This window comes from Mobula birostris, chromosome 5 (genome assembly GCF_030028105.1).
Source record: "Mobula birostris isolate sMobBir1 chromosome 5, sMobBir1.hap1, whole genome shotgun sequence".
NCBI classification, from domain to species: Eukaryota; Metazoa; Chordata; class Chondrichthyes; order Myliobatiformes; family Myliobatidae; genus Mobula; species Mobula birostris.
The window spans coordinates 41,948,094-42,092,272 of NC_092374.1; the positions used below are offsets into that span (position 1 = coordinate 41,948,094).

At 42.5% G+C, this 144,179-nt stretch overlaps 1 long non-coding RNA gene across 2 annotated transcripts; it reads left to right on the plus strand.

The window, feature by feature from the left end:
- The first annotated feature begins 21,648 nt into the window (after positions 1-21,648).
- Positions 21,649-85,528, plus strand: LOC140197242 (uncharacterized). 2 transcript variants are annotated; one of them, XR_011885886.1, is made up of 3 exons: positions 21,649-21,720; positions 72,440-72,535; positions 84,395-85,528. It is a non-coding gene; the product is annotated as an uncharacterized lncRNA (long non-coding RNA). The 2 variants fall into 2 exon arrangements; XR_011885887.1 differs by lacking the exon at positions 21,649-21,720 and adding an exon at positions 64,394-64,531.
- Positions 85,529-144,179: the final 58,651 nt, after the last annotated feature.

The following is a 144,179-nucleotide window of genomic DNA, read 5'->3' on the forward strand; positions in this document are numbered from 1 at the left end:
AATGGCGAGTTGCCGCCCGGTGTGGCACAAGGCGTGGAGAGGAACAACACCAAGAAACTTCACTGCACCAATCACATCAATATTGCAGCTACAAGAACAAGTACCTGGCTGGGTTTCTTGCAGCAAGTGTCTCTCTGTCTACACCCATGACTTCCGCACCATCTACAGGAGTAGGACAGGCGTCTGCACCTGGCCAGATGAATGTGGCTGCAATGACTTTCAAGGGAACACAGTACCATCCAGGTCAGAGCAGTCCTATTGATTGATAGGCTCTTCACTCATTGCATTCCCACCATCTACATAATGGACTGCAAATACAATCCAGACTAATCCAACAACACCCACCAAATCCCCCAGGTACCTCCAAGAAAGCAATGCAGGTGCACGAGAACACTGCCCTACATGTTCGACTCTAAGTTGCACATCATCCTGATCTGGAAATGTGTCTTTCATTATTCAACATTACAGATGGCAGTTTTCTCTTCTCTCTGGACTATTGGTGTGATACGGCAACCAAAGGTGTGCGCACCGTTTCACATTTGGGCATATCAATGCTTCTGGTAGGTTCAGTACTCCTGTTGTAGGGTTTAGACCCAAAATGTCAACAATTCTTTTCCTGCCACAAATACTGCTCTACCTGCTGAGCTCCTTCAGTGAATTATTTGTTGGAAAACAATGCAGCTAGCAGACTCAGTCCTCTCCGGGAGTTGGTATAATGCCCCATCAGTTACTGATCCCGAGATGCTGAGAATATTTATGGGAACATGAAAATGTCTGTGAACTGTCATTAAGGGAAAGGCTTTGCTTCTCACATATTTGCATTAAGCTGTATTTTTTGCCTTTTCTTTATGATTTCAGTCAATGGTCCCTTTCAATGGCCTGTATTCTAAATGATGGAGCTTGTCTGCTTGAGTGGGTGGGACAATGGTGGAAGTTTAAGTGAATGAATGGAACATTAACAATGAGCATTCTCTGATTCATTCAAACACAGCATCAGGTTGTTGGCCTAACTCAGCTTTCCTACACAGTCTCCATATTCCTACACAGACTCCGTATTTGGAACCTATGATCCCCATAGTTTCCAAAAGTCTTCTCCAACTACGTTAATACTTAATTCAATTTGTACCCAGAAAATCCCATGTACAGCAAGCTGATCGTTTCTCTTTTCAGAGGTGTCGATTAAGAGATAAATACAACAGATCCTGGTTAATTAGGCCATCAGTTAATCAGGGCAGGTGCTTATTTGAGATGACACTTAAAATAACACAAATGAATTGAGAAAATAGCTGGGATTCTCTTTGTTTATTTGGGACTCTATCCTGCTTAATTGGGACAGGAGATTGCTGGTGAATAGTTTTCAACTCGTGTGAGTCACATGTACTTGAGAGGCCATTAGAAACAACACAGAGCTTTGAGTGAACAGTTTTTAGACAGCATCAGTTGCATGCATACATGTTCAAAACGCAGTGATTTTTGTTACTGATGGTTGGCAAGAAATAATTAGTAAGACAATTCAGAACTGTTTTGTTCATATCATATCTGTCTCTACCACTGACTCTGGCAGCATGTTCCATATACCCACCACCTGCTGTGTGAAAACCTTTCCCCTCAGTTCCCCTTTAAGTTCTTTCTCTTTCACCTTAAACCTGGGTCCTTTAGCTTTGGACTCCTACACCCTGGGAGAAAGATGCCACTCAGAATTTTATAAACCTCTTCAGGTCTCTCCTCAGCTTCCGGTAAGAATAAACTGAGGCAATCCATTTTCTCATTATAACTACCTCTCTCCATTTTAGGCAACACTCTCTTCTGCACACTTTCTATTACTACACATCCTTCCTGTAATGTAGTGACCGGAGCTGTTCACAATACTTCAAATGTGAACTAACCACTGTTTTGTGCAGCTGCAAAATGGCATCTCAACTCTTATACTCAAAGTCTCAATCTTGATACGAATTCCCTTTGTTTTAAGACTCTCACCCTAGTGAAAAAACAGCAACATCAATTGTGCCAAGGCTTCATAGGATTGTGTATTTTAATAAATTTACCCCTCATTCAAAACTCTGAGGAATTCAGACCCAAACTATTGGGTCTCTCCTCTCTTGATAGGGCAACCCTCTCATCCCAGGAATTAGCCCGGTAAACCTTCTTTGGGTGCCCTCAATGGTACACTATCACTTCTTAGGTAAGGACCACAGCTTTGTGCAGTATTCCAGGTATGGCCTCACCAGCTCCTTGTACAGTTACGTGTAACAGAAGTTCCTATTTCTAATGCTCTGAACCTCTTTGTAGTGAATGCTGATATGCTACTTGTCTCCTTAACTGCAGGCTGTGCATGCTGCTAACATGTGATCCCTTCACAAGAACAACTCAATCACTCTGCACCACTCATTTGCCATCTCTCCATTTAGATAACAATCTGTCCTTTGATTGTCCTTACCAAAGAGCATGACCTCATCTTTTCCCACATTAAACTCTCTGTATCAAACTGTTTTAATTCTGTTACCCCAAACTCCCACCTAACACACTTCCATTGCCTGTTTCTCTCCAACTTTTAAAATCTGCTCAAAACAAAGCATTCTAAATCAGCATGAGAAAACCTGCAGATGTTGGAAATTCAAACTGGGTTGTTTGAGGTAGTCTAGAGGAGGACTTCATAGAATGCATCTGTGATGGCGTTCTTGAACAGCATGTTACTGAACCTACAAGGGAATGTGCTATCTTAGATCTGGTTCTCTGCAATGAGACAGGTAAAATTAGTGATCTTGTAGTTAGGGATCCTCTTGGAAAGGGTGATCACAGTATGACTGAATTTCTTATACAAATGGAGGGTGCAATTGTTCAATCTAAAACCAGTGCATTATGCCTAAACAATGGAGACTACAATGGTATGAGGGAGGGTTTGGCTAGTGTAGACTGGGAATACAGGTTATATGGTGGGACAGTTGAGGAACAGTGGAAGACTTTCAAAGAGATTTTTCACGGTGCTCAACATATTCCAGTTAAAACCAGGGACAGTAAGGGTGGGGAGAACCAGCCTTCGATAACTAAGGAAATAAAAGAAGGCATCAAACTAAAAGCTTGTGCATACAAAATCACAAAGAGTAGTGGGAAACTGGAAGATTGGGAAAACTTAAAAAAGCAACAAAGAACCACTAAGTGAGCAATAAAGAAAGGGAAGCTAGATTATGAAAATAAAGAAGCACAAAATATAAAAATGGATCGTAAAAGTTTTTGTAATTATCTAAAGTGGAAAAGGGTGGCTAAAGTGAACATAGGTCCATTGGAGGATGAGAAAGGGAAATTGATATTGGGTAATGAGGAGATACAATAGCTATCACTAAAGAGCTAGTGCTGAGCAAACCTGAGGGCCTGAAGATAGTTAAGTTCCCTGGTCCTGGTGGAATCCATCCTGGGGTACTGAAAGAAATGGCAGAAGTTATAGTACAGGCTTTGGTGATAAATTACCAAAATTCTCTGTACTCTGGGTGAGTCCCAACGGATTGGCAGGTGGCGAATGTCACACCACTGTTCAAAAAAGGATGAAGGCAAAGAGGTGGGTAACTATAGGCCAGTTAGTTTAACATCTGTAGTTGGGAGAATGCTTGAAGCTATCATCAAAGAAGAAATAGTGAGGCATCTAGAAAGAAATTGTTCCATCAGATAAATGCAGCATGGGTTCAGGAAAGCCATTTCCTGTTTGACAAACTTACTGAAGTTCTTTGAGGATATAATGAGTGCAGTGGAGAGAGGGGAACAGATGGATGTTATTTACTTGGATTTCCAGAAGGTGTTCAATAAGGTGCTGCATAAAAGACATCCATAAGATAAGGATGCATAGGGTTGGGGGTGATGTATTAGCATGGATAGAGGATTGGTTAACTAATAGAAAGCAGAGAGTTGGGATACATGGGTGTTACTCTGTTTGGCAATCAGTGGTGAGCGGTGTGCCGCAGGGGCCGGTGTTGGGCCCGCAGCCATTCACGATATACGTTAATGATCTGGAAGAGGGGACCGAGTGTAATATATACAAGTTTGCTGATGAAACTAAATTGAGTGGAAAAGCAAATTGTGCAGAAGATATGGAGAGTCTGCAGAGAGATACAGATAGGTTAAGTGAATGGACAAGGGTCTGGCAGATGGAGTACAATGTTGGCAAATGTGAGGTCAACCACTTTGAAAGGAAAATGAACGAGCAGTTTTTTTTATTTAAATGGTAAAAAATTGCAGCATGCTGCTGTGCAGAGGGACTAGGGAGTGCTTGTGCATGAATCACGAAAGGTTGGTTTACAGGTGCAGCAGGCTATCAAGAAGGCAAATGAAATGTTGGTCTTCGTTGCTAGTGGGGTTGAATTTAAGAGCAGGGAGCCTATGCTGCAACTGTACTGAGTATTGGTGAGGCCGCACCTGGAGTACTGCATGCATTTCTGATCTCCTTACTTGAGGAAGGATATACTGGCTTTGGAGGCGGTGAAGAGGAGGTTCACCAGCTTGATTCCAGAGATGAGGGGATTAGACTATGAGGAAAGATTGAGTCGCCTGGGACTGTATTTCCTATAATTCTGTTACAATAGGGCTTTTGGGAGCGGACCCAAGTACAAGAAACAGGCACGGAGAGCTGGCTAGGATTCTTACACGGACTTGAACGTTGGCTTGGACACCGAGCCTGGACTTGGATTTGACTTGGACACCGAGCGACAAAACGAAACAACAATAGACAATTCGTATCGCAGCTCGGAGCAGCAGCAAACAGCCAGCAATACTCAGCTGGACACAAGACAACAAAAACGAACTATGACAGACAACTTGTATCGTGGCTCAGAGCAGCGACAAACAGTCAGCAATACTCAGCTGGACACAAGACAACAAAAACGAACTATGACAGTCCATTTGTATCTTGGTGCGGAGTGGTGCATGAAGTGGCAAAACTCAGCTGGACGGCAGGCTCTCGACTCCACTCATTCTCAACGGTCTGGAATGAGCATAGCTGCACTGCTGAGGTGACAAACCAGCAGCGAGCAGATGCAAGCCAGAGTTTTTATGCTGCTGGTTTGAATGAGGATCAGGTGCCCTAATCAAGGAACCCAGTGGAACACAGGGAAAAGGAAATTAACTGAAATGAGGAGTCAACGGACTGGACCGTGACAAATTCAGAAGAATAAGAGGAGGTCTTATAGAAACATATAAAATTATGAAATGGACAGATAAAATAGAGCAGGAAAATTGTTTCCACTGGTAGGTGAGACTAGAACGTGGGGACATAACCTCAATATTCGGGGGAGTAGATATAGGATGGAGATTAGGAGGAAACGCTTTTCTCAGAGAGTGGTGAATCTGTGGATATTCTCTGCCCAATAAAGCAGTGGAGGCTACTTCACTGAATATATTTAAGACAGGGTTGGATAGATCTTGCATAGTAGGGGAATTAAGGGTTATGAGGAAAAGGCAGGTAGGTGGAGATGAGTCCACGGCCGGATCAGCTACCATCTTACTGAATGGCAGAGCAGGCTCAATGAGCCAGATGGCCTACTCCTGCTCCTATTTCTTATGTTCTTATGTTCAAAGCAACACACACAAAATGCTGGAGGAACTGAACAGGCCAGGCAGCATCTATGGAAGAGAGTAAACAGTCAGTGTTTTGGGCCAAGACCCTTCATCAAGACTAGTGAAAGAGATAAAGAGTTGGAGAAAGGGGAATCTAATAGGAGAAGATAGATGACCATGGAAGAAAGGGAAAGGAGAGGAGCAGCAGAGGGGTGATGGGCAGGTAAGGAGATCAGGTGAGAGAGGGAAACAGGAATGGGGAATGGTGAAGGAGATGTTGGGGAGAGGGGAGCAGTTATCGGAAGTTTGTGAAATCGATGCCATCAGGTTGGAATACGCAGATGGAATATAAGGTATTGCTCCTCCAGCTTGAGTGTGGCCTCATCGTGGCTGTAGAGAGGGGCATGGACCGACATGTTGGAATGGGATGTGAAGAGGAATTGAAATGAATATCACTGGGAGATTCATCTTTTTCTGATGGATGGAGCATAGGTGCTCGGCGAAACGGTCTCTCAATCTATGTTGAGTCTCATTGATATATAGGAGGCCACACTGGGAGCACCGGATACAGTAGATTACCCCAACAAACTCACAGGTGACGTGTCACCTCACCCGAAAGGACTGTTTGGGGCCCTGAATATCAGTGAGGGAGGAGGTGTAGGGGCAGATGTGGCACTTGTTCAGCATGCGAGGATAAGTCCCAGGAGGGAGATCAATTGGGAGCGATGAATGGATAAGGGAGCTGCGTAGGGAGTGATCCCTTCGGAAGACAGAAAGTGGGGGGGGGGTTGGTGAGAGGGAGGGAAAGATATGCTTGGTGGTGAGATCCTGTTAGAGATGGTGAAAGTTACAGTCTTTTTTAAAAATTGGGATCTTTTGGTTTTCTTGCATGTGCTGCCTGCAAGCAAACAGATCTTAGGGTATATAATTTATACACTCTTTGATAATAAATGTACTTCAAATCATTAAATCTTTGAATGTTGAATTATGTGCTGAACATGGAGGCTAATGGGGTGGTGGGTGAGGAACCCTATCCCTGATGTGGCGGCGGGAGAATGGGATGAGGGAAGATGTCCACAGAATGGAAGAGAGGTGGGTGAGGGCAGTGTTAATGGTGGAGGAAGGGAAACCCCTTTCTTTGAAGGAGGACATTTCAGCAGTCCTGGAATGGAAAAGCTCTTCGTGAGAGCAGATGTGGAGAAGGAAATGAGAGAAGAGGATAGTTTTTTACCAATGACAGGAAGGGAAGAGGTATAGTCCAGCTAGCCATGAGAATCAATGAGTTTATAAAATATATCAGTAGATGGTTTGTCTCTAGAGATGGAGACAGAGGGATTGAGAAGGGGAGGGAAGTGTTGGAAATGGACCAAGTAAATTTGAGGGCAGGGTGGAAGTTGGAGGCAAAGTTGATGTAGTTGACGAGCTCAGCAGCGGTGCAGGAAGCAACACCAATGTAGTCATCGATGTGGTGTATGTGAGACCTGAAGTAGATTGGGAGACCACTTCACCGAGCACCAATACTCTGTCCGCAGAAAAAGCGGGATCTTCCGGTCTCCATCCACTCCCATTCCGACATATCAGTCCATGGCCTGTTTACTGCTGTGATGATGCCATACTCGGTTTGGAGGATCAACACCTTGATTTCCAACACTTCCCTCCAATTCCGTCTGGGTAGCCTCTAATCTGACGGCATGAACATCGATTTCTCAAACTTTTGGTAATTGTCCCCCCACCCGTCTCATTCACCATGCCCCATTCTCACCTTATCACTTTACCTGCCCATCACCTCCCTCTGGTGCTCCTCCTCCTTCTCTTCCTTCCACAGTCGTCTATCCTCTCCTGTCATATTCTGCCTTTTCCAGCCTTTTATCTCTTTCTAAATCATTCTCCCAACTCTTTACTTCACCCCATCGCCCTATCCCGGTTTCACCTATCACCTGCCACCTTGTACTTCTTCCTCCCCTACCCCCACCTTCTAACTCTAACTTCTCCTCTTTCTTTCCTGTCCTGATGAAGGGTCTCAGCCTGAAATGTCGACTGTTGACTCTTTTCCATAGATGCTGCCTGGCCTGCAGAGTTCCTTCAGCATTTTCTGTGTGTTGATATTCTACACCAGCTTTATGTTTCTACTCTCCTTCATGGTCTGGCATCTATTCCCTATTTGTCTGTATCTCTGAAATACCAGGGACAGTTTCCAAATTAAAGCACTATATAAATGCCACTTCGATTCACGTTTAACATGTATCACAGCAGAACACCTGAGTCGAAAGAGATAAGCCAAAAGAGACGTGGGTTATCTTCAATTGATTTTTTTGCATCTGTATTTACTCCGGAGATGGACACGGAGTCTATAGAAGTGAGGCAAAGCAGTAGTGAGGTCATGGACCCTATACAGACTACAGAGGAGGAGGTGTTTACTGTCCTGAGGCAAATTAGGGCGGATAAATCCCTAGGGCCGGACAAGATGTTTGCTCGGATCCTGTGAGAGGCAAGTGCAGAAATTGCAGGACCCCTAGCAGAGATATTTAAAACAGCTTTATCCATGGGTGAGGTGCTAGAAGATTAGAGAATAGCCAATGTTGTTCCGTTGATTAAGAACGGCTCCAAGAATAATCCAGGAAATTATAGGCTGCTGAGCCTGACATCGGTAGAGGGATAGTTATTGGAAGGTATCCTAAGGGAGCAGATATATAAGTATTTGGATAGACGGGGACTGATTAGTGATAGTCAACATGGCTTTGTGCATGTAGGTCATGTCTAACCAATCTTATAGTTTTTTGAGAAAGCTACTAGGAAAGTTGAGGTACAACACTGAGGAATGCGGTAGAACAGAGGCATCTGGGAATACAAATCCATAATTCCTTGAAAATGTCGTCACAGGTAGACACAGGTAATTCACCTTTATAAATCAATTTACTGAGTATAGGAATTGGGATGTTACGTTGAAATTGTATAGAACATTGGAGGGGCCTAATTTGGAGTATTGTGCACATTTTTGGTAACCTATCTGCAGGAAGGATGTAAATAAGATAGAAAGACTGCAGAGAAAATTTATAAGGATGCTGCTGGGATTTGAAGACCTGTGTTGTAGAGAAAGGTTGAGTAGGTTATGGTTTTATTCCCGGGAACGTAGGAGACAGAGGTGAGATTTGATAGGTGTATACAAAATTATCAGAGATATTAATAGGGTAAATGCACGCAGGCCTTTTGCACTAAAGATGGCTGAGACTACAACTAGAGGTTGTGGATTAAGGGAGAAAGGTGAAATGTTTAAGGGGAAAAAGAGGGGAAACTTCACTCAGTGGTTGGTGAGAGTGTGAAATCAGCCACCAGTGCAAGTGGTGGATACGGGCTCTATTTCAACATTGAAGAGAAATTTTGATAGGTACATGGATGGGATGGGTATGGAAAGCTATGACCCAGGTTCAAGGTGATGGGACTAGGCAGATTAATGGCTCAGCATGGACTAGATGGGCTGAAGGGCCTGTTTCTGTGCTGTAATGTTCTATGACACTATAACACATCATACAGCCTAATGTTAAATATGGCAAATACAGTACAGTAAAGTATGGCAAATTTATAGAAGTAGTTGCAAAGAGTTTGCCTGTTTTTTTTTCTCAATGAAGTTGGAAAATTGTTTTAATTTGTGATTTCAGAAGTCTCAACCAGGGAGAATCTTGATGAAGACACTTATGAATCTGTTGTATTTGGTGGAGATAGTAATTCTTCCATCAATAAGGCTTGTGTCCATATGAGATTAGTTGATACACATATGAGGTAAAATTGAATTGTGTCCAGGTCTAAGAGTACAAAAACGTGACAAACACTGGAGTTAGAGGATTCATTTGAGATAAGATTAACCGTTGGTGATATCATTCACTACATAAAATATGCCATATTACTTATGCAGGAATTGAGTACAAATTTTAAAGGAGACATGGAACAAGTGACTCACTGTTATAATGTAAGCAAATGTGATAGTCAATTAGCTCAGTAATGCTTTATAAACAGTACAGAGATAAATAATCCAGTTTATTGATAAATGTTTGCAAGTATGTAGAGAGAGCTTGCATGGCCTTTTGGAACCAGGCCATTCTCATGACAAACAGATGCTCTTCTGTCTTGTGTTTTGTACTGTAAAAGTATACCATCAGCTCACTTTGACTTGCAGCAGGGAAATAAATCTGTGTGGTGTTGCGGTTGACGCTCAACTCAACCTGAAGCATGGTACATATGATTTTGTTATATTTATTCATGACAGTTTTTTAATACGGTAATGACTCAAACAACTTTGAAGTAACAGTTGCATTTAACATGTAATGTGGCACAAACCAGTAACTATCTATGGCGTTAGTTCTCTTTAAAACAGAGAACACAGTAAAGAAGGGTGCACACAACTACATTAAGAATTAGTTAAATCATTAGCCATGAACTTATATGCCAAGTTACACAAAAGTATTTATGTACATATCTACAATAACCAATCCAAGAGCACTGCCAGTTTCTTACTGCTCTAAGCCTACCTCTGTGGCTCTGGTAATGCAGCAGTTACCACGATCTGCTCTGAACACCACAGATAGGTTTTAATTCCTGATTCTCTCATAGACTCTTTCATTTTGTGTCTCAGTGTACGTATGACTTGTTTCCTGTTCTGCAGGGAACACTACCTCCAAATCTTCTTGTAACTTGCATGTCTGATTATCATCAATCTAATATTCACTGATATCCTGGCATAAACACTTATTTCTAAGCCCCTTTTAAAGAAAGTTGCATAGTCTGAAGAATCCTCCCTCTGTTTCTGAGCTGCTCTTGAGTGCTTGCCCTCTATAGCCTGTCCAGTGGACTCTGACATTTCTTGCCCTGAGAGACCTATCCTGTGGCTACTGACTTTGCTGAAATACATCAGAGCTGCCATGTCCGAGAGCAAACTGTTCCAACATCACCAGTGATATTCTGACCTCACTCTCTCTAAACTATTCATGCTCCTCTACTACTTCTTGATATTGTTTTGGAATGCCACCTTATGACCTGCAAATTGTCTGATACCATAAGGCTATAAGTGCATAAGACAGAGGAGCAGAATTACACCATTTGCTTTGCCATTCTATCATGTCTGATTTATTATCTCTCTCAGCCCCGTTCTCCAGCATTCACCTTGTTACCTTTGATGCCCTACCAAATCAGGAACCTATCAGCCTTCATTTTACATTTACATATAAAGACTCAGCCTCCACAGCTGTCTGTAGCAATGAATTCCATGGATTCACCACTTACTGGCTAAAAGAATCCCTCTTCATTGCAGTTTTAAATGGACATCCCTCTATTCTAAGTCTGCCCCCCACCATTCTTCCAAGTTCCAGTGAGTACAGTCCTAGAACCGTCAAACTCTCCTCATATATTAACCCTTTCATTTCTTAGAATCATTCTCATGAACGTTCCCTGTGCCCAGCACATCTCTTCTTAGATAAGGGGTCCAAAACTGCTCACAGTACTCCAAGTGTGATCTGGCCAATGCCTTATAAAGCCTCAGCTTTTTCATCCTTGTTTTTATATTCTAGTCCTCTTGAAATTAATGCTAACAATGCATTTGCCTTCTTTAGCACCAACTCAACCTGCCAATAAACCCTTAGGGAATCCTACACAAGGACTCCCAAGGCCTTTTGCACTCAGAGTTTTGCATATTCTCCCCATTTGGAAAATAGTCTATATTTTTATTCCTTCTATCAAATTGCATGAGCAGACACATCCCTGTACTACATACAGTCTATCTGCTACTTCTTTGCCCATTCTCCTAACTTGTCTAAGACTTTCTGCAGAATCCCTGCTTCTCCAGCTCTACCTGTCCCTCCTCCTATCTTCATATTATCCACAGACTTGGCCACAAAGCATCAATTTTGCCATCCAAATCATTGACATGTAATGTGAAACAAAGCAGTCCCAACACTGACAGTGAAGACTGACACAAAATATTTATTATGTTCGCATGTTGTTTCTTTGTTTTATTACTATCTCTTCAAAGCCATTTTCCAGTGGTCCATTTCCACTCGTGCTTCTCTTTTCTTCTTTATCTATCTAAAAATAACTTCTTGCATCCTCTTTTATATTATTGACTAGCTTATCTTCATAGATCACCTTTTTTTCATTACTTTTTAATTGCCTTCAGTTAGTTTTTAAAAGCTTCCAAATCCTCTAACTTCCCATTAATTTTGGAATACTATATGTCCTCCCTTTTGCTTTTATGCTGTCTTTGACTTCCCTTGTCAGGCATGGTTATTTCATCCTCTCTTGAGATTACTTGTTTTTTGAGATGGATCTTTCCTGAACCTTCCAAATTGCTCCCAGAAACTCCAGACATTACTGTTCTGCCATCATCTCTGCTGGTGTCCACTTCCAATTAACTTCAGCCAGCTCCTCTCTCCTGGCTCTATAATTCCCTTTACTCCACTGTAATACTAATACATCTGACTTTAACTTCTCTTTCTCAAAATGCAGGATGAATTATTTTGTATAATGATCACTTTTTCCTATGGGTTCCTTTACTTTGAGCTCCCTAATCAAGTCTGGTTTGTTACACAACAACACCTAATCACAAATTGCCTTTTCCCTAGTGGGCACAAACATACACTGCTCTAAAAAGTCATTCTACAAATTCCCTCTCTTGGGATTCAGCATCAAACTAATTTTCCCAATCTACGTGCATATTGAAATCCCCATGATGATAACATTGCCGCTGTTACAGGCCTTTTCTATCTCCCATTATAATTTGCACTCCTCATCCTGTTCTGTTCGAAAATCTGTATATAAGTCCCATTAGGGCCTTTTTACCCTTGCAGTTTCTTAACTCTACACAAAGGGATTCTGCATCTTCTGATCCTATATCAACCCTTTCTAAGGATTTGATTTCATTTTTTTTGCCAACATGGCCACCCCACCTCTTTGTCTACCTGCCTGTACTTTCAATACAAAGTGTATACTTGGACGTTAAGCTCCCAATTATGATCTTCCTTCAGCCATGACATAATAATGCCTACAAAACATATCTGCCAATCTGTAACTGCTGCAAGGTCATCTACCTTATTCTGCATACTACATGCATTCAAGTAAACACCTTCAGTCCTGTATTCATCACCTGTTTCAATTTTGCCTCCATGTCACCTCATCCACTTATTGCCTTATCATCTGCCTGTTCTTCCTCACTGTCTCATTACACACTGCATCTACTTGTATATCAATTGTCTTATTCTCAGCCCAATCACTCCTCTTTCCATCCCTCTGCTAAATTAGTCTAAACCCTCCTCAACAGCTCTAGCAAACCTGCCAACAAGGATGTTGGTCCCCTTTGAGTTCAGCTGTAACTCTTCCTCTTTTTTTTACAGATCACTCCTCCCTCCCACCACAAGAGATGCCAATGCTCCAGAACACTGAGTCCCTGGCCCTGCACCAGTTCCTCAGTGGCACATTCATCTGCCAAGTCATCCTTTTCTGACTCTTACTGGCATGTGGCACAAGAAATAATAAAGAGATTGCTATCCTTGATGTCCTACTTTTCAGCTCTCTACCCCACTCCCTATATTTTTCCTTCAGGACCTCATCTCCTTTTCCACATATGCATTGTTATCAATATGTAGCATGACTTCTGCTGTTCATCCTCCCCAGTTAGAATGTCGTGGGCCTGATCCAAGACATCTGTTACCTTGACACTTGGGAGGAAATAAAACATCTGGGTGTGTCTTTCTTGTCCTCAGAATCTCCTCGAACTACGGCAGCTCATAGCTATACTCTGCTCCACTTCTCCCCCTTCCTTTCTGAGGCACAGAGCCAGACTGTGCCAGAGACCCAGTTGCTGTGCCTTCTTCCTGGTAGGTCATCCCACTCACAACAGTATCCAAAGCAGTATACGTATTACTGAAGGGAACAACCACTGGGATGATCTATACTCCCTACCTATTCCCCTTCTCTCTCCTTACAGTCACCAAGGCACCTCCTCCTGCAACTTAGGGGTGACTACTTTAGCTCCCATCTATCATCTTCTCATTCTCCTGTATGAGCTGAAGGTCATCGAGCTGCAGCTCCAGTTCCTTAACACAGTCTCTAAGGAGCTGCAGCTTGATACATTTCATGCAGATATAATTATCAGGGAGACTAGAGCTCTTCCCAGACTTTTCACACAACTAAACCTGGATTCATTCTCACTGTACTAGCTATGTACTAACAAACAATAAAAGGGAGAAAAAGAACTTGCCCAAGCCTGTTGAGCCAAAGCCTAACCAATCTAACACTGACCCAGTCATACAATGGCCATTCCTCCTACACCTCGCTTCTTTTTTTTTAAGCCTTTGCCAAGTGCCTAGTAGATCGCTAGGACTGCAACCCCCTGAAATGTCTTGAAAAGCCCAGAACTCTTTTTAACTTTAAACTGTCTCTCCCACAAGTAGGTGCTGGCAATGATTGTGGTCCCATTCCAGAAGTTTAATGACCATCACTTACGTGGTGGAAGGAAAGCATCTCACAATCACTCTACACGTTCTGAGACAGGTGTTTTATTTATAACTAAAGCTTTAATGTGCACCTTATTTAAACCTACTATATGGTTCAGCTGACCCCTGTTACAGATCTAATTTCTCTTCAACCAACTGTCTTCCAATCTGGGGAACCAGCAAAACACCATGCAGATGATTGTCCTCATTCCTCTCTCCCCCAGATCTCCAGATTGTACGGCAATTTCTCCAAGGAATGCAATTCCGAAGTGTCTAAAGGGTGGTTCCATTTGTTTGACATAGTAAGATCATTGTTCTCCTCCTGTTCTCTGGATTTCTTCACACAGATATTCCTTGTGTTTAGAGGCTTTCAGGTCACTTTGGTTGATTCTTGTCCTTACTACATGTCTCTTTAATCTGCTGCCTTCAGTTTCTCTTCACTCCCTAATGTGTCATCGCACAACTTCCAACTGACTCCCTTCATACAGCTCTGACAAAAGGTCCTTTATTCCAAAATAAAATTCTCAGTGCATTAAATCCTTAAATGTCTCTTCTTCAACCAAATTCCTAATGTGTACTCACTGGAGTTTAGAAGAATGAGGGGGCCCACACTGAATACTGAAAGGCCTAGACAGAGTGGATGTGGAGATGATGTTTCTTGTAGTGGGTGGAGTCTAAGACCAGAGGACACAGGCTTAAGATAGAGGGAGATCCATTTAGAATGGAGATGAGGAAATATTTCTTTAGCTAGGGGGCACTGAATCTGGAAATCAGTGGCACAGACAACTGTGCAGGACAAGTAATTGGGTATATTTAAGGCAGAGTTTGATAGGTTCTTCATTAATCAGGGCATCAAAGATTACGGGGAGAATTCCAGAGAATGAGGTTGAGGGATAATAAATCAGACCTGATGGAATGGTGGAGCAGATTTGATGGGCTGAATGACCTAAATATGCTCCTTTGTCTAATGGTCTTATGGTCCTATAGTAACAGGATGCTACAACCAACTGTTCCATCTTCCATTAGGAAATTATTGCTCAGCTATCAATATTGGTGAGTTCTATATGTCATCAAAACCTCCTGCCTTGGGCCAGCCTGTTCTTGTCTTCGCCTTCTCTTGCTTCTTCACCTTCTCTGATGTCCTGCTCGTACTGTATCTGTAATCTGTACTTTCCTAAGCCGCACACTTTCTGGGTGTTGATTGCTTGTTTCACGTCTGATCATTCTGGCACCATCCCGCGCAAAGTCTTAAATGAGGAAACAAGCCCTTCAGCTCATCCAGTCTACGCCAACTATCAACCACCCATTTCCACAACTGCTATGACAAACCTATTTCATTTCCCCCCATTCCCAGCAACCCCTAAGACTCTGATTCTCCCCCGATTTTCCCGATCACTGACCCACTAGGGACAATGTACACAGCCAGCGAGCCTAAGAAGCCACACGTCATAGGGATGTGGGGAGAAAACCAGGGCATCCAGGGGGAACCCACACGGTCACAGAGAAAGCAGGCTCCACGCAGTCAGCACTCAGTGCCACGATTGAACTCAGGTCACTGTCTCTGTATCTGGTCACTACATGCTGTGCTGTGCATCTCAGTGTGTACTGTCAGCCCACTTACTGCTTGTCTCTTCCTTCACTGGGCTGGAGCAGGGCAGAGTGCGTAATTGTTTATTCCTCAATGTCATCCCTGGTGCTCAGGCAAGATATTGTTCACCCCAAGTGCCAGAATCCACTGTGAACTCCACCTGAACTCCATCAAGGTTACAGTAGGTCACCTTCCCTAGTATCTTGACCAATATGAACCTCACCTCTCCTCAGGCTGTGCACACTGAGACATAGTTTCAAACCTGTGCCATTGGCTAACTCTTGCATTTGACATTGTGGGATTTAATAGAAGTTGACTCTTCCCATTTGGCTGAACAGATAGTGTAACTGGCATGTTGCTGACTTCTGATTTTATGCTTCAGAGGATTTCAGTGGCCGTAAAAATGAGAGACAAAAATTGGCTGCTGATTACTTAACATCTGTTTCACACTATCTTGGAATATCAAAATTACTCCAAAAGTCATCTACCTAATTATGTTCTGAGTAGGTTTCTTTAATAGTCTTTTGGTTTTCCCAGGCGATGTGCAGGACTTGACCTGTACCTCAGAACTCCACACTGTCCCTGTCACCGCTCCATCTTCAGACACGTGTAATAAAGAACTGCACCTCAAGGTCCAACAATAGCTTTGTCCCCACTGCCGCCAGGTTCTTGAACCGACCAGAAAAGCCCTAACACTACCTTAGACTAAATTTCTTGTTTTCTCTCAACATACACTAATATTCTGTATATTTTGGTTTCATGTATGTTATGTCTAAGTTATGTACATTTAAATCTATGTTAACATACATTGTCGTGTTTGTAATGTAATCTGCTGCTGCTGCTACATATATCGAACTTTCACAGCATTTATACCCTATGGACATAACAATAAACTTAAACTTAAATCGACTGAGTGCTTTTGGTCATACTGGAAAAGTTGAAATTTCGTCCAACAAGATATTGGGAGGTCCAGGGTCTCTGTATTTTGTTCCTATCACAATGCAAGACTGCTTAGATGACATCAATTGGAATGCCTTCCAAGATGAGGATGTTTCTGAGTTCGCAGGTGGAGTCACGTGCTTCATCCAGAAGTGCATTGACAATGTTGTCCCCCAGAAGTTGGTCAGGGTCTTTCCAAACCAGAAACCCTGGACCAATAGTTCCATGCAAGCAGCACTAACCTAATGACACAGCTTACACTGTCAGCAAGCAGCAGGAGCTCAGGAAAAGCAGCAACAATCTGTGCAAAGCTATCAAGGCTGTGAAACAACAACACAGGGACAAAATTGAGTCAAGATTCACAATGAATAGCACACGTGACTTGTGTCAAGGGCTGCATACCATCGTAGACTTCAAAGCCAAAAGTTGTGGTGCCTCCAACATCGCGGCCTCTCTCCCAGATGGACTCAATTGCTTTTATGCTCGGTTCGATGTCACCAACTCTGAGCCTCCGAGGAAAGCCACCCCTACAACCTGCAACCTGGTCATCTCTGAGGCTGAGGTATGCAGATGTTTCCAATGAGTGGACAGTCGCAACGCTGCAGGACCGGATGGCATCCCAGGGCGAGTACTCAGGATGCGCACAGCACGACTATCAGATGTGTTTACAGACATTTTTAATCTCACCCTCTCCCAGTGTAGAATGCCCTCCTGCTTCAAATTATCCACCATTGTGCCTGTACCAAAAAAGAACAAAGTAACATGCCTGAACGACTGGCGTCCTGTCACTCTCACCTCAATAATAAGCAATTGCTTTGAGAGGCTGGTCAAGTACTACATCTGCAGCTTGCTACCACCCACACTGGACCCCCTACAATTCGCCTACCGACACAACCGATCGACAGATGATGCAATAGCCACTGCTCTACATACCCTTCTTACACATCTGGAGAAGAAGGATACTTATGTGAGGATGTTGTTCTTGGGCTACAGTTCAGCATTCAACACCATAATTCCATCCAGGCTTGACAGGAAGCTCAGAGACCTGGCTTTGACCCTGTCTTGAGCAGCTGGATCCTGGACTTCCTGTGAGTTCGCTGGCAGGTGATAAGAGTGGGCTTCCTCACCTCCACCCCTTTCGCTCCAACATAGGTGCCCCTCAGGGCTGAGTACTAAGCCCCCTCCTTAACTCCCTGTAGACCCATGACTGTGTTGACACCCACAGCTCTAATCTGCTAACTAAATTTGCCAACGACACTACGTTGATTGTCCTAACTCAAACAACAATGAGGTGGCCTACAGGGAAGAATTCATCTCTCTGACACAGTGGTGTCAAGAAAACAAGCTCTCCCTCAATGTTGCAAAAACAAAGGAGTTGGTTGTGGATTACAGGAGGAATGGAGACAGGCTAACCCCTACTGACATCAATGGATCTGGGGTTGAGAGGGTAAACAGCTTTAAGTTCCTTGGCATCCACATCACCGAGGACCTCACGTGGCCTGCACACACCAGCTGCATGGTGGAAAAGGCACAACAGCACCTCTTTCACTTCAGATGGTTGAGGAAGTTTGGTATGGGCCCCCAGATCATAAGAACTTTCTACAGGAGCACAATTGAGAGCATCCTGACTGGCTGTATCATTGCCTGTTATGGGAACTGTACCTCCCTTAATCACAGGACTCTGCAGAGAGTGGTGTGGACAGCCCAGCGCATCTGTATTTGTAAACTTCCCGTGATTCAGGACATTTACAAAGACAGGTATGAAAAAAGGGCCCGAAGGATCATTGGGGACCCATGTCAACCTAACCACAATCTACTCCAGCTGCTACCATCTGGGAAATGGTACCGCAGCATAAAAGCCAGGACCAACAGGCTCCAGGACAGCTTCTTCCACCACGCCATCAGATTGATTAACTCACGCTGATATGAGTGTAGTTCTATGTTACATTGTCTGTTCTACTTATTATAAATTTTTATGATTGCACATTGCACATTTAGATGGAGATGTAATGTAATTATTTTTACGCTTCATGTATGTGAAGGATGTAAGAAATAAAGTCAATTCAATTCAGAAACCTTGTTCCCACGACATCAACCCTCTCTGATTACTACATTGAGCCCAGAGTTCCTGACTACATATTCTTACCATCAGTAGATTGTCTACTCTGGTTACCATGACCTCCCTGAATCTATGTCTACTTCAGCTTACCTTGTTGAAGCTCTGAGCTCTAACCCACTGCCCTCAGTGCCTTTGGGGTGTGGCTAACTGTACCAAAGGTGACAGGGTTGGGTTGCTGAGCAGAGCAGCCAGCTTTTGGGTCAAGAAGTATCCCAGAAAACTCTGATCTCTCAGCTGTGAGGATATTGTTGTCAGAAAGGATGGCCTAGTCTGTCACAGAAAGTTGTGTCTCATTGGGCCATTGTGGATTGATCATGGGGATTGTCAGGAGGATATGAAATACTCAGCTCTTTGCACAGAAGACTCAAGAGAAAGGGAAGGAAATTATAGTGTCAGCTCCTGTACTTACATTACCATAATCTGTCAACCTTAACTAAATGGATTTTACTCAAGATTAACAAATTATGAACTTTTGCCATGTACTAGTAAATCTCTATTTATCCAAAACACATAGCAGGAGAAATACTTGACTGTGTTTACACTAGACATGTTCCTGGCTGACTGATTATGTTTACTCCCCAAGTGCTAGTGATCATTCAACACTCAGGATGCCTACAGGAAGGTAAAGTACTCACATCAAATACTAAGACAGCATCAGACTACAGAGCAAAGACATTATTCAGGTATCATCCATATGCATCTTCATTATCCATTAAATGCTGTTGAGGTGCTACCTTCAGGAATACAAGAGCTAACCCATTAGATCAGTAGTGACTGAGTGTGTGATGGAGCACAACCTTGCCCATCTGATGCCCCTCATCTTGTTATTCTTGATTCTAAGGAACCCTGTTGCATGTAGCCTCTCTGTAATGGAAGGACGCAGACTATTTTTGACATTTAAATTGATATGTCAAAGGCTCTCTTGCTGTTGGAGTGATTGGGGATTTGAGCAAGAGTCTGGAGTATTTACAATCACAAGCATTGTAACCGCACAGATGAGAATAGGGCAAGCTAAACCTCTCAATTCATTCTTCTGGGTATCCTGCAAGGACATTATGCTTTGTGCTTGGCCTGTCTCTTCGATTGGAGAGAATTAACCTGCTTCATACAAATTCCCAGAGGGCTTCTTGGACTCTAAAACATTTAGTTGCTATTTCTGGATACCCGCCAGTAGTCTCTCATAGCTGTTAGTCTGCTGAGGCTTCCAGAGAGTCTAATGCCGTTACAGTCTCTGCAGAACAGTACTAGTTCATTGCTGCAGCTGATGACTGTCATCAATTGTGACAGATGTTAGGTTCTTTTGACTGGAGCCCACAAGTGAAATGTTATGTTCCCCACGGGTTGATCTACAGGACTGTTGAAACTTATTCACTCTATTTATAGATACATTACCTACATTTAAATTACATTCCATTTTGTTGATGAAACCTTACATCAAACCAAACTAAACTCCTCAATCTAGAATTATCAGGGAATCTACAACCCAAAAACTGGCTGTTTGATCTCTCCCTATCCAATTGATTCCCCATTCCCATCTCCTCATAATTTTAAGTAACAGAAGCAGAAGTGACCATTCACTCTTCATACCCTGTCTGCTATTCAATTCAAGCATGGCTGATCTTTCACCTCAGTGCCACTTTCTTTCACTAGTTCCTTTCATTGAACCTTTTAATATCAACAAATCTATTGACTTCTATTTTGAATGTACTTGGCCTTGAGTCTCCACGGGCCTATTGCATAAGGAAAGCAAAAGATAAAGAAACTGCTAGGTGAAGAAAGTCTTCCTTATCTCTGACCTGAATGGCTGTCCTATGTCTATCTCCCCTGGTACGAGACAACTCAAGTCAGGGAAACTCTGCATCTACATGGTTGATCACTGTAAGGATTTTGTATACTTCAATAAGATAGTCCTTCATTCTTTGAGACTCAAGAAAGTATAAGCCCTGCTTGTTTCTTTAGTCTCTTGCACAAACCTGCTATCCCAGGAATCACTCTGGTGAACTTCTGCTGTACTTTCTCTATTCTAAGTGTATCCTTGAGCGAGAGACAAGATATGGACACAGTATTCCAGATGCAGTCTTACCAGGGCTCTGTACAACTGGGGAACAATGTCTCAATCATGGAACCCAGTTTCTCTTGCATCCCCAGTGATTCTTTTCCTTTACTGGCCTTTGATCCCCATTATTTTCCCGTGTGCTTGTAATAGTAGCATGGCAGTTTTGTTTAATTTAACTTCTGGTTGAAAATATTGCCCCTCAGGATTCTATTAAACCTCTCCCCTCTCACCTAGTTCTTGATTCCCTAACCCTGGGAAAAAGTTTCTGTACATTTGTCCTATCTGCTCCCTTCATAAATTTATACACCTCTATAAGTTCACCCTTAATTCTTCCATACTCTCAACTTGCTTAACCCCTGCATAACTCAATTCCTTGAGACCTGGCAAATCTTTCAAAATTTCCTGTGCACTCTTTTCAGCTTCATGGCATTGTTCCCACGGCAGGGTGACTGAGAGAGAACAAGATACTCCAAATGTGGCCTCACCAACATCTGAAGTATAATGTCCCAAGTACTCCACTCGATGCCCTGACTGATGTAGCCCAGTGTTGCAAAAGCTGTCTTTCATTTTGTCTAACTTAAGTGTCAGTATTTTAATTTTTAAATGACTTTTTAAACTGTTGCTGCTTTTAATGTTTTAAGAGAGATTTTAATTTGATCTCCTTCTCAACTTTGACATCTGATAAAGTGGTTTAAGTGTCCTACAAACTAATTCTGGGCAGGTCCTACCAGTTTCAATTTCCATTGTTGAACCTCACAGATCGTCCTGCTTCCTGGAGGATAAATGAGTCTGGCTTAATGTTCAATTAACCATAACTATAAGAGCTCATATACGCACAATGACATCACTAGTATAACTAATGATTGACTCACTGTCAAAGATTGCAGTGTGAAGTGTACCTCTGCCAGGCTGATGATTGCATTCCAGTGGGTGTACGTCAAGGATGGTGAGGGATGAAGGCACAACTCACACGATGACCACAAGTGTTTGGCAAATAACTGTAAGTGGTGTTTCAGTAGATCCAGTCCATCGTGGTCTTGTGTCTCTGGAATGGGACAATTCCTTGACCTAAGATGCAGTAAAATATTCAACAGCCCAAATAATTTTGTGGAGTATAGTGTATGTGTATTTGTATCCCCTTATTGGTTTAATGATTACTATTTTCATTCTAATTTTAAACATAAATGAAAATTAGAAATAAATTGAAAAGCTACATAAACTAATTAAAATGCTCGATTTTAATTAGGGTAAGTAGGTTGGTTTCAATATTTCATTCATTTTATATATGTTTTTCCCAACAGAGTAGTCTCCCAGAGACAGAGGCAGAAATTTCAATCCCAGCCACCCTCAGCAGTGAGTTATATTAGGACACTGCTAGAGGCGGACTGGAAATAGCAGTGAATAGAATCAATGAATGTAATGTGTCAAAATGCATTGTAATTGTACTCCTGCCAGTTGGGTATTGCAGAATGAAATAGTGAAAGAAACTCAAATTATATTTGAAATAGTGGATTAAATTGTTCAAATTAATTCAATTAATATTAGTGTCACTGTGGAGACAATATTGAAAAAGCAGGATGTCCAAAGAAGAGAAAAGATGCTTTACTATCATTAGCCTTGTGCTTGGTAACCAAGTGGCTGGAAATGTAGGTAATGTGGATATAGGTGTATCTTCAACAATTTCAAGATAATTTAATGAGTTGCAAAGGGGTTTTGGTGTATTCTCCTTCGAGGTTGCTAACATCGATATATATTTAGGTAAAGAATTAACCCGAAAAAATGGTCTGGATGACATCACTGAAGAGGTTCTACAAAGTCTTTGATACAACCATCTTTTTCCACCTTATCAGAGACATTCCTCCTTCATCTGATCAGAAGCTGGGTTGTATGCGATGACTATTCAATATTTGTACCACTGAGCTCTTCAGAAGCTGAAGAACTGCCCCTATACACAGCAATAGCTGGACAAGGATCAGGCAGGGCTGGAGAAGCAGCATTCATCCTTCAGGCGAGTCCAGCACTGCCTGTCTCCAACAGAAGGATGTGTCAGCTTCTGTTTACATGTGACACTTTTCCCATTGTCAAATGTTCCTCTTAAACATTTTACCTTTCATCCGTATCCTGGGAATCACACCTGAACCTTAAGTGGACATCCCAGCTGTACTTGTTTCTTACAGAAGTCAGATAGAGAATTGGTATTCTGGAGCAAGTGACTCACGGAAGAAGGGGGAGCAGAGTGATGATAGCGCTAAACGGCAACTCCTTTGCTTACATCTTCGGAAACAGCTCCATTTCCATCTTTAGTATCTTTATTTTTCCCTTTCTGGATTCTTTGGAAGACCCTGACCTGGAGTTACACTCTGACTACGGTTCTTTGCGGGAATGGGATCTGCTCTCGGAGTTTTATAACCAGCTGTTGTTCGGCACACCAAGGGCTCAGCCTAAGCATTTGGAAGCCTAAGATCTCGGGGGTCTGAATTCGGGCGGATTGAGGGTCAGTGTTGTGACAGGGGACCCATGTGTTGTCGGGGAAGTTGGAAGATCTGCAGCTATGTGCCCAGAGGCTCGTGATCGTGATCTTTAGCCACAGAGCTTGTTAAAAAGTGACCTGACGGACTTTTAACAACATAAACCAGTGAGTTGTTTGTTATGTCTCCCCGCTCGCTGTGAAAATGGAGACATCCCTTTCTCCCTTATTAGGGAGAGAGAGAAAACCTGTGGTATGTCGAATGCTGGGTGAACAATATAGTCTTTGGGGTAACTGCAAGTCTGTGTCTTTACCGTTGCTTGCTCATGCTCGAGTGCTTGGTTGTGGATGCCGATACTTTTTCTTGCTGGTGGGGGGAGGGGGGATTGTTGCTTGCTGCTGTTTATGCACGGGAGGGGGAAGCTGGGGGAGATTTTGAGGTGCTAACATTTGACTGTCGTTCATTCTTTGGGGTACTCCTCTGCTTTCACGGATGGTTGCGATGAAAAAGCGTTTCAGGATATATATTGTATACATTTCTCTGACATTAATTTGTACCTTTGAACCTTTGAACATGACTCCTCAAACCTTCTCCATCATCTATAAGGTACAATTGGAGTGCTCATTGCTTGGCGCAACACAAGCTGCCCACTGAGGGTCATATGGTCCATGCCAAAATATTGAATCTGTCTAGTCCCATGGACCTGCATCTGGACCATAGCTCTCCATAATCCATCCACCCACATCCACCACTTCCACTGGCAGCTCTCACTATACTCTGAGTGAAAAAAGTTCCCCCCAATGTTCCTCTTAAACATTTTACCTTTCAACCTTAACCCATAACCTCTAGTTCTGATCTCATCCAACCTCAATGTAAAAACCCTGCTTGCAGTTACCTTATTTATACCTCTTATAAGTTTGTATACTTCCATCAGATATCCTCTGATTCTCCTATGCTCTATGGTCCGAAATCGAATGTATGGATCGATTCCTTTCAGAGCAAAGACTTTCCTTATCACTATGTATAGACTGATAACTTACCTATGCACATTGATCTATGTTCCCTCACTCTCTTTCTGCAATGAGAATACACCAGTTAAAGCCACCTCCCGCGTGCTTACTGTTATTTTAATTGATATATAGTTGTATAGACTCAACAAATTGGAGACAAGTACAAACCTGAATGTCAGCGAATATCACTAACTGCACAGACAGTTATGAGATGACAGGATTCAGAAGGGAAAGAGACAATGAGATGAAGGAGTTAAACAGTACGGAGAAGACCGTCACTGACATGAATGAGGGGACGCATGAGTAACAGTGCACAGTACACAGTGAAAGATGCACAACTAGCAAAGTTAAAGTGAAAATAATGTGACGGTGGCCTTGGGAAGGTCGCTGAATTTGATAGTATGAATGAGGACTGGGAATCGTATAGAGAGGGTTGAACTGTTCTATAAAGTCCTTCCGGGAGGGGGGAGAAGATGGTGGCGCGACGGCAGTGCGCGTGGCCACTTCGGTGATGAATATCTGTAATCTGTCAAGTAGGGGACCGTGCACAATTCTGATTTGATGGAGACAGACGTGAGAGCACAGCGGAAAATCTGGAAGACTTCTGAAATGCTTGCCTCGTTACCGCTGCTACTGTGTGGTAACCGGAATCTCCGGAGCTGAAGGCCCCGAAATCCTCGGCTTTGAGTGTTTCAGTGGCCGGGGAGAGGTTGAAGGCGCTTGGGAGGCCGTATTGGAGGGGCTGGTCAGAAGCTTGAAGTTTTCTGACGGGATGGACTCAGTGTCGGCTGGGGTCGGCTGCTTCCAAGGTACCGGCAAGCTGACGGGTGCCTGGAGGTTTATGGCAGGGAGTTTCTCCCTTTTGCCGCCTGCTATCGGGAACACCGGAGTCGATCGACTCGGGGACTTTTGAGACTTTTTTTTATGTGCCCATGGTTTGTTCTTCGTCAAATTATGGTATTGCTTTGCACTGCTGGATCTCAATAGATGTGTCTGGTGTAAAACTGAAAATGGAGCTGGGTACAGGGTCAGCTTTGTCTATAATTTCTGAGGCTGACTACAACACTGTTTTCAAAGCTACCATTAGAAAAGACCTCAGAGATTCTAGAGACCTACACAGGTGAAAAAACGTCTCCCAAAGGCAAACTGAAAGTGAATGCAACGTATGGAAGCCAAACACAACAGTTGAAGCTTAATGTGTTGAAAGGTGGAGGGCCAGTCTTTTTCAGACGTTGAGAAAAATCCAGTTGGACTGGCACACAATCAAAGCTCTCAATGTGTCATCAACAGGCAGCTGCAGTACTAACCAGAGACTGGCACAACTGCTTAAAGTTAATGAAAAGTTGTTTGAGAAGAGTAATGGCAAACTCAAAGGCATGAAGGCCAGAACTGAACTGGATGACGCAGCAAGATTCCATAAAGCATGTTCAGCACGCCTAAAGTGTATGTTAAACTGCAGAGCTTGGAGGCATCTGGCATTCTCTCCAAGGTTGAGTGGAGTGATTGGGCTGCACCCGTTGTCCCAGGGACCAGGAAAGTGAAGGCCAGACCTGTTGGCATACGCGGGGACTTCAAAGTAATCATTAGCCCTGTGATGTGTACTGTCCAGTATCTGCTGCCGTGGATAGAAGACATATTTGCATCTTTGGCAGGAAGGGAGAGATTTTCAATGATGGACTTGTCACAAGCCTATCTGCAAATAGAGATTGAGGAGTCATGCAGGAACTTCCTCACAATCAGCACTCACAAGGGACTGTTCCAGTGTAATTATTTTGCCTTTGATGTTGCATCAGCTCCAGCAATTTGGCAAAGAGCAAGGGACCAAGTGCTCCAAGATATCCCAGGAACACAATGATACCTTGATGACATCATTGTGACAGGCAAAAATGATGAAGAACACATCCAGAACTTTAGTAAAGTGCTTACCAGCCTGAATGAGTATGGTCTGTGCACAAAGAGAGAGAAATGTGAGTTTTTCAAGAATTATATCTTAATAGTGGACATGTCATTGACAAGCCTGGCTTACATAAGTCACAAGAGAAGATTGAAGTAGTGCTCCAGGCACCCAAATGGAAAATGTGTCACAATTCATGTCACACTTCGGCCTTATAAACTACTTCCACTGGTTTCTCCCAAATCTTGGTACAGTGCTGCAGCCATTGAATGCACTGTTGCAGACAGGAGCAAAGTGGGAATGGTGTGAAAGAGCATTAAAAGAAATAAAGTGACTAATAACCACAGATGAACTGCTCACCCATTATGACCGTCAGACCAGTGTGCGATGCGTCCCCTTATGGCATTGGTGCCGTTTTGTCACACATTATGAAAGATGGATCTGAATGGCTGATTGCATTTACTTCAAGATCACTGATGAGTGCAGAACACAACTCTGCACAGATCAACTGAGAGGCCCTTAGTCTAGTATGGGAGTAAAGAAGATCGACCACTACCTCTATGGACAAAAATTTATGCTAGTGACAGACCACCAGCCCCTTGTGTCCATTTTTAATCCCAGTGATGCCTGCTATCCAGTTACAATGTTGGACACTTCTCCTAGGAGCCCACTCTGATGGCATAGATTTCACGAGTACCAAACAACACAGCAATGCTGACAGCTTGTTGCATCTTCCACTGAAGAAGAAAGGTCTTCATACTGTGACCCAGCAGAAGTATTTTACACAACATTGGTGGACCAGTTGCCAGTTACAAATTCTGAAATACAAAGGGAAACAAGGAATGACCCAACATTGTCAAAATTCTATGACATCACCATGCAAGGATGGCTAGTTCATGGTAATTCTGTTTCCAGAGTTCTCATTGAGATGAGACCAACTGTCTATATGTCAAAGAGCGCTGATGTGTGGATCTTGTGTTGTGGTTCCCTTTAAACTGCGCACCATAGTGTTAGAGAATCTGCGTGAAGATCACCTGCGTACAATCAAGATGAAGAGTCTCGCTTGGAGCCATGTGTGGTGGCTGGGAATAGATAGACAGATAGAAGACTTGACCAAAAGCTGTTTAGGAGGCCACATGTTCAAAATACATCCCCACAGGCACCTTTGCACTCATGGGGGTGGCGTTCTTCACCATGGCAAAGGGTGCACATTGACTTCGCTAGGCCATTCATAGACTCTGTGTTTCTGATTGTTGTGGACGCTCATTTGAAGTGGCCTGAGGTCATACCAATGAAGTCAACCATATCAGAAATGACTGTTTCTGCTCTGAGGACTAGCTTCACCAGAAATGGCTTACCTGAACAAATTGTGAGTGACAACGGACCACAATACACGTCAGAAGAGCTCAGACTATTCATGAAGAAATATGACATCAAGCATTTCAAGTCATCTCCTCACCATCCAGCAATGAATGGGTTAGCTGAAAGGTTTATCCAAACCTTCAGGAAGTCTGTTAAAGCTATGGACAAGGAGGACATTTCTCTACAGCATAAGGTGGACAACTTCCTTTTTTGTGTATCAGAAATCTGTTCATGCAATGACAAATCAAACACCTGCAATGCTGTTCATGAACAGGAATCTGAGATCTCGCAGAGACCTCCTGAAACCAGATCTCTGGAGGTTAGTGCAGAAAAAGCAGTTCAGCCCGTTGCCAAGTAAATCAGCAAGGAGCATCAAGGTTGGAAAGGAAGTCCTAGTGCATGATTACTGAGAAGACAGGTGGACACCCAATAGGATAGCTACAGGAACTGGACCACTGATGTACAAAGTGGATGTTGGAAATCAGATATGGAGACACCATGTGGACCAGATACTGAAGGCTCAGCCGAAGAACACACCTGAATTGACTGCATCCAATAAGAGGGACACATTACAGCCATCGGACTTAACTCTCAGAGATGATCATGTCACTAACAGCAACGTGATACCTGCCACAGAGAAAGTTATCTTTGACAAGACACCGGCCAAACTTGATGCCACTCACCGGGTCCAGAAGCGCTATCCTGAAAGAAACAGAGCGGCAGCCAAAAGACTGAATCTCTGGTATGGTGAAATTAGTTATGGACTATTATTGTGAAAGCATGTTTATTTGAATATGGTTTGTTGAAGGGAAAATAAATGTTTTGGTACATATAAAGCTTTATGTGACATTAATCTAAAGGGGGAATAAGTATAACGTATGCTATTCCTTTTAGAACAATGACTCTCCTTAGCACTACGTATAGACAGATAACTTACCTGTGTACATTGATCTGTAACAAGAGAAAATCTGCAGTTGCTGGAAATCTGAACAACACACAGAAAATGCTGGAGGAATTCAGCAGGCTAGGCAGCATCTATGGAAAAAAGTACAGTCGACCTTTCAGACCAAAGCAGGACTGGGGAAACCTGGTAGATACACTTCCAAAGTGTATATGATCTTCCTACTTCTGGCCTCAATAGCACATAGCATGGGTAGCAATCCTGATACCACAGCATTGGATTCCCTGTCCTTTAACTTCACACGTAACAGCCTGAACTCACTTTGCAAGCCTTGGCCACCCGTCCTACCATGCCATTGGTACCAACATGGATCACAATCACTGGCTACTCACCATCCTTCTGAAGAATGCTGCAGACTTGATCCAAAATGTCCCTTACCCTGGCGCCTGGGAGAACCACCCACCTGTTCTCCTAACCAATGAATCCCCTATCACTACAGCCTGCCTCTTCTCCCCCCTCCCTTCTGAGCCACAGAGCCAGACTCAGTGCCAGAAACCTGACTGCTATGGCTTTCCATTGCCAGGTCATTCCCCTCAACAAAATTCAAAGAGGTGTATCTGTTGTTGGGGGGAATGGCCACAGGGGTACTCTGCACTGGTTGCCTATCCCTTGCCCCTCCTGACAGTCACCCAGTTACCTTTGTCCTGCATCTTGGGTCTAACTACCTCACTGTATGTCATGTTGATCAACCCCTCAACTTTCCGAATGTTCAGAGTTCACCCAGTCTTAACACAGTCTGAAAGAAGCTGCAGCAGAATGCTCTTCTTGCAGGTGTAGTCATCAGGAGCACTAGTGGAATTCTCCTCTTATGGGATGAAGCCTGCCCACATCACACAAGTGGAGAAATCCATTATCCTGCCTGGCATCTCCAGTGCTCTAAATGTGCGATCAGAAAGAAAGAAAAATTAAATGAAAAAAATCTATTTACAGACTTTGCCTCTCCTTGCTGAAGCCTCTATGGGCCAAACCCCGAACACCCCGCTCTAACACTGGCCCATTCACACTATGGCCACTCCCACAATGGCCACCCTGCTTAAACCTAACTTCTTTTTATTGGCGGATGCTGTGCCTAATCATACACAATTTACCATCTCCTCAGTGACTGTGACACGCAGAATATCCCAACAATTCCTGCTCACTTCTTTTGAACTTTCTCTCCTGCTACACAATCCAACTTCTTGAGAACTATGGTGTGCAGAATCTCCTTGGAAATGTGGCGCACAGATTGGTTGTCACTTCCCACAGCCAATGTGTGATATTTTCCACCAACAAGGCACAATATCAAACCAACAGTGATTCTTTGGCAACAACTCTCACTGCTGCCTATTCATGCTCCTCTCCATAATATCCCTCCCCAGACCCCCCACTTCATTTCCTTCCTACTCCTCCTCACGGCCTCTACTCCTCTTCCTCAGCCACTCCCCAGTCCCTCCTCTTGCTTTCTCATTCATCCCCTCCACATCCAACTCTCTGCTTTCCATTCTTCCCAACCTCTTCCCCACTGCTCTCTGTCCTTTCCCTTCCCCAGCCCTCCCCACCCTTTCCAATCCCAACCTTCAATCTCCAGGCTGCAAAAATAGGGGTCTTTTGAACAAAAGGACAAATTCCATACCGACATGTATCATTTTGCCTTGGAAATAAATCCAATGCTCATCTCATCACTGGACTAAAATTTTGCCCTTGCCCGCTTCGAGATACCTGCACCACAAGGGCTGTGAGGACTCACTGTCACCTTCACAAGGGAAATTAGGGTCAACATTTAAGTTCCAACTTTCTATTTACTGTTATCATTTAGAACTGAATTTAAGTTGTTCCTGGAAGCTCCTATGCAGCACAGTAGATTATGTTTGTTTACCTTTTTGTTGAAAGACCGGTTTGCTATGAATGCTCATCAGATATTGCCTATCTTTTAATGGACCTTCACTACAGATTAGCATTTAAATGCAACATACACTCAGTGGCCACTTCCTGAGGTACATATGTACACCTGCTCATTATCGCAAATATCTGATCAACCAATCATGTGGCTGCAAATCAATACCTAAAAGCATGCAGACATAGTCTAAAGGTTCAGTTGTTATTCAGACCAAACATCAGAATGTGAAAGAAATGTGTTCTAAGTAACTGCGACTGCAGAATGATTGTTGGTGCCAGATAGGGTAGTTTGAGTATCTCAACAACTGCGGACCTCCTGGGGATTTTCATGCTCAACAGTCTTTAGTCTTTACAGAGAACGGTGTGAAAAACAAACAAAATAATCAGTTAGTGGCAGTTCTGTGGACAAAATGCCTTGTTAATGAGAGAGGTCAGGGGAGAATAGCCAGACTGTTTCAAGCTGATGGGAAGGTGATAGTAACTCAAATAACCACACGTTACAACAGTGCTGTGCAGAAGAGTATCTCTGATTGCATAAGATGCAAAACCTAAGTGGATGGGCTACAGCAGCAGAAGGCCACAAACATACATGCAGTGGCCTCTTTAGTAGCTACATGAAGAACCTAATAAACTGGCCACTAGCCACTATATTACCTGACATTATCTCATGGTTGTCAGTGGGAACTTGCTGAGATTGTGATTGCCACATTTCCAAACTTTCAGAAGTATGTTATTGGCTGGAAAATTATGACATCATGAAAAACGATATATTGTGGCGACCCACTTTCTGGCACACACGAACCGGCTCACAGCAGCGCGCGCAGGCAGAGGGCCGGCCCCGAAAAGGGCGCCAGGCCATCTTCACTAGCAGGGGGAAAATACCGCGCGCAGAAAGGGTCTGGGAATATGCATTCCCCACAGCAATCTCGCCCAGGGAGGGCGGGAACGGGAAGGTTTTAAAGCAGGCCGCGAAGTTTGAATAAATCTCTTTCATTGCAACTCTGACTCACCGACTCCGTGTGGTTATTCTAGCGCTGTGTGTAGCACACCGCTACAATTGGTGACCCCGACGGCCCAAATGATATTTGGACCAGAGATGACCGACGCTGCATCTGTTCACGCAGTTTCGTTAAAACTGCCAAGCTTCTGGATGCTGCGACCCCAATTATGGTTCGAACAAGCAGAAGCACAATTCCACATTCAGCAGATAACCTCAGAGTCCACTCGCTACTACTACGTGCTGAGCTCACTCGACCAGGAGACAGCTGCACAAGTTGAGGAGTTTATACAGTCGCCCCCGGAGGACGGCAAATACACAGCATTCAAAGCCCTGCTCATAAGGACTTTCGGACTCTCACGGCGCGAGCGAGCTGCCCGCTTACTGCACCTGGATGGTTTGGAAGACAGGCCGCTGTCAGCATTAATGAACGAGATGCTGGCCCTGGCTGAAGGACACAAACCCTGCCTCATGTTTGAGCAGGCGTTCCTAGAGCAACTGCCCGAGGACATAAGCCTGCTGCTGTCCGATGCAGATTTCAGCAACCCCTGGGAGGTGGCGGCCCGAGCAGATGTGCTGTGGAATGCCAGGAAAGAGAGAGGGGCATCCATCGCACAGATCACCCAGCTGCGTGCCCAACGGCAGACCAGACCAGGCCCGGCAGCAGAGCCTACAAAACCCGGCGACGGGAGTGAGGAGCCCAACGAACAATGGTGTTCCTACCACCAGCGGTGGGGCACAGAGGCCCGCCGCTGTAGACCGCCCTGCAAATTCCCGGGAAACGCCAGGTCCAGCCGCCGCTGATGGCTACGGCAGTTGGCCATCAGGACAGCCTCCTGTACATCTGGGACAAGCAGTCGGGACGCTGCTTTTTGGTCGACACCGGAGCGGAGATCAGCGTCTTACCTCCAACGAGTTACGACACCCGCAACAGAGAACCGGGACCCACCCTGAGGGCCGCAAATGGCAGCACAATACGAACCTATGACACCCGCACGGTGCGGCTACAGTTCAGCTCCAGCCGGTTCACGTGGGACTTCACACTGGCCGCCGTGGCCCAACCACTCCTGGGGGCGGATTTTCTACGAGCCCACAGCCTGCTGGTCGACCTGCAAGGGAAGCGATTAGTCCACGCCAAGACTTTTCAAACATTCTCCCTGGGCGAAGCACAGTTGCCAGCCCCACACCTGGACTCCATCACGCTGTCCGACGATGAATTCACCAGGGTCCTGACGGATTTCCCATCAGTCCTGACACCGCAGTTCATGGCAGCCATGCCCAGACACGGAGTACAGCACCACATCCCGACCCAGGGACCACCCCGCCACACCCGTGCTCCAAGGCTTCCCCCGGACAAGCTCCGACTGGCGAAGGAGGAGTTCAAGAAGATGGAGGAATTGGGGATCATACGACGGTCCGACAGCCCATGGGCCTCCCCCCCTTCACATGGTGCCCAAGGCAACAGGGGGCTGGAGACCATGCGGTGACTACCGCAGACTGAACGAGGCTACAACGCCAGACCGCTACCCTGTGCCGCACATTCAAGACTTCGCAGCAAACCTACACGGCGCAAGGATCTTTTCCAAGGTAGACCTCATCCGGGGATACCATCAAATCCCGGTACCTCCGGACGACATCCCCAAAACAGCACTTATCACCCCGTTCGGACTTTTCGAATTCCTCCGAATGCTGTTTGGTCTAAAGAATGCCGCACAGACTTTCCAGCGGCTAATGGACGCGGTGGGACGCGACCTGGACTTTGCATTCATCTACTTGGACGACATCCTCATAGCCAGCAGTAGTGGTCAGGAGCATCTGTCCCACCTCCGCCAGCTCTACTCCCGCCTGAGCGAATTCTGCCTTACAATCAACCCAGCCAAATGCCAGTTCGGACTCGACACCATCGACTTCCTGGACCACAGGATTACTAAAGACGAGGCAACCCCGCTGCCCGCCAAGGTAGACGCGGTCCGCAACTTCCCCCGACCCAACACAACCAAAGGCTTGCAGGAATTCGTGCGTATGGTGAATTTCTACCACCGTTTCCTCCCCTCAGCAGCCCGAATCATGTGCCCCCTGTTCACTCTAATGTCGGGTAAGGGCAAGGACATTACCTGGGACGAAGAGGCTGCAACCGCTTTCGTTAAAACCAAAGAAGCCTTGGCAAACGCCGCGATGCTAGTGCACCCCAGAACGGACGTTCCTACTGCCCTCACGGTGGATGCATCCAACACAGCGGTCGGTGGAGTGCTGGAACAACTCATCGAGGGTCGCTGGCAACCCCTGGCGTTCTTCAGCAAACACCTACGACTACCCGAACTCAAATACAGTGCTTTCGACCGGGAGCTATTGGCACTATACCTGGCAATCCGGCATTTCAGGTACTTCTTAGAAGGTAGGCCCTTCACCGCGTTCACTGACCACAAACCGCTTAGCTTTGTGTTCACAAAGGTGTCCGACCGCTGGTCGTCCTGCCAGCAGCGACATCTGTCCTACACCTCCGAGTACACGACGGACATCCGGCATGTCTCTGGAAAGAACAACGTCGTGGCGGACGCACTTTCCAGACCTACCATACAGGCCCTGTCCCAGGGGGTGGACTATGCAGCGTTGGCAGAGGCACAACAGGCAGACGCTGAGATCCCCAGTTACAGAACTGCAGTCTCCAGTTTGCAGCTCCAAGACCTCCCCGTAGGCCCGGGTGAGAGGACCGTACTATGTGACGTAGCTACCGGCCAACCCCGCCCCGTCGTCCCAGCAGCCTAGCGCCGGCGGGTTTTCGAGTCCATTCACAACTTAGCGCACCCCTCCATCAGGACAACCGTCCGGCTGGTCACCAACAGGTTCGTGTGGCATGGACTTCGTAAGCAGGTCAGTGAATGGGCCAAAACGTGCATGCAGTGCCAAACGGCCAAGGTGCCGGAGGTTCGACCACATCCATGTGGATATCGTGGGGCCCCTGCCAGTGTCACGGGGAGCGCGGTACCTCTTAACTATGATAGACCGGTTCACCAGATGGCCAGAGGCAGTCCCGCTCACCGACACCACCTCCGAATCCTGCGCCCGAGCACTGATCGCAACCTGGGTAGCCCGCTTCAGGGTACTGGCCCACATTACCTCCGACAGGGGCGCCCAGTTCACCTCCAGCCTGTGGTCGGCTATGGCCAACCTTTTAGGATCTCAGCTACACCACACAACTGCCTACCACCCACAGTCGAACGGACTAGTGGAGCGTTTCCACCGTCACCTGAAATCGGCTCTTATGGCCCGCCTGGAGGAGCCTAACTGGGTGGACGAGCTTCCCTGGGTCCTGCTCGGAATCTGCACGGCGCCCAAAGAGGATCTGCACACCCCGTCGGCCGAGTTGGTGTACGGCGCACCCCTGGTAGTCCCAGGAGAGTTCATACCAGCCCCAAGGGGGCAAGAGGAAGAATCCACAGCAGTCCTGGACAGACTACGTGAGAGGCTCGGTAACCTGGCCCCCATCCCCACTTCACAGCACGGATAGAGCCCGACCTGCGTACCCAAAGACCTGCAGGACTGTAAGTTTCTTTTTGTACGACGGGGCGGACACCGGGCACCGCTACAGCTGCCCTACGAGGGGTCATCTAAGGTGATCAGGAACAATGGATCCAAGTTCGTGCTGGACATTGGGGGGAGAGAGGAGGTTTTCACGGTGGACCGACTCAAACCGGCCCATGTGGACTTGGTGCAGCCGGTCCAGGCTCAGGCACCGCGGCGCAGGGGCAGACCTCCCAAACAGAGGCTGATCCAGACTGTGGACATTGGGGGAGGTATCGCCGGTTCTGGGGGAGGGGGTTATGTGGCGACCCACTTTCCAGCACACACGAACCGGCTCACAACAGCGCGCGCAGGCAGAGGGCCAGCCCTAAAAAGGGCGCCAGGCCATCTTCACCAGCAGGGGGAAAATCCCGCGTGCAGAATGGGTCTGGGAATATGCATTCCCCACAGCAGTCCCGCCCCAGGGAGGGCGGGAACGGGAAGGCTTTAAAGCAGGCCACGAAGTTTGAATAAATCTCTTTCATCGCAACTCTCACTCACCGACTCCGTGTGGTTGTCTACTGCTACAATATAAACAAAATTCTTTCATTCAATTATCTGTGTATGTTTTCTAAATATTGATTACATTTACTGTAATCAGTAACCAAACTTTATAATGGTCCTCTCAGTAGAATTTTAAGTATTGTTCAAAACTACTTACAAGGTATGCTGGATATTGTATGATAGCTTGGAAGTCCCTTAGGTGGAAATAGCTAATATTAAATTAACTTTTGCATAACTATATCGTGCAGTACCTGTACTCACTTTAACCAACAGCTGAGATCGTTTTTAAGTGAATTAGCTTCTATCAGATGATTCCCGTCACAGACACATAATACTTTAATAGCTATGTGAACAGTTTTTCCCTTTCCCTTGTTGTTTATAGCCAATGTTGATGCTTAGGTTGGTGTAGTACATGACATTGCTGGGTTTATATTAATAGGAGATGCTGAGATTGGTGTCCACTACTTTTTAACAGACGTTCATACTTTCCTGCTCTTGAAATGTGGGTCCTTGAAATTGGTCCACCACTCACAACAGTGCTGCTTTGTAGTCTGCAGTCAGAGGGTGAAAACTGGGATTAGAAGTGGGGTTGGCTGTGCATTAGGTACATTTTTGTACTTGTAATCCAAGCCTTTATCATAATAACCCAAACAATCCAAAAACTGTCAGCATCATAGAAGCGTTATGGCCTATGAAACTGAAGGCTTCAATCAAATCTGCCTCCATCCCAGTCAGTGGCAGTGTATTCCAGATCTTAACCATTCTTTTGAAAATGACTTTTTTCTTGCTCTTTAGCTTGTGACTCTTACATCAGTAGGACATTTTCAATCTGTTCTGTGTACACTTTCCCCAGTCAGCATAAGAAGTTATTCTGCTGCATCTCCAGCAGGGCTGTGATGCCAGTGAAATGTGCCTGTCAGTTTCAGAGTCTCATGAGGAGTGTAAATCATAATTAAAGTTTTCTTAAAGCATGGATGTCCCAATATTGGGGTTTATTTTGGTAATACACTTTTCGGCATTTCTTAGAGACTATTGAATCCAACAAAAATAGATCCAATTAAATTTCTGGGATTTTGTTCTGTTTTTTAAAAAGTGTAACAGTTTAAAATTGTCTGTGTTAAACTTTAGCCTCCTGAAGTTTATAATTACCCTCTGCACAATCACAGTTCACTGCACTTCCAAATACTGGATCATTTTCAAACTGGAAATTATGCTCTGCAGGTTACAGTCTAAATCAACAATGTATACCTAAAGAAAGATACTGGTTTAAACGCTGACCCCTGGAAACTCCTCTGTGCTTTCTCCAGTCTATTCACTGCTACTCTCTGCTTCCTGTTACTTAGTCGTTTTTTAAATTCCTTTTATTCCAAGCGATTCAATCCTGAAGAATCCGTGCAGTGGTTTAATTACAGATAGAAAACAAAACAATACATAGAGACACTGATAGAATCAGCATCAAGTCAGAAGCTTAGACAGAGGCCTGATATTTTCCAGGAACCTGAATCAAATAAATCAATCCCAAGAAATCTAGATATTAAAAAAAAATCCATTAGAACCATAGAGCCATAGAACATTACAGCACAGAAACAGGCCTTTTGGCCCTTCTTGGCTGTGCCGAACCATTTTTCTGCCTAGTCCCACTGACCTGCACCTGGACCATATCCCACCATACACCTCTCATCCATGTACCTGTCCAAGTTTTTCTTAAATGTTAAAAGTGAGCCCACATTTACCACTTCATCTGGCAGCTCATTCCATACTCCCACCACTCTCTGTGTGAAGAAGCCCCCACTAATGTTCCCTTTAAACTTTTCCCCCTTCACCCTTAACCCACGTCCTCTGGTTTTTTCCTCCCCTAGCCTCAGTGGAAAAAGCCTGCTTGCATTCACTCTATCTATACCCATCATAATTTTATATACCTCTATCAAATCTCCCCTCATTCTTCTATGCTCCAGGGAGTAAAGTCCTAACCTATTCAACCTTTCTCTGTAACTTAGTTTCTCAAGTCCCGGCAACATCCTTGTAAACCTTCTCTGCACTCTTTCAACCTTATTAATATCCTTCCTGTAATTTGGTGACCAAAACTGCACACAATACTCCAGATTCGGCCTCACCAATGCCTTATACAACCTCACCATAACATTCCAACTCTTATACTCAATACTTTGATTTATAAAGGCCAATGTACCAAAAGCTCTCTTTACGACCCTATCTACCTGTGAAACCACTTTTAGGGAATTTTGTATCTGTACAGTATTCCCAGATCCCTTTGTTCTACTGCACTCCTCAGTGCCGTACCATTTACCTTGTATGTTCTACCTTGGTTTGTCCTTCCAAAGTGCAATACCTCACACTTGTCTGTATGAAACTCCATCTGCCATTTTTCAGCCCATTTTTCCAGCTGGATCAAATCCCTCTGTGAGCTTTGAAAACCTTCCTCGCTGTCCACTACACCTCCAATCTTTGTATCATCAGCAAATTTGTTGATCCAATTTACCACATTATCATCCAGATCATTGATATAGATGACAAATAACAATGGACCCAGCACTAATCCCTGTGGCACACCACTAGTCACAGGCCTCCACTCAGAGAAGCAATCCTCCACTACCACTCTCTGGCTTCTTCCATCGAGCCAATGTCTAATCCAATTTACTACCTCTCCATGTATACCTAGCAACTGAATCTTCCTAACGAACCTCCCATGCGGGACTTTGTCAAAGGCCTTACTGAAGTCCATGTAGACAACATCCACTGCCTTCACTTCATCCACTTTCCTGGTAACACAACGTTAGATGAAGCTCATAATATTATAGGCAATTCCAAAGATTTTGTGACAACTAATATACCACACTTGAAAAAATAACAAGAGAGATTAAAAATCCAACAGCACTGAAATGGTGATTTTATTGAAACCTAAAGTAGGAGAGAGATGAAAGAATTGAAATCTCAGATAAAGATGCAAATATATTTTTAAAATTCCATTTCCAGTTTTCATAAGGCTTTTGTATTTAGAGTTTAATTTATCTTCAATGATTTTTTTCCAATTATACCCTAGATTTTTATCGAACACTACCTGCATGTTTTATTGAAGGTACACAATTGTCTGTCTATTTGCCAAGAGGTTTTATAACCAGCTACATTTGTTTACAGTATCCCTGGCCCATAAGGAATACCTAAACCTCCAGACTTCTGCATTGTAGCATCTGAGCATTATTTCAAGCTTCTGACTACAAATGGCATGAGACCCTCTTTCATCTATGTAACTATATCACTTGTTCCAATGATCGTAATGACCAGGGGCCTATGTTAATTGATGCTCACAATCTGGCACCTCTTGGTACACAGCTGCCATAGATCAGGCAGCATACTTGCAGACTGCTGGCTTCTGAGTCAGAATTCTGGTTATAACTGGAATGAGAGAAACACAGACCTGAGTTTGGATCATTAGTGAGCATAGGTTCACAAGACTATCGAATGTGAAACATAGAACGGTACAGAACAGGAACAGGTCCTCCAGCCCATGATGTTGTACCAGACTAATTAGTATAGCAATTAAATGCTTAACCAACCTATTCCTTTTTCTCTACATTATGTTCATATCCCTTCATTTCCTGCACATTCCTAGCCTATCTAAGAGCCTCTTTAATGCCTCTGTTATATTTGCCTCCAGCCCCACCACAGGCACCTACCAGCCTCCGTGTAAGAAAACTTGATTTGCACATTTCCTTTGAACTTACTCCGCTCTGATTTAAAATGAATGCTCTCTATTATTGGATGTCTTGATCCTGGGAAAATAATACCAACTATCTACTCTATCTATGCCTCTCAGAATCTTATAAACTTTTATCAGGTCTCCTCTCAGACCCGCTGCTCCAGAGAAAACAGTCCTAGTTAATCCTTCCTATCCTTATAGCACAGGGTAAGCAGATTTTTCAGAATGAAGCCTGGACTCAATGTGGCATTCTAGTAAACCTCTTCTGTACCCTCTTTAATGCCTACATAAAATTCCTAATATGGGAGGAGGGGCCGGAAATGCAATACTCCAAATACAACCTTACTGACTTCCTGACTGAAACTCAATGTTTTGACTAATAGAGGCAAGCACACAATATACCTTCTTTACCAGCCTATCAACCTGCATAGTGGCTTTCAGGGAGGTATGGATATGGACCTCCAGATCCCTCTATACATCAACGATGTTAACTGTGTTGTTGTTAACAGCGTACCACCCTTTTATATTTGATCTCCCAATATTGAATACATCACGTTTGGTCTAATTAAACTCCATCTGCCATTTCTCTACCTGTATCCGTATCTGATTATTATTCCACTGTGCTCTTTGACAATTGTCTACACTAACCCACAACACCACTATTCTTTTTAGCACTTATGAACTTATTAACCCACCCATCTATATTTTCACCTTGGATGTTTGTAAATATCATAAATAGTAGCAGAGGTCCCAGTTAGATTCCCCAAAAAAAACACTAGTCATGTATCTCCAACCAGCAAAAGTCCCATGGATCCAAAGGGCCAATTCACTTTGGATCCCATGCATTTTAATTTTCTTTATGAACCTCCTATGAGAGACCTTGTCAAACGCCTCACTGTAATCCATCCGCATCTCCACCTTGATCAGTCATCTTCATCACCTCCTTGATCTATTATGTAAACAACAAAGTATGCTTAATTAATGCTGTTCCTGGGTAATCCTTTGTGTTCATGTATGGATCTCCTCAAACCCAGTCTCGGAGGGAGTATGCAGGACAAACAGCTGAGACAGACAAACTGAGGGCTCCCTGAACAAGGAGGTTTGATCTTTCACTCCTGGACAAGCAGTCCTGGTGAGGGACTATGGAGGTGAGCTAAAGTGGGTACTTGGCAAGATTAAGGACGGAACTGGACCACTCTTCTACACAGTAGAGGTTGCGGTCTGATGTCATCTGAAGACGACAGATCAATCAGTTGAGGAGAGCATAGTCAATTATTAGAGAAGAAAGGTGTCCGCAGCTTCAGAACCACCTCCAGCAGTCCCAGAGTCAACTCTTAAAACCACCATGGAGGAAGCCCCAGAACGTGAGATTGTTTCACAGCCACAAGTCTCACCTGCCAAGCAGACTGGCCCTCTTTGTCAAGAAAGTCATTATCCCACAAGAGTAAGAAATTCTCCACAGCAGTTAAATCTTTTGGCCTGAATCAGACTAATTAAAATTTACTATGCCGAGGACGTTACATAGTACTTACATTATATAGAATACCATATATATTATAAGGTATATATAAGATGACCAGAGAGCCATACTTTACATATTTAAGTTGAGATCCATTCTATATTGAGTTGGAGTTTATAACTAAGCAGGGAGAAGCGTTGTGTATTTAATATTTGAGTAATATTGTAAATATACTGTTTCCACATGAATCCTCTGCCAGGGAAATGAAGGCCATTCCCAGGGATGGAGAGGCAATGCTCCTGGCATTTCCTTGAATTCCCAAAGAGTGCCTGCTCAATCTGCTGATCTATCTCACGCCACCAGACAAAGCTTTGAGCCAATGTTTTCATTTTGACCATGCCTAGATGACTTCCTCCAAGTATTTAGCTCTCAGCTTGAATGGTATAACAATTCTCAATCCGCTCATAAGACAAGCACCATCAAGGACAAGTTCATCCTGGTTCTGGTAAAAATGGCAGAACTGGGATTTCTGATGCACATTCAAGCCACTTTTGGTGGCTATGTAGACCTGAGACAGCATGGGGTCCTTCCTAGCTTCCCTTTGGATCATCTCTGTCATAATAAGGGACTTTCAACTTGGATTAGGGAGAACATGTTTAGAGGAGGGTCCTCTTTTGTAAATTTTTCAGGTATTTCCTTTTTCAAGGCTAACTGGGACAATCCATCAGCATTTTATTGATCAGTTGTCCCCTTAAATTCAATCTTGTAATTGTGTCCTCACAGAAACAGAGCTGATCTCTGCATTCGTGCTGCTGTTATTAGTGAAACGTCCTTTGTGGTTTGAAAATTGACATCAGAGGTTGATGATCAGTGATGAGGGTAAACTCTCTCGAACACAAGTACATTTTACACTGCAAATCAGACTCAGAGCACTGTCAATCAAGGTCTGTCTGCCAATCTGTGCATAATTTTGCTCTGCATTGCGAAAGGAATGTGATGCAAGGGCTATGAGGCATTTAGTTCCTTCACACATAACATGTGGCATGACTGCAGCTCCACCACAAGGCGAGGCATCACAGGCAAGCTTCACTGGATGATATGGATCATAATACAGTGTCTGACATCACTATTTCCATTATCTTTTGGAAACCACCTTGCACTGCTTTGTCCATTGCCTTGTCTTCTCGACCTGTAGTTATGAGTTCAAGAGTTGGAGCACAGTAGCCAGGTTAGGCAGGAACCTACTACAGTAATTGACAAATCCTAAACAGGACTGCAACTGTGACACATCCTTTGGCTTTGGGGCACCTATCACTGTTTGAATTTTCTCAACACTCTCGCATAATCCTTGTGCGTCAATAGCATGACCACAGTAAGTATTTCATGGTTTAAAGAATTTCCACTTGTTGCATTGGGCTCTGAGCCTACAATCTTCTAATCTTTTTAACACTGTCTTGGAATTTTGGAGATGTTCCTTTTCATTTTGTGTTAGGCACGTGTCCAAGTGGTTACAGCGTTGGTCTAGTGATCTGAAGGTCGCTAGTTCGAGGCTCAGCTGAGGCAGCGTGTTGTGTCCTTGAGCAAGGCAATTAACCACACATTGCTCTGTGACAACACTGGTGCCAAGCTGTATCGACTCTAGTGCCTTTCCCTTGGACAACATTGGTGGCGTGGAGAGGGGAGACTTGCAGCATGGGCAACTGCCAGCCTTCCATGCAACCTTGCCCAGGCCTGCGCCCTGGAAACCTTCCAAGGCGCAAATCCATGGTCTCATGAGACTAATGGATGCCTATTAGTAGAGAGAATGATTTATTTCAGCTTTTATTTCTTTCATCACTTTCCCAGTGGGTCAGAAGTTTACATACACTTTGTTAGTATTTGGTAGCATTGCCTTTAAATTGTTTAACTTGGGTCAAACGTTTTGGATAGCCTTCCACAAGCTTCTCACAGTAAGTTGCTGGAATTTTGTTCCATTCCTCCAGACAGAACTGGTATAACTGAGTCATGTTTGTAGGCCTCCTTGCTTGCACACGATCTTGCAGTTCTGCCCACAGATTTTCTATGGATTGAGATCAGAAAATGATGTCAAGTCTGGTTCATCCTTGGGAGCAATTTCCAAATGCCTGAAGGTACCATGTTCATCTGTACAAACAATAGTACACAAGTATAAACACCATGGGACCACGCAGCCATCATACCGCTCAGGAAGGAGACACATTCTGTCTCCTAGAGATGAGCGTACTTTGGCATGAAAAGTGCAAATCAATCCCAGGACCACAGCAAAGGACCTTGTGAAGTTGCTGGAGCAACCAGGTAGACAAGTATCTATACCCACAGTAAAACGAGTCCTATATCGACATAACCTGAAAGGCTGCTCAGCAAGGAAGAAGCCACTGCTCCAAAACCACCATAAAAAAAGCCAGACTATAGTTTGCAAGTGCACATGGGGACAAAAATCTTGCTTTTTGGAGAAATGTCCTCTGGTCTGATGAAACAAAAATTGAACTGTTTGACCATAATGACCATCGTTATGTTTGAAGAAAAAAGGGTGAGGCTTGCAAGCCAAAGAACACCATCCCAACCGAGAAGCATAGGGGTGGCAGCATCATGTTGTGGGGGTGCTTTGCTGTAGGAGGGACTGGTGCACTTCACAAAATAGATGGCATCATGAGGAAGGAAAATTATGTGGATATATTGAAGTAACATCTCAAGACATCAGCCAGGAAGTTAAACCTCGGTAGCAAATGGGTCTTCCAAATTGACAATGACCCCAAGCATACCTCCAAAGTTGTGGAAAAATTGCTTAAGGACAATAAAGTCAAGGTATTGGAGTGGCCATCACAAAGCCCTGACTTCAATCCGATAGAAAATTTGTGGGCAGAACTGAAAAAGTGTGTGCAAGCAAGGAGGACTACAAACATGACTCAGTTACACCAGTTCTGTCTGGAAGAATGGAACAGAATTCCAGCAACTTACTGTGAGAAGCTTGTGGAAGGCAACCCAAAACGTTCGACCCAAGTTAAACAATTTAAAGGCAATGCTACCAAATACTAACAAAGTGTATGTAAACTTGTGACCCACTGGGAAAGTGATGAAAGAAATAAAAGTTGAAATAAATCATTCTCTCTACTATTATTCTGATATTTCACATTCTTAAAATAAAGTAGTGATCCTAACTGACCTAAGGCAGGGAATGTTTTCTAGGATTAAATGTCAGGTATTGTGAAAAAACTGAGTTTAAATATATTTGGCTAAGGTGTATGGAAACTTCTGACCTCAACTGTAGTTGTGCTTCAGTTAGGAGCCATCTTTGAAAGTTTTCTTGTAAGATTCCACAAACTAAATGATCTCTCAGTGCATCATTAAGCCCATCATGAAATAGACAATGTTCATAACAATTTAGCCATGCAAGCTGAAAAGTACTGCCCTTCATTTTGATTCCACTTATGAAACCGAAAGCGTTCTGCAATCTACAATGGTTTTGTTTCTAAGTGTTCCTGCATTACTTTCATGATATCATCAAAGCCTGGAGGCTGTGGAAGTGAGTGAGGTCCTCAATGAATACTTCTCTTCGGTATTCACCAATGAGAGGGAACTTGATGACGGTGAGGACAATATGAGTGAGGTTGATGTTCTGGAGCATGTTGATATTAAGGGAGAGGAGGTGTTGGAGTTGTTAAAATACATTAGGACGGATAAGTCCCCAGGCCCTGACGGAATATTTCCCAGGCTGCTCCATGAGGCAAGGGAAGAGATTGCTGAGCCTTTGGCTAGGATCTTTATGCCCTCATTGTCCACGGGAATGGTACCGGAGAACTGGAGGGAGGCGAAAGTTGTCCCCTTGTTCAAAGGAGGTAGTAGGGATAGTCCAGGTAATTATAGACCAGTGAGCATTACATCTGTGGTGGGAAATCTGTTGGAAAAGATTCTTAGAGATAGGATCTATGAGCATTTAGAGAATCATGGTCTGATCAGGGACAGTCAGCATGGCTTTGTGAAGGGCAGATCATGTCTGACAAGCCTGATAGAGTTCTTTGAGGAGGTGACCAGGCATATAGATGAGGGCAGTGCAACAGTTGTGATCTACATGGATTTTAGTAAGGCATTTGACAAGGTTCCACATGGCAGGCTTATTCAGAAAGTCAGAAGGCATGGGATCCAGGGAAGGTTGGCCAGGTGGATTCAGAATTGGCTTGCCTGCAGAAAGCAGAGGGTCGTGGTGAAGGGAGTACATTCGGATTGGAGGGTTGTGACTAGTGGTGTCCCACAAGGATCTGTTCTGGGACCTCTACTTTTCGTGATTTTTATTAACAACCTGGATGTGGGGGTAGAAGAGTGGGTTGGCAAGTTTGCAGACGACACAAAAGTTGGTGGTGTTGTGGATAGTGTAGAGGATTGTCGAAGATTGCAGAGAGACATTAATAAGATGCAGAAGTGGGCTGAGAAATAGCAGATGGAGTTCAACCTGGAGAAGTGTGAGGTGGTACACTTTGGAAGGACAAATTCCAAGGCAGAGTACAAAGTAAATGGCAGGATACTTGGAAGTGTGGAGGAGCAGAGGGATCTGGGGGTACATGTCCACAGATCCCTGAAAGTTGCCTCACAGGTAGATAGGGTAGTTAAGAAAGCTTCTGGAGTGTTAGCTTTCATAAGTCGAGGGATAGAGTTTAAGAGTCGCAGGGTAATGATGCAGCTCTATAAAATTCTGGTTAGGCCACATTTGGAGTACTGTGTCCAGTTCTGGTTGCCTCACTATCGGAAGGATGCGGAAGCATTGGAAAGGGTACAGAAGAGATTTACCAGGATTCTACGTGGTTTAGAGAGTATGCATTCTGATCAGAGATTAAGGGAGCTAGGGCTTTACTCTCTGGAGAGAAGGAGGATGAGAGGAGACATGATGGAGGCATACAAGATATTAAGAGGAATAGATAGAGTGGACAGCCAGTGCCTCTTCCCCAGAGCATCACTGCTCAATACAAGAGGACATGGCTTTAAGGTAAGGGGTAGGAAGTTCAAGGGGGATATTAGAGGAAGGTTTTTAACTCAGAGAGCGGTTGGTGCGTGGAATGCACTGCCTGAGTCAGTGGTGGAGGCAGATACACTAGTGAAATTTAAGAAACTACTAGACAGGTATATGGAGGAATTTAAGGTGGGGGGTTATATGGGAGGCAGGGTTTAAGGGTCGGCACAACATTGTGCGCCAAAGGGCCTGTACTGTGCTGTACTGTTCTATGTTCTAAAGCTCATTTCAGCTGGTTTGGTTGGAACAGTCAAACTTCAAAGCAATACACACAAAATGCTGGAGGAACTCAGCAGGCCAGGCAGCATCTATGGAAGAGAGTAAACAGTCAACATTTCCATAAGACCATAAGACATAGGAACAGAGTTAGGCCATCTGACCCAATGAGTCTGCACTGCCATTCAATCATAGCTGATCCTTTTCTTTTCTCCTCCTCAACCCCAGTTCCCGGCCTTCTCCCCATAACCTTTGATGCCATGTCCAATCAAGAACTTATCAATCTCTGCTTTAATTACACCCATTGACCTGGCCTCCACAGCTGCATGTGGCAACAAATTCCACAAATTCACCACCATTTCAGGCCAAGACACTTCATCAGGACTTCTAAACACACTTTGATAAGTTCCAGAATCTGGGCCTCTGTACCTTCCTCTGCAATTGGATCCTCGACTTCCTAACTGGAAGACAACAATCTGTGCGGAATGGCGATAAGATATCCTCCTCACTGACGATTATCACTGGTGCACCTCAGGGGTGTGTGCTTAGCCCACTGTTCTACTCCCTATATTCACATGACTGTGTGGCTAGGCATAGCTCAAATACCATCTATAAATTTGCTGACGATACAACCACTGTTGGTAGAATCTCAGATGGTTACGAGAGGGCGTACAGGAGTGAGATATGCCAACTAGTGGTGTGGTGTCACAGCAACAACCTGGCACTCAACGTCAGTAAGATGAAAGAGCTGATTGTGGACTTCGGGAAGGGTAAGACGAAGGAACACATACCAATCCTCATAGAGGGATCAGAAGTGGAGAGAGTGAGCCGTTTCAAGTTTCCAGGTGTCAAGATCTCTGAGGATCTAAGCTGGTCCCAACATATCGATGTAGTTATAAAGAAGGCAAGACAGCGACTGTACTTCATTAGGGGTTTGAAGGGATTTGGTATGTCAACAAATACACTCAAAAACTTCTATAGATATACCACAGAGAGCATTCTGACAGGTTGCATCACTGTCTGGTATGGAGGGGCTACTGCACAGGACCGAAAGAAGCGGCAGCGGGTTGTAAATTTAGTTGGCTCCATCTTGGGCACTAGCCTACAAAGTACCCAGGACATCTTTAGGGAGCCGTGTCTCAGAAAGGCAGCGTCCATTATTCAGGACCTCCAGCACCCAGGGCATGCCCTTTTCTCACTGTTACCATCAAGTAGGAGGTACAGAAGCCTGAAGGCACACACTCAGCGATTCAGGAACAGCTTCCTCCCTCTGCCATCCGATTCCTAAATAGATATTGAACCGTTGGACACTACCTTACTTTTTTTAATATACAGTATTTCTGTTTTTCTTTGCACGATTTTTAATCTATTCAATACATGTACACAGTAATTTATTTATTTATTTATTATTTATTTTTGCTTTTCTACATTATGTATTGCTTTGAACTGCTGCTGCTAAGTTAACAACTTTCACGCCACATTCTGGTGATAATAAACCTGATTCTGATTCTGATTTGAAGAGAAGAGGAGACAACAGGAGTGAGACAAAGTGGAACGGTCAAAACCAGCTGGAAGGATTGGGAAAATTAAAGTGCTAGAGAGATCTGAAGTGCTGAGAAGACATCAGCAGAGATTAGAAGCAGGTGGTAATATTCAAAAGTGTTGTTGGTGGGGAAGATGGAGGAGGTACTTGCTTGCAGATAGTTGGTTAGTTGGGGCACTTTGTGAGGAGTGTTTGATCTGGGTGGTGAGCAGGAATATAAGATCCGTTAGGAAACTCCTACTTATGCTTTTTATCTTGATTTTGTTTTTTAACTGTTGGAGCCTGGGACTTACAGTCTGTAATTCAATCGAGTGAACTGAGCAGGTTGTACAGTAGGTCCATTTTAGAGGGCAGTTCAGAGTCAACAAGAAGCCAGTCAGTTCAGAGAAAATGAGGAATGGGCAAATATATCCTCTGTGACAGTACAGACCACATCTTATGAAAGATAAATTCCAACAGGTTCCTGGTAATTGGAACTAGCCTTTTGGGCCCTCTTGACTTGCTGCTGACACTTCCCAGGTCCTTTGGTCTGAAAGGGAGTTGAGTCCCTATTATGTCTGTGGCCCCTGTTTTAACTATAATCTCTGTCATTACTGTTAGCCCCAACTACTTGTGGCTCTGTTCTGACTGTAGCCCTTATCCTGATCATGGCTCTGACAGTAATTCCATCCTGATTGTACTGACTCTTTGACTGAGTGGTTCCACTTTTAAGGCAAACTTCCATCACCACAACCAACAAGAACGACAGAGTTGCCTTTGATATCTATTGGCATGTGCTAACAGTACCTCACCAATCTTCCCACTCCCATACCAGCTGATTGTCACAATTTTACTTAATATGTGAAAACACATTTTAAGTGAGGAAATGGAAGCTTTTAAATTTCCCAACGCTCTGCCCTGTGCTGCTGAAGTGATCAGACCGTTGTGACATGTAAACACTTTCTGCATGTCACTAAATCTAACAGTTTCCAACGACAAACCTAAGATATAAAGAGCTCCTTTTGCTACAGTATTGTGAAGATGAATCTCTGGTTACACAAACGGCCCAGGTAGTCAGACTTCCTTATTGTTTCTCATGGCTCATAGCCTGCATTCAGAACATCCTAGATTCTGGTTATCTCAAGCATGGTAGGAAGGTAAATTCATTAATCACTGTCTTAAGGGGCATCCCCTTCTTTTTTTAGTAACCCCTGATTCTAGATTCTCCCTTAACAGGAAATATCGCCTCTATATCCATCCTGTGAAATATCCCCAGGATCATAAATACTTCAAACGAAGCCTACTCAGGTATCAGAGTAGTTTACTGTCATATACACCAGGGCATAATGGAATTCCATGCTCATGGGAAGCTCACAGAGTAAACATTATTTGTGATGATAATAAATGCAAAAAATCAGTGACAAGCACAAAATAGCAGAGATTGTGCTGCAAATTAAAGTAGTGGAAAAAGAAATATTAAAGTAACAGTAACTGTTCCTCTTTTCCTCATAAAGCAATCTATCCATTGCAGATATCAATCCCCTAAACCTTTCCTGAAATGCTCCATTAATTATGGAATATTGAACCTTAATACTGAAGGTTAATTAAGAACCTTCCTTAATTAAAGAATACTGTACTCAGTGCTCAAGATATGGACTCATTATTGCCCTACGTAATTACTTAGGTGTTTAGTTGCCCTCACATTCTCCTGGTGTTTCTGACTACTGTACTTGCACCTTTATTGCGTGAATCATCCCAGGACATCCATGTGACTCTGCACCTCAAAGTTCTGCACTTCTTAACTTTGATAATGCAACATTTCTTTTCACTGACCAAATTAAAAATATGATGTTTTCTCATTAAAACATTTTCTCCATTTGTCAGATCTTTGCTTATCCATATCAATTAGATCCTGTTGTAGTCTCTTTATATTCTCTTCGTATCTTTGTGTTATCACCAATTTTCAAAATCATACTGAGTGCCTTCATCGAAGTCACATATATAGAAATGACAAAAGTTGATCCACCATTCCTTGCGGCACACCACTCCTCGCAAGAAGTTGTGTTGTTGATCATAACTGGTGGAGTGGTGGGGAGGGTCAGTAGGTTTAAAATTCCTTGCCATTAACTTATCAGAGGATCTGTCCTGGGATCAGCACATAAGTGTAATCACAAAGAAGGCAGCACCTCTGCTTTCTTAGATTCTTTCTATAGATGCACAGTGGAAATATCCTAACTGGTTGCGTCATGGTCTCCTATGAAAACACCAATGCCCAGGAATGGAAATGGCTACAGAAATTGGTGGATGCAGCTCAGTGCACCGCAGACAAAGCCCTTCCCACCATTGAATACATCTAGTTTAGTGTAAAGATGCAGCACACAATCAGGTTCTTCCAGCTCAATGAGTATGTGCCACCAAATTACACCCGAGTGACCAATTAGCCTACTAACCTGACCTTATTGGAATATGGGAGGAAACTGGAGCACACAAAGGAAACCCTTAAGGTCACAAGGAGAACATACAGACACTGTGGAATTAAATCCATGTTGCTTGCATTGTAATAGTGTTACACTAACTGCTGCACAATCGTGCTACCTAGTTACATGGAGTACTGCCATAAGAAAGCAACATCTATCATTAAAGAACCCCACCATCTAGACCACACCGTCCTCTCACTACTACCATCGGGAAGGAGTTACAGAATCTTTATGTCCTACACAACCAGCTCAGGAACAGACATTACCCTACAACGATCAGGTTCCTGAACCAGCATGGATAACATCAATTACCAATACCTTGATCTGATTCAATGGCCTACAGACTCACTTTCAAGAACTCTTTACAACTCATTTTCTCTTTATTTGCAAAGTTTGCCTTCTTTTGCACATTGGCTCTTTGTCAGTCTTTGTTTATGCATAGTTTTGTAAATTCTATTGTATTTCTAGTTTTTTCCTGTAAATCTTTGCAATAAAAATGAATCTCAAGGTAGTATATAGTAAAATATATGTGCTTTGATAATAAATTTGCTTTGAACTTTGCACCTTGGTACTGCATCCCGTTGATTAGTGCAAACTAAGGGAAAGGAAGGATGGATCAGGAAAAATGATTACAAATATCCCCAGGAGTCCTATCCAAAGCAGGTGTTAAATAATGTATCAGAAAAACAGATCTGGATGGAATGTATGAGGAAAGGTTAGATTTCATTTTATGGGACACTGACTAAATTGGTTGAGGATCAAGCAGAACCACTGGTCTGTTATGTTTTTCACTGTCCTGTACCACCTGATCTGTTAGAACAGTATGCAAGGCAGGATTTTCACTTTTTCTTGGTACATGTGACAATAATAAACTAATGCTAATACTAATACCATTACTGGGAAGGGTTCTCCTGGCTGCCTGTGAGACCTCATGGAGTCTGGCAGCTGCACGTCTTGCACTACAGCAGTGAGACCATTTAAATGGTCGCAGTGCAAGGTCATGACAAATGAAGTAAAGTGCACACTGTTTCACAGGGTGAGCAACAGAGTGAAGCACTTTGTTGTCTGAACATTAATGTAGCTGATGGACAATAATTGCAGTTGCTGTGCACAACTTGCTTCTGAATATTAAAGTCTGCTGCAGCAGTTTATAATGTGATGGATAACATATTATCTAGAGCCCCCACAAAGCACTATGCTTAGCAATGAAATTTTTTTCCTAGAATGTGATTTACTTGTAACAAAATGAAATTTGAGGCAATAGTACTGCAAGGAATTTGTATTCTCAAATATTGATGTTGAACTTGTTACTGGATTTTTTATCACCTGAGAGATTTGATGATATCGAGAGTACAAAAATATTCTGGAGACAGTATTACAGGTTTTGTTCAGTATTAAAATATAATATATATTTGTGGGTATGAAATGCAAACAACACCTGTAACCCCAGCTTGAGGAACAGTCCCTCAGCTTCTGGCTGGGCAAGTTACAACCTTCTAGCCTCAATACTGAAGTCAGGTGCCCATCTGTGTATTTGTTTAGCTAGTTGTTTTTGTTCCTCTTTTTCCCCATTTGCTTTTATTTTCTTTCAGGGAGTGGCATTTCAGCGCTGACTTGACATTAAGGGATATAATGTTTAGTTCTTGTAAATGGATGCAGGATTCACAAAGAGCATTTAGCCTGAGCAATGGGGCAGAGGAAGTGAGAGCGTTGAATATAGTCAACTAGACTATTGTAGGCAATGTTAGCAGCTACTCTGCTGTCCACAATGGCTGGCAGTAGTGATAAAGACAGGGAGGCCCACACAGAATGGATTTACAGAAGGAAATAGGAACAGGCCCCTCAAGCCAGACCTACCACACAATATGATCATAGTTGATCAATATACTCCAAATGTGGTCTCATCAATACCTTACAAAGTCTCAGCATTTCATCCTCTCGAAACGAGTGCTAGCATTTGCCTTCTTCACTACTAACTCAATCTATAAGTTAACCTTTAGAACGTACTGCACTGGGACTCCCAAGGCCCTTTGCATCTCTGATTCTTGATTTTGCTGCCCATTTAGAAAATAGTCTATTCCTTTATTCCTTCTATCAAAGTGCATGACCATACACTTCCTACATTGTATTCTATCTGCCACTTCTTTGCCCATACTCCTAATCTGTCAAAGTCCTTCTGCAAACTCCCTGCTTCCTCAACACTACTTGCCCCTCCACCTATCTTCATATCATTCACAAACTCGGCCACAAAGCCACCAATTCCATCATCCAGGCAATTAACATATAATATGAAAAGTAGTGGACCTGACACTGACCCCTGCGGAGCTCCATTAGTCATTGGCTGTTGACCAGAAAAGACCTTGATTCCCACTCTTTGCCTTCTGCTAGTTAGCCAAACTATTGTCCATGTTTGTATCTTTCTTGTAATAGCATGGGCTCTTATCTTTTTAGCAGCCTTATGTGCAGTACCATGCCAAAGGCCTTCTAAAAGTCCAAGTAAACAACATCCATTGACTCTCCCTTGTCTATCTTGCCTGTTATTTCCTCAAAGATTTCCAACAGATTTGTCAGGCAAGATTTTCCCTTAAAAAAATCATGCTGACTTTGGTCTAATTTATCTTGTGCCCCAAAACTTCATCATAGGAACATAAGACAACTGTAAGAGCAGAAGTAAACCATTCAGCCTACCAGATCTGTTCTGCCATACCATAATGGTTGATTTATTATCCCTCTCAAATCCATCCTCCTGCCTTCTCCCTATAACCTTAGACACCCTGACCAATCAAGAACTTATCAATCTCTATTTTAAAAACAACTCAATGACTTGGTCTCCACAGCTGTCTATAGAATTTAATTCATCTATATAAATGGACTCTAACATCTTGTCAACCATTAAAGTCAGGCTAACTGGTTTTAATTTAATGTATTTTGCCTGCCTCCAACTCTTCTGAAAGATCGGAGTGACATTTGCAACTTTTCAGTCCTCTGGAAACATTCTACAATCTAGTGATTCTTGAAAGAATGCCTCCACAATCTCTTCAGCCATGTCCTTCAGAATCCCGGGGTGTAGTCCATTTCGTTCATGTGACTTACCTACCTTCAGACCTTTCAGCTTCCCAAGCACCTTCTCCTTAGTAATAGTGACTACAGTTACTTCTGTCTCCTGACACTCTTGAATTTCTGGCATGCTGCTGGCGCCTTTTATGGTGAAAACTGACAAGATACATTTATTCGGTTCATCCATAATTTCCTTGTTCCCATTACTATCTCTCCACTCTTCCCTCTCTTTTACTTTTTATATATTTGAAAAAATAAACTTTGGTATCCACTTTTATTTTGTTGGCTCATCCATGTTGAGAGGAAAATTGGATCAGCCATGATGAAATGGCAGAGGAGACTCGATGAGCCAAATGGCTTAATTCTGCTCTTATATCTTATGGTCTTATCTTTAAACTTTTCTCTCATTATTGTTTATTCAGTTGCCTTCTGTTGGTTTTTAAAAGCTTCCCACAATTTTTTTCAATGTTATATGTCCTCTCTTTTGCTTTTATACTGTCTAATGTTACACTTTGGCAGCCACGATTGTCTATCCTCCCTTTAGAATGCCTCTTTTTCTTTGGGATGAATCAATCCTGTGTCTTCTGAATTACTTCTGGAAATTCCAGCTGTTGGTGCTCTACCCTCATCCCTGCCAATCAACTTTGGACAGCTCCTCTCTCTGTAGCTACCTCTATATCCTTATTATTGAGCTTGGAGCACCTCATCACAGAAACAAGCACATTTGCCAATTCAGTGTATACCAAACTCTTATTCGGCCTAATCTCATTGACCCATACCAGGACTGTAGCCCTCCCATCCATGTACCTGTCCAAAATTCTCTTAAATGTTCCAGTTGAACCTGCATCGATCACTTCTGCTGGCAGCTTTTTCCACACTCGCACCACCCTCTGAGAGAAGAAGTACCACCTTGGGCTGCCCTTAAATTTTTCACCTTTCACCCTTAACCTATGACTTCTACTTCTAGTCTTACTCAACTTCAGTGGAAAAAGCCTGCTTGCATTTACCTTAAGTATCCCCCTCATAATTTTGTAAACCTCTATCAAATCTCTCCTCATTTTCCAACGAAGTCCCAACCTATTCAACCTTTCCCAATAACTCATATCTTCAATTCCTGGCAATGTCCTTGCAAAATTTCTCTGTACCTTTTTCAATTTTATTGATATCTTTCCTGTAGGTAGGTGACCAGAGCTGTACACACTATTTCAAATTTGATCTCACCAATGTCTTATACAACTTCAACATAACATCCCAACTCCTGTCCTCAATAATTTGATTTATAAAAGCCAATGTGCCAAAAGCACTCTTTATAACCCTATCTACCTGCGATTAACCAGTAAAGTACCTCTTTATGTCCAATGTCTGCTTCTGCCAGATGGCGCATCTTCTATCTGAGCCAATGTGTTAGCTCCTGCACCATGAGCTTTTAAAGACTATTATGTGGTTCACTAATATCCATCTGACAAGGGAATTTACCTTTCCTATCACACCTGGACAGCCTGTGACTCCTACCCAATAATGTAAGCAATTTTCAACCTAAAATCCTTTGGAGCTATTCTGAGTTATATCATGGACAATGTTCTGTAAATGAATAAATTCAACAGTAGATTGTTTGCAGACCCAATGCTTTTTTCCCCCCTCAGATACACAGACAGCTGCAAGTGCCCTGTTTGTCATTCTGTAATTATGATGCACAAAATCCTTCTTCTGCATAATAATAATTACAATAATCAATGAAATTGATTTCCATAGGATCTCCCTTTCCAGATAAGTTATTGCCCAAACCTGCAGCTTGTCATTGGTGATACATGTCACAAAGACATTAGCATAACCATGGCAGATTCAATAATCGACCAATATGGTCTTATGATGAAAGCAATAGAGACACTCATATCTTTTTGGAGTTCCATCCCACTGCTTTAATCAATTACCTGTACTCAACATATTTCTGAAAAGAAGTTGCTGATGGAAACAAAAACTTCTTTTATTTTATGTTTGTCTACCTGCTAATGTCACCGGTAAAGAAGGTAGGAGAACTTGCATTGATAGCATGTCTCCTATCACTTGAGAATGATCCTAAATGCTTCACACCCCATGGAGTACTGTCTGAGATACATTAACTGATGATGTGTAGGAAATACAACGGCCTGTTTGCAGATTGCTAGGCCCCATATACAGAATGAGAACCATTACTGTACTTCATTGACATTGGTGGGGTCACCACTCACTCTCTTCCTTGGGAACTGGCATGGTATTGTCTGCTTCTTGTTGAAAGGCAGATTGAGCCTTGTTTATTATAATGTCTGGAAAACAATGCCACCAACAGTGCAGACATCCCTCAGTGCTCTACTGAAGTTTCTAAATGCTTTATTTACACTCTTTCATTATATCTCCATCTTCCTTCCATCTCTCTCTTTTTCCACGGAGTTTCTTTGTTCATCTGATTCTGGGCTGCCAGGTATCATCATGATGTGACTGCCTTTCTTTTTTTTGTGATTAATTCATAGTCAGACATTGCCAGTAGAAGATTAAATAAAAGCTCTTTTTTTGCTGATGAGGGAAGATCCGCTGGCACCTAATGGTGTCACTTTAAGGCTTAGCAACTGTATAAAGCTCACAGTTTTGCTTTGACTGCTTTTTCATAATACTTGTTTCAAATGCAGGAAATGTAAATGAAAGTCAAAAGATAATTTTATGAATGGCGAGAAGCTGGAAACTGTGGGAAAACTAAAATATATTCAGAAATCACAGAAAACTAGTGGGCAGATACAAAAAGAAATTGGAAGTTATGTACACTGTGGCCACAAGCATAGGTAGCGGCTGAGGGTCCTGGGGTGAATAATCCATCTGCTGAGCCACAAGGACACCAGGTATAAAACAGAAATGTGTTGAAACTCTCTCCGCTTGCCCAGACAGTGCACCATAACACTTACAAAATGGATGCCAAGCAACACAACGCATTCAATTGATCATTACCACAATAAATTTACATTGAATGTTGAACTTTGAACCCACCAGCCTAAACATTCACATCCCATACCATGGGCATGATGTGCCTACTTTAGTAGAAAGAGCAATGACAAAGGCAACAATCGACTGCCATCCTAAAGTGCAGCAGAAGCAGGAGAATGGGATTGCCACTGTATAAGCCCTCACTCTGATTCACTCACCATTTTGATTTGGCAATATTTTGCCACTCCTTTGTCATTTCTGCATCAAAATTGTAGAGCATCTTCCCAATAACATCATGGCAACCTGTCATTAGAAAAAATGTCGTAGCTGATAAAGGCAGATTGGGCAGTCAAGGTATAGCTATCCAAAAGATGTTAAAGGACAGAAGCAGGAGTGACCTGCTTTGCCTTCTGCATCTGCTCCACCATTTAATAAGATCATAGCTGATGCACTCTTTAGCACCACACAATTTTTCTGCGCTCTCTGCATACACCTTTCAGTCCCCTGTAGTTAAGTGTCTGACAATCTCTGCCTAGAATTCATTCATTAACTCCTCCTCCACAGGGCTGGATGTAGTGAATTCCAAAGAAACCCTCCTCATCTCTGTCTGAAATGGTATGTTGAAACTAGGCCTCCTCTCAGGGAAACATTCCCACTTTGTTCTAAATATCCCACTCAAGAAACATCCTCTCAATAAGTATCCCCTGTCATAGAAGCATCCTAGCATCCTCCCTCTTTCTAACCTATAACCTTTGAGTTAGATGTTTCTGTAAGATCACAGTTCATCCTTCTGAACTCCAATACATATGGGTCCAACCTGCTCAACCTGTCTTCATGCATCAACTTCTTCATTCTGGGAATCAGCCCAGTGAACCTTCTCTGCACCATGTCCAGTGCAGGCACAACCCTTTCTTAAATATGGGGATAAAAACTCTTGTACAATAAGGTGGACCCTTGACCTCACAATTTAACTTGTAACAGCCTTGCACCTTATTGTATGCCTATACTGCACTTTCTCTGTAACCGCAACAAATGATTTTGAATCCTGTATTGTCTTTCCTTGTACAACACAAAATTCTGGAGGAACGCAGCAAGTCAGGCAGCATCTATGGAAATAAATAAACAGTCAATGTTTTGACGTAAGTCCCTTCATCAGGACTGGAAAGGAAGGGGGAAGAGGCTAGAGTAAGAAGATGGTGGGAGAGGAAGGAAATAGAAGGAAGGAGGTCAAGCCACGTTGGTGAGGGATGGGGGATGAAGTAAGAAGCCGGCAGGTGATAGGTGGAAAAGGTAAGGAGCTGAAGAAGAATTTGATAGGAGAGGAGAGTGGACCATAGAAGAAAGGGAGGAATAGGGGCACCAGTGGGAGACGATAGGCAGATGAGTAGAAGAGAAGGTAAGGGAAGGGAAGGGGTGCACAATGAGGAATTGAAGAAACGGGAAGGAGGCAGGGGAAAAGTTATTGGAAGTTGGAGAAATAGATTTTCATGCCATCAGGTTTGAGTCTACACAGACGGAATATAGGGTGTTGCTCCTCCAACATGGGGCAATAATGAACCATAGTGCCAAAAACTGCACACCATTGTCCAGATGCAGTCTCACCAGCATTCTGTAAAGTTGCCCGCAGACCTTCCCACTTTCACATCCATGCTCCCTGATGTAATGAAGCCCAATATTTCATTAACCCTCCAAATTACTTGTATCTTCAAGTTGACTTGTTACATTCTATGTATCAAGGTCCTTTTTTACAGGAACGTTTTGCAGTCCAACTTCAATTAAATTATGTTTATTTTGTGTTTCACTTTCTCTTTACATTTTCCCACATTATGCACTACCAACCATACACCTGCCTACTCATTAAATCTTTTTGCGAGTGTAACTCAGAAGGGTTTAAACTAGTCTGGTAAGGGGATTGGGTCCAGAGCAGTAAAGTGGCTGATGAGAAAGCAAGGCTTAATACTGCAGCCAATCAGATCAGATTTGGAGCACAATAAAAAGAGAGGAAACACCATTGGTTTAAACTGCATTTATTTCATTCCAAGAGATTTGACAGATAAGGTGGATGAACAGGGTGCAGATTGCCTCGGGGAGACTGGGATATCAGAGCCATATCAGAAACATAGCTGAGGGAAAGACAAGACTGGCAGCTCAACGATACAGATGCTACTGGCAAGACTGAATTGCAGGGAAGAGGGGAAGAGGAGTTGCCTTCTTGTTGAAAGAGGACATAACAATGTTCTTTAGAAAGGATATTGTTGGGAAGTCATCCAGCAAGACCATATTGAAAGAATTGAGAAATAGAAAAGGAATGGTCACTCAGATGAGATTCTATAATAGGCCTGCAATAATCAGTGAGAATTAGAAGAGCAGATATACAGAGAGGTTGCAGCTAGTTGTAAACATAATAGGATGGCTTTAGTGGGAGATATTTCACTTACCTAATATTGACTTGGCCAACCATAATTTTAAGACGAATTTGTGTAATATGTCTAAGAAAGCTTCCTTGATCAATATATAGAGGGACATAATAGAGAAGGTGCAACATTGGACTTCTTTCTAGGAAATGAGGTAGTGCAAGTGGCGGAATTGTCTGTTGGTGAATACTTACATAGAACAGTACTGTGTAAGATAAAACCGCACTGCACTGGACAGACCATTCAACCCATGATGTTGTGCCAACCTTGGTGTCAATATATACTAAATGTTCTCCTCCTGTGTATCATCCATATTTCTCTCTTCCTTTCATTTACACGTGTCTACCTAAAAGACTGCTAAACCACCAACCGGCCCAGTAACCCGCCACTCCTGGTAACCCAATCCAGGCACCTACCATTCTCTGTGTATTAAAAAAATGCCCCTCATGTCAACTTTAAACTTCTACCCTCTAACCTTAAAAACATGTCCTCAGGTGTTTGACATTCCTACCCAAGGGAGCAGATTCTGTCTGTCTACCCACTTTCTGCCTCATAATTTAAAAACACCTCTATCAAGTCTCTCCTCAACCTCTAAGGAGAAAAACCCAATTGTGTCCAGCCTGTCTTATAGCTCATACCTTCTAATCTAAGCAGCATTTTGATAAACCTCTTCTGCACTTTTTCCACAATTTCCACATCCATGACCTGAACTGCACACAATGTTCCAGGTGCAGTTTGACTAAAGTTTTATACAGCTTTAGTATAACTTCCTTAAATACTCAACAGCTCTGTGAATGAAGGCAAGCAAGCTTACACACTTTATCTATTTGTGTAGTCATTTTTTGCTGAACTATGAACCAGGACCCCAAGATCCCCCTTAAGTGGCTTACCATTAACTGTATACCTTCTCCTTTCATTTCACCTCCCAAAGTGCTACACTTTACACTTACCTGGATTAAAATCCATCTGCCACTTCTATGCCTATATGTGTAACTGATCTATGTCTTGTTGTATACTTTGATAGGCCATTACAATGTCCAGCACTGTAACTGATCTATAGCTCTCCATATTTTTGATAGTCCTTTACATTGTTTAACAAGATAATAATGCAGTTTACACGTGTTGCTAAGAAAGCAGTTGTTTGACAAGTCCGCAGTTGATATGTTAAGCCCTTTCTTATCCTGTCATAATTTGTCCTGGTTGGTATCTTTCTGCAAGATCCAATTTTATCTTTACTCATAACTACATTAAAACATAACGAGTTGTGATCACTATTTCCAAAATGTTCAAGCATATCAAGTCTGTCACTTGGTCTGGCTCATTTCGCAAAACCAGGTTCAGTATGTTTTCTCTTCTAGTTGAACTTTCCACATACTGTACTGTTTTAAGAACTCCTCTTTGATGCACTGATGAAATCCTGAACCATTTAAGTTTCCTGTATTTAGAAAGTTGCAATCAATACTAAAGAAGCCAGAATGATGACCCTGTTGTTTCTGCCCCTTTCCATAATCTGTCTATATACTGTATCTGTTCCTCCTCCTCTCAGTGGCTATTGGGAGGCTGATCAGTGCAATTTCACCTATCCTATTTTAGAATTCCACTTTGTGGATAAGCCCTCCAGTATGTTCTCACTGAGCACAGCTGTGACATTATCAGTAATGCAACCCCTTCACCTCTTTTACTCCCTCTGAATCAACGAAACCTAGGAATATTGAGCAGCCAGTCTTGTCCCTCATGCATGCAGGTCTCTATAGTGACAACAACATCATTCTTTTAGCTTTGGTCGAGAAACATATGGTTGATTCACACATTAAGCTCCTGAGCCAGGACAGAGCAAATTTTAGGGCTATCAGGTGGGATATTGCAGTGGTTGATTGGGTGATGTTAGTATGCAGGAGAAGGAGTGTTGCTAAGTGGAAGGCCCTTAAAATGTGATGCCAAGAGTTCAGGGCCAGCATGTTGCTATTAGGGTGAAGGGTGTGACTGGCAGGTTTCAGGAACCCCGGTTGATAAGAAATATTCTGTTCTGGTCAAGAAAAGGAAGGGAGAAGACACGGCAACTGTAACAAGCTTTTCAGGCCTGTGTAGGCAGCTGAAGAGCATTGGGCTCCAGGGGTTTTGGAGCACCTGACATGGTTAATTATTGCTTAATGAAAGTTGTTAATTGTTTAGAGCTGCTTGTGTTTTTTTTCTTGAGTGACCCACTCTTTATAAGCACCACACATCAAAGTTGCTGGTGAATGTATCAGGCCAGGTAGCATCTCTAGGAAGAGGTACAGTTGATGTTTTGGGCTGAGACCCTTTGTTAGGACTTTGTCACTCTTTATAATGCGGTCTCCTGGTGGTTTCTGTTTAAACTTGTTAAGTTTATTTTGATAGGCTTAGAGATTCTATGTTACTTGTATTATTTAAGTGGATGCCTGATTAGTGCTGAATGTGGGGTCCTCTTTTTGAGAATGTTACATCTTACAGTGTTGCTCAGCTAAGCTACTGATGTTTTGTTAGAATTCTTATGAACAAACTCTGGTTGCTATCTCTACACTGAAGTCCATCTTCCCTCTGCACTTGGGTCCAGCCATTGCGAGTGCACATGGTGATAGAAGGACACTGTCAAATAATGGACCCAGTGGGCGTTGAACCAGTGTTTTGACATAGGTTGCTTTAGGTACAATTGTCATCTATTCTCAAGTCTACATTATAAATCTATGCTCCAAGTTTCTCAAGTCCATGTTTCAACTCTATAGTCTGAGTCTCTCTAGTCTATGTTCTGAGTTTCTCAAGTCCATGTTCTGAGTCTATATTGTCAGTGTCTCTAGTCTATGCTCTGAGTTTCTCAAGTCCATGTTCTGACTCTACATTTTGAGTGTCTCTAATCTATGTTTAAAGTTTCTCAAGTCCATGTTCCAGTTTACATTCTGAACTTTTCTTGTCAACATTCCAAGTTTTTCAAGTCCATGTTACAAGTTTCTCTAGTCTATGTTCAAGGCTTTTGTGGAGTCTCAAGGCTTTTTCTAGGTCTAAGCATCCCCAGTTTTCAAGGTTCTCAATGTTATCAATGTTCTCAAGGTCATTATGGTTTTCCAGGTTATTAAGCTTCTTAAGGTACTCCAGGTTCTCAGGGTCATCAAGGTTGTCAAGTTTCCCACTATTCACCAAGTTTCCCACATTTAATTAATGTTTCTGAGATTTATTCAATGTTTAGATTTAGATTATTAGAACCCTCAGTCCTCTTTTTATTGTCATTTAGAAATGCATACATGCATTAAGAAATGATTACAATGTTTATCCAGAGTGATATCACAGAAAACAGGACAAACCAAAGACTAACACTGACAGAACCACATAATTAAAACATAGTTACAGCAGTGCAAAGCAATACCATAATTTGATGAAAAACAAACCATGGGCACGTAAATAAAGTCTCAAAAGTCCCTGAGTCGATTGACTCCCATGTCCCTGATAGCAGGTGGTAAAAGGGAGAAATTCCCTGCCATGAACCTCCAGGCACTGTGAACTTGCTGATGCCTTGGAAGCAGCTGACCACAGCTGATACTGAGTCCATCCATCCATCCAAAAACTTTGAGCTTCTGACCAGCCTCTCCAATACAACCTCTCGAGCACCATCCTCTGCTGAGCTCCTTTGACCTCGCCCCAGCCACTGAAGCACACAAAGCTGAGGATTTCGGGGCCTTCAGCTCCAGAGATTCCGGTTACCACACAGTAGCAGTGGCAGAGAAGCAGGCCTTTCAGAAGTTTGAGGTTTCTTCAATGTTTCCATGTTTTTTTTCCAATATTCTCCCTTTCCTGAGTCTCCCTTGAGGGTCCCATCTCTCTTGAGATTCCCAAGTCTGTCCTATGTTCCCTAGGTCCCTCCCAACTTCTCCAGGTCCCTGTTGAGTTCCCCTGGTGTGTCTCAGCCATCAGGTGCCAGCAATAGGGAGGAGGTACTGTAATGAACTTTTTGAGGCTATCCAAGGAGTAGGAGAGTGTTGAGCTCCAACATTTTTAGAGCACCTAAATTGGTTAATTGTTTAATGAGTGGATAATTGTTTAGAGTTTCTTGTGTTTTTTCTTGAGTGACCCACTCTTTGTAAAGCAGTCTCCTGGTGCTTTGTTTAATCTTGTTAAATTTAGTTCGATAGGCTCGGGATTCTGTATTGCTTGTACTATTTAAACAGACTCTGGATTAGCGCTTATCAAGGGTTCCTAGATCCGAGAATGTTTCATCTTATTGTGTTGCTCAGCCAAGCCACCAATGTTCTGTTGGAATTCATGAATAAACGCTGGTCACTCTCTGCAGTGGAGTCTGTTCTCCTTCCGCACTTGGGTTTTGATATTGTCAGTGCACATCCAGTGACAGGAAATGGGAATTAGTGAGTCTCTTTATGATCAAGAAATGTAGGAGTGCATTTAAAAAGAACTTGAGGCTAAATAAAGAGATGAAGAATCTGGCAGGCAAGATGAAGCAAAATCCCGTGGAATTCTTAGAGTTATATTGAGAATACAGAGGTGGCTAGGGAGAGAATAGGTTCCCTTAAAGATCAGCATAGTTGTCTATATGTGAAACCAAAGAAAATGGGAATATGAGTTTTGTTTTCTTGGACTACATAGAGAGGATGATTGGAGACCTTAAAGTGTTTTAAATCCCCTGAGCCTGACCTGGTACATTCTTTGAAAGTGACATTGTGGAAAACGAGAGAAGAAATTACAAAGGCCCTTGCAGAGATTTTTAAGATGAGACCATAAGATATAGCTGCAGAATCAGGCCATTTGGCTCATTGTGTCTGCTCTGCCATTTCATCATGGTCAATCCAATTTTCCTGTCAGCCCCAATCTCTTGCCTTCTCCCTGTATCCCTTCATGCCCTGACCAATCAAGAACCTAGCAATCTCTGCCTTAAATATACATTAAGACTTGGCCTCCACAGCTGCCTGTGGCAAATAATTCCACAGATTCACCACTCCATGGCTAAAGAAATTCCTCCTCATCTCCATTCTAAAAGGACATCCCTCCATTGTGAGGCTGTGTCCTCTGGTCTTTGACTTTCCTACCATAGGAAACATCCCCTCCACATCCACTGTATTGAGGTCTTTCACCATTTGATAGTTTTCAATGAGGTCACCGCTCATTCTTCTGAATTCCAGTGAGTACAGGCCGAGGCCACCAAAAGCTCTTCATATGACAAGCCATATAAAACTGGAATCATTTTCTTGAACCTCCTTTGAACCCTTTCCAGTTTCAGCACATCATTTCTAAAATAAGGGGCATAAACCTGGTCACAATACTTCAAGTGAGGCCTTACCGGAGCTTTATAAGGTTACAATGTTACATCCTTGTTTTTATATTCTAGTTCTCTTGCATCTGCCTTCCTCACCACAGACTCAACATGCAAATTAACCTATAGAGAATCCTGCACAAGGACTCCCAAGTCCCTTTGCGCCTCAGGTTTTTGTATTTTCTCTCCATTGAGAAAATAGTCAACCTTTTTATTTCTTCTACTAAAGTTCATGATTATACACTTTAAAACACTATCCATTTGCCATTTTTTTTGCCCATTCTCCTAATCTCTTCATCCTTCTGCAGCCTCTCTACTTCCTCACATCTACCTGCTCTTCCACCTATCTTTATATTTCTGCAAACTTTGCAACAAAGCCAGCAATCCCATCGTCCAAATCATTAACATGTAAATCAGAGACCAGGTTACTAGGACTGAGCAAGGGTCCATGGTGCAGAAGGTGAAGAGGGGAACGATAGTGAAAGGAGACTCTCTACTCAGAGGTACAGACAGGAGATTCTGTAAGCATAAATGGGACACCCTGATGGTATATTGCCTCCCAGGTACCACAGTCAGGGATGTTCTGGATTGTGTCTGTGCATTTTAGAGAGGGAGGGAGAGCAGTCAGATGTCCTGGTACATATTGGTACCTATGACGTAGGAAGAAAAAGAAATTAGGTCTTGAAGAGAGAATTTAGAGAGCTAGGCAGAAAGCTGAGAAGTGGGACATCTGGGATAGTCATTTCTGGATTGCTGCCTGTGCCCTGTGCTAGTGAAGGTAGAAACAGGAGGATTTGGAGCAGCAAAGTCAAGATGGCGCTAAAAGGAGACTCCTTTGCTTGCATCTTCAGAAACAGCTCTATTTCCATCTTTGAAATATTTTTTTTTTTTTTTCCCTTTTCAAGGTTCTTTTGAAGATCCTGACCTGGAGTTGCACTCTGACTTGGGTTCTTTGTGGAAATGGGACCTGCTCTCAGGGCCTCACGACCAGCTGCTTTTTGGTATCCCAAGGACGCGGCCTGGAGGACTAGCACATCTTTAGGGTGCTGGATTTTCGTGGCTCTGCAAATGGGTTGGTTCAAGGCCAGTGTGCTAGACTGAGGCATTGGGGGAAAGCACAGAACATCGGGGGCAGCGGGTTTGCTGCCAGCTGTGTGTCCAGTGACCTGAGCCTTTCCAAGGCCGATTCTGTGGGCGCAGAGCTTGGAAAAAGCGATGTAACAGACTTTTAACATCATAATCAATGTGTTGTTTGTTATGTCTCCCCTCTCACTGTGAAACGGGGACATCCCTTTTTTCCCTTATTAGGGTCAGGGAGAGCCTGTGGTATGTCGAATTACTGGGTGAACAAGTTTTTTGGGGTACTGCAAGTCTGTGTCTATATTGATGCTTTGCTGCACGCTTGAGTGTTTGGTGGAGGGTGCCGATTTTTTTTTTTTTTTTTTTTTTTTTGGCCAGTGGGTGGGGAGTTCTTGCCTTGCTGTTGCTTGTGTGTGGGAGGGGAGAGCTGGGGGGGGCTTTGGGGTTCTAATGTTTAACTGTCATTTATTCTTTGGGACATTCCTCTGTTTTCATTGATGTTTACGAAGAAAAAGAATTTCAGGATGTATATTGTATACATTTCTCTGACATTAAATGTAGCTATTGAACCTATAAATATGTGACTGAGAAGCTGGTGCAGGGGGGAGGGCTTCAGGTTTTTGGATGATTGGGATCTCTTCTGGGGGAGGTATGACACGTACAAAAGGGATGGGTTGCACTTGAACCCAGGAGGGACCAATATTCTCACGGGCAGGTTTGTTAGAGCTGTTGGGAAGGGTTTAAACTAATTTGGTAGGGGGATGGGAAACAGAAGGATGGGACTCGGGATAGAATGGATGGTAAAAAAGCAACGATAGCATGCAATCAGACTGTTAGGAAGGGCAGGCAGATGACAGGACAAAATTACAGCAGCAGGGTGAGTATTAGTGATGCAAAATCAGAAAAGATAGCCAATACAGCACTCAGAGTGTCTAATATCAATGCACATATTATAAGAAATAAGGTGGATGATCTTGTTGCACTATTATAGATTGTCAGGTATGATGTTGTGGCCATCACTGAATCATGGTTGTAGTTGGGAGCAGAATGTCCAAGGTTACATGTTGTATTGGTGGGATAGGAAGGAAGGAAAGAAAGATAGGAAGGCAGAGGGGATGGCATGGCCCTGCTGGTAAAAAATGAGGAATGGCATTAAATCAGTAGAAAGATGTAACATAGGATTGGAAGATGTTGTATCCTTGTGGGTTGAGTTAAGAATCTGCAAAGGTAAAAGGACCCTGATGGCAGTTATATATAGGCTTCCCAACAATAGCTGGGATGCGGACCACAGCTTACAATGGGAAATAGCAAAGGTGTGTCAAAAGGGCAATGTTATGTTAGTCATGCAGGTCGATTGGGAAAATCAGGTTGGTAATGGATCTCAAAAGAGTAAGTTTGTTGAATGCCTATGAGAGAGCTTTTTAGAGCAGTTTTGTTGTTGAGCTTACTAAGGGATCAGCTATACTGGATTGGGTGTTATGTAATGAACTGGGGATGATTAGGAAACTTAAGGTAAGGGAATCATTAGGGAGCAGTGACCACAATATGATTGAGTTGAGCTTGAAATTTGATAGGGAGAAAGTAAAGTCTGACGTAGCAGTATTTCAGTGGAGTAAAGGATATTAGTGGTATGAGAGAAGCGTTGCCCAAAATAATTTGGAAGGAGATGCTGGCAGGGATGATAGCAGAGGAGTAATGGCGTGAGTTTCTGGGGAAAAAATGAGGAAGATGCAGGACAGATGTATTCCAAAAATGAAGAAATACTCAAATGGCAAAATAGTACAACTATGGCTGACAAGGGAAGTCAAAGCTAATGTAAAAGCAAAAGAGAGGGCACACAACAAAAGTAAAAATTAGTAAGAAAATAGCAGATTGGGAGCTTTTAGAACCTACAGAGAACAACCAGAAGAATCATTAGAAGGGAAAAGATGAAATCTGAAAGCAACTGGCAAACAATATCAAAGTGGATAATAAAAGCTTTTTCAAGTATATAAAAATCAGAGATGAGCGTGGATAATAGACTATTAGAAAATGATGCCGGAGGAATAATAACAGGGGACAAGGAGATGGCAGATAAACTAAATGAGTATTTTGCATCTGTCTTCACTATGGAAGTGTACCAGATTTTGAAGGGTGTGAGGGAAGAAAAGTAAGTGCAGTTACCATTACAAGGGTGAAGGTGCTCAAAAGGCTGAAAGACCTAAGGGTACATAAGTCATCTAGACCAGATGAACTGCACCCTTGGATTCTGAAAGGGGTAGTGTTAGAGATTGTGGAGGCATTAGCAATGTTCTTTCAAAAAGCATTGGATTCTGGCATGGTGCCAGAGAACCGGAAAATTGTCACCCCACCCTTTAAGAAAGGAGGGAGGCAGTAGAAAGGAAATTGTAGACCAGTTGGCCTGACCTCAGTGGTTGGAAAGATGTTAGTCAATTGTTAAGGATGAGGTGATGGAGTACTTGGTGATACAGGACAAGATAAGATAAAGTCATTATGGTTTCCTTCAGGGAAAATCCTGCCTGACGAACTTGTTGGAATTCTTTGAGGAGATTACAAGTAGGATAGATAAATGGGATATGATGGATGTTGTTTACTTGGACTTTCAGAAGGCCTTTGACAAGATGTCACACATGAGGCTGCTTATCAAGTTAAGAGCCCATGGCATTACTGGAAAGTTACTAACATGGTTAGAGCATTGGCTGATTGGTAGGACGCAGCAAATGGGAATAAAAGGAAATTCGCTGCTAGTGACTAATGGTGTTCTACAGGGGTCGGTTTTGGGGCCACTTCTTTTTATGCTGTATATCAATGATATAGATGATGGATTAGATGGTTTTATCACCAAGTTTGCAGATGAGACAAAGATAGGTGGAGAGGCAGATGTTGCTGAGGAAAGAGGCAGGCTGCAGAAGGATTTAGATAGATTAGGAGAATGGGCAATAAAGTGGCAAATGAAATACAATGTCAGGAAATGCATGGTCATGCACATTGGTAATAGAATTTCGAAAAATCTGAGATGGAGAGGGACTTGGGAGTCCTTATGTAGAACATCCTAAAGGTTAACTTTCAGGTAGAGTCAGTGTTGAGGAAGACAAATGCAATGTTAGTATTCATTTCAAGAGGTCTTGAATACACCAGCAGGGGTGTGATGCTAAGGCTTTATAAGGCACTGGTGAGGCCTCACCTTGAGTATCGTGAACAGTTTTGGACTCCTTATCTAAGAAAAGATGTACTGGCATTGGAGAGGGTTCAGAGGAGGTTCACAAGGATGACTCTGGGAAGGGTTATCATATGAAGAATGTTTGATGGCTCTGAGTCTGTAATCATTGGAACTTAGAAGGATTGGGTGGGGAAGGGGTGATCTCATTAAAACCGTTTGAATGTTGACAGGCCAAGACAGTAGATTTGGAGAGGATGTTTCTCAAGGTGGGAGAGTCTAGGACAAGAGGGCACAGCTTCAGGATAGAGCTGGGTCCATTTAAGAGAGATGCAGAGCTATATCTTTCGTCAGAGGGTGATGAATTTGTTACCACATGCAGCTGTAGGAGGCCAGGTCATTGGGTGTACTTAAGGCAAAGATTGATAGGTTCTTGGACATGGCATCAAAGGTTATGGGGAGAAGGCTGAGGAATGGGGTTGAGGAGGGAAAAATGGATCATGCATAATTTAAGGGGGGAGCAGACTCAATGGGGTAAATTGCCAGATTCTGCTCCTATGTTTTATGGTCCTGTGGTCTTATAATGTAAAATGAATCTCTCTCAACACAGACCTCTGTGGAATGTTACTAGTCACTGGTAGCCAGGCAGAGAAAGCTCCCTTTATTCCCACTCTTTGCCTCCTGCAATCAGCCACTGGCTTATCCATTGCTAGAATCTTTTCTGTAATTCCATGGGTTTGTAGCTTGTTAAGCAGCCTCATGTGTATCAGCTTGTGAAAGGCCTTCTGAGAACAAATATGTAACATCAAACGATTCTTCTTTGTCTATCCTACTTGTTATTTCGTCAAAGAATTCCAACAGATTTGTCAGTCAAGATTTTCCCGTGAGGAAACCATGCTGCCTATGTCCTTTTTATCATGGGCCTCCCATAACCTGAGACCTCATCCTTAATAATCGACTCCAATAACTTCCTAACCACTGAGGTCAGGCAAACTGGCCTATAGTTTCTTTTCTTCTGCCTCTCTCCCTTCTTGAAAAGTGGAGTGACGTTTGCAATTTTCTGGTCTTCCAGAACCATTTTTGCTTCATCTCTGGCCCTGGTGAGGTTCTGGAGAGTGGTTAATGTGGTATCATTGCTTAAAACGTGAGCAAAAAAAAGTCAGCAAACTACAGATCACTATGTCTGACATTGGCGATGAGTAATTTGCTGGAGGCGTTTCAGAAGGAGAGAACCTACCGACATTTGAGGAGACGGTATGATTTGAGGCAGTTAGCATGATGTGTGTGAGAATCAGAATTAGGTTTATTATCATTGGCATGTGTAGTGAAATTTGTTAACTTAGCAGCAGCAACTCAATGCAATACATAATGTAGAAGAAAAAAAGCACAAAATAAAATAAAATAAATAATTACAGTATACTATATTGAATAGATTAAAAATTGTGGAAAGACAGAAATATATATTAAAAAAGTGAGGTAGTGTCCAAGGGTATGTGGACTGAGGACTTGCAAATGGTTTTCAATCCAGATTGCGTTCTGGGAGAACAGACCAAAGTAACATTTAAACAGCGAATGGTAAGGCTCTGGGGAGTGTTATGGAAGGAAAAGACCAAGGAGTGCAAGTGCATAGTTCACTGAAAGCAGTATCTCAGATAGTTAGGGCGGTAAAGAAAGAGTTTGGCATATTGCCCTTCAGTCAGGTCACTGAGTATAGGAGCTGGGAGATTATGTTCAAGTTATATTAAACATTAGTGAGGCTGAGTCATCCAATATAGGAAATTGTCATGGTCCGGATTGGGGTCCCTTTAAATTGACCTTGTTTATGTTACGATCCGGACCGTTGATTCCCTGTTTTCCCGTGTCCCTCGGCTTTGGTGATTAGAGGCAATTAACGCTCGGCTGAACCGGTAGTCTATAGTCTCCGGCTTTCAGCCGTTCAGTGCGGGAACGTCTGCAAAGTCATCAAAGGTACCGTGTGCCGATGTCATCTGGCCGGAGCAAGCCTTGTCTCTTCCCGAAGTGAGTGTCGGTAATTCACCCTTCCTCACCGGAGCAACCCTGTCCAGTTACCTCGCCAAAGCGAGCCTACAAAGTTTCCTCATCAAGTGGGTCCGTCAGTTAACCCGCCAGAGAGAATCAGGAGCCGCTGTCTACTGTTCCTGGGCTGAGTCTAGAGCTCGCCACTACCCGTCGGCATCCGAGTACCAAGTCAAGTCCTGGCCCTGGTGGTCTGATTCCTGTCCTACCCTCCTGTCTGAATCCCTTCTCTGACCTTCTCGCCTCTAACCCTCGTCTGCACCTCGGTCTAGTTCTATCACTGGAGCTAGATAGGAACTGTTGTTCTTTGGTGTTTGTCTTGTCTTGTCCTCGCCTCTGTAGGGTAAGTCAGGACTTCTTGCCATTGCCCTGCGGAGGGTCATGAGTCCCGGCCCTATGTCCTGTACCCAAGGAGGGGTCCTGACTCTGTGTTCTGTGTATGTGTCCATGGTTACATGTACCTGCTGTCCTGAGACTGAGGCTCTGTTTTCCATGTTCCTCCTCTCCCTAGCCCATGTCATGTCCATGCCTGGTTCTGGGGTCCCAGCCAGAGGCAAGACCCAGGTACCGGGTCCTTGCCCAGTCTCTGGCTCGGAGTCCAAGCCCTAGCCTCTTCATGTCTCCTCTAATTCTGGGATCCAATTCTAAGTCCTAGCCCAGACCCCTAGTCCCAGCCCAGTAGTAGTCCTGAGTCCTTGTCCAGTTCGCTGCTCCTGCTCCTGCCTAGCTCTCCTGGTATCGAACAATAAACTAAATCTAAGTAACCTCACAAGATGTGTCTTGCATTTGGGTCCACCCTTGCTCCCAATGCCCCTGCCATTGTGACAGAAATATGTTATTGAACTAGAAAAAGAACAGAAAAATCTTATCTGGATGTTGTCTTGTCCTGAGGACCTGAATTACAATGAAGAGTTGCATAAACCATTATTCCCTCAAAATGTGGGAGATTGAGGGGTGATCAGATAGAGGTATATTAGATCATGAGGGGGCACAGGCACGGTGAAAGTACATTGTCTTTTTCCTAGGGAAAGAGCTAAAAACAAACAGATATACATAGATTTAAGATCGGAGGCGAGATATTTATAAGGGACATCAGGGGCAGCTCCATACACAAATGGAGGTGCATATTTGGAATGAACTGCCAGAAATAATGGTTGAGGCAGGCACATTAGCAACATTTAAAAGCCATCAAGATAAGTATATGTATACGTGAGGTTTGGGGCACTGTGAGACAAATGTGGGTAAATAGGACCAGCTCGCTGGGTAACAGTTAGCATGGGTTACCCAGATAGGGGCAAAGAGCCTGATTCCATGTTGTATGACCCTATCTGCATCCCTTTACAGGTTCTTTGCATTCTCCTCAGAATCCTCCTCCCTGGATATATTTACAGGAGAGGTTGATATGTCCTTGATTAGTAAGGGTGTCAAAGGTTATGGGAAGAAGGCAGGAGAATAAGGTTGAAAAAGGACAATAAATCATCCATGGTGGAATGTGGCAACAGACTTGATCTTCCAAATGACCTAATTTTTCTCCTGTTTTATGGTTTTATGATCTAATCTGCCAATATATTTATCATCGTACCATCAGAAAATTTGGCCACTGAAGACCTTCATTTAAGTAACCAAATTGCAGGGTGTCCATACTTGAAGCTTGTAGTCACCATTATTTACTGATTGCCAAACTGAAAAATACCCATTTATTCCAACACTGTTTTCAAACTTTTACTAGTTCTAGTACAAGACCGTCAGCTTGACAAATCTCTTCCTATAGGCCTTTCAGTGCAGAAGTTGCAGGAAGGCAAAAGTAGCCTAGGACAGTTTAAGTCAAGTGAGACCACTGGAAACACTTCTGCTTACTACAGACAAGATAGGCTGGGGTGACTGCAGCTGTGTATATTAAAGCCAAATGGGTGAGGCCTCCATTGTGAGATTTTTTTTCCAGAAAGTTCCTCCGAGAACATAGTATCCCTTTTGACTCTAGGGAATGCTGGAGACAGATGCGATACCATAAGGATAATTTAAGGACGTGAAACATAGGCTCTATAGTCTTTACTAACTTTGAAATATCATCAGCTGTCTGATCAAAGCTTTGATTGACTTTTAACATGTCTATTATCCTCACTTCAAAATATCAGCTGTCCACCTGAAGTTTCTATTGACTTTAACACCTCTGCTGTGAATGGCGATTGATCTTGCAAGTAAGGAGGTCAAATGTATACAATTTGTAATGATCGGTATCTGTAACCGATAAGGCAATTCTGTATAAAAATAAGTTTTCTGTTCAGACTTCAGAGCAGGGGTCCACACTGTTCTCTTAGTGCACAAGTAAATGGGGGGGAAAAAAAAAGAATGCTTGAGTCATAAAAGTGTGTGTGTTCCAGGCTCAGTTTTTTTAGTCATCTTATTTATTTTATTATAGGTGACAGTTACTTCAACACATGACCTGTAGAGTGCTTCCAAGATATTGTATTCTTATTTCAGATTCCCAGTATCTACAGTTTTTTCTCTGTTTTGTACACATCAGTGGTATTTACAATTCCTTGATGGTGGCAGCTTTTCACCACACACTTCCATTGTAATGAGCAGTCGTGAATCTTAAATGTAAATGTGGTTTGATGCAAATATTTTAATATTTTTCTCTGGTTTATGGATCAGCATAAATAATTGACTGCCTTGTTTATTTTTTTGTTCCTCCTTCACTTCCAGACCCACTCCTGTCATCTCCTCACCGTGAGACATTAGAAAGCATCATTCTGCAGTGATGGCATCACGACCAAACATGCCTCTGTCAGATTCCCTCAGGTAAAATCTACAGGATGCCTTTCTATGTGTTTTGTATTTTTTTTTAAATTTCTTATTAAATTATCTTGAGTGGTGGTGCTGGTACTCTGCTTCAAGGCTGACTTGTAGGTAGAAGTGTTGACACATTTAACAGGAGGCTTGATGCATAAACAAGGGAGAAAGAGTTCAGGCTTTGCTGGAGCAGTGTGTGAAGAAGTAATTAGACAGAGAGGAGACCAGAGTGGGCTGGAAATATCATCACTGATCTGCTATGGAGCATTGTCTGCTCTTGCCTGTTCTTTCAAGACACACGGGAGGTGAACATAAACCAGTTCCTTGTATCTGAAGTGATCTGCTGTTTTGGAATCAAACCAAGGCATTTCATGGCAGGCATCCTTCAGGCCATTTGGTATATGTTGAACCTTTGAAAGAAAGACCCAATTACCTCCACTCTGTTATTTTTTGTAATATAACGACAAAGTATTCTATTTCAAGTATTTATTTAATTCCATTGTGAACGTTATTATTGACTGTTCTCCTGACACCGTCAGTCAGTGGGTTCTGGAACAAAATCTTTGCTTCATTACTTTGTCTCATGTCACATTCAGTTCTTTTGCCAACTACCCTAAATCCATAACCTGTTCTTCATAATTGTACCACTATTGGAAGCTGTTTCTGTTTATTTACTCAAAACCTTTGAAAATGCTGAACGCTTTCACCAGATTCCCCCTAAACCTTTGCTGAAAGGATGAACACACTTGTTCTGCTCTCCTCCTTGTGATACTGGAGTTCATCCTGGGTTGCAGATGAATCAAAATGCCAATAACACCCTTCCTCAAGTGTATTCCCCAAAATCAGGCAAAATATTTCACCAATTTTATTCCCAATGCTCAGCACAATTTTCTTGCCTTTTGGCAAAATCTCTGATCATGATAGGGACAATGAGAGGTTAGAGTTTGCTTGGGAAACATGTAGACTTTCAGAGTGCTTACTTTATTGATCTGGGATTTTTAAATTAAACCTAAATCATCTTAAATAATGGCAGAGAGCTTAATGTCCACACCTGTGTGTCTGCTTGTATGGGTGTGTGTGGTGCTTGTGTGTGTCGTGGTGTTTATAGAATGAAACAGTTATGTTCTCCATCAAGATATGATCATCCAGGATAACTTTACCATTCCTGGGAATGTATTCTCCACCACAATGTTGGTGTAAACTCAGACTACCCCCATCTGCAGCAGATGGTGAACTAGATTTGATGATAACCTCCAGGTAGAGGAGGTTATTGGCTCTTTACTGTGAGTCCACCTGAATTTATGATTCTGCTATGAGCAGAATAATGTTGTTTTGACAGTTCTAAAAGATATTGCACTTGGGTCAAAGATTTTTCTTACAGATCAAGAGGAAAATGCAAATCAGCTCATGAGCATATGCCTGCTACTGGGCAGTTTCCCTCAAAATGGAGAGTTGGGGAGGTGGGGGGTGGTGGTTCTCATGTTTGTGCGATTCTATCATCTCATTGTGCAGCATGTGTGAGAAATCAAAATATTTTGCTTGTGAGGAGTTATTTCCCTAATAAGCCTGTGGGAGCCCTAATCAGAAAATGGTAAGTTGCCTGGCTGAGAGATGTAGGAATACTGAGACTCTCACCAGCACCAAACACTTTGAGAATTAGCCCTATTGTTTATAAATCTCTACTTTGGGTCTGATTTCAATTAGGAACTGTAAAAATACACAAAATACTGCAGGAAGTCAGGCAGTGTTTATGGATGGCTACAGTCAATGCTTTGGGTCAAGAGGTCTTGCCCTGGTGAAGGGTCTTGACTAGAAACAGCAATGATTTTCCTTCATAGGTGCTGCCTGTCTTGCTGACTTCCTCCAGTATTTGTGTGTTTTGCTCAGGATCGTCAGTATCTGCAGAATCCCTGAAGTTTCAATAAAAATTAACATCCGCTAAAGACATGAACAAGTGAGAAACAGGGTATTTTCCTATGTTCTTGTATACCTGGATATGCCCAGTAAGATTTAACACTGATTCATACTGCCGAATGTTTATCCATTTCCCTGTACGTGACTCATACCAAGGTAATTTTACTTGGAAACAAAAAACTCAAAAACAAGCTATTCAGCCCAAAGCTCTGCAATAGGTCTTGCTGCTCACACACCCTGTCTTCTCCACCTCGTCAAATCAAGTTTATTAGCATGTGCACAAGTGCGGTGAGGTACGGCCACAATGACAATCTTGCTTGTACCAGAATCAGTCATACAGAGTCAGACAACAGTAGAACATAAGTCACACATAAATTAAACAGGACAGCAAAGAAAATGACTGTTCAGAACAAGACTTCAGTGCACAACCAAAAAAAATAGAGACAAGCCCCTGATAGTGAAAGAGATGGTCTGTAGTTTTCTGTTGCTGAGGTAGAGTTAGGGTGGTGCAGGTCAGTTCAAGAACTTGATGGTTGTAGGAAAGGAGCTGTTTCTGATCCTGATGGTGTAGGACATCAGGCCTCCATACCTTGTGCCTGATGGCAGCCATGAGAAAAGTGCATGACTCGGATGGTTAGGATCCTTGATACATGCTGCTTACCTGAGGCACTGCTTCCTGTAAATGGCGACAATGGTGGGAAGGGCTGTACCCATGATGGACTGGGCTATGTGCACCACACTCTGTAGCCTTTTGTGTTCCTGTTTACTAAAAGTGCCGATCCAGGCCATGATGTAACTAATCAAGATAATTTCATCAGTGCATCGGCAGAAATTTGCTAGAATATTTGCTGATATGCCAAGTCTCCTTAAGATTTTAAGAAAGTAGATTCACTGGCACGTGGTGGCTGTGGTTAGTGGTTTAGCCTTTTGATTGTTCATCCGCTTTTGCAGCTGCTGCTTGTTCCCTGTGGCACAGCAGATGTCGTTCTAATGTAGCATAACTCCCTTGAACAGATTTCCTCCAGGTGTGTCAACTGAGTGCGATATCTTCCAGTTTTTAGATGTAATGTTGAATTTTGTCAGACTGATTTTGATGTTATTTTTGAAGTGTTTGCTTTGTCCACAAGACCATAAGACATAGGAACAGAATTAAGCTGTTCATCCCATTAAGTCTGCTCTGCTATTCCATCATGGCTGATTTATTATCCTTCTCAATCCCATTCTCCTGCCTTCTCCCTGTAACCTTAAATGCCCTAATGACCGATCAATGTCTGCTTTAAATATAGTCAATGACTTGTCCTCCACAGCTGTCTCTGACAATAAATTCCACTGATCACTACCCCTGTCTAAGAAATTCCTCCTCAATCTATGCTCTAAATAGATGTCCCTCTATTCTGAAGCTGGGCCCTCTCACCCTAGACTTGCCCACTGCAGGAAACATTCTCCCCACATTGACACTAACTAGGCTGTTCAAATTTAATAGGTTTAAATGAGACCCCCCTCATATTCTTCTAAACTCCAGCGAGTACAGGCCCAAAGCCATAAAATGCTGCTCAGATGTTAACCTTTTCATTCCTAGAATCTTTCTCATGAACTTCCTCTGGACCTTCTCCAATGCCAGTACATCCTTTCTTAGATAAGGGGCCCAAAACTGCTCATCATGCTCCAAGTGTGGTCTGATCAACACCTTATAAAGCCTCAGCATTACATTCTTGCTCTTGTATTCCAATCCTCTTTAAATGAATGCTAACATTACATTTGCCTTCCTTGTCATTGACTCAACCTGCAAGTTAATCATTAGGGAATCCTGCATGATACTCCCAAATCCCTTTGCACTTCTGATTGTTGAATTTTCACCCCATTTAGGAAATAGCTTTTACACCTTCTATTGAACTGTATAACTATACACTTCCCTGCACTATATTCTATCTGCCAATTCTTTGTCCATTCTCCCAATCTGTTCAAGTCTGTCTGCAGACTTCCTGCTTCCTTAACACAGCCTGCTCTTCCAGCTATCTTTGTATTGTTCACAAACTTGGCCACAAAGTCATCAGTTCCATCGTCCAAATCATTGATATATATAAAACACCCCTGCAGAACACCATGAGTCACCAGAAGCCAACCAGAAAAGGTTCTTTTTATTCCTACCCTTTGCCTCCCAGCCAGCCAGCCAATCTTCTATCCATGCTAGTATCTTTGCAGCAAGGCCAAGGGCTATAATCTTGTTGGGCAGCCTCATGTGCAGCAGCTTGTCAAAGGCCTTCTAATAATCCAAATAAACAACATCCACTGAATCTCCTCTGTCTATCCTGCCTGTTATTTCCTCAAAGAGTGAGCCCAACAGTGGCTTGCTGACCTTTTGACTGGGAATAAGAGGTGTTTGGGGAGATGTGAGTTAGACATCCACATGACGTGACCTACCTCATCAGAGTCGGTATTGCTTTATCGTGGTGGAGATGCTGTTCATGCTGACATACCCTGCCCTGTGCACTAACTCCTCTCTCCCTGTGATTCAGCCATCAACAGTGGTGTTGTTGGAAAACTGGAAGATGATTTTCGAAGCTTACTTAGCCACACAGTTGAGGGTATATTTTCTAATCCTTCTGTATATCTTTTTACCCCAATCTCCTTTTAGTACACCTGCTCCATACTTCAGAGGTATTAAGCAATCAGTACAAGACCACAAGATATAGGAGCAGCCCTGCTCTGGAATTTCATCATGCGTGATTCAATTTTCCTCTCAGCCATTATCTCCTGCCTTCACCCTATATCCATTCATGCCCTGACCAATCAAGTGTCTATCAAACTCTGCCTTAAATACAGTTGGCTTGGCCTCCACATTTGACAGTGGCAAAGAATTCCACAGATTCACCACTCCCTGGCTAAAGAAATTCCTCCTCATCTGTTCTGAAAAGAAGCTCCTCTATTCTGAGGTTGTGTCCTCTGGTCTTAGACTCCCCCACTGTGGGAAACATCCTCTCCAGATCCACTCTATCAAGGCCTTTTACCTTTCACCCCTCATCTTTCTGAATTATAGTGAATACAGGCTCAGAGCCATCAAATGCTCTTCATTTGACAAGCCATTCGATCTTGTAATCATTTCGTGAACCCTCCAGATCCTTTCGAAGATAAGGTGCCCAAACCTGCTCACGATACTCCAGGTAAGGCCTCACCCGTGCTTTACAAAGTTTCAACATTATATCCTTGCTTTTATTTTCTAGTCTTCTTGAAATGCATGCTAACATTGCATTTGTCTTCCTCACCACTGACTCAACTTGCAAATGAACCTTAAGGGAATCCTACACAAGGACTCCCAAATCCCTTTGCACCTCAGTTTTTTTGTATTTTCTCTCCATTTAGTAAATAGTCAATTCTTTCATTTCTTCTACCAAAGTACATGACCATACATTTCCTGATATTATATTCCATCTGCCATTTTGTGCCCATTCTCTTAATCTGTCTAAGTCCTTCTATAGCTGCTCCACTTCCTCAAAACTACTTGGTGTCATACTGAGGGCATTGGGAACGGACCCACATGTGAGACACACTGAAGTACAAGGAACAGGACTTGACTAGAGTAGGGACGTGACAGGATTCAGACCAGGAGCAGGGACAAGAACGCAGACTTGGGCTAGGGAAAGCGGGACCAGGACTAGAAACCATGGACTAGGAGACAAGGCTTCGACTCTGAGCCCAAGACTGGACAAGGACCCAGAACCTGGGTCTTGCCTTGGGCTCGGACCCCAGAACCAGGCAAGGACATGACATGGCTTCAGGACAGGACGTGGCTGGGATCTAGAGCCCTGAGCTTGGAGGCAGGCTGGGGTCTTTGCTCTTGAGGCTTCAGGCTGGGGCCTTGGGTCGTAAGCTTGGTTGCAGGCTAGAGCCTTCTGGCTTGGGTTCCTGGATCCTGGCTGTGGGATCCTCGAGGCTTGGGTTCCTGGAATGCAGAGGCTGATAACTCGGAGGCTGGAGCTCAGAGACAGACTGGGAACTGTACATCAACATAGAGCCAGGATTTATCCATTGAAAAGCTGGGAACGCAAACACGACTCATCTTTAACACAACACTAACACGAGACTGGACAGTACATAGACATAGAGTTGGGACTTATCCTTAAACAAGCAGAGACTCAACTTTATTTCCACACCAAGGTGGGACAGGTCCACCTGTTGGGTAACAGCAGAACAGCCAGACTTGCCCAACAAAGGCAAAGACAAGACAAAACCAGGTCTCCCTGCAGGGTAATGGCAAAACAGCCTGACTTACCACACAGAAGCGAGGACAAGAGGAGACAAACACCAAAGAACAACAGACAGTTCCTTCTCTGCATCGGGGTTGCTCCGAGTCACAGTTCGGCCAGCAACCTCAGCTGGCTACAGAAACAGCTGGATCCCTACCTAACTCAGAGTGGCTGGCAGCCACTCAGCTGGCCCAGGAAACAGCCAAATCCATACCACAAAGAGGGCTCTGACTACCGACAGCAAGGCTCCATGAAGTGATGGTTCTATAACGCAGCCTAAAGGTAGCAAGTGGCCACTGTAGCCTTCCACCAGTAGGTTGCTCCCTGGGAAACTGACAAGACAAACCAGCAGCTCACACTCAACACCAAGGCTACTTATGTTCCAAGCCCCAAGATGGGAATCAGGTGCCTATGACTAACTCAATCAAGGGACAGCTGGAAGACCCGGAGTCCTGAGTCCACGGACCGGACCGTGAACTGGAATGCAGAGTTCAGGGACCGGACTATGACACCTACCCCTCCAGCTATCTTCATATCATCTGCAAACCTTGCAACAAAACCATCAATTCCACCATGCAAATCACTGGCATATAATGTAAAAATAATTGGTCCCAACACACCCTGGTGGAACACCACTAGTCACTGGCAGTCAGTCAGAAAAGGCTCTTTATTCTCACTCTGTCTCCTCCCAATCAGTCACTGTTTTATCCATGCTAGAATCTTTCCTGTAATATCATGGGCTCGTAACTTGTTAAGCAGCCTTATGTATGGCACCTTGTCAACGGCCTTCTGAAGATCCAATTACACAACATCAACCGATTCTCCATTGTCTGTCCTGCTTGTTATTTCTTCAAAGAATTCCAACAGATTTGTCAGACAAGATTTTCCCTTAAGAAACCATGCTGACTACGGCCTATTTTATCATGCGCCTCCAAGTACCCTGAGACCTCATCCTTATAATGAACTCCAAAATCTTTCCAACCACTGTGGTCAGACTAACTGGCCTATAGTTTCCTTTCTTCTGCCCTTCTTTCTTGAAAAGAGGAATGTCATTTGCAATTTTCCAATCTTCTGGAATTATTCCAGAATCGAGTGATTCTTAAAAGATCATTACTAATGCCTCCACAATCTCTTCACCTACCTCTTTCAGAATTCTTTGGTGTATACCATCTGGTCCAAGTGGCTTATCTAGCTTCAGACCTTTCAGCTTCCCAAGAACCACCTCTCTAGTTATGGTAACTTCACACTCTTTATGCCCCTTGGTACCTGGAACCGACACCATATGGCTAGTGTCTTCAACTGCAAAGACTGTTGCAAAATACTTACTGAATTCATCCACTATTTTGTTGGTCCCCCATTACTAACTCTCCAGCATCATTTTCCAGCAATCCACTATCCACTCACTTCCCTATTACACTCTAGGTATCTGAAGAAACATTTGGTAGTTCTTTTTAATATTATTGGCTAGACTACTTTCATATTCCACCTTTACCTTAATTACTTTTTTAGTTGCCTTCTGTTGTTTTTAAAAGCTATCCAATCCTCTAAATTCCCACTCATTTTTGCTGCATTATATGCCCTCTTTTTGGGTTTAATGTTGGCTTTGACTTCCCTTGTTAGCCATGGTTGTCATTTTTCCTTTTAAAAACTTCTTCCTCTTTGGAATGTATATGTACTGTGCCTTCCTGGAATTGCTTCCAGAAATTTCAGCCATTGCTGCTCTGCCATTATCCTTGCCAGTGTTCTTTTCCCATCAATTCTGGCCTACTCCTCTCTCATGCCTCTGTAATTCTCTTTACTCCACTGTAAAACTGATAAATTTGTCTTTAGCTTCTCATATTTCAGGGAGAATTCACTCATATTATGATCACTTGCCCCTCAGGTTTCTTTTACCCTAACTTCTCTAAACAATTCTGGTTTATTGTGCAGCACCCGATTCAGAATAGCTGATCCTCTAGTGGACTCAACCATGAGCTGCTCTTAAAAAGCCATCTCAAAGGCACTGTAATCCAGCACCAACCTGATTTTCCCAATCTATCTGCAGATTGAAATCCCCGATGACTATTGTAATCTTGCCCTTTTGGCATGCACTTTCTATCTCCCATTATAATTTGTAGGCTACATCTTTACTACTGTTTGGGGGTCAGTATACAACTCTCATCAGGGTTGTTTTACCATTGCAGTTCCTTAACTCTATCCACAATGAGTCACTGTCTTCTGACCCTCTTTCTAATGATTTGATTTCATTTTTTACCACAGAGCAATGTCACCCCCTCTGCCTTCCTGCCTATCCTTTCAATTCAATATGTCTCCTTGGACATTGAGCTTCCAGCTATAATCTTTCAACCATGAATCTGTGATGCCTACAACATCATACCTGTCAATCTGCAACTGTACTGCAAGTTCATCTACCTCATTCTATATACTGTATGCATTCAGATACAACACCTTCAGTCCTGTATTTACACTTTTTGATTTTGTCCAATTTTATGTCGCAGCTTATCCTGTTGACTGCAATTTTGCCCTATCAACAGCCTCTTCTCAGTACATATTGCCTCTCTTTGTAAACCAGCTACCTCATCTTCAGCACTATTGTCCACCTTTCATGTGATACTACTTGCACTGAAAGATAGGCAGCTCAGGACACTAGTTGCACCATGCTCAATCTTTTGATTCCTAGCTTTGTCTAAGGTCTTACCAACGTCTACCACCACAACCTCTCCACCAACTCAATCCAAGATATCCTGGACTCTGGCACCCGAGAGACAACATATCATCCAGGAATCTTGTTCTCATTATCAGAACCTCCAGTCTATTCCCCTCACTAACGAATCTCCTATCACCAGAACTTCCTTTCAGAATATTATTTATCTTAACAGTTCTAGTTTTCAAGTTCTTGATCCCTACATAAGTGAACATCTTTATATCTGTTCTGCTAGCTCCTTTCATAATATTTCATAGGTATGTTACAGCTTTCTCCTTTTAAGTACTGAGCTGTAGACTAATCTTTCCTCATAGGATAAATCACTTAATTCTCTGTCAGGCTTCAGCCTGATCACCAATAGGCACCAGAGTCCTACAGGTCCTGACACTTCTCTTCCCCTGATTATTAGTTGATAATTTTCCCCTGTGTCTTGTTTTAGTTATCAGTGCAGTGTGCTTTGCTTTTTTTTCCTCTATTTAAGTTTCCTCTCTTTTGTTTGGCTTTGTTCAGCCTTGAGTACACCTACACTGCGTTGTGGTTCTTGAGTTCTAACCTGTTGTTTCTACAAAGCAATCCACCAGTTAAGATTCTTTGTTCAGCTCCATCCTGATCTCTGTTCTCCTCTGCACTTGGGTCCACTTAATCTAAGCCTTTCCTGGTAGTTCATGTGTGGAACTTCATCATAACAACAAGCCAGCCCGGCAACCACCTCGTCTGCATTAAGACTGAGCCATTCGTTTACCTGGCAGAGGATGATCAGTGTTGGCAAACCAAGAAGTCACAGTGAGTGGACATGAGTGAGTGCTCCTGCAGACCTTGTTCACCCTTCATGAGCTCGCTGAAATCATCTGGCTGAAATAGCAAACATCTGCTGCCATCCCAACTCCTGCACGTACCAGAGTAATTTGGTGGCAATCCAGAGGGTAAGCCAGTAAAAATTCTTTGTTCAACTCCATGTTTGCCTCTGCACTTGGGTCTATCTGGTCTCAGCCTCTCTTGGTAGTCCACTAGTTGGAGATGGAAGTTCACCATTAAAAACCCAGACCAAAACCAGCCTGGCAACTCACTCCTATAGATATCTACAGATTACATTGTATATCTTTTTAAAAAAAAAAAAAAAAAAAAAAAAAAAAAAAAATGAGAGCATTATGAAACAAAATCTGACACTGATCACACAAGTAAATCAAAGGACAGATAGTCAAAGGAATGTTCAAAAAGAGCATCTTAAAAGGATAAAAGTGAGGTAGAGTGCAGGGAAGCTTGGGGAGGATGTCACAATTTAGATTTAATAATGGAGGTCCTCAACTCATTATACCTCATCAGGCAGAGGGAAGTTGGGGCAATGAGACCTGGTGTGAGTAGGGGCACAGGCAGTGGGGTTTTGTTTCCCACAAGCGGTAAGGAGGAAGTGGCAAGGTCAAGTATCAAAGCTACTTGGATACTTGGACTTCAAGATCCCTCTGCAGATCAAGCTTTAAAGGGTCCTGCCACTTGCTGTATGATTTCCTCTTGCATTTGACCACCAAAGATGCAACATGTCATGTTTGCAGATCAAAGTCCTACTATTTCTCTGCCTAAATTTCCAACTGATCTATATCTTGGATCCTTTGGCAACCTTCTCTGCTATCCACATTGCCTCCCTGTTTCCCTTAGTATCCCAAGAGATCCAAGATCCCCTGGTGTCTAATCCATGTTAATGATTTACAAGGCACCATCAACATCACCTTTTTCTTAATATTCCCATCATTTAATCCATATTCTTGGTGAATACTGATGCAAAGTACAGATTAAGGGCTTTATCCACTTCCTCCAGCTTCATGCAAAAAATGTCTTCCTTTTTCCTTGAGTGAACTTCTCCATTTTTCAGCGAACCTCATACACACCAGCTGTGTGGTTTTTTAAAAAAAAAAAAAAAAAAAGCACAACAGCATCTCTTCCACCTCAGGCTACTGAGGGAGTTTGGCGTGAGCCCCCAAATCCTCAAGATCTTCTATAGGGGCACCACTGAGAGCATCCTGACTGGCTGTATCACTGTCTGGCACGGAAACTGCACCAACCTTGACCACTGGGCACTGCAGAGAGTGGTACGGACAGTCCAGAGCATCTGTGATGTGAACTTCCCTCCACTGAGAACAATTACAGCAGCAGGTGCATAAAGAAGGCCTGGAAAATCATTGAGGACACCAGTCACCCCAACCATAAACTGTTTCAGCTGCTTCCATCTGGCAAATGGTACTGCAGCATTAAAGTCAGGACAACCTATGGGACAACTTCTTTTGCCAAGCCATTTGACTTATAAATTCATATGTCTGTACATTGTGACAGTCATAACACAAAGATTTTTACTCCTTTACTTTGTGGGACAGATGTAAGATTTAAATTCAATAAATTCAATTCAATACTCCTAATGAGAGTATTAAATATCTTCAAATGCAACCAACCTTTCTTCCATCCTCATGCTGGACCTGACTTCCAATTTAGTATCCTTTAAAACAAAACTCCCAAAAATTAAATGTGGATTACCCTCTAAAAGCTGCTCCCTTATCCAGTTTGTCCAGCAGATAACTTTAAAATACAGTTGTGAAATTGCCATCTGCACAGTACAGTGAGTGGAGCTGTTACCTTTAGTTCAACCCTGACTGTCAGTGCTGGGGTTAATGTACAGTTAGTGTAAATGGTTAGTTGACAGTCAGTATGAGCTCAGTGCTCAGAAGTGCTTGTTTTTGGGTTGTTTGACTCTATGACTCTGAGTGTAGTGACAAAAATGATCTTTGAGTCAAATTCTGCAGACTTCTCCTTACCTCCTGACATTTGACATTAATCATGAATCTATGGTTTATACAAAGTGTAAAATCTTAAAAGCATTCTTAAGAAAAAAGGTCTATTATGTCTAATACATTACTATTCCCTAGTGTGTTACTCCTAGACATTCAACAGCAAGTGTCAAGAATGAATTCTACTTTTGGAGTCTGTACTAATCATTTTTTTTCTATCTGGATGCATCAGGACCTGATATGGCAACAGCTCTGGCCAAGATTGCAAGAAACTGCAGAGATTTGGGAATGCAACTCAGCATATCACGAAAACCAGCCTCCCCTCCATGGACTTTGACATCATTAATCGGTGCCTCATTAAAGCATCCAATATAATCAAAAGTCCCACTTGTCCTAGACATTCTCTCTCCTCCCTCTCACCCTTCCATCAGGTAGAGAAGATACAAAGACCTGAAAGCATGTACCACAAGGCTCAATCACAAACAAGAGAAACTCTGAAGATGCTGGAAATCCAAGCAATACACACAAAATGCTTCAGGAATTCAGCAGGCCAGGCAACATCTATGGAAAAGAGTAAACTATTGACATTTTGGGCTGAGACCCTTCAGCAGGTCCTGCTGAAGGGTCTTGGCCTGAAACGTCGGCTGTCGAACTGATAATCTGCATGGATAACTTGCAAACAAAAGTTTTCACTATCTCTGTGTCACAATGAGCTACTGTGGGTTATCATTTAGTTACCTCCATTGACAATGATGATAAACCAATTATTTCCTCAGGGTTCCATAAGTTCAACCACCTGTGCACTGCAAATTAAAGCTATAGAAAGTTAACTATTACTTGCTAGTTAGTGCTGACAAGTAAAATTAGTGGTCAAGGAAAGACCACTTGTCTATGAAGTCTGTCCAGATGGTTGTGATGATTAGGCCAGTGTTCAAACAAGAGTACACTTCATTCTTTCCATTATTTACCTGGTCAAGGAACAGAAAAAACAAAAAAGCAAATCTCAGAATCAATTAGAAAAAAGAATCCACAAATTCCTCCACTGACCTTGTTCTTCAGCCATGTGTATATCACATGGGATTTAACTTATGAGTCAGAACAAGTGCTATTCCTTTTCTGGTATTGATGCAACATTGCTTTGTGGCACACCTGCTCTTACAATTTGAGACATAAACTTATTTTGCAGGTCTGCTATTGTCTGGCAGAGAAAGAACTGACAATGTCTAACTTTACTCTATTTTTATGTCATTTAAATTCATGAGTTCTGGTCTATGAAGTTGAAAAACACTCGACAGAAATATAAAGGACTTTAACTATATTGTACACATCTAATGAATCATTTCTCAGTACATGCAGTTCTAAAGGTGTCACACTACCCAAATTATACTCTCTTGGGAAGCATTTCCATCAGATTCAAGCTGTATCTATTTTTGTATCAGTTCCTTCTGTTTCCTATCATAACCCATGTTCCAAATAAACCTGCAGTTGTTGTAAGAAATATTTTAGTCCAGAAAACTGGAATCTCAGCATGTTGTAAAGTTTCAGTCACAAGGTTCAGCTGAAGGATCCCAGCCTCGGTTGTACTGAGCCCCTTTCGTATACTATTTAGTTATCTTCGATGGCAATCTGATATGTTTTGACTGGGACTTGATGAAGAGAGGGATTAAGGTTGTGAACTAATCTGAGGGGAGTATGATGGACTCCTTCCATTCATTGGTAAATTGTGAACAGTTGATTTGAATATGATGAGAATAGGTTAACAGGGAAAACTTGTGAGGGAATCTGATTGTCAATGTGCTGGCGTAAACCTGTTGGGGCCGAATAGCCTCCTCCAATGTCATGATTTTACTCAAAATGGGATGAGGAAATTGCTGGAGTGAGCGGCATTTCTTGTCCTTGCCAAAAGCTGTAAACATCAATCCCTTTTGTGGATGTGAGTCATATATCAATTAAGCCAGTTACTTATTTTGTTTTTATTTTTATTTAGAAAACTGTTCTCTCCAGCCCAACGAGCTGCAACACCTAGCGAGCCACCTATTCAACTGTTGCCTAATCACATGACTATTTACAGTGACCAATTAACCTGCTAAGCAGTACACCTTTGGACTGTGGGAGGAAATCAGAGTACCTGGAGGAAACCCACGTACAAACTTGATATATATGGTCTGAAATTGAACTCTGAATAAAGTTACTGTGGCACCCAAGGGTATCGGCAACACACATCCTGTCCCGTCAAGGAAGGTTCATTCTTCAGACTGGAATAAATTAAAAGTTGTATATGCATAGCATCATTTTACCATGCTCCCCTTCAGTTCTTACTTCTGATTCCATATTTGAATCCATACATTGAACTTACTTCTTTACAAGTAACTGTTTGCCTCAATGTCCAAAGAAGATGTCTTTTAGAAATGTCCATTAAATAATGAGTGTGTTTTAATATTTCTAAAATAGTAATGTGAAATAGAACAGCTCTGTGTCAAGTATTCTGCAATGATGGAAATGAAAAGTGGTTTGGTACAGCCTGCCTCAATGAGTAGATGTCCCTGGCCTTAGATCTTTTGCATTTTGCCAGCAAACAGCATGGAAGATACATTTCCAAATACAAGTGAACTTCTACTGTTAACACAATTATGGCTCTTGGCATTAGTAGATCTAGTTGACATCCACTTGAAACTAACCAGATGACTTCTCTGGATTGTCGATGTTGCTTTGGGTTTGTTTGAAATAATTGCTGAACTGTTTTACTGAAGAGAATTGCTTCTGTTAGTGTTTGCAGTGTGACAAGCTGAGAGGAGTTAAACAATCCTCTGAAGATAAATAGTTCACCTTTCATTTGTCAAATGTACCCAAAGGAATGTCAAAGGATCCCTACTGCAGGGTAAAGTGACTTTGAAAGCCAAAAGATTAGAACTGAGTGTTGAGTTTGACAACCCATTCTATAGCATTGAAAGTTTATTGATGCATAATGTTCATTCAAGTGAGAGGAGATGGTGAAATTAAGAGCAATTTACACTTCTTCTGAATGAGTTGAAGTGAATAATTCCTCCTTAAGTCTTCAATCAGACACTTGCTTGGGCTCTTGCTGCCTGTTCAATTTTAATGCTGCTCATTTTGGTTCCATGTTTATCTAGAAAGGTTTGTACTGCACATATGAGAGGTCAGTGTGTTAGGTCAACTGGTATTTATAATACTCAGAGCGGACTGACACCTCAGCTGAAGTTGTTAGCAGGATTTTAAGAGAGAATTGGGAGTCATGGTGCACAATTAAGATGCTACCATTTATCCTCTCTGCAGTGTCTTTCTAATATTGGTATACCCCTTTAACTCTGCTTCTTCTGGTTGCCCCTGCTAGTTTCAGAGTGAGGCTCACCTGAGACTTTGCTGGTGTTTTAAGCTGAGAGTAATAGCTGACCTTTTGGTCTCACATGGATTCTTCAGTCTGAAATCATTTGCAAGTGGAACAGTGCGAAGCCTCACATTGATGAAGTGGTGGTCTCGGAATTCACATGAAACGTGGAGACCAATGGCACTGGAGGTGGCTGTATTAGGTCTGAAGTGCAATCCTTAAACCAGCGCTCCAGAACATAAATATCTCATTCAATTGTTGTTTCCGCCGGTTCCAGGGGAAGGCAAATGCGTCATGAACACTAAACCATCGACGTGGATCAATTGTCTGAACCATTACAAGGATGGCAGGCGTGTAAAGATTATAATGAGCTACTGTTTAGATAGACCCCAGCAGCATCTTCCCTGAGATGCTGATCTTGTTCACCAGGTGTATGAGGAATTTCTAGTCTCTTGAACGATATCAATAGAAAGCTGAGAGTGGAGAATCTTAGAAATCATACAATGTGCCAGTTATTAAATTAGATACCTTTATATGGGGAATATAAAGGCACGTATGATCCCAGTGAGATCCACACATCAAAGCAAAGTCTAATTGAAATGGAAACTCATGCCTAAGGATTAGATATAGCGTATTAAGCTATCAGTTAAGGTTTTATCATGACTTGTGGGTGTCTACACTCTAGATGTTTGATGGTGTATAGTACCTACAGTGCCGTACTTGAGGCTGTCCTTCCCTTTAATAGCTCTGTGTGATTGTTTCATCTGGAGGTCTGGATTCTGCAGTAAGATGAAGGGATGAATTGACCTCAGGTGGTGAATCCAGGGATCTAGGTCCCACAACAAGCTAGTGGATGTTTGATAATTCACTGCATCGAATGATTTTCAAACGGTTTTTAAGTGTCATGTCTTGTCTGGGACACTTATGGATGGTTTAAGTAGATTTAAATAAAATTATATGATTATGATTGACTTTAAATATTTAAAAGATGAGAAATTAATTTAAACCTAAAGATAAAGTAAAATAAAGAAATACAAACTAACCACTTACCTTCAGTACTTAAATCACTCCCATACTAAGAAAAGGTTCTGCATTTTAGGCCAGTTAACACTGGAGTAAATATGAGGGGCGATACAAAGTCCCTCTGATCCCCTCTGATAAATCCATTAGTGCTTCCTCTTCAAAACACACTAGCACATCCAACTCCCAACCCCGACTCTGTAATGAGTCTTCCATGACAGCCAGCGGTCGGACATGTTGGCACTTGATTTCCATGTTTAAAGTGCAGACACAGAGGTCAGGGAAGAACTGATATGATTCCACTGACACTTTCCTGTAGAATATTTGGTATAAGTCACAATTTGGCCCACAGGTTCAGTGGAACAGTAAGATGTTACATGTTAAAAATTGGACATTGAATGATATCATGACTGATCTATAAACCATTTCCTGTCCTTAGTCAATGTCAACTGGTGAATTGATTAACTCTGCTCCTCCTCCATAGATACTGCCCAACCTGCTGAACATTCTTGAAACTTTCCATTTTTTTTGAAATAACGCACCCACCAAAATCATATCTCTGCCTGAGACAGCAGGTGGGACCTCAATCTAATGTTTCACATGAAAGACAGCATGTATCAGTCTCCCTGCACTACACTGAAGAATGACGCAGGATGAGAACTCTGACACAGATGCAGACATGGTCCCTTGTCACAGTGCAGGACTGTGGGTGTACTTCACTCTCAGTGGTACCCAGTTTTGATGCTCCACTAACCCAAGGGCCTGTCTACCCGTTTAGTTGAACATCATTGGTTCCTTTGGGTTGGTGAGTATGGGAGATCTTCTACATCTGTCAAGATCAAAGCAGATTTAACTAGTCCTTTTCATACTGTCCATTAAGTGCAAATTGGTTGTGAATTTTCCCTGTGACAATTCATTCTCAGCTGAAGCCAGTAAGAGGATCCATGGACTTATGCTACAACATGAACTTGCTGCTGAACAGTAAACATTGGATATATTCAGTAGATCAGGCAGTAGCCATGGAGAATGAAACAGAATTTTGGACCTATATCTAAGGAAGGGTGTGCTGGCTCTCGATGAGAGGAGGTTCACAAGAATGACACCAGGAATGAAAGGCTTAATGTATGAGCAGCATTGATGTCTCTGGGTCTATACTTGATCAAGTTCAGAAGGATGAGGAGGTAAGGCATCTCATTTAAATCCACCTCATACTGAAAGGCCTGGATAGAGTGGACATAGAGAGGAAGTTTCTATCAGTAGGACAGTTTTGGATCAGAGGGAAAAGCCTCAGAATAATGGAATGTCACTTTGAAATTAAGATGAGGAATTTCTTTAGCCACAGGGTGGTGAATTTGTTGCCACAGAGGGCTGTAAGAGGGTCTTGATTGGCAAGGGGTGGGGGTAAGGCTTACAGAGAGAAGGTAGAGGACAAAAATAATCAGCCCTGATTGAATAGTACAGGTCACTGGTCTAATGACCTAATTCTGTTCTAATATGTTATTGTCTTATATTTCAGGTCAATGACCTTCCACTAGAACTGGGAAACAGAGTGATCAAATGCATGGAAGGTATAGGAAGCATTGCTGCTCTGCCATCCTCCCTGCCAGTGTTTTGTTCCAATCAATTCTGCCCAACTCCTCTCTCATACCTCTGTAATTCCCTTTATTCCATTGTAATAATGGAACAGATCAAAAGCTTAAGTTCCTCGGGGTCAGTATCACAAATGATCTGACTTGGTCCAACCAAGCAGAGTTCACTGCCAAGAAGGCCCACCAGCTCCTATACTTCCCGAGAAAACTAAAGAAATTTGGCCTGTCCCCTAAAACCCTCACTAATTTTTATAGATACACCGTAGAAAGCATTCTTCTCGGGTGCATCACAACCTGGTATGGAAGTTGTCCTGTCCAAGACCGAAAGAAGCTGCAGAAGATCGTGAACATGGCGCAGCACATCACACAAACCAATCTTCCGTCCTTGGACTCACTTTACACCACACGCTGTCGGAGTAGTGCTGCCAGGATAATCAAGGACATGACCCACCCAGCCAACACACTTTTCATCCCTCTTCCCTCCAGGAGAAGGCTCAGGAGCTTGAAGGCTCGTACGGCCAGATTTGGGAACAGCTTCTTTCCAACTGTGATAAGACCGCTGAACGGATCTTGACCCGGATCTGGGCCATACCCTCCAAATATCCGGACCTGCCTCTTGGTTTTTTTGCACTACCTTACTTTCTATTTTTCTATTTTCTATTTATGATTTGTAATTTAAATTTTTAATATTTACTAATTTTAACTATTTTTAATATTTTTTAAATTTAATACTTGTAATCCAGGGAGCGGGAAGTGCAGAATCAAATATCGCTGTGATGATCGTACGTTCTAGTATCAATTGTTTGGCGATAATAAAGTATAAAGCATAAAGTAATACTGATATATCCGACTTTAGTTTCTCCTCTCAAATTTCAGGATGAATTTGACCATATTATGATCACTTTCCCCAGTCAAATGGTGAAAGGCCTTGATAGACTGGATGTGGAGAGGATGCTTCCTATGGTAGGAGAGTCTGAGACCAGTGGGCATAGTCTCAGAATAGAGGAGCACCATTTTAGAACGGAGATGAGAAATATAGAAAACTTACACAGCATAATACAGGTGCTTTGACCCACAATGCTGTGTCGAACATGTACTTACTTTAGAAATTACTTACGGTTACCCATTGCCCTCTATTTTTCTAAGTTCCATGTACCTATCCAGGAGTCTCTTAAAAGACCCTATTGTATCCGCCTCCACCACCGTCACCGGCAGCCCATCCCATGCCCTCACCACTCTCTGCGTAAAAAACTTACCCCTGACATCTCCTCTGTATCAACTTCCAAGCACTTTAAAAGTTTACCCTCTCGTGTTAGCAATGAGGAGGAATTTCTTTAACAAAGAGGGGTGAATCTAAGGAATTCTTTGCCATAAGGTGCTGCGGAGGCCAAGTCTTTATGTATATTTAAGGCAGAGGTTGATAGATTCTTGATTGGTCAGGGTATGAAGAGCTACAGGGAGAAGGCAGGAGATTGGGGCTGAGAGGGAAATTGGATCAGCCTTGATGAAATGGCAGAGCAGACTCGATGGCCAAATGGCCTAATTCTGCTCCTATAAATTGTGGTATTGTGGTTTTATGGTATAGGTGCAGTCATACGTCATGTTATGAGTAATGGAAGTGAACACCCATAGCTTTTGCATCACATTCTCTAAACACTGCAAAATGAAAATATGCACAGGTTGACAGAGAAGCCTTGAGTTTGGATTGGGGTGTAAAACATTTTAACTAATACCTTCTATTGGACAGAGTTTATCCTCATTACTGATTACTAATTGGAGGACACAATTACAATATTGAATTCAAGAGAACGACTTACCATGGTAATGCTGATGGATTGTCCAATTTACCCTTGGAAAAGGAAGTACCGGAAACATTTACAAAAAAAGACACTCCTCTTGACATACTCTCCCTATCTCAAATCGAAAGTCTCTCTATTGCGGTAGAGATAATCGAAAAGGAAACCAGAAAAAACTGCACATTGTCTCAGGTCTACACGGCCAGCCAAAATGGCTGGAATGTGCTGCAGAAACTCCAGTTCCCCTGTTTTACCAGAATCGATATGAACTTACCCTTGACAGAGGTTGCCTTACGGGGGGATTGAGAGTTGTCCATTCCAAGCTGACAGCTAAAGTGTTGGAGGAGCTACACACTGGTCATCTAGACATGGTCAAAATGGAAGCGTTGGCTCAAATTTATGTCTGTTAACTTGGGATAAATGAGCAGATTGAGTACATTGCCATGTACTGCTTGGGGTGTCAGCATGTCAAGTCATTTTTTATTGTCATTTCGACCATAACTGCTGGTACGGTACACAGTAAAAATGAGACAATGTTTTTCAGGACCATGGTGCTACATGAACAATACAAAAACTACCCTGAACTACATAAAACAACACAAAACTACACGAGACTACAGATCTACCCAGGACTGTATAAAGTGCACAGAACAGTGCAGGCATTACAATAAATAATAAACAAGACAATAGGCACAGCAGAGGGCAGTAGGTTGGTGTCAGTCCAGGCTCCGGGTATTGAGGAGTCTGATGGCTTGGGGGAAGAAACTGTTACATAGTCTGGTCATGAGAGCCTGAATGCTTCGGTGCCCTTTGCCAGATGGCAGGAGGGAGAAGAGTTTGTATGAGGGGTTTTTTGGTTCCTTCATAATGTTGTTTGCTTTGTGGATGCAGCGTGTGGTGTAAATGTCTGTAATAGCGGGAAGAGGGACCCCGATGATCTTCTCAGCTGTCCTCACTATCCGCTGCAGAGTCTTGCGATCTGAGATGGTGCAATTTCTGAACCGGGCAGTGATGTAGCTTCTCAGGATACTCTTAATACAACCTCTGTAGAATGTGGTGAGGATGGGAGGTGGGAGATGGACTTTTCTCAGCCTTCGCAGACAGTAGAGACGCTGCTGGGCTTTCTTTGCTATGGAACTGGTGTTGAGGGACCAGGTGAGATTCTCCACTAGGTGAACACCAAGAAATTTGGTGCTCTTAACGATCTCTACGGAGGAGTCGTCGATGATCAGCGGAGAGTGGTTTCTCTGCGTCCTCCGAAGTCAACAACCATCTCTTTTGTTTTGTTCACATTCAGAGACAGGTTGTTGGCTCTGCACCAGTCCGTTAGCCGCTGCTCCTCCTCTCTGTATGCTGACTCATCGTTCTTGCTGATGAGACCCACCACCGTCGTGTCGTCGGCGAATTTGATGATGTGATTCGAGCTGTGTGTTGCAGCACAGTTGTGGGTCAGCAGAGTAAACAGCAGTGGACTGAGCACACAGCCCTGGGGGGCCCCATGTTCAGTGTGATGGTGTTGGAGATGCTGCTTCCAATCCGGACTGACTGGGGTCTCCCAGTCAGGAAGTCTAGGATCCAGTTGCAGAGGGAGGTGTTCAGGCCCAGTAGGCTCAGCTTTCCAATCAGTTTCTGAGGAATGATTGTGTTGAATGTTGAACTGAAGTCTATGAATGGCATTCGAATGTACGTGATGCTAAAATTCAGTACCTCTCCATCCATGGGAATGGCCGGCAATGCCCTAGTGAATGATTTGTGTGGACTTTGCAGTATTATTCATGGGCACAATTTTTTTTGATAATAGTGGATGTAGCTATAAAGAGGCAAGAAGTGATTCTAATAGCTTCCACTACAGCTTTGCGCATTGTAGATGTGTTGAGAAGTCTCCCTGTATAGAACATTTAGTCAGTGAGAGTGGACACAGTTTGTGGCAGAACTGTTTCAGTGATTCCTAGGAATGAATGGAATAAGCATACTGTATTCATTAACTTTAGAGTTACAGAAAACTACAGGCATGCACGTGCACCATATCCACCTGCTCCCAGCTACAAATGGCCAGGTGGGAAGGTTTATCCAGGGTCTAAGGAACACACTGTGAAAAATGTCAGCAGAAAACTCTGCACTAACACTGAATCAGAAGCTTGCCAATTTCCACCTTGCATATCCTAATGTACCACCCTCCACATCCAACAACTCATCAGCAATGCTGTACCTGGGTCATCCCTTGTGGTCCTGCTTTGATCTTTTCAAACCAAGTCTCTGAAGGAGTATGCAGGACAAACAGCTGAGACAAATTGAAGGCTCTTCAAAACAAGGAGGATGAATGGAGAAGCAGCCCTGGTGAGGGACTACACACGTGGGTACTCAGCAGGACCACTTTCCTACACAGTGCAGACTGCATCCGATATCATCTGGAAATGACCCATTGATCAGTTGAGGAGAGCAGAGTCAATTGCAGATAACACCTCCACCCGCTAACCTACCCCACTGCACAGCCTATCACCATCACTTTACCATTTCCTGTCAGAGTCATTTTATGTATAGCCACTCTGAACCTAGCGCCACGTTATGGACATAAGATCAATCCATGCATATAAGCTTTTTTATGTATTTTTATTTATTGTGTTTTACTAAAATTATTGTGTTCTTTGTCTCATTTTTTTGTGTTGGATCAGATTTGGATTAACAATTATTTTGTTTTCCCGTACACTTGCGCAATGAAAGTTACATTAAATAATCTTATAGGAAAGATGTCAACAAAATTGAGAGAGTACAGAGAAGATTTACTAGAATGTTACCTGGGTTTCATCTCCTAAGTTACAGAGAAAGGTTGAACAAGTTAGGTCTTTATTCTTTGGAGCGTAGAAGGTTGACGGGGGACTTGATAGAGGTATTTAAAATTATGAGGGGGATAGATGGAGTTGACATGGATAGGCTTTTTCCATTGAGAGTGGGGGAGATTCAAACAAGAGGACACGAGTTGAGAGTTAAAGGGCAAAAGTTTAGGGGTAACATGAGGGGAAACTTCTTTACTCAGAGCGTGGTAGCTGTGCGGAACGAGCTTCCAGCAGAAGTGGTTGAGGCAGTTTCGATGTTGTCATTTAAAGTTAAATTGGACAGCTATATAGACAGGAAAGGAATGGAGGGTTATGGGCTGAGTGCAGGTCGATGGGACTAGGTGAGAGTAAGAGTTCGGCACGGACTAGAAGGGCTGAGATGGCCTGTTTCTATGCTGTAATTGTTATATGGTTATACGGTTATAATTCTGAACCTTGAATGGGAGATTGTGTTTCATTTTATTTCGAGTGTCATAGTGGCTCGCAGTTTTAAGCATGTTGCAGGAGATTTGTAAATGCAAGTTAATGTTGCTGTATTGCAATCTTCCCGTTTGGTAGCAGTGACCAACATCTATTTAAAGTGTTTAATATACCAGTTTATTTTTTCCGAGAAACTAATGAAAGAGCATCATTAGTTGCTGAGCCTATTGTGGTAGAGAGAATGTATTTTCTGAACTGTGTGCTCTGCTGTCTGTCCTGGATCGCCAGAGAAACAATGCCCTTGTGTTCAAGTGTCAGCATGTCATCTCTGCAAAATATAAAAGAAATGCCTTGCAATTATGCAGTGCCTTCCACACTCTCAGGATATTCCAAAGTGCTTTGTTATTACTTTTGCAATACTTTTGAAGTGTATTCAGTCACAGAATGTAAAATGCAGAGGCCCGTTGCCGTGGAATAAGATTCCACAAAGAGCAGTGTGATAATTACAAGATCAGCCAGTGAATGCACACTTGTCTTCAGACCTGAAGAACAAATAGTAACTTTGCAAAGGCATTTTTCATATGCAAGATATCTGAAAAGGTGAATCTTATTCTAGTCTAGTTTCTAATCTTCTTCACTTCATACATTGCACTGCACTGCTCTGCTTGCTAAAGTAGTGGCCTTGTGAAGACGGTGTGGTATGAGAGTTATTGTTCAACTGACAAAAATGGAGAATGTTTTTCTTGTCTGGTCTCTGGCTGAAATAATGGATGAGGGGTTATTTAAAATGATCTTGATCAAATTGTGATTGTCACTATAAATTATTCCAAACAGAGAAAATTTACAGGTTTTACAGGCTGGATGTAATTATTTTACACATTATCCACAAAAATATGATAACAGTTTCAACATTACTGCTGACAATTGTTACATGTTGGATTTAGCTCCACCATCTCATTGGAAAGTTTATTTAAAATATTTAGGATTGTAGCGATCTTTATTTCACCAGTTGAGGGGAAATGAAATAATAATCAGCTGTCTAAGAATGGTAAGGATGTATATTGTTGCAAAGTATTATGCTTTTGAAATATTCAAGGTCCTTGGAGTTAATACCAAGCCTTTGTTGGTAAAGACAAAATAGAAAGTGCTGGGGAAACTCAGTAAGTCAGGCAGCAGAAGAGGGGAAAAGGAACCTTTGGACATCCTCAGATTTCTAGTGTTTTCTTGATCGTCATTTGTGACAGGATTGTTTACCCTTACACAAAACACTCTGCAGATGCTGGGGTCAAAGCAACACTCACAACACGCTGGAGGAACTCAGCAGGTCAGGCAGCATCCGTGGAAACGATCAGTCAACGTTTCGGGCAGGAACCCTTTACCCTTACAGCTGTGTCTTGGTTTGAATTTTCTGCATGCCTTTGTAGTAATTCACCGTCTGCAACGCCACTGATTTTGAACTTCAGTCAAAGGTGTTGAAAGTGACCTTGGATGTCGACCCCTGCACCTTCTCCTCCTGACACTGACTGATGTGCAGCATGAACAGGAACTGGTGGGATCACATACTCCACCACTCCGACTGCAAGCAGGTTTGTTCCCCATGGAGCAACTGGAATTCCACAAGGTTGGCACCTCAATCAGTGGGGCAACTGCAGGCACTGTGATGAGAGAGGTCATAGTTTGCTCCATAGCCGACAATGGTTGATTTTTGTTGAGGAACCCAAGAGATTCGGTGTGAGATGTTGCATGTTGGTAAAGTTCACACATAATGAACAGAAAGATGCCATCAATTCGAAACAAGAGGGAATGAGCTCCACTATTCACGTACACGGTTGGAACTGGTCTTTGCCAATCCTCTTGGCATCACACACAAGTTTTCTGACAGTGCTGGCAATGCACCGAGGCATTCCTTGTGCATCACCACCAACCTTGTCCACTCACCATCTCACTGAGGTCCTTATTTGAATTAACTAGATACAATACTTGCCCACATTTCTCCCTTAAACCTTACCCTTCTCATCTTAAATCTATGTTCTCTAATATTTGACATTAATTTAATGAGGAAAATATTCTGACTATCTATCTATACCTCTCATAATTTTATAACCTCAGATCTCCACTCAGCTTCTGATGTTCCAGGTAAAACAATCCAAGTTTGCCCAAGCTTTCCATATAATACTGTTTGATCCAGCCTTGATAAAACTCCTCTGGAGTCTCCTTGAAGCACCCCCATCCTTCCTGTAATGAGGTGACCAGAAATGCCCACATGAAAAAGCAAATAGTGTATATCCTGCATTACTCTTTCCATTGCCTGCTTGGATGTAACTTTATTTCATCAAGGGAACACATCTCTCTGTCACAATGGGGGGCATTGGGAGCAAGGGTGGACCCAAATGCAAGACACATCTTGTGAGGTTAATTAAATTGAGTTTATTGTTTGATACCAGGAGAGCAAAGCAGAAGCAGGAATAGTGAACTGGACAAGGACTCAGGACTACGACTAGGCTGGGACTAAGGGTCTGGGCTTGGACTCAGAATCGGATCCCAGAACTAGAGGAGACATGAAGAGGCTAGGGTATGGACTCCAAGCCAGAGACTGGGCAAGGACCTGGGTCTTGCCTCGGGCTCGGACCCCAGAACCAGGCATGGACATGACATGGGCTAGGGAGAGGAGGAACATGGAAAAACAGAGCCTCGGTCTCGGGACAGCAGGTACATGGAACCATGGACACATACACAGAACACACAGTCGGGACCCCTCCTTGGGTACAGGTCATAGGGCCGGGACTCACACACAGAACAGAGAGCCGGGACCCCTCCTTGGGTGCAGGACATTGGGCCGGGTCTCATGACCCCCTGCGGGGCAACGGCAAGACGGCCTGACTTACCCCACGGAAGCGAGGACAAGACAAGACATGACCCCCCGCGGGGCAATGGCAAGATGGCCAGACTTACCCCACGGAGGCGAAGACAAGACAAGACAAGTCATGACCCCTCGCGGGGCAACGGCAAGACGGCCAGACGTACCCCACGGAGGTGAGGACAAGACAAGACCAACACGAAAGAACACCAGACAGTACCTATCTAGCTCCGGTGATAGAACTAGACTGAGGGCTAGAGGTGAGAGGGGCAGAGAAGATATTCGGACGGGGGGGGGGGTGGGCGGGTAGGTCAGGAATCACAGACTGCCAGGGCCAGGACTCGACTCGGAACTTGGATGCCACCAGGGCCAGGACTTGACTCGGTACCTGGATGCTGCCAGGGACGGGACTCGACTCAGTACTTTGATGATGCCAAGGACGGGACTTGACTCAGAACTTGGATGCCCTCGGAGACAGGACTTGACTTGGAGCCTCCGGGTAGTGGCGAGCTCTCGACTTGGCCCCGGAACAGTAGACAGCGGTTCTTGATTCCCTCCGGCGGGTTAACTGACGGACCCACCTCAGTGAGGAAACTTTGCAGGCTCGCTTTGGCGAGGTAACTTGACAAAGTTGCTCCGGTGAGGAAAGGCAAATTACCGGCACTCGCTTCGGGCAGAGACTAGGCTTGCTCCGGCCAGATGACATTGGCTCGCAATACCTTTGGTGACTTTGCAGACGCTCTCGCGCCGAACAGCTGAAAGCCGGAGACTTTAAACTACCGGTTCAGCCGAGAGTAAATTGCCTCTAATCACCAAGGCTGAGGGATATGGGAAAACAGGGAACTAAAGGGAAACAGGGAGTCAACGGTCTGGATCGTAACATAAACAAAGTAAATTTAAAGGGACCCCGATCCAGACCATGACACTCTCTGTGTAAATAATATGGAGCAGAATATTAATAATGCGTTGAAGAAATAACTCTTTTGATAATAAGACGATAAACTATTGATATAGTAGCAGAATTAGGCCATTTAGCTCAATAAGTCTGGTCTGCCATTCCACCATGGCTGATTTATTATCCTCTTAACCCCATTCTCCTGCCTCCTCCTTGTAATCTTTGAAATCCTTACTAATCAGGAACCTATCAACCTCCGCTTTGTATACCCAATGACTTGGACTCCACAGCCATCTGTGACAATGAATTCCACAGAATCACAACCTTCTGGCTAAAGAAATTCCTCCTCATCGCTGTTCAAAATGAACATCCCTCTATTCTGAAGCCGTGCCCTTTTGTCCTAGACACCCCACTATATGAAATATCCTCTCCACATCCACTCTATCAAGGACTTCCAATATTTGTTAGGTTTCAATGAGATCCCCCCTTCATTCTTCTAAAATCCAGCAAGTGCAGACACAGAGCCATCAAATGCTCCTTTTCATTTCCAGAATCATTCTTGTGAACCTCCTCTGGACCGTCTCTAGTGTCAGTACACCTATTTAATACTTCAGGTGCAGTCTGATCAACACCTCATAAAGCCTCAACAACATATTCTTGCTTTTATATTTTAGTCCTCTTGAAATGAACACTAATGTTTCATTTGTCTTCCTTACCACTGACTCAACCTACAAGTTAACATTTAGGGAATCCTGCATGAGGACTCCCAAGATCCTTGCACCTATGATTTTTGATTTTCTCCCTGTTTAGAAAATATTACTTTACAAAAGACCAAGGAAGTGTCTGGTGAGGCCATTGTTCTGGAGCAGATGCTGTGGGTTCTTCCTCCAGACACCAGAACATGGTCTGAGAGTATGGGCCAACGGATGGACTCACTGTGGCCTGCAGTACCTTAATGCTCACCAGACGGTACCATCATATCCATCATTCCAAAGTGAGAGAGTACAGTATAACCCTCCAAGAGTCTCTCAGAATAACTCTGCAGAATTGGGGAGTGGGAGAAATGAGGGCAAAGAACCTCTGATAGTTTCTTCTGACTTTTATTTGCTACCATTGTCAGCAGTCATAAGTCCTCTGTGTGTCCTCTTAAGGAACCCGAATTGTCAGGTATGTACCAAGAGAGGAGGATGTGGTGATGATGATAATGATATTGATTGTGAGTGCAGGAATGGAAAACAAGCAGAATGTCAGGAGAAAGAGCCTGTGTTTATAATAGTCAGTGTTAATGGAAAACCTGTTAAAGCTCCTTTAGATTCTGGTAGCTGTCTTTCTGGTCCTGGGTATGACTGTAAACTGAAACCAGTGAGGAGGCTCTGATTGGGGACTTTCAGAGCTTTGGGGAAAGTGGAATTATCCCTTAGTCATTCATTGCTCCCAGGGCCGCTCTGACCCCGAACAGTAGCACCTGGAAGGGTTCCTGCTCAGGATACGAGCGAAGGCTAACAGCAGATCCGGCAGGTTCAGTAACAGAACTTATGACAGAGAAGGCAGATGAGCTGTGACCTCAAATGACAACGGCTATAGTACAGGCGGATGAACATTTGGGAAGAGAAATGGCGATTTCTTCAGTTCGCCCAACGGAAGGCAATAGCAAACCACGGTTGTTAGATACGAGGTTTCATAGAATTTGCTAAGAAAACCATGGTCAAACTCACAAAATGTATCACACAACAACAGCGTCAAGAGGATCTTCAAGACAATTCTGAAGGTGCTTCACTCGGTAGGGTTGATTCTGGTCAGCAGGGGATCCCCAACCGTCATCAAGCTACTGCTCATAAAATTCAAGTAACACAAAAGAAAATTATTGCCACTTGGAATGTAAGAACCTTATATCAAGCAGGAAGATTGGACAATGTGATAAATGAAATGGAAAAACTAAAAATTAACATCATGGGAATTAGCGAAGTTCGTTGGACAGGTGCTTGAACATGTCAGAATAGAATTAAAACACTAGTTTATTCTTGTGGAACATCCCATCCTAATGGAGTAGGAATTCTTATGGATGAAAACATGGCAAGAAGTGTTTTAGGACATTGGGCAATATCAGAAAGAGTGCTCCTTGTTAGATTCAGAGGACAACCGTTTGATTTAGCAATTATACAAGTATATGCACCAACAACAGATGGAACAAATGAGGATATAGACAAATTCTATGAAGAGCTTGAACAAGCAAAGAATGGATGCAAATCTCAAGATATTGTTTTTGTCATGGGAGATCTAAATGCTAAAGTAGGGCAAGGTGCGGATGGAAATACCACAGGAAAATTTGGACTAGGGGAAAGAAATGAAAGAGGTGAGAAATGGGTAGAATGGTGCAAGATGAATAATCAGGTCATTATGAATACTTACTTTAAAAACCATCCAAGACGCTTATGGACCTGGAAAAGTCCGGGTGATAACACTAGAAATCAAACTGACTTTATTACTATAAACCAAAGATTTAGAAACTTAGTGACTCAATGCAAAACATATCCAGGGTACATCAACAAATGAAGAATATCACTGGTAAAAAGCTCCTCTGTTCTTCAGCTGGATGTTTGAAAGCAAAGGATGGTACCATTATCATGGAAAAAGATGAGATTATGAACAGATGGACTGAGTATATTCAGGAATTGTTTGAAGATGATCGAGGAGAAAAACTAGAAATTAAGAAGAACATTGAAGCATTTTGAAATCTGACCTTCGTAATGCAATAAATAAGATGAAGAAAGGAAAGGCAGCAGGTCCTGATGAATTAGTAATAGAACAAATTATCACCCTTGAAGATTATGGAATTGGAAAACTTACTGATTTAATCAATGGCATTTATGAGACTGGAATAATACCAGAAGAGATGAAAAAATCAGTATCTATCACTCTTCCTAAGAAACCTGGAGCAATAGAATGTGAATCACTAAGATATTTCTAAGAATTTTGATGACAAGAGCTAAAAGTAAAATACAAGCTGAAATTGGTAAAGAACAATATGGTTTTGTGAAAGACAAAGGTACAAGAAACGCAATATTGATGTTAAGGATACTATCAAAACGAGCTATTCAAGTGCAAAAAGATTTATTTGCTTGTTTTATCGACTACACAAAAGCATTTGATAAAGTGAAGCACAATAAGTTATTTGAAATATTACAGGAAACTGTAGATCTAGATTTGAAAGACCTCCACCTAATCAGAAATCTGTGATGGAAGCAAACTGCTGCTGTAAGAATAGATGGAGAAGTGAGTCAGTTTACAAAAATCAAGAGAGGCGTTAGACAAGGGTGTATTTTTTCCCCTGATTTGTTTAATGCATACAGAGAAACAATATTACAAAAAATAAGAGATATCTTGAGAATCAATTTGGCAGTGAAAACATTAATAATTTCAGATATGCGGATGACACTGTGTTAGCTGCAAGTACGGAGGAAGAACTACAAAACTTAATTGATATAGTTGTTGAAGAAAGTGCAAAAATGGGTCTATCTATCAATCGCAAAAAGATAGAATGCATGGTGATATCCAAAAAGAAGGACAATCCTATCTACAGGCTGAGAATAAACGGGGAAGACATAAAACAAGTACAGAACTTTTGCTACTTAGGAAGCTGGGTGTATCAGATGGCAGGTGCGGCATGGACATCAAAAGAAGAATAGGGATGGCAAAAGACACCTTTACGAGAATGAAGAATATAACGACCAACACTAAACTAGGCTTGACAACCGGCCTCAGAGTACTGAAATGTTATGTTTATCCAGTTATGTTATATGGATCAGAATGTTGGACAATATCTAGTAACATGAGGAAATGAATTGAAGCAACAGAGATGTGGTTTTTGAGGAGGATACAAAGAATATCATGGATGAAACGAATATCTAATGAGGATGTCATGAACAGAGCAAGCACAAAAAGAAAAATTATGTATGAGATCATGAAAAGGCAAAGTAACTTCATTGTACATGTGATTAGGAAAGAGGAGTTGGAATGCACAGTAATTATGGGAAAGATTGAAAGGAAGAGAACAAGAGAAAGGCAAAGACAAATGATGATGGAGACAGCAGCCAGAGAACTGGAAATGAATACCAATGAATTGATCCACTTGACCCGAAACAGGAGTGTGTGGACCATGGCAGTCAAATCTCAAACTGGACATGGCACCTGATGATGATGATGAGCTGTCTGTCATTTGTTCATGTCCCTGCCTTTGGTATTAACTACAGTCACCAAACACCTACCAATCTGTCCATAGTGACTAGAAGTCTGAGCCACCAGCAGAACTCACTATTGAGCTGGATGATGACAAGTATTTGATGAAAGTGGGGATTCTGGAGAAACTACTAGTTGACATTATTCTGGGGAGAGACTTGCCTGGTTTACATGAGTTGCTGAGGAAGAGAAATAGCCAATCACATCCATCTGTTGCTCCAGGAGTAGATAGTGCTGTTTCTTATTTTGTCAGGACTCATGCTAAACTAAAGCAATGGCCAGATTACAATCTCTGCCTGTCTTGGGTGCTGGTCTGTGTAAGGGAGGAACGAAAAGGCCTAGAAAGTCATGCTGGCAATGGCACCGTGGGAAATGTGCTGCTTCTCCTGCCTCTGTATATTTGTACAGATGAAGTACCCATTGATAATGACTCAGAAGGGGTGGTGTAGGCCTAGAAGAGGCCTGGAAAGGTTGATCTCTCCCATCTCGATGGTCACCAAATGGTGGAGTTGCAGAGGGTATTCGCTGACTTTTCATAGCTGTTCCCGCACAGACCGGGACTGCCAGAAGTCTGAAAATTTTCCATTAGGATCAGATCTGATCAGGGTTCAGTATGCCAAAACTGCTACAGAGTGCAGGAATACTTGTGGAAGTCCTGAAGGATGAGATTCGGACCATGCTGGAGCTGGAGTCATCGAGTGAGTGGAGCAATGAGTGTTGGCCTATCGTTATTGGCCCCTAGAAGAATGGTACCATTGATTTCTGGAAGTTGAATGCCATTTCTTTTCTTGATGCTTATCTTATGCCAGCATCAATGACCTACCAGAAAGGATTGGATGGGCAAACTCCATGACTATACCGACCCATTGTAAAGGTTACTGGCAGGTTTCCCATGACAATCAATCAAAACTGCTCACTAAATCCCGCATGCACCGAGGTCTGTTTCAGTTCACTGCGATGCCCCTTGGTTTTCATGGTGCACCAGTAATGCTCTAGTGGCTGATGGACTGGGTGCTCCAAGGCTGTGAGGACTGCACTGTGGCCTATCTAAATGACATGGTCAGAGCACCTGGACCATCTGCATAGGGTCTTGGGGAATATTCATGTTGCCGGGCCCACCTTCAATCTACAAAAGTGGGAGTGGGCTAAAAGGGAAACCAGATACCATGGCTACCAGCTGGGACATGGAGATGTTCAAGCATAGGTGGACAAAGTGGAAGCAATCCGCAACAGTCCTCGACCTCTCACCAAGAAGGAAGTGAAGTCCTTCCTGGGTCTGGTAGGGTGGGATCGCAGGTTCGTTCCCCAATTTGCCACTCTGGCTGCAGCTTTGACTATTCTCACTGGGAAGCTTGTAAGCAACCCAGTGACGTGGACAAGTGAGTGTGAAAATGCTTCTCGAGCCCTTAAAGCCAACAGGTGCTCTACATCTGTCCTTCAGAGCCCAGACTTTGACAAATAGTTCCTTGTCTAGGTGGATGCCTCAGGAATGGGCATTGGAGCAGTGTGGCCCAAGGAGAATCTGGAGAAGAGCAACCTGTCCTTTACCAGAGCAGAAAACTCCTCCCAAGGGAAACCAGGTATTCCACCTTTGAAAAGGAGTGTCTGGCATTTATGTGAGCCCTTGACAGCATCTGGTAATACCTCCTTGGCAGGGAATTTGACCTTCACACAAACCACAGAGCATTGGCATAGATTGAGACAATGAAGGACCGTAATGCCAGAGCAATGCGGTGGTACCTGGAGCTCCAACCCTTCAAATTCTGTGTCCACCATAAAGCAGGGAAAGGAAATGTTACTGCTGGCTACCTGTCTTGGTTGCTAATCACCATCGTTGCAGGAGAGGAAGGTGTAATGCGATGGAGAGCACTCGGTAAACACACTCCTTAAACACACACATTCATAAACACACAGACATTGCCTTGTCATTCTGTTGTCACTGGATTGGCTTTATGGTGCCTTTCTCACCACACGTAGCAGAATATTCGATTTATTTAATAATGGGGATGTGTAAATGTGTATATATATTGTTTGTATCCCATATTTAATGTACATGTTTTTGTTTATTTTGTAAAATGATTGTAACTACATTGTGGGGTGCATGGTATTCTAATTCATGTGTAGTCTTAAGTTAACTTTGTTGGTCATTAGAGATGGTATGTCCTAGTGTAAATAAAAAGCTGATGATCCTCAGCATGAGAGAGATTGGGTCAGCCAGGAGTTAACACTGGACAGTATGGAGATATTGTTGTATTTTTTGGTAGATTTTTTTGTAAATATTAGCAGTTTCCTTTTCATTATTTTCAGTAATTTTTGTAAGTTTGATTTTTGATGCAACTAATAAACACCCTTGTGCTAAAGTGCTAAGTGACTCCAGCCATTTTCCCTTCGGTGATAACCCACGTATCTAACACTATGTACGCCCAGGATAAAAGATGTGCTCAAGTCAATGACCTGGCACAGTAACAACGTAAGTAAGGAGCAGAAAGACCAGCTGACACTTCTGCAGTTGCAAGTGGCAGGACCAAGACGTGAATAATTGCACCATCTTTAAATTATTGAATCAGCCTGAAAATTGTCAGTGGAATTGTTTGTAGAGGTGAAAGGATTACTTCAAGTATACACGTTGAAAGTGAAAGATAGCTAAATATAAATTGATTGGAATCTGTAATGTCAGGTTTGCAATTTGCAGACAACTCGCTGTGGGATTAGCCTGTGTGATAAACTGCTATGTAAGAAATTATATCTCAGAAAACACAAGGTGCCTATTTTGTGACAACACTGGATGAATACTTAAACATGTCGACAATGTCGGTGGTATGGCTTTCAGATCTGAGTGAGGGAGTTAACACATCATTCAGTCATGCATTCTACTGACAGAAACAGAAGTCTGCACAGTGCCATTCTTTGGATGAGACAAAACATTAAATCATTATTCACTCTTTTGAATGAGGTAAAGGACCCCATACACAATTCTGAAGGTGCTCACCTTTGTGTGCTGCCCAACTTTTATCCCTCAGTCAATATCCATAGGATTGAGTCTCTGGCAATATCACATTATTGTCCAGATCAATTTCACTGGCATATGTCCTAACTTGCAACTGTGCATAGATTATAGAGCAGTACATCACAGGCATGGGCCACTCGGCCAACCATGTTTGTGCTGAGCATGATGTCAAATTAAACTAACCCCTTCTGCTTACATAAAGTCCTTATCCTTCCATTCGTATGCCTATTTAAAAAAAACCTCTTGAATACCACTATCATATTGGCTTCCACTACCACTCCGGAGCATGAGCCAGGCAGTGATCAAACTTTGTACCCTGCACATCTTCTTTAAACGTTCCCTCTCTCACGGTAAATGCATACCTTCTTGTCTTTCACATTTCTACTGAGGGAGAAAATGGTTCAGTGCCTCTCATGGATTACATAGACTTCGCTGAGAAGAGAGAGGAATGGCTGCTTAATGTCCCAGGGTTAAGGTGTTTTACCTAGCGAGGAAGATAAAAGAGGTGGGAAGTTGCATTACTAATCAGAGACAACATCACAGCTGCACTCAGAGGGGACATAATGAAGGGCTTATGCACTGAGTCCATATGGGTAGAAATCAAAAAATTGGAAGGATGCTTTCACTCTGATGGGATTGTACTTCAGACCACCACCCCTTCAACCTCAGTAGCCGCTGGGGCATTGAAGAATAGCTATGCAGGAGAGGTGTAAAAACAACAGGGTTGTTGTCATGGAGGACTGCAACTTCCCTAATATAAACTGGGACCTTCTGAGTGCAAGAGGTTTAGATGAGCCAGAATTTGTGAGATGCATCCAGGAGGGTTTCCTAAATCCATGTGTAAACAGTGCAACAAGAGGAGGGGTTTTACTGGACCTGGGGTTGGGTTATGAGACTGGCCAAGTGACCAACCTCTCAGAGTGAGCAGTTAGGGAACAGTAACCACAACTCCTTGAGTTTTAAGGTTGCTATAAATGAGGATAAGTAATGGATCTTGTGGAAGAGTATTAAATTGGAGTAGGGAAAATTACGAGAGCTTTAGTCAGGAACCAGGAGCAGTTAATTGTTTTAGGGTAAGTCCACATCAGACATGGGGAGGAAGTTTAAAGGACCAACTGCACAAAAGGACAAGGATGAGAACCTTGGATATTGAGAGAGGTGATGAAATTAGTCATGAAGAAAAAGGAAAAGTAGGTAAAGCTTAGAAAACTAGAATCAATCTGAGCTCTTGAGGATTATAAAGAAGTCAGAAAAGAACTCAAGATGGAAATTAGGAAAGTCTATGAGAAGGGATCATGAGAAGTCTTTGGCAAGTATGATTAAAGAGAATCCCAAGGCATTCTATACATACATCAAGCCCAAGGTAACTAGGGAGAGGGTAGAACTACACAAGGATAGAGGGGACCATTTGCTTGAATGCAGAGGAAATGGATGAACTTTTAATGAGTACCTTACATCAGTATATACCAAGGAGAAGGATGTGGAGGATAAGGAGATCAGTGTTGAGGGTATTGCTATGGTAAGGTGTTTCGAGATAAAGGAAGAGGTAATGTTGGGTCATTAAGGTGGATAAACTTCCAGGACCTGATGTGATATACACAGGTTATTGAGAGAGGCAAGAGAGGAGATTACTGTGGCTTTGACAGTAACTTCATTTGCTCTCTAGCCACAAGCAAGGTCCTGGAGGGACTTATTCTAACTGGAGGTCTGTAGTTAGTGGTGTTTTGTAGGGAATTGTACAGTTGTTGGCGAGGTATATAAATTACTTGGATGATAATGTAGATGGGGGGAGGTAGTAGGTTTGCAGATGATAGAAGATTGGTGGTGTTATGGATAGCGTAGGTGATTGGCAAAGAAAACAATGTGATATGGATCATTTGCATAGATGAGTGGAGAAATGGCAGATGGAGTTTAACCTGGCCAAATGTGAAATGTTGGACCTTGGTAGGTCAAAAGTAATGAGACAGTACAATGCTAAGGGCAAGATCCTTAATAGTGTTGGCGAGCAGAGGGATCTTGGGGTCCACGTCAATCGCTCCCTGGAAGTGGCTACACAGGTTGAGAGGGTGATTAAGAAGACTTGTGGCATGAATACCTTTTTTAGTTGAGGCATTAAGTTCATAAGTCAGGAAGTTATGTTGCAGCTTTATACAGCTCTAGCTAGGCTGCACCTGGAGTATTGAAAGCATTTCTGGTCGCCCCATTATAGGAAAAATGTTGAAGCTTTGGAGAAGGTGCAGAAGAGGTTTACCAGGATGTTGCATGGCTTAGAGGGCATGTGTGATAACGGGAGGTTGGACAAACGTAGATTGTTCCCTCTGGGGAGATCTGATAGAAGTTTATCAGATATTGAGAGTCATAACTAGAGCAGATAGACAATATCTTTTTCTAAGAGTTGAAATGTCTAATACCAGAGGGCATGCATTTAAGATGAGTGTGGGTATTTTAAAGGAGATTGTGAGGGGCAAGTTCTTTATACAGAGGGTGGTGGATGCCTAGAGTGCGCTGCCTGGAGTGGTGGTACAGGCAGAAACATTAGTGACTTTTAAGAGGCATTTAGATCTGTGATGAAAATGGAAAGTTGTGGACATTGTGTAGGCAGAAGAGATTTGCTATCCACTTGATTTCTAATTTAATTAGTTTGCCAAGAACATTGGGTGAAAGGACTTGTTCCTGTTATAGATCTTTGTTCTATAACAGGTCACTCCTCAGCCAGAAGGGAAAGTTCCAGAGAAATGAATTCAAATTTATCCAACTTTTCCTTAAATCAAATATACTCTAATCCATGCAGTATCCTGATAAATCTCTTTCAAAGCCTTAACATCCTTCCTTAATTGGACAAACAGAACTGAACACAGTATCCACATCTGGCCTAACCAAAGTATCATAGAACTATAACATGCTTAATATATCTTAGTGCCTATGAAGCACTTTAGGACAATTTAAAGCTCCTGTGTACCCAAAAGCCACCTTCTTTATGAAGCCTGCAGCATCCATATATGCATGTAAAAATAACTATTCTGAGTTATAATGTACTTTACGCAAGTTCATTAAACTGACAGCTTAGAAGAAGCAAATGCTGCTGGCGATGTACGGTGAATGGGTCCAAACAATAGTTAACCCTGTGGTATCTTAATGGTAATTGAAAGACAAAGGTTTGCAGATGAAAAGGTAGCAGGGAGTATATTTCTTTGAACTTCCCAAAGTTTTCCGAATCAAAGAGAGTGCTCAGCTCTAGAAGAGTTCTTTGTTTATGGACTGTAAGGGGATGACACACTTAGGGACATTCTGAACAAGGACAAAGTTCTCAAACCTATATTCACAGTCCCTTCTGGTGACACAGAGCAAAAAGGAGAAATTACCTGGCAAAAGAACATTAAAATATTGAAGATGCTGGAAATCTGAAGTACAAACTGAAAGCGCTGGAAAACCTCAGCAGGCAAAGTAGCCTCTGTGGGAAGAGAAAAAAATAACATTTCAGCTTTTTGGGGGGGAGAGAGAGAGAGAGAGAGAGAGAGAGATCATAGACACTGACACTTTTTGCCTTGTTGAGTGTTTCTAGTATTTTTAAATTTCAGATTACATAGGCATTTCATCCACTTCTTTCTACTGTTCAATATAAAATCCTAGCAATTACAGAACAGCAAATAATAATTCAGTGTGTCCAGTTAGAGATCCAGGTAAAGGCATTTCCTGAAGAATAAATCAATAGATACAAGCAGTGAAATATTGTCGCTGGTCTTCCACGCAAACTGTGGACTGATGTTCAGCTGAGGAAATGTACTGTATGTGGAGATTAGAAACAGAGTGTGGTCACATCGAACCTGAGCTGCAAACATACAGACCAGGGTGGGAGCTGTGTGTTTGGGCAATTGTCAGGGTAATCTGCTCCAGGCTTCATTGACACACAGGGAAAAAGCAGGACCAGAATGCCTTAGTTTAACTAATATTGTTGTAAGTAAAGGGAAGGAGAGGGAGGGGGTGGGGGGGGAAGAGAAGTGGGGAGAGAGGGACACTCCAGAAACTGATCCTATTCAACAGTTCTAATGTACTTGTTATGTGTGAGGCAATGGGTAGCTAACGGGGCACACTGGAGAGGGAAATTCCTATAATTCACTTTCTGAAATATTGGTGGCACATGCAAAGCTGTTACTTATTATCCAAACCTAAATTACCTCAGAAGTGGTGGCAAAACTCTCTCCTGGAAACACCTCAGTCCCTTTGGTATTCGCACAGAACTGTTTCATAGAAAATTTCAAAATTTTGACTCAGAAGTGATGAAGGAACAGAAATGCATTCCAAAGATGGAATAACATGTGGCTTTTTAGGAAAACCTACAGATGGTGGTGATCACCTGCACCTACTGCCCTAAGCTGTTTTAGTGGCAGGGGTGATGGTCTGTCAGGGTAGCTTTGGTGAGCAACTGTAGAATATTTTATTGCAACCATAATGCACACGGTGGAGAGATAGTGAAATCTAGCGAGTTGTTTTGTCCTAGGTGAAGTGACCCCTTATCTGTTGTGCTCCATCAAGCTCCTGCCACCTGCGTTGTGGATGGTGAAAAGGCCTTAGGAGTCAGGGAATTATGGAAGGTACACAGGGGAATTATTCACTCACTGGAAGATACTCAGCTTGTATCATATTCTTGTACCAAAATATGTATTTGGTCCATTTAAGTTTCTGGTCATTGCTGATGCCGTGCATATGAATTGTGAGTGCCTCTGTGATGGTAATGCAGTAGAATGTTAAAGGTAGGTGGTGAGTTTTGTCTGTGTTTAAGTTGTCTTTTCCTGCTGCCTGTGTCACAAACATTACTTGCCTGAATGCTGTCTTGGACCTGCTGCATCCGGGTATGGGGACTGCCAGGAGTGATTCCTGCAGCATTGTGCAGTGGCTGGGAAAACTGGCTTCCAGCTCCTACACCCATTGTCCTTTTGTGTTGCAGATGACTCTATCCAATGGAATTTATCCTTTATTCCCAGTGACCTTAATTCCTTGGTCAAGAGCAGTCACTCTCTCCTCTCCTCAGGAATTCCACTCGTTGGTCCATACAGTGAGGTTTGGTGCTGAGGTGACCTGGAAGAACCCAAGCTAAGCTTCTATGAGTGCTACTCAATGGCACTGTCTGCCCAGGAGGGCTGGAATATTGTGACAAATGTTTCAGTAACTGGAGGACAAAGTGTACTGGAATATTGTGACAAATGTTTCAGTAACTGGAGGACAAAGTGTACTGGAATATTGTGACAAATGTTTCAGTAACTGGAGGACAAAGTGTACCTTCGCCTTATTTCTACAGCAGAGAAGGAGGTGGTTTGGCGCGCACATATGACATGGTGACATTATGCCATTCTCGTATTTTTACATATAACCCATAAGGAATTATTTAAACAAACAAGAGTGCTCAATCAAACAATACAACTCAAATATTACTGAAATATTAAATAACCAACATTCCTCACTCTGCTTGACAGGTGAGACTTTTGGCTGTGAAGCAACCACAGGTTCTGAGGCCTTCTCCATGGTGATTGTAGGAGCTTACACGGGGACTGCAGGAAGTGGTACTGACAGCTCTGGACACCTTTCTTCTGGTTGTGTTGGCATATCAAACAATGCTCGATTTGCTCACCTACCTCAGGCCACCAGAATATCTTTGAGCCAGCATTTCCATTTTGACCACACCGAGATGACCGGCATGTACCTCTTTCAACACTTTAGTTCTCAGCTTGGGTTGTACAACAGCTCTCAGTTCCCACAAAAGGCAACCCTTGTCAAGGGCAAGTTCATCCTCGTGCTGGTAAAAATTGGGAAACTGGAGTTTCTGCGGCATCTTCCAGCCATTTTGGCTGGCCATGTAAACCGAAGAGGGTGCGCAGTCTAGCTAGAGGGTAGTGAGTCTGTGGAATTTATTGCCAAGGACAGTTGTGGAAGCCAAGTCATTGAGTATAGTTAAAGTGGAGGTTGATCGGTTCGTGATTAGTCAGGGCATCAAAAGTTAAGGGGAGAAGGCAGGAGAATGGGGATGAGTAGGATAATCTATCAGCTATGATGGAATGGGAGAGTAGCTTGAAGGGTCAAATGGTCTAATTCTGCTCCTACGTCTTATGGTCTTATTTGGACTATGTAAATATAATAAAAAAGATGGAGGTAGTGAAGGTCCTAAATGCTTTGGAGAGCTAAGTTCAAAAATCAGTAAAACAAATTGGTAAATTGGGTTATTATTGTCACATGTGCTGAGGTACGATGTTAAACCTTAGAAATAATTTCATCACATTTATACATTTAGGTTTTATAAGAGAAAGTAATAATAAAATTCAGAATGAAGTACCACAGTTACAGAGAAAGTGCAGTCCAGGCAGACAATAATGTATAAGGCTATAACAAGGTAGATTGGGGAAGGGATAAAGAGTTAACTTTACCATTCTAGAGGACTGTTCAATAGTCATTTACGGCTGGATAGAAGCTGTACTTGATGTTGATGGTATGTGCTTTCAGGCTTTTGTATCTTCTGCCTGATGAGAGGGAAGGGGATAGAAAATAATCAATAGAAGCTGTATCTAGAGGACAAGAACTGAAAGGATTTGGTGCCGTGTTTCCGTTGTAAACAGTTCTGGGCACCACAGTCTGTATCACAAGCCATCTTATAACATTTACAGCCTGTTATTGTTAATGCCTTGCTTTAAAAGTTCCGTTGATTACTTTACACATCTGCAAAGAGGACCTAAGATCTTTATGTTGATGGATATGTCTTGGAGAAGATACTAATTTGGTAGTGTGGATCAACAGAATAAGTAGCAGTCACAGAGAGATACAGCATGAAAACCGGCCCTTTGCCTACTGAATGTGGGTGTTTCTGAGAGGTACGTGCAGAACATGCTGGCATTTATTCGTTGCAACAAGGTGTAATAGAGGATGTATGTGTGTAAGAAAAATTAAGAATCTTATCTCCCTACAATTTGACTTCTTTCTGGATCTCTGGCTCTTTTTGTCTCATAGTGTGAGCAGTAATACTGTAGTTAAACTCATATCTTTATTAAACATTTACTATTACAATAATGCTTAGCATAGAACGTGGAACATAGAACAGTACAGCACTGGACACGCGCCTCAGACTACAATGTTGAGCTGAACCAATTAAATTAGTAATCAAATGGCTAACTAAACTAATGTCTTCTGCCTACACAATGTCCATATCCTTCCATTGTCTTTGCATTCATGTGCCTATCTAAATGTCCCTTAAAAATTTCTCCCTCTATGTCCACCCCAGGCACCCATCATTCTCTGTGAAAAAAAACTCGCCCCTCATATCTACTTTGAAACTATCCCCTCTCACTTTAAATGCATGCCTTCTGGTATTAGACATTTCAACCCCTGGAAGAAGATATTGTCTGTCTATTCTATCTATGCCTCTCATAATTTTATAAATCTTTATCAGATCTCCCCTCAGCCTCTGCTGCTTCAGAGAAAACAACCCAAGTTTGTCCAACATCTCATTATAGCACATGCCCTCTAATCCAAGCAACATTCTGTAAACCTCCTCTGCACCCTCTTCAAAGCTCCGACATCCTTCCGATAATAGGCTGTGTGCAGAACTCCAGATGTGACCTGACTAAAGCTGCAACATAACTTTCTGACATTTGAACTCATTGCCTCGAATAATAAAGGCAAGTATATCATATGCCTTCTTAACCACTCTATCAGCCTGTGTAGCCATTTTCAGGGAGCTGTGAACTTGGACCCAAGTTCCGTCTGCTCCTCAATACTGTTAAGGATCTTGCCCTTAACTGTGTACTGTCTCTTTGTATTTGACTTACCAAGGTGCAGCACTTCACATCTGGCCAGGTTAAACTCCATCTGCCATTTCTCCGCTCATATCTGCAACTGATATATACCCCGTTCTATTCATTGCCAGCCTTCCATGCTATCCACAACACCACCAATCTTCATACCATCTGCAAACTTACTAAACCAGCAATCTACATTTTCATTCAGATCATTTATAAACATCACAAACATCAGAGATCTCAGTACAGATCCCTGCAGAACACCACAAATGACACACCTTTAGCTAGAGTATATCCCTATGACTGCTAGTGTCTGGCTTCTATTGGCAAACCAGTTGTCCCGTCCCATGATCCTCTCCCTTCTCCAGCCTCGTATCCCTTTTGCCAATCAACTTTCCAGCCCGTAGCTCCGCTCCTCCCCCTCCTGCCTTCTCCTATCATTTCGCATCTCCCCCTCCCCCTCCTCCTTTCAAATCTCTTACTATCTCTTCTTTCAGTTAGTCCTGATGGAGGGTTTCGGCCCGAAATGTTGACTGTACCTCTTCCTATAGATGCTGCCTGGCCTGCTGCGTTCACCAGCATTTTTTATGTGTGTAGCTTGAATTTCCAGCATCTGCAGATTTCCTTGAGTTTGCAGTTCTGAATCCAAATGGCCAATTCACCCTATGCATCAGAATCTTCCAGGTGGGCCTGCCATGAGTGATCTTGTCAACCCCCTCATAAAATCCATACAGACAACATCCACAGATCTACCTTCTTCCATTACCCTCGGCACATCATCAAAAAACTCAATCAAGTTAGTAAGGCATGAGCTGCCCCATGCTGGCTCTTCCTAATTAAGCCATGGTTTTTCAAATGCTCATAAATCCTATCCCTACAAATTTTCTCCAGTAACTTCCTTTCTACTGACGCGAGTCTCACTGGTCTATGGTCTCCAGGATTTATCCTAGTCTTCTTCATGAATTGGAATAATATTAGCTACTCGCCAGTCCTCCAGGAACTCGCCTGTGGCTAGAAAGGACATGAAGATACTGGATCGATACCCCAACAATTCCTTCTCTTGCCTCTCACAAAACCCTGGGATATATCCCGTCAGGCTTTGGGGACTTATTCACTTTAATGCACTTAGTAGATTCAAAACTACTTCCCCTTTTACCTCAGAATGCCCTAACGTATCAATATGCTCAGCATTGATCTCCCTATCCTCCTCATCTTTCTCCTAGGTATATACTGAGGTAAAGTACCTCACCCACATCCTCTGTATCCAAGCAAATGTTCCCCTCTTTATCCATGAGTGGTCTACCCTTTCCATAGTCACCCTCTTCCTTTTGATGTATGTATAAAATGCCTTGGGACTCTTTGTAATTCTGCTTGCCAAGGACTTTTCATGGCCCCTCCTGGCTTTCCGAATTCCCTTCTTGCATTATTTTCTGTATAATCCTCCAGTTCTCTGTTTTATTCTAGCTTCCTAAACTTTTCATACTTTTCCTTTTTCTTCTTGACTAAATTCATCACATTTTTTGACATCCAAGGTTCTCTTACCTTTCCATTCTTGTCCTTCCTTCTTACTGGGACATATAGCAGCTGTCCTGTACTCTGTGCAGTTGCTCTTTAAACACCTTTTGCATGTCAAATGTGGACTTTCCCAAAAGACAGCTGTCCCCATTTAACTTTCCTTTACTTACTTCCTGTCTGTTGCACTGCTGTCACTTAGGGCATCAGTGAAGGTCCTCCACCTCTGTATGACCTTGGCTGTCTTCCTATTGTGCCCTATGTGTGGTTCAGGGTCCTAATTTCTGCCTCTATGGTACCTCAGTGTAACGGGCAGGAAGTAAGTAAAGGAATTAATTTGGAGCAGCTGGTTTTTGGACGAGTTGTCTTTTGCCTCCCACATTTCCTCTGTCCGTCAGGGGTCCAATGAAGTGCTGTTTTGATGATGAAGTTGGCCTCTCTTCTCATTACGTGCCTAATCCATCTCCAATGTTTACTCATGAAGATTATGACCATGTCCTCTTGATGACACTGAGGGAGGTAAGGCATGGTTGGGGATCATTCTTGGCCAGAAAATACTGTGGATATTCTGGAGACTTGTGGTGTGGAGTGACGACAGCTTGGCTAGGTCACTCTCTGTCATGCGCCAGCATTCTGACCCATACAAGAGAGTGGACTGAACACAGCCCTGGTAGAGCTTCACATTAGTGTGGACACTGTACTTGGTTGATCCCCACGTGTTGCTCGTTGATCCAAGACATTTCTAGCTTTGCTGAGTCTGCACTGGATGTCGTGCTTGGTCCCATCATCCTGCCGAACGATGCTGCTCAGGTAGGTGAATCTGATGGTGCTGGGTAAGTCAACACCATGTGCTGTGACAGGAGGAGGGGACCCTACACTGAGTGTCATCGTCTCAGTCTTTCTCTGACAGATCGTGAGTCCAACCTGTCCACCAAAGGTACTCAGCTTTTGAGTTTTCTCTTGTATATGCTGGTGTGTATGTGATAGTAATGCAATGTCATCCAGAAAGTCAGGGTCTTCTAAAGAAGAGAATAGAGTTCACCTAATACCTCTCTGCTTATCTTTCATTGTTTGCCTCATAACCCAGTCAATCACCAGGTTAAATAATATGACCGACATCACACAGCATTGCCTGACTTCTGTCTTGACTTCAAAGCTGAAATTGCAGTCCCCAACTGTGCAGGTGAAATTAACATAGAAACTCTGGATAGGTTAGACAATTTTGGAAGGGATCATGTATGATCTGAAAATTCGCCAGAGCCCTCCCTGTAGATGCTATCAAAAGCCTTTTCAAGGTCCATGAAATTTCCACACAGTTGTCTCTGCCACTCTGTGCACTGCCCTATGATATTACAACGCGAGAAGATCTGGTCGACACAGCTTCTGTTTCTCCTGAAGCCAGCTTGCTCCTTCTTCAAGCACACATCGACAGTATATGTAATATGTTGGACAATGACTGGCGAGGATCTTGCTGGCCACTGACAAAAGTGTGATGCCATGCAAGTTGTTGCAACCACTTAGTCCTGATGAAGGGTCTCAGCCCGAAATGTTGACTGACCATCTTCCTATAGATGCTGCCTGGCCTGCTGCGTTCCACCAGCATTTTGTGTGCGTGTAATCACTTAGTGTTCCTTTCTTGGGAATCTTAGCAATAACTCACTTTGTCCAGTCCTTAGGTTCTTGTCACCATTCCCAGTTTATAGTAAACAGTGGTTGCAGGATGGCTGCTGCAATTTTTAGTTCAGCCCTAAACATTTTGGTGTCCAGATTGTCATGTCCTGGAGCTTTCCTATTCTGATGATTTAATTGCAGCAACAATCACTTATTTCTTGGGTAGATTTGTGTTGATGTCGAGGTCCTCTTCCTCTGGTTGTCTGTTTAGTACTTTTCTGAAATACTCTGTCCATTGTGCTTCTTGCTCTTTCTCAGCTGTCAAAAGCAGACCATTTTTATCCCTCCCAGGACACTGGATCTGGTTTGGAACTTTCTGCATATCAATTTTGAAATCTTGTACATATTTCCCTGATGACCTCAACTGGCTGCTGCTATAGCCTTTAATGTAGACTGTCTTATCCTTTCTTATAAGACTCTTCACTTTCTTGTTAGCTTCAGTATATGCTAGTTGAATTTTCTCCTTAATTCATGTTGACTTTGCATCTAACACTTTCTTCTAAGGCTGTCCTGCTTTGTCAATTCTTTGTTCTTCTTTCCAGCACTGTATCCTAGACAGGCCTTGCTGCTCTCCTTGAAGCTTGAGGGAATCCATTTCCATACTGTGTCAGTCTTGTCTCCTGACACATTCTTGTCAAGGTTTTGCAAGGCCTGAAATCTGTTCTTAAGCTGAGTAGTGAGGGCAGATCTCACACTGGTGTCCTTGAGCTTCTCCACATCAAAATATCTTTGTACATGAGTTCTGATTTCAGTGCTTCATCGCTGCTACATCCTCTCTTCACTGCTACCTCCTGCATGGATCATCTCCATGTACTATTGATTATTAAATGGCCAATCTGGTCTTTGTCGCGTTCATTGGGTGAGCACCATGTCAGTTTGTGGATTTCACGGTGTGGAAAGAGGGTCCCTCCTACGACTAGATTGTTCGTGGTGCAGAATTCCACCAGTCTTTCACCATTGTTATTCATAGTCCCACATCCATGTGTGCTCATGACCCCAGTAACGTGTGAGTTGTTATGTCTCACTTCGGTGTTTAGATCTCCCATGACGATGATTATGTCATGGCCTGGTGTTAATTCTACCTCTGATTGCAGCTGTTCATAGAAAACATCCTTTTCTTCAATGTTACTGTTGTTATTTGGAGCATAGCACTGGATCACCGTCATGTTCACTTGCTTCCCTTTCACATGACTCTCATCAGCCTACTTTTGATTAATTTCCTTCTCAATGTCTTTCTTCAAAATGACAGCTACACCATCATGATACTGACCATCTTCCCTTCCTGATTATAAGACTGTTTCACCAGTTGCTGCCTTTAGTCTGCCAGACCCCGTCCATCTGCTTTCACAGATGCCCAGTATACGAAGGTGGTAACAACACATTTCTGCAGTTATTTGTGCTAGCCTGCCAATATTATACATGGTTCATACATTCCAAAAAACAGTTTTGGTCTTGGTCTTGGTGGTGTCCAGTGTTTCTTTCATTGTGCCGGTAGCTTCCTCTTGGTTTCAATATAGCCATGCAAGTGCAGGGGGGAAACTCAGGAATACCATCTCACATAGATATAGAAGGATTCATTGCTGTTTCCATAACAATTTTTCCCTAGTTCCTGCCTAATGCTCTCATAATTTGTCCTGCTCCTATTTAATACTCTCCTGCATGGTCCAGACTTATCCTTATCTAAACTATCTTAATGCTTAAGGAGTTGTGGTCACTGTTCTCTGACTGTTCACCCACTGAACGTTTTGTCACCTGGCCAGGCTCATTACCCAATGAAAGGTCCAATACAGACCTCCTCTTGTGGACTATCTACATATTAATTTAAGAAACCCTCCTGGATGCACCTAAAAATTTTTGCCCCATCTAAACCTCTTGCACTCAGAAGGTCTCAGTTTATATTAGGGAAGTTGAAGTCCGCCAAGACAACAATTCTATTATTTTAACACATTTCACTAATCTACCTGCATATCTGTTCCTCAATATCCTGGTGGCTATTGGGGAGAGGGGGTGTCTGTAGTATAATCTCATCAGAATGATTGCACCCTTTCTATTTTTGAGTTCTACCAATATGGTCTCAGTGGACAAGCCCTCCATTATGTTCCCTCTGAGTGTGACTGTGATATTGCCCCTGGTTAGTAGTGTAACTCTACCACCTCTTTTACCTCCCTCTCTATCTTTTCCAAAACATCAAAAACCTGTGACATTAAACACACATGCATTTCACTCTCTCAAATAAGCCTCTGTAATGGGTACGACATCATAGTTCCATGTACCGATCCATGCTCTAAGATCATCACCTTTACCCATAACTCTTTTAGTATTAAAATACACATACTGTACTTCAAGCTAACCATCTATCATATCTGTTACTTTGCTCCTATCTGTTTTTACTGGCCCTGACGACTACCTTCTTCTCTATCCCAAACAAGAGAAAATCTGCAGATGCTGGAAATCCGAGCAACACACACCGAAGAGTTTCGGCCCAAAACGTCGACTATACTATTTTCCTAGAAGCTGCCTGGCCTGTGGAGTTCCTCCAGCATTTTATGTGTGTCATGTGTGTTCCTCTCCATCCCTCCACATTTTGACCTGGTGCTCTGGTTCCCATCCCCCAGCCAAACTAGTTTAAAACCTTCCAAGTGGCACTAGCAAATCTGCGGGCTAGGATATTGGTTCCCCTCCAGTTTAGGTGCAACCTGTCCCTCTTGTACAGGTCACATCTGCCCCAGAAAAGTTCCAGTTATCCAAGAACCTGAAACCCTGCCCTTTGCAGCAGTTCCTCAGTCGTTTATTCATCTGTTCTATCATCCTATTCCTGCCCTGACTAGCATGTGGCACTGGAAGTAATCCAGCAGTTACTACCTTGGAGGTCCTGCTCTTCAGCCTCTTTTCTAATTCCCTATATTCACTGCCCAGGGCTCTTCTCCTTTTTGCCTTTGTCTTTGGTGCCAATGTGCACCACGACTTCTGGCTGTTCACCTTCCTTCCTGAGAAGATTTTGCAGCCAATCGGAGACATCCTTAACCCTAGCACCTGAGAGGCAGCACATCATCCTACCATCTCTTTTTCCAGCCCCAGAAGCTCCAATTGGTCCCCCTAACTATCAAGTCTCCTATCACTATCGCTCTGCCTGACTTTACCCTTCCCTATTTAGGCTCAGGGTCAGCCACAGTGTCACTGATAGATCATCCCCTCAAAGGGGTAGACTTGTTGCTGAGGGGAATAGCCACAAGGGAACCCTACAGTAACTGCTTTCTCCTGTAACTTCTCCTGGTGGTCAACCATCTATTATCTGAACTGAGACTGTGACCACCTCAGTAAATGTCTCATCTGGGATACATCCAGCTCCAGCTCCACTTCCTTGGCCTTGTCAGTCTGGAGTTGAAGTTGGGTGCACTTCCTGTAGGTGTAGTTTTTAGGGAGCCTGTCAGGTACTCTTCAATCCCACATCTTACAGGAGGAGCATTTCAATGCCTTAACTACTATCCTGCCTACTCTTTTATACCTTTGGCTCTAACTTCTTAAGCTTAAATTCTACAATCCACTAAATAATTCCGAATGACTTGGCACCCTCAGCTTCCACCTGTTCTTGCCGAAGTACTGAGCCAAATACTCCCATTCTAATTCTGGCCCACTCCAACAATGTCTGGTCCCAAGATGGCTGCTACGCTTTCACTTTACTTCTTTTTATTGGCCTTTGCTACTTCTTTTAACCCAAGCAATTTCCTGCTCCGCAGACAAGTCCCGACAGGCTCCAAGTGCTTTTTAAATCTGGTGAGAAAAGTCCACAAGGAACTGTCTCCATCTCACACTGCAAACATGAAGGGATAAAGTCACACTTTAAACCTTTCCAAATATACAGAAAAAAAATGCAGATGCTGGAAGTCCGAAATAAAAAAATGTTGCTGGAAAGATTCAGCAGGACCAACAGCACGTGTGGAGAGAAAAACAGTTAACTTTTCAGGTTCGAGACCATTTGTCAGAATGAAGAAGGAGGAAAAAACAAATTAGCTTTCAATATGAGAAAATTTTGGGAAAAGAGTGGATAGAATAAAGGAAATATATGTAGGGTGAGACTGACTGAATTAATTGGGGCAGTTACCAGCATATTAATCACCTTTGACTGTGTAATATGTTGTAAAAAGAGAGGTAGGACATGCTTAGATCTGGTTTGAGTTGTTGGAAGTAGGCAGAGAATAAAATGCCATTAAGGAAATATTAAACACGAGAACGTCTTCAGATACTGGAAATCCAAAGCAACACAGACCCTTGGCCTTAGCCCGAGACATTGACTGTTTATTCATTTCTATAGATGCTGCCTAAGTTGCTGAGTTCCTCCAGCATTTTTATGTGTTAATGAAATATTGATGTGAATGGGTGCTTGATTGCCAGCATGGATTCAATGGGCCAAATGGCCTGCTCCTGTGCTGTTTGACTCTATCATTATCAGACCCGACAATTGTCAGCTTTTTGGCAGTGACACTGAATTTGTATTAACATCTAACCTCTTCCCTTACATAATTTTTCTGGGAAAAAAACTGAAACATAATAAAAATAAATCAAAATGCTTCAGTGGCCGGAGTTCTGGCTCTTCATCGTTGCCCAACATTGACAGACCTGAAACACTTAATCAAATCAGAGTGAGCTGTATCCAGGACATAATGAATAACTTGTGAATAATCATTAGTCAATGATTCAAAACAACCTGGAGAGCTTACCGTGGTTTGTAAAACATAAAAACTTTGATGCCACGGTGGCGTAGTGTCATGGCTATTACAGCTTGAGGAGTCAAGAGCTCAGAGTTCGATCCCTGCATACTCTGTAAGGAGTTTGTACGTCCTCCCTGTGAAATGCAGGGTTTTTCTCTGGGTACTCTGCTTTCCTCCCTCTGTTCTAAGACGTACGGGTTAATTGGTCATTGTAAGTTGTCCCCTGATTAGGCTCGTGTTAAATCAAAGGTTGCTAGGGCAGTGTGGCTCGAAGGACTTGAAGCACCTGTTCCACACTGTATCTCGAGATAAAATAAAATAAAAATGATTGTTTCAAATAAATTTCAGTCTTGAGTGGCCTTTGAAAATGAAAATGAAATAAGCGATTTACTGCTGAAGGAGAGCATCGTATCTCCACAAGATTAATATTTTAAAGGCCTATAACACTCATAGACATTTTTCCACATTACTTGTCACATCTCTCTTCCCAAGACGTGCTTAGACCCTTCTATTCTCACCCAAAGAATATTCATTCCTAGGACCTGAACTCACATTTAGACGGAGACGTAACGTAAAGATTTTTACTCCTCGTGTATGTGAAGGATGTAAGAAATAAAGTCAATTCAATTCAATTCACAGGAAGTCACACCTGATCTTGTTCTGATTAAAAAACTTTTTGCAGCCACAATACAATCGGAATCATTTAAGATTCCATTTGGGGTGATGTCCCCACTTCACCTGGACCAGTCTGATTAAATTTTTAGCTATTAAATTATATTACATGTTATTGCAAGAAGTAGAATTAAATGAGAAAATGTTTTTGGTACGAGGAAATATTTTCCTCTCCCTCAGTATTGAGTGAGTTCTCTATGTAGAGTCATAGAGCTCTACAGCACAGAAACAGGCCCTTCAGCCCATCTGGTCTGTGCCAACCTATAAGACTGCTTGGTCCCATTGATGTGCACCTGTACTATAGCCCTGCATAACCCCGCCATCCATATACTTATCCAAACTTCTCTTAAATGTTGAAATCAAACCCATACCCACCACTTCCTCCAACACACACAAAATGCTGGTGGAATGCAGCAGGCCAGGCACCATTTATAGGAAGAGGTACAGTCGACGTTTCGGGCCGAGACCCTTCGTCAGGACTCGCGAAACGTCGACTGTACCTCTTCCTATAGATACTGCCTGGCCTGCTGTGTTTTACCAGCATTTTGTGTGTGTTGCTTCAATTTCCAGCATCTGCAGATTTCCTCGTGTCCACCATTTACTCCAGCAGCTTGTTCCACACTCTCACCACCCTCTGAGTGAAGAGGTTCTCCCTCAGGTTTCCCTTCATTATTTCACCTTTCACCCTCCTATGACCTCTAGTTCTAGATTCACATAAACTCAGTGGAAAAAACCTGCTTGCATTAACCCTATCTATACCACTCATAATTTTGTATACAGTACCCCTATCAAATCTTCTCTCATTCTCCTATGCTGTTTACTCTGAGATCCAGATCAGAATCAGATTTAATATCACCAGCATATGTCATGAAATTTGTTAACTTTGTGATAGCAGAACACAGGAATACATGATAAATATAGAAAAAAATAAATAAATGAATTACAGTAAGTATACATATTAAATAGTTAAATTAAAAATAGCAGTACAAAAACAGTAATAATAAATAGAAAAAAGTGAGGTAGAGTCCAAAGGTTCAATGTCCATTTAGGAATCATATGGTAGAGGGGAAGCAACTGCTCCTGAATCACTGAATGTGTGCCTTCAGGCACTTGTACCTCCTTCCTGATGGTAACAGTGAGAAGAGGGCATGTCCTAGGTGATGGGTATCCTTAACAATGGGCACTGCCTTTCTGGGGCACTGCTCCTTGAGGATGTGTTGGGTACTGCGGAGGCTACTACCCATGATGGAGCTGACTAATTTTACAACTTTCTGTAGTTTCTTTCAATACTGTGCAGTAGCTCCCCACCTGCCAATACCAGATGGTGATGCAATCTGTCAGGATGCTCTCCATGGTACGTCTGTAGAAGTTTTCGAGTGTTTTAAATGACACACCAAATCTCCTCAAACTCCCAATGAAATATGGCCGATGTCTTGCCTTCTTTATAGCCGCATTGATATGTTAGGACGAAGCTAGATCCTCAGAGATATTGACACCCAGGAACTTGAAATTGCTCACTCACTTTCTCCATTTCTGATCCCTCTGTGAGGATTGGTTCATGTTCCCTCATTTTACCCTTTCTGTAGTACGCAATCAGCTCTTTGGTCTTACTGGTGTTGTGTGCAAGGTTGATAATAGACAATAGACAATAAGTGCAGGAGTAGGCCATTCAGCCCTTTGAGCCAGCACCACCATTCAGTGTGATCATGGCTGGTCATCCACAATCAGTACCCTTTTCCTGCCTTCTCCCCACATCCCTTCACTCCGCTATCTTTAAGAGCTCTATCTAACTCTTTTTTGAAAGCATCCAGAGAATTGGCCTCCACTGCCTTCTGAGGCAGAGCATTCCACAGAACCGCAACCCTCTGTGTGAAAAAGTTTTTCCTCAACTCGGTTCTAAATTGTCTACCTCTTATTCTTAAACTGTGGCCTCTGGTTCTTGAAATTTCTCACTCACTTTCTCCATTTCTGATTCCTCCAACATCGGGAACATGCTTGCTGCCTCTAGCGTGTCCAACCCCTTAATAATCTTATACGTTTCAATCAGATCCCCTCTCATCCTTCTAAATTCCAGTGTATACAACCCCAGTCGCTCCAATCTTTCAACATATGACAGTCCTGCCATCCCAGGAATTAACCTCGTGAACCTATGCTGCACTCCTTCAATAGCTAGAATATCCTTCCTCAAATTTGGAGACCGAAATTGTGCACAATATTCCAGGTGTGGTCTCACCACGGACCTGTACAACTGCAGAAGGACCTCTTTGTTCCTATACACAATTCCCCTTGTTATGAAGGCCAGTATGCCATTAGCTTTCTTCACTGCCTACTGTACCTACATGCTTACTTTCAGTGACTGATGAACAAGGACACCTAGATCTCGTTGTACTTCCCCTTTTCTTAACTTGACACAATTCAGATAGTAACCTGCCTTCCTGTTCTTGCCACCAAAGTGGATAACCTCACATTTATCCACATTAAACTGCATCTGCCATGCATCTGCCCACTCACCCAACCTGTCCAATTCACCCTGCATTCTCACAACATCCTCCTCACATTTCACACTGCCACCCAACTTTGTGTCATCTGAAAATTTGCTAATGTTGCTTTTAATCCCTTCATCTAAATCATTAATGTATATTGTAAATAGCTGCAGTCCCAGCACCAAGCCTTGCGGTACCCCACCAGTCACTGCCTGCCATTCTGAAAATGACCCATTAATCCCTACTCTTTGTTTCCTGTCTGCCAACCAATTTTCTATCCATGTCAGTACCCTACCCCCAATACAATTTGCTCTAATTTTGCATACTAACCTCCTATGTGGGACCTTATCAAAGGCTTTCTGAAAGTCCAGGTACACTACATCCACTGGCTTTCCCATGTCCATTTTCATAGTCACATTCTCAAAAAATTCCAGAAGATTAGTCAAGCATGACTTCCCCTTCATAAATCTATGCTGACTCGGACCTATCCTGCTACTGCAATCTAAATATGCCGCTATTACATCTTTTATAATTGATTCTAGCGTCTTCCCCACCACTGATGTCAGACTAACTGGTCTATAATTGCCTGTTTTCTCTCTCCCTCTTTTCTTAAAAAGTGGGATAACATTAGCTACCCTCCAATCCGCAGGAACCGATCCTGAATCTATAGAACATTGGAAAATGATTACCAATGCGTCCACGATTTCTAGAGCCACCTCCTTAAGTACCCTGGGATGCAAAGCATCAGGCCCTGGGGCTTTATCAACCTTCAGTCCCATCAGTTTACCCAACACCATTTTCTGCCTGATGCGAATTTCCTTCAGTTCCTCTGTTACCCTAGGTCCTCTGGCCACTATTACATCTGGGAGATTGTTTGTGTCTTCCCTAGTGAAGACAGATCCAAAGTACCTGTTCAGCTCGCCTGCCATTTCCTTGTTCCCCATAATAATTTCACCCGTTTCTGTCTTCAAGGGCCCAACTTTGGTCTTAACTAATTTTTTCCTCTTCACATACCTAAAGAAGCTTTTACTATCCTCCTTTATATTTTTGGCTAGCTTACCTTCGTAGCTTATCTTTTCCCCCTTGATGCTGTGACACCACTCAACTAGATGGTATATCTCGCTCCTGTACGCCCTCTCATCTCCATCTGGGGTTCTGCCAACAATGGTTGTATCATCAGCAAATTTATAGATTCGTAACTTAAGTTAGGAATAACAGCTGTTGGGGGATCTACCATCAGGTACAGCAATGATTTGACCTGTCTTGCATCTGACATGCATAGTATCTTTATGATTTCAGTAAACCCCATGCTGCTGGCCTTGAAGAAGGTGAACTGGGATCTTATTGGCAATTGTTGAGGAAGATTCTGGAATAAATATAGTGTTTGGGATTTGTTTCTTTGACATAAGTTTTCGGAATGGTCCATAAACCCATGAACACTACCTTTTATTGTACTATTTATGTATTTTGTAATTTATAGTAATTTTATTTCTTTACTCTGAACCATTTCACCAAAACAACACATTTCATGTCATAATAAACCTGATTCTGATTCTAAAAGAGTTTCTAGTTAACCATAAAGGGTTGAAACTTTACCTCTCCTGACACGGTGAAGGACTCTCGAAAGATGGAGCCACAGGAGATCCCATTTCCCTTGTGCAAGCAGTTCTGGCAGAGCATAACTGACTGTCAGAAAGCAACTGTTCCACATGGTCATGGCCTCCATCTGAAATTCACACAAAGGACCAATATGGAGCAGCTTGAGCGTCTGGGGGTGTGTTGGGAGTTCAGAACTAATGTAGTGAACAATGAATTGATTTCCCTGGTCTGAGGTGCACTTAACTATCTGTAGGGATGAGGTGCACTCCGTTTGATCTCACAAACTCTGATGAGGCTGAGGCTGGGTAGCATCTTCAGGCATTTATAAATATTGAGAAGGTGATTTTCCAGACCAATGCAAGAAAGTGCCTAAATTTACATACAGACCTGTGCAAATAATTCCTGAGAGCTCTGATATTTGTCCTTCAGGCTTGGAATCATGCTGATATACACAATGTGCCACATAAAAATGGACAGTGCTGGAAGCACTCAGTTTGTCAGGCAGCCGCTGTGAAAAAAGAGGCTGAGTTAATATTTCAGGTTAAAGACCCTTAGAGAAGGTGGGGGAGGAAAGGAAATACCTTTGATGCACTGACATCAATGGGTTAAAGTGTCATTTAGAGTAGCAGTTAACAGTGTTTGTCCTGATGAAATTTATTGGCCCAAGGCATCTGTTGCCTGAATTGCTGAGTTACTCCGACCTTTTGTATGTGCTGCTGTTAGCTGTATTTTGTCATCTGTGCAATGTGTTGCTAACAGTGAGGCTGTGGGACAGGTTGTCAAGGTTCAATGCAAGTTTAAGGGCAATGCTTCACTTTCTGCCTTTGTATATTGCATCTTGCAGGAATGGATGTCGAATTTTCCAACATTAGGAAATTTTCTCTTACTTTATTTCCATACATGATCTGGGCATTTCTGCCTGCCATCATCTTTCTACTGGTACAGTCTGATCTACTCTGTGCAAGCTATAGCCTCACTCTAAGCAACATATTACATAAATAAAAAAGCCTAACTTGATTATAACTGCACATTAAGATGGTCTCATCTGAAGATCACCTTTGTTTCATCCATCCATTACCAACTTTCACTGTTACTAGAAATTAACCTGTTTTTCTCTCTTTCCCAGTTCTTACGAAAGGTCTTCAACCTGAAACGTTAACTCTGTTTCTCTCTCCACAGATGCTGTCTAACCTGCCATGTCTCTGCACTATTTTCTGATTTATTTCAGATTTCCAGCATCTGCAGCTCTTTTTTTTTGATTTTTGCACAAGGCAACAAGTTGTGCTTTGTATATTCTTCAAAATATTTTAATACTTGTTGCACATCCTTCAGGTTTGCTTTTAGATCTTGCCAGTTGGTAAGAATCCTGTATTTAATTAAACAGAAGTTATTTACAGCTACTATGTAGATAGAGTATTAATCTCAGGGGATCAATCATTTAAATGGCTAGTTAGGGCAGTTAAGGAGACAAATGTAGAACCTGCCTCTTCTCTTTCCACAATTCTGTAAACTTAATGCTAAATTGATTTAGAACCTAATAGACGAGAACCAAATAAAATATTAATTAGATTGACTCCAGCCTTGGCATCAGTATGTGGAGCCATGATGTCCAATTGATCCAGTTCCCACTGGTCTGCCAACAGTAAAGTGTTGTTGGAAAGGTCAGCCAGTATGAGGTGATCTTCCACTACATCACAGGACATCCAAACAGGAATCTTTCTTGGATGGGGCCTTTGAGAACAGTTAAAGATGAAAGATTTGTTTTACTTGTCACATATATATCAAAACATCAGTGAAATGCATCATTTTGCATCAACTCCCAGCACAGTCCAAGAATTAATTGGGGGCAGCCTGAAACTCACTAACCACATCTTCGGCATGTGGGAGGAAACCAGAGCACTTGGAGGAAAGTCACCCAGTCATGGAGAGAACATACAACCTCCTTACAGACAACTGCAGGAATCAAACCCCGATCAGAGATTGCTAGTGCCGTAAAGTGATTGCTCTAACCACTATATATATACACCCTGGCCAAAACTCTCCCATGATAACTTCAAAAACAAAAGTTTTCTCGCTTCCATCCCCGAGTAGTGAACCTACTGGACTTCTATTTCACTAAAGTAAGAACTCTGTTTAACTGCCTCTACCACTTCCCTTTATTTCTCCAGCTCAAAATCTTCCTGCAGTCTAACTATGTTCTTCTCTACTTTTGTTCCTGATTCTCTTCATTCACTCTCCTTGGTCATCTTATCTGTGAATCTTCCCTCTTGTTTCTTCGCCCAGTGTGGAACTCATAATTCATTCTCCAGTTCTTGTACTGGAAGATATTGTACAAATCTCTCCGTATCCATTCCTTTATAATCTGCTCAAAGAAACAAGGCTTGAGGTCCCTCACCTCCAACCTCCCTCTCCCTTCGGGAATTTTTGAACAAGCTGTTAGCCTGCAAGTACATGCTAATGTTTCCTAGAATGCCAGGCTTGTTTCTCACTTCTAGGATCTTTGTCTCACCTCACCACTAAAAAGGCTCTTATAGAAGTCACGTGAGTGACATAATATCCTAAGGAATGGTGACCTCAATGTGGCATACCAAGGCAAGGCAGGGTTGAGGCAGATGCCAGGCCTGAGAATGAGGAAAGACCCGAGGTTTGATCAATGTGAGTTCCAGGCCAGATTGGAAGGGTCAGGTATGGGCCAAGTCTAGGCAACTGGGCCCAGGAGTGAGAATATATTGAAGTGGCAGTGTCCAGGTCCGAGAACAAGGAATGGCCCATGGTTTGGGTGATTTAAGTGCTGGGCCAGATTGAAAAGGTCAAGATGTCAGGGTCAGAGGCTGGTTCAACTTGCTCTCCATGAGGTTTACTCATCTCCGCGCTGAGCTGAGGCTGTGGCCAGCAGCTACCGGGCTCCTGAATTGGCTGTGGCTGGCTTTGTGGCTGTGACTCACTTTTCTAAACTTCATTTCTGAATGATATTTGCTTACTTTTATTGTCTGCACAATTTCTTTTCTGCACATTGAGTTTTGAAGGTCTTTTTTTTAATGGGTTCTATTAGGTTTCTTTGTTTTGCGGCTGCCTGTAAGGAGATGAATCTCAAGGTGGTATATAGTATACAGACTTTGAAAATATATGTACTTTGAACTCAATAAAATGTTTGTTCCTACTCTTCATCCTTCCTGACATGTGGGCAGCCTTTGACAGCATTTATCACTCAACCCTCCTTGAACAGCATCTAGTATAACACCACTGTGTGAGTAGCCTCACCAATTATTCCATCCTTACCTCAGTGGTGGCCAGCGAATCACCAACCAAACCTCATTTTCCAGCATCTCCCCTCCCCTCTCTGGTGTACCTGAGGGATCGATCCTTTTGCCACTCCCACTTACAGAAGGTCAAAGATGTCCATGTGACTCCAGGGACAAACATGTTCTTCTCTCACCATGTTCAGTACGTGTTTGGCCTTTTCCACAACAGTTTAGAACCCTTCCAATCACTGATCTTGTTCTCCTCTGTCCATGGAAATCCTTGCCTGAATCCTGAATGTTCCACCAGCACTAATTCACTGTTGGTCTTGATCTTCTGATAACCTCAAGACCCTGACTCCCCAATGGACTATTCCCTCTTGCCCTCATCCCTACTGACTACAATGACACAATCCCCCAATTCCTAGATCCCTTGATGGCTCTAACCCTGCATTGTTCCACTCCCGACTCCAGGATGGCTCTGGGATCTGATCTTGTGATAGCCTGAACTTTCTCATGCTCTGACAGGTTTCTGCTTTTGAAACAGGTTTTGCTGTACCTTTTGTACGCGGTACAAAATGCAGTCACAGTGTGCTGGTGGAGAAAGGAGGTGGTGTTTACAAAGATGCTTGGCATGTCAGTCAATAGTGATTGGGTAAGGTTGGGTAAGGTTTGTGAGTTTAGGATTGAGTAGGGTAGAATTATAACTGCAGGAAAGGATTAGGTGGTCTAAAATCATTTAATATAATTTAATTTCGAGATACAGCACAATAAGAGCCCCTTCTGGCCCAATAAGCCTGCTCCATCCAATCACAACCCATGTAACCTACTAACCTGTATGTCTTTGGAATGTGGAAAGAAACAGGAGCACCTGGAGGACCCCTATATGGTCACGGGGAGAACATACAAACTCTTTACAGACAGCAGTAGGAATTGAATCCCAGATGCTGGCACTGTGAATTGATGCCTCTACTACAACACTACCATGCGCCCAGTAAGTGAATGAATGACAGAACACCTGTAGTCATTGTAGTCAGTTCTGGGCTTGACTGTCTGCACATTCCACTGTTGCTCAAACAAGGCTGAGATGGGTTGGGTTGAGAGTCCCCAGTGATAGATGTGAAATTATGTGGAAATAATTTCTCTCCTGTTGAGAATTACATCATTACACACATGTGCATGGTTGATTTGAGACCTAAATGAGTAATTTTCTGGAGCAGTGTAATTTGACTTAAAGCCAGTGATGTACATACCCCTCCTCAGCAACACCACATTTCATATGCATGAACTCAGGTAAAGATACACAGCTGGATTGACTTTCCCGGCAACAAACATTTTCCCATTGCATTCATGAAAGAGAACAAAGGTCAAAGTTCAAAGTAAGTTTATTATAAAAGTACATGTATATCACAATATACATACCTGAGATTTATTTTTTTGTGGACATACTCAATAATTCAAATAATCATAATAGAATTAATGAAAGACTGTACCAACAGGGCAGACAACCAATGTACAAAAGACAGCAAACTATGCCAATGTTAAAGAAAGAAAGAAACAATAATAATAATAAATATCAAGAACATGAGATGCAAAATCCTTGAAAGTAGGTCTATAAGTTGTGGAAACAGTTCAGTGATGGGCAAGTGCAGTTGAGTGAAGTTATCCTGTCTGATTCAGGAGATGATGGTTGAGGGGTAATAACTGTTCCTGAACTTGGTGGTGTAAGTCCTGAGGCTCCTGTAGCTTCTTCTTGATGGGAGGGGTGAGAAGAAAGCATAATTTGGGTGGTGGGGTCTGCGATAATGGGTGCTGCTTTCCTGCGACAGCATTCCATGTAGATGTGCTCAGTGGTGGGGAGAGCTTTACCCATGATGGACTGAACTGTGTCCACTACTTTTCATCATTTGGTTGAATCAGCCCATATTGCTCTGTAATTGTCCAGTACAAATTTTTCTAATGGATTTTGTCTTACATTGTATTTTTCCCTGTGGGAAGGTGATGTAGGTTTTGCTTCTCCCCAACCCTCTATCTCCACTAAGTGAGTGGAACCAATCATTTGCAAGATCAAAGGCAAGTAGGGGAGGTCTATTCAATTTCCTTATTTCCCAGAAACAATTAAGGTTCTTTCCAGATACTGTACATATTTATTCCTTTTCATCTTCACAAGTTGATAGTACAGTTCTTAAAAGATCCTTGCCTGTTGTTTGTAGTTAGTTATTGATAAAAACCCAATAGCTATCTGTTCATCTGCGCTCTGTCCGCCAGAGAAAGCAGGATCTCCCAGTGGCCACACATTTTAATTCCACATCCCATTCCCATTCTGACATGTCCATCCACGGCCTCCTCTACTGTAAAGATGAAGCCACACTCAGGTTGGAGGAACAACACCTTATATTCCGTCTGGGTAGCCTCCAACCTGATGGCATGAACATCGACTTCTCTAACTTCCGCTAAGGCCCCACCTCCCCCTCGTACCCCATCAGTTACTTATTTTTATGCACACATTCTTTCTCTCACTCTCCTTTTTCTCCCTCTGTCCCTCTGAATATAACTCTTGCCCATCCTCTGGATCCCCCCCAACCCCCCCGTCTTTCTTCCCGGACCTCCTGTTCCATGATCCTCTCGTATCCCCTTTTGCCTACCACCTGTCCAGCTCTTGGCTCTATCCCTCCCCCTCCTGTCTTCTCCTATCATTTTGGATCTCCCCCTCCCCCTCCCTTTCAAATACCTTACTCACTCTTCCTTCAGTTAGTCCTGACGAAGGGTCTCGGCTTGAAACGTCGACTGCACCTCTTCCTACAGATGCTGCCTGGCCTGCTGCGTTCACCAGCAACTTTGATGTGTGTTGCTTGAATTTCCAGCATCTGCAGAATTCCTGTTGTTTGAGCTATCTGTTCAGATGCTTGAACAGAAATACTAATCATGCAGGGCCTAGAAAGTTATAAACATCTTACCCCATTTGTGCTGATGCATACATTCTCTCTAGGTGACTTGTTTTCATTGAGGAGAGTTATAACTTGGATGTCACAGCGAAATATTGGTATTTTCTTCGTAATTGCTTCAGGAAATCTGCAAAAGCATCCTTGAAGGTGCAGATTCTGCTCTCTCTACAGCTGCACTGCAAGGCTGGGCACATGCCAGGAAGGAGTGCAAACTTCTATCGATTCACTGTTTCAATGTTAGGATACTGTATATACACAAACATCCTGAAGCAGGAATGATCGGTCCCAGGGAGAGATCCCCATTAATTTCAATGAAGAGAAATGGTTTTGAGATACTTCGGAAGCGAAATAATCAATTTATATTTACTTAATAGTTTGAGAACTTTAAAGTGTTTTAGGATTTTAAAATTTTCTAATATGTTTAAAATTATGAGGGATATAGAAAGTGTAAATGCAAGCCACTTTTTTCCACTGGGAGTAATTGTGAGACTCGAGCTGGAGGTCATAGGTTAAGATTGAAAGTAAAATGTTTAAGGGGAACATGAGGGGGGCCTCAGTGTGTGGAAGGAGCTGCCAGTGGAAGTGGTGAATGTGGGTTCGATTTCAATATTTAAGACAAGTTTGGATAAGTACATGGACCAGAGGGGTGGGAGGAATCGATCCAGGTGCAGATTGTTGGGACTTGGCAGTTCAGCCCAAAGGGCCTGTTTCTATGTAGTAGTTCTCTATGACTCTATATTATAACGCTTTAATAGCTTTAATTGTTTCTGAATGTCTGAAATGGAGACACTTAGAAACATTCATAATACTTTACCATGACAGTTCTGGCAAAGTCAAAGGGAAGAAATTACTCAGCTAACAGTGTCTTATTTAGTCTATTTTTGTACACAGACTTGTCCCACAATGTAAACTTATCCCAGCCCCTCACCTGCTGTGTTCAGTTCTGCTGAAGATTCTCAGACCAGAAATATTAATTCTGTTCCCGTTTCTGTATGAATGAATGAATGAATGAATGAAATTTATTTTGGTCAGTACAAACATAACAAAAAGCATTATTTTCAATGATGATTTCATAACAATGATTTCATAAGACAAAATTACAACAAAAAACATAGATATTCTTTAAAACAGAGCAAAAAGGTGTAGGCTGAAACTACAGCTTATTACGCCTACCCCTCTTACTTATAGAAACATAGAAACATAGAAAATAGGTGCAGGAGTAGGCCATTCGGCCCTTCGAGCCTGCACCGCCATTTATTATGATCATGGCTGATCATCCAACTCAGAACACCGCCCCAGCCTTCCCTCCATACCCCCTGACCCCCGTAGCCACAAGGGCCATATCTAACTCCCTCTTAAATATAGCCAATGAACTGGCCTCAACTGTTTCCTGTGGCAGAGAATTCCACAGATTCACCACTCTCTGTGTGAAGAAGTTTTTCCTAATCTCGGTCCTAAAAGGCTTCCCCTCTATCCTCAAACTGTGACCCCTCGTTCTGGACTTCCCCAACATCGGGAACAATCTTCCTGCATCTAGCCTGTCCAATCCCTTTAGGATCTTATACGTTTCAATCAGATCCCCCGTCAATCTTCTAAATTCCAACGAGTACAAGCCCAGTTCATCCATTCTTTCTTCATATGAAAGTCCTGCCATCCCAGGAATCAATCTGGTGAACCTTCTCTGTACTCCCTCTATGGCAAGGATGTCTTTCCTCAGATTAGGGGACCAAAACTGCACACAATACTCCAGGTGTGGTCTCACCAAGGCCTTGTACAACTGCAGTAGTACCTCCCTGCTCCCGTACTCAAATCCTCTCGCTATAAATGCCAGCATACCATTCGCCTTTTTCACCGCCTGCTGTACCTGCATGCCCACTTTCAATGACTGGTGTATAATGACACCCAGGTCTCGTTGCACCTCCCCTTTTCCTAATCGGCCACCATTCAGATAATAATCTGTTTTCCTACTTTTGCCACCAAAGTGGATAACTTCACATTTATCCACATTAAATTGCATCTGCCATGAATTTGCCCACTCACCCAACCTATCCAAGTCACCCTGCATCCTCTTAGCATCCTCCTCACAGCTAACACTGCCACCCAGCTTCATGTCAACCGCAAACTTGGAGATGCTGCATTTAATTCCCTCATCCAAGTCATTAATATATATTGTAAACAACTGGGGTCCCAGCACTGAGCCTTGCGGTACCCCACTAGTCACCGCCTGCCATTCTGAAAAGGTCCCGTTTATTCCCACTCTTTGCTTCCTGTCTGCTAACCAACTCTCCACCCACACCAATACCTTACCCCCAATACCGTGTGCTTTAAGTTTGCACACTAATCTCCTGTGTGGGACCTTGTCAAAAGCCTTCTGAAAATCCAAATATACCACATCCACTGGTTCTCCCCTATCCACTCTACTAGTTACATCCTCAAAAAATTCTATGAGATTCGTCAGACATGATTTTCCTTTCATAAATCCATGCTGACTTTGTCCAATCATTTCACCGCTTTCCAAATGTGCTGTTATCACATCCTTGATAACTGACTCCAGCAGTTTCCCCACCACCGACGTTAGGCTAACCGGTCTATAATTCCCCGGTTTCTCTCTCCCTCCTTTTTTAAAAAGTGGAGTTACATTAGCCACCCTCCAATCCTCAGGAACTAGTCCAGAATCTAACGAGTTTTGAAAAATTATCACTAATGCATCCACTATTTCTTGGGCTACTTCCTTAAGCACCCTGGGATGCAGACCATCTGGCCCTGGGGACTTATCCGCCTTCAATCCCTTCAATTTACCTAACACCACTTCCCTACTAACATGTATTTCGCTCAGTTCCTCCATCTCACTGGACCCTCTGTCCCCTACTATTTCTGGAAGATTATTTATGTCCTCCTTAGTGAAGACAGAACCAAAGTAATTATTCAATTGGTCTGCCATGTCCTTGCTCCCCATAATCAATTCACTTGTTTCTGTCTGCAGGGGACCTACATTTGTCTTTACCAGTCTTTTCCTTTTTACATATCTATACAAGCTTTTACAGTCTGTTTTTATGTTGCCTGCCAGTTTTCTCTCATAATCTTTTTTCCCCTTCCTAATTAAGCCCTTTGTCCTCCTCTGCTGAACTCTGAATTTCTCCCAGTCCTCAGGTGAGCCACTTTCTCTGGCTAATTTGTATGCTTCTTCTTTGGAATTGATACTATCTCTAATTTCTCTTGTCAGCCACGGGTGCACTACTTTCCTTGATTTAATCTTTTGCCAAACTGGGATGAACAATTGTTGTAGTTCATCCATGCAACCTTTAAATGCTTGCCATTGCATATCCACCGTCAATCCTTTAAGTGTCATTTGCCAGTCTATCTTAGCTAATTCACGTCTCATACCTTCAAAGTTACCCCTCTTTAAGTTCAGAACCTTTGTTTCTGAATTAACTATGTTACTCTCCATCTTAATGAAGAATTCCACCATATTATGGTCACTCTTACCCAAGGGGCCTCTCACGACAAGATTGCTAATTAACCCTTCCTCATTGCTCAAAACCCAGTCCAGAATAGCCTGCTCTCTAGTTGGTTCCTCGACATGTTGGTTCAAAAAACCATCCCGCATACATTCCAAGAAATCCTCTTCCTCAGCACCTTTACCAATTTGGTTCACCCAATCTACATGTAGATTGAAGTCACCCATTATAACTGCAACGTACATTATACAACAACATATTTGAGTCAATCATCACATCAAAACAAAAAATTTCATAATCTTTTAACACAAAATCCAATTACAAGTATCATTTATTTACATTATTCCCATTCATTTTAAATCATGTATTTTATATTTGTTCATTAAATTATTTTTAAAATAATTTTTTAAACTTGTTAAGCGTGGTGCATGTTTTTAAATTCTCACTACAACTGTTCCATGGATTCACCCCTCTGACTGAGATACGATGAGTTTTTACATTTGTTCTTATCCTTTGTTTTTGAAATATACATGTTCCTCTCAAATCATCTTGACTTTCTCTTATTTTAAAGAACCTTTGGATACTTTGTGGCTGTCCATTTTTTACTTTATACATAATTTGTATTATTTTAACATCTACAAAATCTCTGAATTTTAAAATGTTTAGTTGAATAAATAGTAGATTGGTTGGCTCATAATAACTTGTCTTATTTACAATTCGTATGACTTTCTTTTGGAGTAGAAAAATTGAGTTTGTATTTGTTTTTTATGTATTTCCCCATACCTCTACACAGTAAGTCATGTACGGGACTATAAGTGAACCGTATAATGTATACAGAGATTCTTGATTTAAGAAATCTTGCGCTTTGTACAGTATTGCAATAGATTTTGATATTTTTGCTTTGACATAATTTATATCTGGTTTCCAGCTTAATTTATTATCTATTAACACTCCTAAAAATGTTGTTTCAGATACCTTATCAATTTCAACATCATTTATTCTAAGTTTACTTTATGAGTTTGGTACATGGTTTTCAAACATTATGAATTTAGTTTTACTTGGATTCAGTGATAACTTGTTAGTATCAAACCATTTCTTTATAATTTTTAGTTCTTTCTCCTCTGTATCCAAAAGTTGTTTCAGATGTTCCCCAATACAAAATATAGTTGTATCATCAGCAAATAATATACATTTTAATGTTTCGGAGACCATACATATATCGTTTATATACAAAATTAACAGCAATAGACCAAGCACTAAACCTTGTGGAACCCTACAAGTTACCCTCAAAAGTTTTGAATTCAAATTGTTTGTATGTACATACTGATACCTGTCTTCCAAATAACTACAGTACTTAACCAGTCATGTGCCACCCCTCTAATACCATATCTTTCTAGTTTTGTTAATAATAACTTATGGTCAATGGTGTCAAATGCTTTTTTTAGATCAAGGAATATTCCCACTCTGTATTCATTTCTTTCTATAGCCCTTGGTGTTTCTTCTACAAAATCTATTAATGCTGTTATCAATTATTAGTGGTTCTGTTTTTTTCTGAAACCATATTGCTGTTCACAGAGTATATTATGTTTTGCTATGAAATCATTTAACATTCTTACAAATATTTTTCCAATATCTTGGAAAACTGTGAGAGCAAAGAAACTGGTCTATAATTTGAAAATACATGTTTATCTCCAGCTTTGTATATTGGAATGACCTTGGCTATTTTCATTTTATTGGGAAATTTTCTAGCAATTAAAGACATTACAAATATGAGTCAGTGGTTTCACAACACAGTCAATGATGTTTTTAATTAAATACATATCATATCCATTCCAATCTGTTGATTTCTTGCTCTTTGATCACTATACCAATCTATACCTTTACTATATCAATTATTTCTTTTTCCTCAGTTGCTCTAATAAACATATTGTAAGTGTTTATATTGATAATATTACTATTTACTCCATCTTTATTGCTGGGTTCAGTAATTGATTTTGCTAATTTAGTTTCCACATTAACAAAGAAATCATTAAACCTATCTGCAACCAAATTAGTATCCTTTATTACCATATCATTGTTTGAATTAAAGTAATATGGGTAGATTGTTTTTCTTTTATCCTTTTTAATAATTTCATTTAAAACTGTCCAAGTATTTTTAATATTATTTCTATTATTCTCCAATAATTTACTATAATAACTCCTTTTACAAGATCTCATAATACTTGTTAACTTATTTTTATATATCTTGTATTTAATTTCAGCTTCCTTTGTTCTATGTTTTAAGAAATTCTTATATAATACATTTTTCTTTTTACAAGCATTTTGTATTCCCTTTGTTAACCAAGGCTTATCAATATACTTCACTTTGTCAACTTTTTTAACCGTTTCTGTAGATACACCTGGCCTGCCAAGTATTGACAGCATTCTGCATTTTATAACAGAGATCCAGCATTTGGGATTTTCCCATGGTAAAGGTATCAAATTCAATAGGGTGTAGGTTTAACATGAGAAGAAGGTGACTTAATGGGGATCTGAAAAATTCACTTTTTAGGCAGAGAATGGGTGATATAGGGAATATGTTGCAGTGAAGGTGGTGGAATAAGATGCATCACTATATTTAAGAGACATTTGGATAGGCATTTAAATAGGCAAAATATAGAAGGATATGGTCCTAATGTGGGAAAATGGGCAAAAAGGTTAACATGGTCTGTTTGTGTGCTGCTCAACTTTGTGACTATGGTCATGGTGGAGTACCTCACTGTTGATATCACATTCCACCTCATTGTGATTTTGCACCTTATAGTCCACCCTTGCTGCATTTTCTCTGTAGCTTTTACAATTTATTCTGCATTCGGTTACTGTTTTACCTTGTACGACCTCAATGGACTGTGTATTGCTTTTATCTGCATGGACTGTATACAAGACAAGCCTTTTACCCTACCTCAGTACATATGACAATAATAAACCAATTCCAATTCCAATTTCCTCATAGATCAGCAAAGTCTGCTCTTTGAGGTGGTCACAGTAGGTTTTATTTTGAAGAAGAGAAGAGGGCATTCTTCCTGGTGAAGAAGATGAGAAGAAGAACATCAGCTTCATTGTACAGTACATTGAAGCAGCAATACATGCAGTGAAAAGCATTATTTGTGCCAAGTCAAATCAGTAAGGATTGCGCTGGGCAGTGTGCAAATGGTGCCATGCTTCTGGTGCCAATATAGCATACCCACAACTCACTAATCCTAACCATACGTCTTTGGAATGTGGGAGGAAATCAGAGCACCAGGAGGAAACCCACACTATCACAGGGAGAACATACAAGTTTCTGACATGTAGTTGCAGGAGTTGAACCCCAACTGGTAATTGTTGGTACAGAAGTAGCATTATGCTAACCATTCATCATACAACTGGCCACTCCCTATGGTACATGTCATGGTGAATGTGCCACTGACATAGTTCTGTGGGAGTATGAATGAGACTGGTCATTACAGTGGGCAGACTTTACAAAGTTTTCATTAGGCACAATAGGCTTTAGGACTGAGGATGAGAGGTACTATAAATGTGGTTTAAAGATAAGGAATCAGGAGGTGATCCACTAGTTCTGCCAGTCTGAAGACAAAATGCCAATGTGGACACCAGACAGTTGTGGTAAATTAGAGCAATAGCAGCCAGTGTATAGCCCTTTATTACACAGTAGATTCCAACTGTTTTCTGAGTGTCCTGATGCTGATGAATGCTTGATCTTCTGCACAAATTGTGTTTGTATCACACTCAATCTTATGCTCTTTGATTTGGGCTCATCAATATTTTCATTCCAAGCTTCAATGGAACTGATTTTACCTCTAGCCTCTGCAATAATTGATGACGATGTTTGTTTTAAAATCTTTATTATTCATAACCCAAGCAAAATGCCCTCTTTAATGAACAGGAATGTAACACTTCCAAAATATGGAGTACAAAGATCCATTTTCCTTCTAATTAGCATTTTCCAAATATCAGGTTGCATATGTGTTACTAAGAGATGCAAAGTCAGAGAGAAGCTTCATTTTTATACCAAAACTGTATGTGTTATTTCAGATCATTGAGAGGTGTGACATATACATGAGGGCATAAAGATGATGGATTTAACCTTTACAAAGGTCATGGTTGTGTTGCCTGAGCTTGCCAATGTCTTAGGGTCATGGATTGATTCTCCACAGATGTTGTTTATGGCCATGAATTATTTAGTGATGTCAGTGTAATTCAGAAATCTGACATTCTCAAGCACCCCATTAGTGGTTAACATCACACTCCCTTGAGTTGAGGATCTTTTCCTTTAACTCAACACAGAAAACAAGGTGTTAGTTGAAACCAGGCCCATTATCCCTTGTTCATTGTAAGGAAACACCTACTTTAAAAAGGTTGCATCAGCATCATCTTCCTTACTGAATTGTAACATGTCTTTCACCTTTTAAGTAAAGGCTTTAAATGATAGACATGGAGTTTATTTTCATTAAAACAGTGCAAAAACCTGCCTCACCCAGAAGATACAAGATATATGATTCAACAACTGTTACTTTACCCGAGCAGCGAGGCTGATCAACATCGCCACCTACTAACCCACCCCTCCACAACCTCCCATCACCGTTACTTTATCATTTCCTGTCAGAGTCACCTTATGTAGAGACACGCCTGTGCCTAGCATCTCTTATGAACATACAGTCAATCTATGTGTATCAGCTATTTTATGTATTTAGATTTATTGTGTTTCTTTATCATTGTGTTCTTTATCTTCTTGTGTTTTATGCTGCATCAGATCCATAGTAACAATTATTTTGTTCTCCTGTACGCTTGTGTATTTGAAATGACATTAAACAACCTTCATTCTTGTTGGAGAAGGTTATGACACAAAGACCCATGCAGCCTTACGCTCTTCCCTTCCTGCTTTAGAGGAGCAGGTTTGTGTTGGATGATAGCCTTGGTGGTGATGATTTGTGGCTTTGCTGATGAAATCTCAAAAGATGTTTTCAATTCTTGCTCTCTGTTTCTATCAGGTTCGTCTTGTACGTATGTGATGGGTGACAGTCAGACCAGTATCGGCCTCACAGTTTTCTGTCACCACAACCCACAACCTGGTTTTCCTTGGTCTTTCAGAAGAATCACGTCATTTATTTCTAATTCAGGTGAAGGTATAGATACTGGGAACATTTCAAGGTATTGGAAATCAATGGTGTCTCCACAAAATCCTATAAATTCGGTGGAAGGACAATCTTGTTACACTACCTTTTCATGCTGTTGTTGTTGAGCCCTGGATCTTTTTTATATATAGGCATCCGTTAGTCTCATGAGACCACGGATTTACGCCTTGGAAGGTTTCCAGGGGGCAGGTCTGGGCAAGGTTGTGTGGAAGACCAGCAGTTGCCCATGCTGCAACTCTCCCCTCTCCACGCCACCGATGTTGTCCAAGGGAAGGGCATTAGGACCCATACAGCTTGGCACTGGTGTCATCGCAGTGCAATGTGTGGTTAAGTGCCTTGCTCAAGGACACAACACTCTGCCTCAGCCAAGGTTCGAACCAGTGACCTTCAAATCACTAGACGAATGCCAGAAGACAATGTTTTGCTATGCTTAGGTACCCAGGTATTGCCAGTGTAGAGGAAGGCTGCTGCCTTCAAGAGAGTGAATTCAAGGAAAACATCTGGTCCGGATGGAGTACCTGGCCGAGTACTGAACACCTGAGCTGAGCAACTGGCTGGTATATTCATGGATATTAACACAAAGGTTGAGGGTGTTGTGGATAGTGTGGACGGCTGTCAGAAGTTACAGTGGGACATTGATAGGATGCAAAACTGGGCTGAGAAGTGACAGATGGACTTCAACCCAGATAAGTGTGAGGTGGCTCATTTTGGTAGGTCAAATATGATGGCAGAATATAGTATTAATGGTAAGACTCTTGGGTCCGAGTCCACAGGACACTCAAAGCTGCTGTGCAGGTTGACTCTGTGGTTAAGAAAGCATATGGCCTTCATCAATTGTGGGATTGAGTTTAGGAGCTGAGAGGTAATGTTGCAGCTATGTAGGACCTTGGTCAGACTTCACTTGGAGTACTGTGCTCAGTTCTGGTCGCCTCACTACAGGAAGGATGTGGAAACCATAGAAATGGTGCAGAGGAGACATACAAGGATGTTACCTGGATTGGGGAGCATGCCTTATGAGAATAGATTGAGTGAACTCGGCCTTGGAGTGATGGATGATGGGAGGTGTCCAGCTAGAGGTATATAAGATGATGAGAGGCATTGATTGTGTGGATAGTCAGAGGCTTTTTCCCAGGGCTGAAATGGCTAGCACGAGAGGGCACAGTTTTAAGGTGCTTGGAAGTAGGTACAGAGGAGATGTCAGGGGTAAGTTTGTTATGCAGAGAGTGGTGAGTGCGTGGAATGGGCTGCCAGTGATGGTGGTGGAGGTGGATACGATAGGATCTTTTCAGAGACTCCTGGATAGGTACACGGAGCTCAGAAAAATAGAGGCCTATGGTAAACCCTATAGGTAACAGTTACTACCCCTCAACCTTCAGGCTCTTGAACAAAAGGGGATTGCGACACTCATTTAAGGACTCTGTTATATTGTTATTTCATGCTTGTTATTTATTGCTATTTATTTATAGCTGCATTTGCACAGTTTGTTTATAGTTAACAGTTCATGATGTTTACAGTTTAGTTACTGTTCTATAGATTGGCTAAGTATGCCTGCAGAAAAAAAGTCTCAGTGTTGTATGTGGTGACATGTATGTACTGTGATAATAAATTTGATTTTGAACTTTAGATTACTATTCTACAAAGCTCTCTCCATGGATGAGTTCATTTACTTGATGTGCTGCCACAAGAATGCAATATGTGTCATCAAAGACACCCACCATCCTCGCCATGCCTATTACTGGTACTATCATCAGCTAGGAGGTACAGGAGCTTTATATCTCACAACACTGGGTTCAGGAACAGTTTCTAACCGACAACATTTGGCTCCTGTACCAATATGGACAACTTCATTCACCACGAATCTGAAATGATCTACAGACTCACTTTCAAGAACTCTTTACCACTCATGTTCTCAATATTATTTTTTGCACATTGGTGTTTGTCAATTTTTGTCTGTTTATGTATAGTTTTTCATAAAATTCTATTGTATTTCTTTTTTGCCTGTGAATGCGTGTAAGAAAATGAATCTCAAGGTAGCATACAAAAACATATGCATACCTTGTTAGCAAGTTTACTTTGAACTTTAGACTTTTTGAACTTTGAGAAAACTGTTGATTGCAGAGTTGATGTTAATGTCTCTATCACTGATTGATTGATTTATTTGAGTTAAGTTAAAGTTTAAACATAGAACATAGAATAGTACAGCATATTACAGGCCCTTCGGCCCACAATGTTGTGCCGACCCTCAAACCCTGCCTCCCATATAACCCCCCCCACCTTAAATTCCTCCAGACACCTATCTAATAGTCTCTTAAACTTCACGAGTGTATCTGCCTCCACCACCGACTCAGGCAGTGCATTCCACGCACCAACCACTCTCTGAGTAAAAAATCTTCCTCTAATATCCCCTTTGAACTTCCCACCTCTTACCTTAAAGCCATGTCCTCTTGTATTGAGCAGTGGTGCCCTGGGGAAGAGGTGCTGGCTGTCCACTCTATCTATTCCTCTTATTATCTTGTACACCTCTATAATGTCTCCTCTCATCCTCCTTCTCTCCAAAGAGTAAAGCCCTAGCTCCCTTAATCTCTGATCATAATGCATACTCTCTGAACCAGGGAGCATCCTGGTAAATCTCCTCTGTACCCTTTCCAATGCTTCCACATCCTTCCTATAGTGAGGTGACCAGAACTGGACGCAGTACTCCAACTGTGGCCTGACCAGAGTTTTATAGAGCTGCATCATTACACCGCCACTCTTAAACTCTATCCTTTGACTTA